This window comes from Octopus bimaculoides, chromosome 9 (assembly GCF_046866305.1).
Source record: "Octopus bimaculoides isolate indiv1 chromosome 9, ASM4686630v1, whole genome shotgun sequence".
NCBI lineage: Eukaryota > Metazoa > Mollusca > Cephalopoda > Octopoda > Octopodidae > Octopus > Octopus bimaculoides.
This window is the reverse complement of record NC_142936.1, coordinates 68,830,566-68,968,065: the sequence shown is the minus strand read 5'-3', so window position 1 is coordinate 68,968,065 and position 137,500 is coordinate 68,830,566. Positions and strand designations below refer to the sequence as shown.

The following is a 137,500-nucleotide window of genomic DNA, read 5'->3' as shown; positions in this document are numbered from 1 at the left end:
AAATCAAAGTTTACTCACATTGTCTTGACTTCAAAACATTAAATGAAAGACTGAATGATCTTAGGGGAAAAGCCTTTAATTATAGAACTGTTCAATGAGTTTAAACAACAACAACATCGGACACATTACACAAGGAGTTATACTTTTTTTCCAGCGGTGAACCACTTCATTATACTCGACGATGTTGGCGTACGCTTTGTGAAGAACATTGCATAAAATAGCAGGATATTATTGAATAGACGAGTATTAAAAACTTATTCTTCCGTGATCAACTTTGCCTTTCATCCTTCCGCGAGTGATAAAAATTAAGCACTGTAGTCGATATAACTGAGTATTCCCTCCACCCACCCAAGATATAACAATTGTGGTCTCGTGCCGTCTAAGAAGTCGTAAGTTACATTTTTAACGAGATGGATTATTAGTTTGATACTTTTTAACGCGTAGCTCTGTTGTTGGAACAGTTTCAAAAAGGTACAGTCACATATCATTCAGAATGTCACATTCGCAATCGGCAATTTTGAACGAAATTTGTGTTTTGCTATATAAACAACACTGGAAACATATGTTCATAATGATTAGTCGATAGGAACAGCAGTAAAACTTCCCACACGTTTTCTAGACGTTATGTTATGTTGTGTTGGTTGTGATTACTAGAAAACTCCAGGGATTTTACAAACTTCACGTACCTCCACAATATTTGTTGTGTACCTCGAGGATTATGCTTACTCTTGTTAGAGAATCCTTTGCTTTACACAATAATAACAAGCATTTGGAGCAAGCTTGATTGGAAAACTTTGGAAAGCCATAAAAACACTTGGAACATGACGACAGGTTCCGTTTCTAGTAAATTTTTGTGAAAGTTTTGATTCGGGAATGGTTGGATTTGGGATTTTTTTTTCTATACACTGTCTATGCAAAAGACGGACTTCATGTCATTTCTTCTGGGTTTTGTCTCGCTGTTCACTCGCAATGAATTCAGCCGATTCCACCTGAACCCGCAATATGACTATAACTTATATTCAACTGACTACTCTTAACGTCTTATTTCCTCCCTAGGGAAAAGGGATACATATGATAATATTTATGACCATACTTAGCCATGAGCTGTCAACTCACTTTTGTCCTTTATTCAAAATAGACAGTCTTCTAGTCTTAGATTTAGTAGTTGACAAAGAGATAAATGAATTTGAAATGAATTACAACCCAACAATATGACCTCACTATGTTCCATGCGATTCTTAAAAGTTGTTGTCTATTCTTAACTACAATAGCGACAACATGAATTTCTTCTATCCTGCTCTGTTAAAATATTCAAGAAAAATTATATTAATGTGTCCTGCTTGTTAAAATTCCATTTATTTATTTGTGCAGCTGAAGTTATAGTAGAAGACACTTGCTTAAGGTACCACATAGTGACATTGAATCCGGAACCATGTGGTTGGGAAGCGAGCCTCTTATTACAGCCACGCCTACGCCTATACCACACAGCAACGCTTACATTTATTGCATAAAAACAAAACTTAAAATATTGAGAGGATATTGTTTCTAATTTAAGAACAAAGCTGGCATGTCCCAGTACTTGACTTATTTTATCGCCAACTATAGGATGAAAAGCAAAGTTGCCCTCGGCAGGATTTGAACTCAAAACATAAAAAGCCAGAAGAAATAATGCAAAACATTTTCTTTTACGCTTAAACGATTGTACCAATCCACAGCTGTGATTTGAACCCATAGCGGTTTCTGATTTAGGCATATGTTCAGCAATTTTTTGATGGGAGGTGGTTAGTCAACCCCATTTCTTGATTGGTACTTTATTTTATCAATCCCCGAAGGAATGAAAGATAAGGTTGGCTGCAGCGGGATTTGAAATCAGAAAGTAGAGAAAATGCAGAAGAAATAGTGCGAGGCATTTTTCCAACGCTCTAACGATTCTGGTGACTCACTAACTTCATTGAGCTATATGATAAACACAATATACCGTATTTTAACGTGTATAAAGAACCCGTTTTTGTCAAAAATTAGGTTACAAAATATACGAGTTTCTTATAACATGGATAGTAATAATAATCCCTTACAAAACTTTTTTACCAAATTTTAATCCCCAAAAATTAGGGGGATCCTAACACGGTAGGTTAGTTTACGCTTCATTATCAATGACCCAATTAAAAGTCGAAGAAAAGCTAGGATACAGAATAGCTTAACAGTAAAAATAATTATACTTTTTATGAACATGTCCTGGCTGGTTTATAGCAGGTGTAAAACTTACTTATCATAAATAAATTAGATATGGCAAAAGATTTTATTTTCTGACGATGTAAAGCTTTCGGCAGAAGCTGTTAAATGTATTAGCAGTAAATTACAGGATACCATGCCAACTCTATGAGTTGCATTAGGAATAACACTTCTAGTGTATCTGTATCTACGGTCACGAGAGAGAGAGAGTGTGTGTGTGTGTGAGTGAGAGAGGGAGAGAGAAGCTTACTAAAACGTTGTTGTTGGCACTCCGTCGCTTACGACGTCGAGGGTTCCAGTTGATCCGATCAATGGAACAGCCTGCTCGTGAAATTAACGTGCAAGTGGCTGAGTACTCCATAGACACGTGTACTCTTAGCGTAGTTCTCGGGGAAATTCAGCGTGACACAGTGTGACAAGGCTGACCCTTTGAATTAAAGGTACAACAGAAACAGGAAGTAAGAGTGAGAGAAAGTTGTGGTGGAAGAGTACAGCGGGGTTCGCCACCACCCCCTGCCGGAGCCTCATGGAGCTTTAGGTGTTTTCGCTCAATAAACACTCACAACACACGGTCTGGGAATCGAAACCGCGATCCTATGACCGCGAGTCCGCTGCCCTAACCACTGGGCCATTGCGCCTCCATACTAAAACATAAAGATACGTTTACAGTCATATATGACATGAGACAAATGATATTCTTGAGCTATTTTGTCAACAGAAAATTATATCCATGGCATCTTTGGCAAGTGTCTTCCACTATAGCCCCAGGGTTGACCGAAGCCATGTGTGTGGATTTGATAGACGGAAACTGCAAGAAGACCGTCATGTATTTGTATACGTGTGAATGTGTGTGTGAATGCGTGTATGTGGGTGTGCGTGTGTTTGTGTGTGTGTTCGCGTGCGCGCGCGTGTATGTTTGTCCTTTACTTGTCCTCCATCGATGCTCTTGACAACAAGTGGTATCGTTTTCTTTATCTCCACGTAATCTAACGGTTCGTGTAAATGGTTCAGAATGTAAATAAATAAAATTTAAAATGTAAACAATTAGCCACACGATGAATTTTTTATTTTTCAAAATGAAACAAAACTAACAGTCAGATGGAAAATAATGTTTATTTTTCTATACTGCTACTTTTTATTTAAAAAGCTTTCTCCTTCATCTTTTTTAATTTAATTGCAAAGTCTTCGATGAAATTGTTAAAACATTAATGAAAACTGTGGTCCCCGTTTTAAAATAGATCCCAAAACGCTGTTTCTAAAAGAAATGGCATAAAGGGTCAACTATGGTAACTCACCAACGAAGCAGTTGTTTCGTCCCACCACTATAACTTTCACTAGCTCAGTTTCTTTTCTCTTACAACATCATTTTAACACCAACCCACTTTATTGCTGTTACATTGGTGACCCAGAACTACAACGTATACTATTTCCGTTACATACATGCACATATATATATATATATATATATATATATATATATATATATATATAGATAGATATATATATATATATATATATATATATATATTATTATTATTATTATTATAAAATCTGGTAATTAGTCATATATTAATTAATATCGATTAATTATCAGTAGGCCAGCACATCTAAAGAATCAAAGAGATTCAGAAATATTATCTGCAATCTCAGGGGATTAAGGTACATTTTAAAAAATAACGTCGACCACTAACGTGGACAATTAATGCGCTAGAAATAGACACAAGATGTGATCTATTTCTAGCGCATTAATTGTCCACGTTAGTGGTCGACGTTATTTTTAAAAATATATATAACAACCCTGGCCGCCCCATTGTCTCTGCTTGCAATTGCCCCACCGAACTCATTTCAAAATACCTCGACCATATCCTATCCCCGTTAGTTGCTGCCCTCCCATCCCACATACACGACACCAACCACGCCCTTCGCCTCTTCAATTCCTTTTCTTTCCCTCCCGGCCCCTCACACCTCCTCTTCACCCTGGACATCAAATCTCTATACACCGTGATTCCACACAACGATGGTCTCTCAGCCCTCCAATACTTCCTTGACCGCCGCTCTGACTCCCACACCTGAGGGGAGAAAGAGAGAGAGGGGAGAGAAAGAGAGAGAGAGAGAGAGAGAGAGAGAGAAAGAGAGAGAGAGAGAGAGAGAGAGAGAGAGAGAGAGAGAGAAAGAGAGAGAGAGAGAGAGAGAGAGAGAGAGAGAGAGAGAGAGAGAGAGAGAGAGAGAGAGAGAGAGAGAGTATGCTTACATTACTGAATGGAAGGTTGGTGGATAAAAGAAAGCCTGAAGAGTACCAGCATTGTCCTTCTATAACAAATTATCTCGCCGTCAACAAGTATTTTTATAGAAAAATCTTTTATCGTTTATCTTTTATAGTTTGAGTCATGGAAGTAGGCTATGGGGTTGCCGCCTTGACTGGCTTAATCGAATAAATCGACTTCAGTACTTCTCTATTTTTAAGTATCGTACTTATTCTCTTTTACCAGCACTGGATTAAACATCAACCAAAATAAACACGTGCTTAGGGCATCAAAGGACGAGGGCACCACAGAAATGAAAATGGTTTACGGCACGAAAAAAATCACTTTAAACTTGCTAAAATAATATTCGTAATGCCTTATCTCTAAGTATAGAAGCAGAGGTTTTACGTAAAAGGATTTATTTTAAAACGGGGGCCACAGTTTTCATTAATGTTTTACGTAGTGTTTTTGGTACCGAAAGACTTTCAAACTTCGTATACTTATCTATTTTGTGTTATAGAACAGAAAAATATTTTTGTATTCGAATTTATTTCATGTAAAAAATTGTCTTATTTCGATAATTTCAACCAATCACTGACAAGTATTCAGTTGTTTATACTTACTCCTTTGGCTGATTAAGCGGTGTAAAGCGTATTTAATCTCCATAGCTTCGTTTTATTTGCATTTTTTCATTTTAAATTTGCTTTTTTCATTTTCTTATTTTTTTCTTCGTTTTATTTGCTTTTTTCTTTTTAAATTTGCTGTTTTACCCTTACCCTAACCCTAACCCTAACCCTAGGGTTAGGGTTAGGGTTAGCCTATAATAGAAAGGTTTATTAGCTACTGCCAATATGCTTCAGCCATTTTTTGACAAGGAAATAATAATTTTATCACCGATAGAATTGTTTCAGAATTGTTTGTTTATGTAGTCGGCACTTAATGTATATCGGCTGAATGGACGTCAGTGATTGGTTGAAATTACAGAAATACGACAACTTTAACATGGAATAACTTAGAGATTTCTTTTTTTTTTTAAGAAGACTAAGAGAAAAAGATGCTTTATATGACGCATTCTACCAGTGTTCCAAGTTTCAAAGTGTTTCGTTAAGAAAATACTGTGGCCCCCGTTTTAAAATAGATCCGCGTTTTATTCAGCCGGTCAGCCAGATTCGGTTCTAACTGACTTTGGCTTCGGGAGTATTTGTTTTTTTAACTATCCAAAACCAGCCAGAAGGATAGACATATCGTTGAGAACAATAGATTTCGTTGGCGGTCTGTTATTTATATTCTAGCTTTTGGTTGCCTAGAAGAGGTTAGAAGGGTCAAGTGGCAAAGACAATTCTGCCTAGCGAAGGCATCTGGCAAACGTAACAGCTGTCACTCAGAAAAACTATTGTTTTACCGTGAGAAAAGTGTTGTTGAATTGTTAAGTGAAATTTGGCGATCGAGGATCGAATCCACACCATGCCTGCATGAAGCTACTACATATATATATGCATACATATTTATTTTCAGTCTACACTGGAAAAATATGTAATGACCATTATTTATACCTTGTCTTGTGTGTGTGTGTGTGTGTGTGTGTGTGTGTGTGTGTGTGTGTGTGTGTGCACGCGTGTGTATTTGTGATTGTACCCCACCACCGTTTGACAGCCCGTGTTGGTTCGTTTTCGTCCACGTAACCTACGGTTCGGCAAAACAGTCCCAAAGAATAAGTAGCAAACTTTATAAAAAGAAAAAAACGTGAAAAATAGATTTATTCGACTTAATCCTTCAAGGTTGTAGCCCAGTAGGGCTGCAGTCCCATAACTGAAACAAGTAAGAAACAGAGATTGAAAGATAAGGTGCACGGTGATGGAGCAGTGCCTTCAATGAGTAGAGTATTTATTTACAAGGTATTAACGTCTGCGCCAAATTAACCAGATGACCTCCCAATATCAGCAACAAAATTAATGTGAAATATTTTATCCATTGCGTAAAGCCGAATTTTTGGGGGTCAGACTGTATATATGCTTCATATTTATCTTTGTTAAAAGCATAGGTCCATTGTATGCAGTGACTATAGTCACGATTTGGTCAAGGGAGACTTATATGTTTAGCCATGATGATTTTGTCTATTCACTGATATTTGTATTTGGTTTTCAAAATAGACAATGACCTTCTTTAGAAGTTTTGGCAAAGTCTTGTCAGAATTAAATTATAAGTTGATCGCAGTTTGAGTAATCTTTCATTTCAGTTTGTTTTTAATTCTCTAGTTGTATTTAAACATACAAACCGAGCGGCGTTTGTCTTTTTCGTAAACTGTTTTGAAACGTTTCTTGACTTGTTTCTTTGTGTGTATCGTTACAACGCTGTGTTTAGACCCTCACACACACACACACACACACACACACACGTACACACACACACACACACACACGTACACACACACACACACACACACACACACACATAAAGTGTGTTTGTGAACCGACAGTGGAATGCTCGGGATTAAAATGGCATAGTTTTTTTATTGTTTTACTTGTTTCAATCATGTGGCTGCAGCCATGCTGGAGCACCGCCTTTGGTCGAACAAATCAACCACTGCATTTATTCTTTGTAAGCCTAGTACTTATTCCAGCAGTGTCTTTTGCCGAACCGCTAAGCTATGGGGACGTAAACAGCAATATCGGTGAGAGTACAAACACACACACACACACACACACACACACACACACACACACACACACAAATATACGACATTCTTCTTTCAGTTTCCGTACACGAAATCCACTCATAAGGCTTTGGTCGGCCTGAGGCTACAACATATACATATCCATATATGTATGTATATATATATATATATATATATATATATATATATATATATATATATATATATATATATATATATATATATATATATACATATATATATATTATTAAAAAATATGGCAAAAAAATCATATATTAATTAATACCGAGTTCTCATACTGGATATATGCGACGCAGTAAATATTCTCTGCAGACATATTCCTGGAATTAGCGCGCCAAAACGAAGATTTTTGAATTTTACCATTAAGCTGTAATTAGCAGAACCATATACACGCGCACATATGGCGGTGGGCAACTTTGTATGGGGTTCTGATGATTATGGTTCCATTACAAATCAGGCTGAAGAGAAATAGACAGTCGGTAAGATTGTTAAATTTTGAAACCGGTCGCTGTTTAATAATGTTTCTTTTCGGTGATTTTAAATGTCTTGCCCGCTTACGTTTTGGTATCACGCTATATTTCATGTTGAGAACAATTTAGGTCTTATTAGACACAATATGTGATCTATTTCTAGCACATTGAATGTCCACGTTAGTGGTCAACGTCATATATAAATAATATATATATATATATATATATATATATATATATATATATATATATATATATATATATATATATATATATATATATATATATATATATATACATACATATATATATATATATATATATATATATATATATATATATATATATATATATATATATATATATATATATATATAGGTTCAAAAAACACAAAAAACAATAACAAAAAAACAACAAAGTGAGGCCGTGATACGGATAGTGTTATTGGACGCTCGGGAAAGGAAGGAGAGAGAGTATGACGTTTCGGGCGCAGCCCTTCGTCGGAAAGACAGAAAGTTCGGAGAATGGAAAACCGGAGGAAGAGGAAAATGGCACCGATGCCCACGAGGTTACTTTGTGAAAGGACCGGAAGAGGAGGTGGTGGGCGAAAAGTTCTTTCTAAGACAGGAGAGTGAAAAAGGGAGGTGAATATGTGTGCGTGCGCGAGGGTCTGCAAGTGTGTGTGTAATAACAGAACGTGTGTGTGCGTATGTATGTGTGTGTGTGTGTGTGTGCTTGGTTTGGTGGTTTATCTGTTAGTGTGTATGTGTGTTTGTGTGTGTGTGTGTGTAACATAGTGGAAGGAATTAGTAGCAGGAATAGTTAATGGGTGCTTATGGACAATAGTTAGTGGAAGGTCAGCAGGCAGTTTTTGAGTATGTGTGTGTGTTTGTGTGGGGTTGTAGGTGTTGGGTGCGTGTGTGTGTGTATTTTGTACGTGCGCGTGTGTGTTTGTGTATGTTTTTGTGTGTGCGTGTGTGTTTGTGTGTATGTGTATGTTGTGTATATGTGCGTTGCTGTGTACGTGTGTGTGCGTGCGTTTGCTTCTGTAGGTGCGTGTGTTGTTTATGCCCATGTGTGTGTGATTGTATGCGTGTCTGTGTGAGTGTGTTGTGTTGGTGGTAAGTGTGTGTATGTGTATGTGGGTGTGTGCGTGTGTGTGTGTATGTGTGTGGATGTGCGTGTGTGTGTGGGATTGTGATGTGTGTGGGGTTGTGAGTGTCAGGTACGGGTGCGTGTGTGTGTATGCGCGTGTGTGTTTATGTGTGTCTGTATGTGTGTGTCCGTGTGCGCGTGTGTGTATATTTTTTGTGCGTGCGTGTCTGTATATTGTGTATGTTTTCGTGCGTGCGTGTGTGTTGTGTATGTGAGTGAGTATCGTGTATGTGAGAGGTGTGTGTGCGTGTGTGCATGTGTGTGTATGTGTATGTGTGTACGTGTATGTGTGTGTTTGTGTATGTGAGAGGTGTGTGTGCGTGTGTGTATGTGTGTGTTTATGTGTGTGTGCGTGCGTATGTGTGTGAGAGCGTAAGGATGTGTGCCAGGTATGTGTGTTATTTTGTGTGTGTCTCTACCACTGTGCGTGTGTGTGTATATATGTGCGTTCGTCTATATGTGTGTGTGAGGGCGCGCATGTATGTTTGTCATGTGTGTGGGCGGTATATATGTAAGGTGTGTGGGAGGTGTGTGAGATTTTCTTTTTCATGAATGAAAGCTTGAAGTTGTCCATGATAAGTGTTCTCAATTCTTCTATTTGCTCTGCCTAGAACGACCAGAAGATCTACTCGAAACTATATCAGTCAAAATTATAACTACTCGAAACTATATCAGTTAGCTTTGTGATAAGGTGATCACATTCTTTGTACTTAACTTGTTCTCAATCATTACAAACTGCCTTCGTATTTCTATTGTTTTTTATGTTAAGCAGTGACAACTTGTTCTCATTCCATTTGATGTATGTTGTCTGCTGTTTTATTTAATTAGCTGTGGTACATATATAAATGCAACTCTCCCAGGTGAATAAAAATGCATGAGAACTAACACCAATATTAGCATGAGGGACAGCGGCAAGCTGGCAAAACAGTTAGCACGCCAGGGAAAATGCTTAGCGGTAGTTCGCCAGTCTTCACATTCTGAGTTTAAATTTCGTCGAGGTCGAATTTGTCTTTCATCCTTTCGGGGTCTGTTAAATAAGTACCAGTTGAGCACTGGGGTCGATGTAATCGACTGACCTCCTCCCCCGGAATTGCTGGCCTTGTGCCAAAATTTGAAACCATTAGACAACGAGGTGGCAGAATCGTTAGAGCGTCGGACAAAATGGCTTATCTTAAGGCAGTGAGCTGGCAGAACTGTTTGCAAGCCGGCAATATGCTTAGCAGCATTTCGCCCGTTTTTACGTTCTGAGTTCAAATTCCGCCAAGGCCGACTTAACCTTTTATCCTTTTGGGGTAAATGAAATAAGTACCAGTTGAGCACAGGGCTCGATGTAATCGACTTACCTCCTCCCCCGAACATGCTGACCTTGTGCCAAAATTAGAAACCAATATTAGTATAAGTGCAAAATCCTAACTACTAGACCAGTGTGTTGCACTCACGATCATGAGACCGAGCTTTCGTTTATTCCATCTTGCTCTGCTATCACTTCAACAACCGATGTGTGGCACACTATGGACTTGTTCAAGCAATGCTGATTTGATGCAGGGATCGAGCTTATGTACAGCACAAACGTTTGATCACAGTAAACAAGTCATTTGTACGGGTTGTTCAGCAAAAAATCGTAGATCCGTCTTTCTCGATCGAAAGACTACCATTGATTAATTAATTAATTGATTAATTAATTAACTATGTAATACGCAACTCACCAAATGTTACTTAACAACCTTAATACCACACAAAAATAGTATTTGGAACCGGTGTTTATCCATGCAAAAGATCGCCGACTTGGTCCGATGCAAATTTGTACCAATGTCATCGCAAGCATGACTGTTAGAAGGCAAAGAGCTGGAATGAATACCGCAAGACATTTTGTCTCGCCTGCTAATAGCTCAGCCAATCCCCCACGCTAGATTAGTACAATTTTATAGACCCGGAGAAAAAAAAAAAAGTGGTGAACTTGATGTCTGTGGGAGTTAAACGCAGGGAACAGAAACTTGGAGCAAATATTACGGCTCTGCCAATTCGGTTTCTCAGAACGATGCCTTTAAAAATATCTTACTTTTATTAAACTGGCAAATTTTACCTCTACTTCTAATCCTTCCCGACTCTCCGCTTCTCCCCATGAGAAACCCTGAACAGGAACGATATAGATGATTTTGAGGTGAAGTGAACACTAAGTGGAGTAATAACTTAATGTAATGACTTGGGAAATTTTACCATGAGATCCCTGCTGTATGATAACTTATTAGTAAACTTAATAGTATTGTCAACGTAGTAAACCAAGACATTTCAATTTACTGATATTATATCGTTGCTAAGGAGAATATTTATTGGAAAATTAGCGGTGTATACACGCACACACACACACATCGGTATACAAATACGACAAATACGATATATTGGCAGATCAATAACTGAGGCACATTTATATAAATGTATATGTGTATCTATGTCTCTCTCCGTCCCTTTCTCCCTCTCTCTATGTAGATAGGTAGATAGATAGATAGGTACATACATACATACATACATACATACATACATACATACATAGACAGACAGACAAACAAGTGGGTAGGTAGGTAGGTAGGTAGGTAAGCAGACAGACAGACAGACAGACAGACAGACAGACAAACAGACAGATAGATAGATAGATAGAAAGATAGATAGATAGATAGATAGATAGATAGATAGATAGATAGATATGTTTCTTTATTGGCCACACAGGGTTGAACACAGAGGGGACAAGATACAAAGTAGAGCTTTTCTTTTTGGGAAGAAGAAAAAAAAGTGGGTCGAATTTCGGTCGAAAGAGATCGTGGAAAAAATAACGATCAATAAGGGACGTGTATCACAGAAATGTCAATGTAAAAAGGGAAAACAGATTAGGTTTATCCTTGGGAAGAAAAGCCTGCGGAAAAGACCACGGTAACTTTGGGCAAAAATGTCATGAAAAAAACACATTACAGTAAGTGACTCTCTTTTTTCCTTTCTTTTTTTCTTTTTTTTTTGGTTCATAGGATTAGAGAGAGAGATAGATAGATAGATAGATAGATAGATAGATAGATAGATAGATAGATAGATAGATAGATAGATAGATAGATAGATAGATAGGTATGTTTCTTTATTAGCCACACAGGGCTCAACATAGAAGGGACAAAATACAAATGTAGAGTTTTTCTTTTCGAGGGGGGCGAAAACAAAGCAGAAAAAAAAAAAAAAAAAAAGTGGGGAAAACGATGAAAAAAAACATCGCAAAACGTTTGGGGTATTTACAAAAAATACGAAATAATACAGAAAATTCCCAATAAATGGGGAGGTTATCCGTGGAAAGAAAAACCTACGAAAAGACCACGGTAACCTCGGTCCTTAGTGTCACAATTTGTTAAATAAAATTCCTTTTATTTATGCAAGAAACGTAAGTAAATCTCTGTTTACAAAATTTTAAAACGTTTTATAGAATCATGGTCAAGGTGGCTTCGTCATTTATACGTGCCATTCTTGCTACATGTATCCATCTTTTTTCGAAACATTTGCTAGACAACACTTGCCTCTCTACTCTCACCTTCCTTTTCAAGTGATACTTGAAAAAGTTGATGAGAGATTGACCAGAGAGGTAAGTGTTTGTCTCTAATCCTTTCAGACGCGTCCACTAGATGCATTCTTTCGCCATAGCCACAAGTACAATAAATACAGCTCTTCCTTCCCGTTTAAAGGAAGGAGGCGTGACGATATTGACGATAGACTCGGTTGATAAACCGACTCGTCCCACGTTCGACATAAGCCCACAGCTCCGAAATGGTTGGACACTGCACGAGTGCGTGCAGAACGGTTTCGTCGCTCTGACCGCATCTCGGGCAGGTCGGCCCCGCATTTCGCGAGCCGTGTCTATAGAGCTTATCCCGAACGGGTAGCGCTTCTCGGTAGCACTGCCAGGCCAGGGATCTCTGAAAGTTGTCCATAGGTCCCGGCCCGAAAGTCGTCCTGAACAGGCGGGTCAGGTATTCCTCGTCGACGCCCAGGTTCGCTCCGAGATCGTCGTCGTACCTGCCCTCCACTAATCCCCTATAGAATGAATTCGTTGTGATGCAGCCGCTCAAGGTCGACCCGGGACGGCAAAGTTGTTGCAGAGCAACGTGACACTCACGGTGCCATTCGCCATTCCTCGGCCTCTTTTTGATCCACGACTGCAGCTCGGTCATGGAGACGAGCTGCGGAAAGCGCGTCGTACAAACGGTGACCACACCTGCTCACCGTCGTCTACGTAGAGCCGGAGATGTCGCAGTCTCAGCGCATGTCTGCGCATCATCAACCACGGCATGCCCAGCCCTCCTTTCAGCGGGTGTTGGCAACAAACGGATCGCCTCACCATCGGAACGCTTCCTTTCCACAAAAAGCGGAAGAGGATGCGCTCCATTTCGGTGATGGCGCGATCGGGACAAGGCACGACGGTCAGGCGGTATTCGATGACGGACGCGATGTACGCGTTCGCCACCTCCGCCCGACCTTTTAGGGACAGCTTCCTCTCGGACCATTGCCGGCAGAGAGTGGCTACCCTACTCGTTATCTCGTCCCAGTTCTTCTCCGTTTGCAGGTCCGGACCGAACCAGACTCCGAGCAACTTGACCGGACCGTCCGTCCAGCGTCCCACTACTGAGGCGCTGCCGGACGGTTTGGGCTTGCTTCTCCAGGTGCCGAGCAGCAAACCCACCGACTTATCCGGGTTGATTTTCGCTCCCGTCACCGCTTCGTAGTCTTTCAGCGTCTCGCCGACAAGCTCGATGTGCTCGTGGCTAGACTCTATGACGGTGACGTCGTCCGCGTATGCCGACACGCTCGTCCCGCACCCCAGTTCTCGCGGGATGCCCCTCAGCGTCGCCAGCTTCTGCAGTAGTGGCTCGAGAGTCAATACGTACAGGAGCGGCGACAGGGGGCATCCCTGACGAACCGAACGTCCAATGTCGAAGGGTCCCGATAGACGTCCATTGACGCGAACAACCGAACGGATGCCTGTGTACAAGGCAGCCATCCAGCCGCGGAAAACGGGACCGAAGCCGGCCGCTTCGAGGACGGCCTCCAAATATCGATGGTCTACCCTATCGAAAGCTTTGGATTGATCCAAATTGATCAGGGCCCCACCCATGCCAGGTTCCTTAACTACCCTCTCTATGATGTAGCGCATCAGATGGAGGTTGTCATGGATGCTCCGGCCCGGCACGGCGCACGTCTGCTCCGTGCCGACCAGTTTCTCGATGACAAGCGCCAACCGCTTGGCTAACACCTTGGCCAAAATTTTCATGTCTGCATTGAGCAGAGTGATGGGCCTAAAGATAATAGAATGGCTATAAGCAAAACTATTACGAGGAAGTCTGGAAGTGGAGGAATCAACAAAAAACGTACCAAAGCTTTTATTAAAGCTCTCAAATCCCAAATCCTAAAGGATCCAACCAAATCCATGAGAAAAATGGCAATTGAACTTGAGGTAGACAACAAGACCATTAGAAATGCAGTAAAATATGATTTGAGGTTAAAATCTTACACCAGAACACCAAAACACTTTTTGACAACAACTATGAAGGAAAAGAAATCAAAATTATTACATGGTTCAAGAAAAAGCCCTCCATTGTAACGATCTTTTCAGATGAAAAGATCTTCACTGTCGATGCTGTTCTGAACCGCAGAAATAACAGATTTATCGCAAAATCGACACCTAAGGTTAAGAGGACATTCAAAACAAGACATCCTGCTCAAGTTATGGCTTTTAATGTTGTGGCTTCCGATGGAAAGAAAATGTCTATAAAATTCTACAAAGGTGATGAAAAGATCAATGTTAATACTGACTACAAGGCTCTGAGATACTAGGTATTGCTATGGCTTAAAGCAAACTACCCAGATGGTAATTATATATGGACACAGGATGGTGCTCCAGCCCACACAGCTAGAAAAATAAAAGATTTCTGCAAATCCAACTTTACCAATTTTTTGGAATCATGTTTATGGCCGCTGTTATATGGACTGTTAGACATGTAATTCGTCTGACGTTCCGTGTGTCACTGTGGTTCGTCTGAGTTCATTGTTTCATTGTTGTTGTCTTGTGTGACTGTCGTAGTAAAATGTCATTGATATATATGGCGGACATGACTTTTGTTTATTCATAACGAACATTGGGTGAGTGCGTTCTTTGTATGTAATTGAATAATAAATGTAATAATTAAATTTGTATAACTCGTTGTGTTATCTCTGCGAGTCTTCCGAGGGAAATACAACAGAGTTTATTGGCGTCGCCGATAGGACCGGTAGGATACATGCTTACTTTACCGTAAAATTATTCAACGTAATAACAATGGCTGAAAAACAGACAGTAGAACTTATTAAATTGTTTAGGGAACAAATGGACAAGCAAATGCAACAACATCAGAGAGATATGGACACTCTGTTAAAACTGTTTGGTGCTCGACAAGTTGAAGGCGATCCCAGTGGCTATTTTTCAGCTGCTTCAACAACAGTGTCGATTCCACCATCTGCTGCATTTGATTCTATGACAGAACTATGGCCTGATTACTGGTCAAGATTCCGTACGTGTGGCTGTTAATGCTGTACCTGAAAAACGCATGGCACAAGTGTTCCTGACCAATCAGACTGCTACTGTTTACAAGCAACTTGCTAATTTGGCTACCCAACAGAATCCGCCTAAAGATAACAACTTGATAATGGACGAAATCGTTGACTTCATGAAAGAACAGTTCGACCCAAAACTTTTCATTGTGAGAGAGCGTTTCAAGTTTTGGAGTGATATGCAGCGGAAGCCAGGCGAAACTCTCCAGGAGCTGGCAGCACGTATACGCCAGGATGCAGCTACCTGTGATTTTCCAGCGATCACCAACCCACAGGATGAAGTTCTGAGACAGAGATTCATATGTTCTGTTAACAATGAAGCGGTTCTGAAGGCGCTTTTTAAGATAAAAGACTCAGAACTAGATTTTGCCCGTGCTGTCCAGGTTGCCATCGAGACTGAAGACGCAGCAAAGGTTGCAAAAGAAACTGTTTACGGTTCCAAAACCAAGCAAGTCTACAGAGTCCAACAGAACAAGAATAAGAGTCCCCAAAAGAAACATCAGCAGTCTTATTCCACAAACCAGGAGAAATGCTACCGATGTGGAAAGGCCCACAAAGCGACAGATTGTCCTTTCAGAGAAACCAAATGTCATTTTGTGACAAAAAGGGACATTTGCAAGCGGTGTGTAGGAAAAAACAACATCAGCAACGCAATGGCTACTCACAAACTCTCGTGAAAAGAATCACAAAAGCTGAGCTAGTCAAGGCGATCCTAGGTGAAGTTTCCCGAGACACTCATAGTTTAATTGTGCCAGTAACAATCCAGAATAGACTGTTCACAATGGAATTGGACACTGCTACTACAGGCAATTTTGTTTCCTTGTCAGTCTGGAAACAACTTGGAAGACCAAAGCTGCAAGATGTCAAGCATCGCTATGAATCTGCCAGCAAGCACAACCTGCCTGTTCCAGGAACTTTCATGGGCCAAACCAAGGATCCAACAACTGGTAAGCAGGATCTTATACCTTACATAGTCACCAAGATCTCTGATCTTAATTTGCTGGGATGGAATGCTATCCAGACTCTGGGAATTTCCGTGGACACTGCTCTAGGTTTGAAAAGCATAGACAGCCAAGCCAAGAGGGAAGGGGCTGAAATGATGTATCCAAAGACCTCAAGTGAGCCCTATGTTTCCTTGCAGCAAGATTGTCACATGTGTGATGAATTTCCAGAGCTTTTCAAGCAAGAATTGGGATGTCTCAAGAACTTTGAACTGGAAGTGAAGTTCAAATCGGACGCAACACCAGTCTTTCACAAGGCACGTCCGGTCCCGTTTGCTCTTCGTGATAACCTAGCCAAAGGTTACGAAGAAGGCATCGCCAAGGGAATCTGGAAGCCTGTTCAGTTCAACGAATACGGAACGCCAGTGGTACCGATTCGTAAAGCACACGCTTCAAGCAACCTGAAGCCCAAACTACGGATTTGTGGTGACTACTCTATGGGAATTAATGACCAACTTGCTGATCACCGTCATCCAATGCCACTCCCTGTTGAACTGATGCAGAAACTCGGAGGTGGATTCGGATATACAAAGATAGACCTTGCTGATGCCTATAATCAGATCAAGCTGGCTCCAGAGAGTCAACGCAGACTCGCACTCAGCACTCACCGTGGAGTACTCCTGCAACAACGACTCCCTTTCGGAATCAAGTCAGCACCTGGTTACTTTCAGGAGATCATGGAAAACCTGACCCATGATCTACCTGGAGTGGCAGTCTTCCAGGATGACATGCTCGTCAGTGGGAAAGATGCAAACAGTCACCTGAACAACCTAAAGTGTCTACTCACACGTCTAAGCGACAATGGACTCAGATGTCGCTGTGAAAAGTGCCAGTTTGCACTACCCAGTGTAGAATACCTTGGACACATTTTGTCGGCTGAAGGGATCACGAAGGGATCCAAGGTCGAAGCAGTCTTAAAGATGCCGCCTCCAACGAACGAATCAAGCTTGAAATCTATCCTAGGTTCAGTTCAGTTTTATGGAAAGTTTATCCCAAACCTAGCCAGTATGGCTGAGCCACTCTATTGCCTTACGAAAAAGTCAACTATTTGGAAGTGGGGAGATGAGGAACAGTCAGTTTTTGATCACTTGAAAAATGTACTTTCATCAAGTTAAGTTCTGATACACTTCGATCCAAACAAAACTTTGGGATTGGCTTGCGACGCATCAAACGTTGGTATTGGAGCAGTCCTGTTTCACCGCTATCCTGATGGAAGCGAGCGCCCAATATCCAATATGTCCAAGACTCTCACTTCTGCACAGCGTAACTACAGTCAAATTCAAAAGGAAGCCCTAGCTATCATATTTGGCTTGCAGAAGTTTTACCAATATCTGTACGGTCGTAAATTCGTACTCGTGACTGACCACAAGCCACTGACATCACTATTCAGTCCGAGGAAAGAGACGCCACTTCTCGCTGCTAATAGACTAGCACGATGGGCCCTGTGGCTGAACCAGTTTGACTACACCATTGAATATCGAAAATCAGCAGATCATGGCAATGCTGATGCCCTCAGTCGCTTGCCATTCGGTGATGATAACGACTTTGACAGAAAGGAAAATGGTGAAGACAAAGGCAGCCATCTAAGCCTCCAGTTCACCCATGGATGTTACCAGAAAAGCCGTGGAGCCGCTTACACCTGGACCACGCAATAAATTTTATGGGTAGAGATTGGCTGGTGATCACAGATGCTTATTCCAAGTACCCATGCATTCATCCTACTTCCTCCACGTCTTCCAAAGCCACTTTAAATCTGCTTGAGGAAGACTTTGCGCACTTCGGATTTCCTCACACATTGGTCACCGATAACGCACCAACTTTTACGTCTGAGGAGTTCCAGAGCTGGTGCAAAGAACGTGGGATCACACACCTGACAGGGGCACCTTACCACCCAGCTACCAACGGAGCAGCGGAACGTTTGGTGCAGACCTTCAAACAAGCTCTGAAGAAGTCTTCTCTTCCGCCGACACGAGCACTTCAAGAATTCTTGATGCAGTACCGGAGAACACCGACATCCTGTGGATTCTCTCCAAGTGAACTTTTGAATCACCGGCAGATACGAACAAGGATTGATTCTCTGCTGCCATCGCCAGCACACATTGCTCAAGGCAAACAGTCTAAGGAAGCAGATAAGTCTCAGGTGACTCCAAGCTCGGCTGATGTCGCTAGAGTTATCAGGCAGTACAAGGCCGGAGATCCTGTGTATGCACTATACTATGGACCTCGCCGAGACAAAGATCCCCGATGGGTACCAGCAATCATTAAGAAGTCATTGGGTACTCGCTGCTTTAACGTGAAGGTCATACCTCATGGCCCGATGTGGAGACGACACTGGGAACAGCTGCGACCGCGGTACACAACTGAGGAAGACAATGAACCTGGTGATGCAGAAAACACTGTATTTCAATTTGCAACAGATCACCCGATGGAGATCTCGGAAACTGTGCCACTAACTCAACGACAAACCAGACCCAAGATCATGTTACCCGTTCCAGAGTATAGACCAGACAACCCAAGACGATCCAAGAGAACCCGTAAAACCCATGAGAGACTTTGCTGTTGATACTTCTTGTGTAGCATCAATTTCAGTGGGGAGGTGTTATATGGACTGTTAGATATGTAATTCGTCTGACGTTCCGTGTGTCACTGTGGTTCGTCTGAGTTCATTGTTTCATTGTTGTTGTCTTGTGTGACTGTCGTAGTAAAATGTCATTGATATATATGGCGGACATGGCTTTTGTTTATTCATAACGAACATTGGGTGAGTGCGTTCTTTGTATGTAATTGAATAATAAATGTAATAATTAAATTTGTATAACTCGTTGTGTTATCTCTGCGAGTCTTCCGAGGGAAATACAACAGCCGCCTTCTAGCCCAGATCTAAACCCTCTGTATTATGCTATTTGGGGCGTTTTAGAACATGCTACCAATAAAACATCACACAGCAAAGTTGACTCTCTTAAAGATACTATTAAAGAAGAATGGGAGAAGTTGTCTCCCGAATATTTGAGGAACACTTGTGAAAGTTTCAGGAAGCGTGTGAAGGCAGTTATTGAGAAAGAAGGAGGACACATAGAATAAAAACATTTTCTATTATGTAAATTTTCTTGTGGCAAATAAATTCTGATGACTTTCAATAAACTAACGTGCCATACGCTGTCTTTCAATCCTTGCCTCAATCCCTGTATGGGAAGATAGTCGCAACTCATTGAAAAGTGAAAGAAATTGGAACACGGTAATTACTTAATGCACTTTATATTTACACTATATATACTTTATGCACAATTTTATAGACTTAATACACAGCACTTATTAAATAAACGTTCACTTTTATTTTTTCATTTTTCCCATAAGCAAAAAAAATCTGTCCCGTACATATCATACAACCTTTAGTTAAATTGCATCGTCTAAAAATCTTTGCTTTCTTTCTGTTTGCATGTATATTAAACCCAAGCTGTTATATTTTATTTGTTTGTCTGCCTAACTGCCTATATATACTGCTGTTGTCGCTAATAGCTAATACATACATATCATGTAGGTTATCTTTTAATTCGTCCACGTAAGCAGGAGTAACAACATCAACTGTAATCCTGTAACGATGCAATCAATTGCGTGTCCCCGTTTATTTTAATTTCAATATACAGAAAAAACGGACAAGTTCACATAAAACTCTTGCATTCCATGTGACTGGTGGTTTTTAATTATTTAAACAAATATACAGCGTTTGTTATATATTGATGAGGAGTTCAATATACGACAAAACAAAACCAACCCGCATAAATAATGCGTGTTTTTTTTTTTCAAAATTAAGATAAACAAAGTTCTTTTTTAATCTAAAATATACTCTCCTTCATTCTCTCAAAAAATTCTGTTTCTTCCCACATACTGTGGAAAGAAATTAACTAGAGCTTGGGTCTGTGGGCTGCCACCCGGCATAGAAGCTGACTGGATAGAAGATACTATCCGACGGGGTCTGGGTGGCAGCGGAGCCAAGCTCCTAAACGTAAAAATATTACCGACAGCTGATTGGGTTGGGTCAAAAGCGGTTTTGGCCCTGTGGACCCATTCAGCCAGTGATCTGGTTCTCCTAGATTTTCTAAGGATGGACAGGCAGAGATATCCAGTTATAGTCGAGGGACATCCCCCGAAATGTCACCTGTGTCTGGAGCCTGGTCATATTAAGAAGGACTGCCCCCGGGACCAGAATAAGGTCCTGGAACACTTAATAAATGTTGTTCCCCCCGCTCTCCCAGTGGAGGGAGAGACGGAGAAAGTCGAGGAGGTTTCCACCTCCTCGAAGAAAGGGAAGAAAAGAAAGAAGGTGGGCAACAATGGTTGCTCACCGAAAGTTGCGGGGGAGGAGGAGGACATTCTGGCTAAGGTGGAAGTGCGTCCTATTCCAGTGGAACCCAAAAGAAAGAAGAAAAAGAAGAACGGGACACGGCCTGAGCCCGGTAGTGCACCGCCGGCGTGTCCCGAAGCTCCGTTGGTGGGAATTGTGCCACGAACGGAGGAAGGCCTGTCGGTGGGAATTGTGCCGCCGACAGTAGAAACTGAGGCCTCGACCTATGAGGAGGAGGAATTTGTGGTCCTCTTCCACAAGGGAGGGTCCGTTGAGAATTTTGTAAAAACGTTTGCCAGGAAGGGTCGGACGAGAGGAATCCTCACCTGTACCAAGGACCCTAGCTGGCCTCCGCAGGTGACTGCGGAGGTCGTGTGGGAGACAGACTTGTGCAGGGTGATGAATTCCTTCCCTAAAGACACTTTCCGTTTATTTTATGTGAGTGGAGTGTCGGGTTACTTGAAATCAGCTTGCCTCCAACGTCTAATATTCCGGATGTATTTGCAACAATGTATACTCGCTTAAATTCTGAACTTCACTATCGATAATTGAGTCAGGGGCATCACGAAATGGAATAGACTTTACTTTAATATTTGAAATTATTATCCTTGTATTTACCTCTGCAGCAGTTGAAGCACGATTATGAATCCCAATCTTCTTAAGCTCCTTGTAATTTTCATCTGTATGAAGTCTCGCCTTGCACACACGATTTTCGCACCTCCAGTATATCTTCAATCCATCTGCATTCTACTTATTGTTTTGTGTATATATAATTTTCTTAACGGGCCACTTTGATTTTCCCTTTCTCTGAAGTTATGATCTTGCAGGTAGTCATGTTGATGGATAAGCGTATCGAATAAATTTAATTCGATTTGCTTGAAAATCTTTGTTCGTAAACTGTTCAGCGCAGATACTTAAGAGAGAGAGGCGGGGAGCGGTGTCAAATAAAGGGGGAAAATATCTAAAACCGTCCAACGACAATTTTAATTCTAAGGTGATTGTTGTAAACTTTCCCTCGAAAATCATATCTAAGAGTATTTTGGGACGAATTGACCAGCGACGGATTGACTGGAGATGAATTGATCAACGACGAATTAACCGGGGACAAATTAACCGACGACGAAATAACCGAAGACGAATTGTCCTAGCACATATTACATTGATACAGTCGGAATATCTAATGTGAATGCTAATTATTGTATCTATATTTGGCTGAAAATTAATGAGTTTCATCCTTAAATTACCGCTCTCTCCTAGGTTCAGTTCACTATTAATTCTGCAGTACCGATAATAAAGTCACAAGGAAAAAATTCACAGCAATAAAATCACGATTTTGGCTTGGAAAAAAAGTCACAGTTAATTTATGGTGGCCAGTAACAGTGGCTACTTTAGAAAATTTTTAGTTGTTGTTTTAATATTGTGTAAAAGGAAACAAACATATAAAAAGAAAATTTATACATAAACTTGATCGATTCGCATTTTAGCCATTGCCGGGTAGTGCTTTTAATTTGTTCACTGAACACCGCCCTGAATTGACCTTTGTTTTGCAAAAATCCCCCCTAAATCACAAAATAAGGTGGGGAAATCTGCTCTAGTTTTCAAATCCTGGAAGCAACACTGTAGCTGGAAGCAACGCTGTAGCTGGAAGCAACACTGTAGCTGGAAGCAGGATAATAATCTAATTGTACACTTTATCACATACAAGAATATAAACACGTTTTTAAGCACAACATAAGTGGAGTCAAAAAGAAACACTACTTCAACCAGCACACCAGGATCGGCACTGCATGAACCATAGTGCTCTCTCTCTCTAGCGTGCAGCTTCCTATCTCGGATATGTGAGCATGCACACAACAGCCAAACACCGCGTCGCTGGAACTATGACGTATAGCTCAATAGAAGGATTTTTTAAAGTTTTTTCATAAACTAGGGGATGGCTACTGACATTAAGCTTAAGGATTATATAATGTACAAGTATAAAGAAAGAATTTAAAAGAAAAAAGGACTCATTACATTGAATGTTATCGGTAATATCGAGTGGAAATAGGGAGTGCTGCAGTTCCGCAGTGCCTATACACGAGCCGCCACTGGCCGGTAATAAAATCACAGGAAAAAAGTCACAATTAGATTATGGGATCCGGACAAAATCCGGAAAGACTTCCTCCTGTCGCCCTCCCCCACCCATTTTCTGACAAATTATTCAAAAATTTTTTTTTTTTTTTTTTTTCCCCAAAACCCACCTTTTCGAATACGGAGATTCCGGAAAATTACAAAAATCGGAATTTTGAAATTTTTTGCCTCCCCACCCCCATCTTACTGCCTCCACTTTCTTCTCTTTTCATTTTTTTCCGTAACTCTAACCCTAAAACCCTAACCCCAAGGTTGGGGTTTTAGGGTTAGGGTTCGGGTTTTAGTGTTAGGGTTAGGATTTTAGGGTTAGGGTTAGGGTTTTAGTATTAGGGTTACGGTTACGGTTACTGTTGAAGAAAAAAGTCAAAATTAAAGAATTTGGGAGGGAAAAGGGAGAGAAAATTTAACAATGCTAATTTTTGGCAATTTTCCGGAACCTCCGTATCCGAAAACGGGGGTTTTTGGCAAAAAAAAAAATTTTAAAGAAACAAATTTGGGAGAAAATGGTGGGGACGAGCGGAAGTTTTTCCGTAATTTCGTTTGATTTCTAGCTAGAAGCAAAGAGGAAATAACAATTACTGACCAAAGACAAAAAAAGAAAAATAATTAATTTTGTTAGTGTTATGGATGGGTAAAAGAAAAAACTGGTAAATGTCTATCGCCAGCAACGTAATATAATGTCTCATCCTTTTTTTTTTTTTTTTTTCTTGTAGACATTATGCTGTTGTTAAAGGAAAATTTGGCCGTTATTTCTAGGAGATCGAGAGACCGTGTAAAGGCTTCGTTTTCGTTGTGTATACTGATCTCCATGACAACATCAGCAATGGAAGTTTTCGATTGGTTAAAAATGATTCAACTTTAAACACTTGTAAACTCCTTTGTTATTCGAGAACAAAATATGCATTTTTCGTTATCAGCACGCAAAAGTACATTAGAGCTACAATAAAAAAAACATGCTGGTGAAAATTTGAAATATTTCAAGTGGTTGAAAGAGATGTAACAAGATCTACCACGACCGTCACTTTCCTCCTCCTCCTCCTCATCATCATCATCACCATCATCTTCATTACCACTATCATCATCATCATCATCATCTTCATTACCACTATCATCATCATCCTCATCACCATCATCATCATCATCATCATCACAACTGTCATCATCACCATCATTATTATCAACCACTCAACAATGAACACGACCACCACCGCCACCACCATTACTACCGTCAGCAGGAGCCCCTACCTCCTGATCCTACACCCCCATTACTCAAATATCAACGTCACCGCCATTTTCACTTCTCCACCATCGTTACCTCTACCACCACTACCACCACCACTACCACTACTCTCACCACTATCACTATCACAGGGATTATCAATAATCAAAACCTGATGCCCAACCCTACCAACACATCTGCCGTCCCTCTACTCATACACTTAAGCATCGATACCACCATCATCGTCTTCAAAACCCTCCACCACCGCTACCCTGCACCACCACCACCACCACTGTCATCGCTACCATCATCCACTACCACCTTTGCTATTGTCCCACCCTACCAATCATTCTTTTTTTCCATCACGCACTACCACCACAACCACCATCGTCATCATCACCATCACCACCATCATCAATACCATCACTAGTATTCCATCACCCATCGCCACCGCCATTGCAATTACCACAGCAACCATCACATCCATCAACACCACCACTACTACCACCACCAGCACCGTTCAACACATCCTAGCAACTTCAAGTTCACCGACGCAACCGCCATCAACAACCGTCACACATATAGACATCAAGGCCACCATCAACCAACTGTCAATCAACCACTCTCAACCAATTCAAATTAAAAAACCACCACCATCATCATCACCATTGCCGTCATCATCTTCATCATCATCATCCTCATCCTCATCATCATCATCATCATCGTCGTCGTCGTCGTCGTCGTCGTCATAGTCGTCGGCAACAGCAAACAGTAACATTACGACTTTAAAACCAAACAATCAGACGATCGGCCATTTTGATTTTGTTGCCTTTTGTCGTTCTTTTCAACTGTTACTTTTTTTTTCCTTATTCTTATTCTTTAAATTCTGATCAAACTCAGGAAACAAATGCTGAGAGCAGCAGCAACAGTAACAGCAGCAGCAGCAGTAGTAGTAGTAGTAGCGGCGGCAGCAGCAACAGCAGTCTCATATGTGCTCTTTTGTTCTTATTCATTGTCTTAACAATGCTTTTAAAACTCACTGGAAACTTTTCTTCCCTCTCTCTCTCTCCATCTATCTATCTCTCTCTTACATTTTCACACACTCCATACATATGTATGTGTGTGTGTGTGTGTGTGTGTGTGTGTGTGTGTGTGTGTGTATGTAGGTATGTATGTATGTGTGTATGCATGCATGTATATATATACATATCTATATTGAAAAAAGATTAGAGATCTATACAGATCAAATTTTTATTTATAAAAGATGGAGATAGAAACAGAACAGAAGTAAATCTAAGTCATTTTAATTTAGAAAGAAATTAATAAAATGATTCTTTAAAAATATATAGAGGATATAAAATATTACCGGTTTCGATTTCATCGTATGAAATATTAATAAAAATTTGGAATTTGGAGTAAAAATAGTTTGTGCTTATCTTCTTTTTGGTGCTCTGAACATGTCTGGAGTTTTCCGGTAAAGTTTTCTTCAAATATATTTTGTTTGTAAATAATTTGGAATAGAGCTCAAGGTGTTAGAGAGAAAGAAAAGAAGAGAAGGGGTGTAGTTGTATATTGTCTAAAAAGAATCTCTGAGTTCCTACCAAGGATGTGGCTTAAAAGCATTTATTGAATGGGTTTTATGTCCAGCTGTGTGTGTATGTGTGTGTGTGTTGTGTTGAATGTCCTTTCAATACGTTTGCAATGTGACCAGTTGTGTGTTAATGGGTGTGTATGTTGTGATTAATATCTTGTTCAGTGTTCTATTAAGGAATTAAGGTTTTCCTTCTTGTTAGTGTGTGTGTGGGTCTGAACTGCGATGCTTTCTTTTGAGTGTTTCCAGCTGTGTGTATGTGCGTGTGAGAGACATTTTATTTTAAGTGTCTCCAACTGTGTGTATGTGTGTGTGTTTTTGCGATGTCTTCTTTTTTTAAGTCATTGTCTTAGATTTACTTCTGTGCTGTTTCCCCCTCCATCTATATAGGAGTGGCTGTGTGGTAAGTAGCTTGCTTACCAACCACATGGTTCCGGGTTCAATCCCACTGCGTGGCACCTTGGGCAAGTGTCTCCTACTATAGCCTCGGGCCGACCAAAACCATGTGAGTGGATTTGGTAGATGGAAACTGAAAGAAGCCCGTCGTATATATGTATATGTATATATATATATGTGTGTGTTTGTGTGTTTGTCCCCCAACATCGCTTGACAACCGATGCTGGTGTGTTTACGTCCCCGTAACTTAGCGGTTCGGCAAAAGAGACCGATAGAATAAGTACTAGGCTTCCAAAGATTAAGTCCTGAGGTCAATTTGCTCGACTAAAGTGGTGCTCCAGCATGGCCGCAGTCAAATGACTGAAACAAGTAAAAGAGTAAAAGAGTAAAAAGAGTATATATATATATATATATATATATATATGCAAATATGGCTGTGTAGTAAGAAGCTATCCAGCTACATGGTTCCGGGTTCAGTCCCACTGAGTGGCACCTTGAGCAAGTGTCTTCTACTATAGCCTCCAGTTGACCAAGGCCTTGTGAGTGGATTTAGTAGACGGAAACTGAAAGAAACCCATCGTACACACATACACACACATACATACATATATACAGCTGTGTTTTGTGTCTGTCCCCCACCATCGCTTGACAACCGATGTTAGTGTGTTCGTCAAAACAGACCGCTAGAATAAGTCCTAGGCTTACAAAGAATAAGTCCAGGGGGTCGATGTCTTCGGCTAAAACCGTTTAAGGAGGTGCTCCAGCATGACCGCAGTCAAATGACTGAAACAAGTAAAAGAATCAATGAATAGAAGAATATATATATAACAACTGGCACTCCGTCGGTTACGACGACGCGGGTTCGTGTTGATCTGATCAACCGATTAGCTTGTTCATGAAATTAACGTGCAAGTTGCCGAGCACTCCACACTCCACAGACACACGTACCCTTAACGTAGGGAGATGTGACAAGGCTGGCCCTTTGCAATGGAGATAGTGCTCCTTTTTTGCCAGCTGTGTAGACTGGAGCAACGTGAAATAAAGTGCCTTGCTCACGAGCACAGTGTGCCGCTGGGAATAGAACTCATAATCTTACGATAGTAAGCCGAATACCCTAACCACTGAGCCAGCGCCTTCTCAAATATATATAATCTTATGATAATTCTGCTTGTCATTCCGTTACTTAGCCCGTCGGTAATGCTTTCACGTGATTAGAGACAAATAAGAAAAAAGGAAGGAGAGTGAAAAAAAGGGAGTGAGAAAAAGAGGGAGAGAGAAGCGTCCATGACGTGAGGTGGCGGGAATGTAATTGTAACGCTTACATGTGATTAGTTGAAGGGAAAGAGAGAAGAAAGAAAAAGGAGAGAGAAAAAGAGGGTAAGGCGAAGAGTGAGACAGAAAGAGGGAGAAAGAGAAAGAGGAAGAGACAAAAAGACGGAGAGAGAGAAAAAGAGGGAGAGAGAAGCGTCCATGACGTGTGGTAGGGGGAAAGTAATATTTATTACGAGGTTTAAAAAGTTAGTTGAAGGTACCGATGATATAGAGGAAGAGAGTTAAAAATATAATTTTCGCTGAGGGGTGATGTTCTGATGGTGAAGTTAAAGGCAGAGAGAGGGGAGAGAGAGACGAGGGAAAGAAAGAAGGGGAGAGAAAGATGATAATGATGGTGGGGGTGGAGAATATGGAGGTGGTGGAGGTGGAGTTGGTGGTGGTAGAGTTGGTGGTAGTAACTGGATAGTGAAAAGTGTATTTTTTTAAAAATTGAACTAAGTTTTTTTTCTATCACCGATCACTTAACGCATGCGCATAAGTGCTATTCCGTGAAATATTCATGCTTATTTACGTGGCAGATATATGCAATTTAACTAAAGGTTATATCAAATATACGGGATATTTTTTGTTTTTTTTTTGTTTTGTTTATGGGGGAAATGGAAAAATTAAAGTGAATATTCATTTTATTAGCATTATGTATTAAGTCTATAAAATTGTGCATGAAGTATATAAAGTGTATATATAAAGTGCAATAAGTAATCATTGCATTCCAATTTCTTTCACTTTTCAATGAGTAGCAGACGAGCGAATATCTTTCCATACAGACACGACACAAGCTACGTTTTCAGGTTTTGGGATAAAGTTTTCAGAAATAACCCAATAGATTTACCATTAATTCAGTAGTTTAACGGGACCGTCTGTCCAGCGTCCTAATTTGGAACAGTGAAAGTTTACGTAAATTTGGTAAATGGCCGTAATTTCTGTGTTGTTTTACAGAACCTCACGTTTTTGACACACTATACACATATAACTGCTGCCATCATTCTGTAAAAAGTTTGTTGAATTCCAACGAGTTGATTTAAAAAAAAAAATTTTATGTTACGTCGTTAATAATTTGAAATGCAGGGTGGGAAAGCTCTTAAGGAGACCAAACTCAACATTAAGATCGTTGAAAAACCAAGGAGCTCCATCAGATCTGGTTATGTGGGACGTACCCCTTCGAGAATACCACATGTACCAATGAGAACTGCATGGTATGTAAGATTAGCCCTAGCATTAACTGTAGAACTAGAAATGTGGTCTACAGCATAAAGTGCATAGAGAGTAAAAAGACATGAACATGGTATACGTTGGTGAGGCATCTAGAAGCATTGCGGGGAGATTAAATGAACATTTGAGACAATATGATGACAAAAATCAGTCTTCCATATTCTGCCAACATACCAAAGATCACCATGGAGACACACTGGATCGGCTTGACATCCGCATTATATCCAAGCAGCTGCAGGAACCATCACTCAGAAAAATACAGGAGTACGTCCTAATAAATGAAGCATTCCCCGTACTAAATAAGAGATACACGTAGAAGGTAGTGATACCCCAATACCCACAGTATATACATACACAGATAGATTTGTTAGTAGGTTGTTATGTAGGCATAACATATATATAGGTAGATAGGTAGGTAGGTAGGTAGGTAGGTTGGTAGGTAGGTAGGTAGGTAAGCAGATAGATAGGTAGATAGATACATACATACATACATACATACATACATACATACATACATATGCGTATACACATGTACACTGACGTTCACTCATGCGCACAAACAAAAAGAACGCAGCTCCGACAACGGATAGAGTCAACATCTATTAAGGAGGTTGCAGGAAGCAACGAAAATTTTAGGAAAAATATAAACAAGTAAATGTGTGGAAATCGAACCGATGAGTGTGTTCATTTGTTGTATAGTGAAACTGTACACCTTTCCCGGTAAAAGGTGGTAGTAGGCAGCCATTATAAATAGATTAGTAGCCGGTCGACAGATGAAGGTCGAGAATACGTGTCGACTATGTTGATAGTCGTGTCTGTGCTGATATAGTAATTATACTATGATACTGAGTAGACGTTATAACGATCCAACCTTTGGAGGATAATAACAGTGTATGACTGGTGGGGGGTGGGTTGTACAGTGCCAGATAGAACCATTCTGTCGACAGATATAATAATATGTCAGAGCGACAAATGTCGTCAAAAGACAGATACAACAGTGGCAAAAAACCGCTTTACAACAGTAGCAACGAGGAAAAACAAATTTACGCAGAGTGAAAACAAAATATTCACACGGAGAGTTTAAAGTAATTCACGTGGGAAATTAAATATCTCGACAAAAAAGAAACAAAAATCTTGTGCAAACTCACGAAAATCGTAAAATATGGAAGGCTTGTTAGCTGGGATAGCAGAGTTGCAAAAACAGCAACAACAACAACTCAAGAAAAGATGAGAACAACGACAAGCATTGCATCAGTGCTGCCCAGTCTGCATGGTCAATCTTTTCAATTATATTCAGACTTTCTAACCTTTCTAGTCGTGTGCATATATATGTATGTATACGTTCGTATATGTAAATATATCGTATGTTGTGTATATATATATATATATATATATATATATATATATATATATATATATATATATATATATATATATATATATATATATATATATAATTGTATTTATGTGCTTTTCAGTGTATATTCCACTGATGAGGCAAAGCATTTCTTATGCAGAGCCAGAAATCCGGGATCTGGAATTATCCAGTAATTTTTGCTAGTTTATTTTGTCTCTTCGTCTTCTCTCCCGGTGCTATATGAACATTTATTGTGGTTTTAGACTCAAGCTTTGACTGCTATTTTCAGCGTGGTGGTGTCTCTTAGATACCCTAAATTATAATTTTATATAATTATTACCTTTGATATTTTTATTCCCATGCTGGTCACTTGATAAAATTGATATCTAAATATCAATATTATCCTTATTTATATGAATTTATATATTTATTTGGTCATTATATTTACTGCGGTGATATTCTGACCATATCGCACGAGGAGTTTTTAGGCGGGCAATTTAAACTGGGCGTGTGCATACGTGCATATATATGCATGTATACGTTCGTATATGTAAATATATCGTATGTTGTATATATATATATATATATATATATATATATATATATATATATATATATATTTGTATTTATGTGCTTTTCTGAGTATATTCCACTGATGAAGCAAAGCATTTCTTATGCAGAGCCAGAAATCCGGGATCTGAAATTATCCAGTAATTTTTGCTAGTTTATTTTGTCTCTTCGTCTTCTCTCCTGGTGCTATATGAACATTTATTGTGGTTTTAGACTCAAGCTTTGACTGCTATTTTCAGCGTGGTGGTGTCTCTTAGATACCCTAAATTATAATTTTAAATAATTATTACCTTTGATGTTTTTATTCCCATGCTGGCCACTTGATAAAATCGATATTTAAATATCGATATTATCCTTATTTATATAAATTTATATACATATATATATACCGTAAATCCTCGAGTATAGTCCGCCCTTGAGTATAATACGCAGGGGATTTTTAGGGGACTGTACCTCTGGAAAACCTAAACCTTGTGTATAATACGCACCCCTTCTCTAACTTGAGTCAAGAGGTCTATATAACGTCCTTGGTTTGCAAACATATATACGGTAACGTCCTTTATTATTATTGCTTATATAACATAATGCAATCGTGTAGCTTTTTTGTGCACTTGTTTGTAGAAAATAAAGAATAACGTCAGTGAAAAATTAATATTAAGTAAATTGCCTTTCCATATTTATCACTATCAGTTACAAGCCCGACATCACAAAATGCGTATGAATAAACATTACCGGACAGCAAATAGAGACTCGGATATTGCTTAGAAAATATTTTAATTTTTTAACCTCGTATATGGTACGCACTAGGGATTTTGACCTTAAATTTTGTGGGGAAAATGCGGTTTATACTCGAAGGTTTACGGTATATATATACATATATACATATGTATGTATATATATATATATATATATATATATATATATGTATGTATATATAAATATATATATGTATATATATATATATATATATATATATATATATATATATATGTATATATATATATATATATGTATATATATATATATATATATATATATATATATATATATATATATATATATATATATATATTTTTTTTTTTTTTTTTTTTTTTTTTTTTATAGTTTCAGCTTAGAGCTGCGGCCATGCTGATGCACCGCCGTGTTGCTACACTGTTATTACAGGGAGCCTCTTACAATTTGTGGCACTTGGTGAAGAATGGTGTTTGATTTAGCAACCCTCATTTGCACCTCCTGCCGCGAGGTAGGTTCATCTGGGACTCTCGACAGGAAGAGGTCCAGCTTTGATTTAAAAACCCCTACATCTACTTTGTGCAGGTTCCTCAAGCTCTTTGGGAGAATATTAAAAAGCTGTGGGCCCCTGAAACCCAAACTGTTGCAGTAACTGGTCCTGAAGCGCGATGGCATTGCTGGGATCTTTGGCACTATGCAGCGTCGTCCCGTTCTAGCATTGGTGTAGCTTTCAATGCCAAAATTTGGTACAATTCCTTCCAGGATCTTCCAGATGTATATTACTGCATACCTCTCCCGCCTTCTCTCCAGGGAGTAGAGTCTTAGCTGTTTCAGCCTTTCCCAGTAGCTGAGCAGTTGCAAAGAGACAATCTTCTTTGTGAATCTTCTCTGGATTGCTTCAAGGTCTGCTGTTAATTTCACACTGCTGGGTGACCACAGCTGTGAGCAGTAATCCAGGCGGCTGAGGACGAATGTCCTCCAGAGGATCATCATGGTTTCCTTATCTCTGGTTCTGAATGTTCTCAGGATCCATCCAGCCAATCGTCTGCACTTTGTTGCCATCCTGGTAATGTGCACTTGTTGCCATCCTGGTAATGTGCACTCGTGTCGATACCCAGGTCTCTCACTGATTTAGGCTCTGGGATTGAAATTCCCTGCGGACCAGTGTACTCTGTAAGTTTCATATTCAGTTTTGGGCGTTGGTAGCGCAGGGCTTGGAATTTTTCAGCATTAAACTGCATATTATTATCCTCAGCCCATCTGTAAACTGAGTCCAACTCCTGCTGCAGGTGTGCAACATCACTGGAGTTCTGTATTTTCTGCAAGACTTTCGTATCGTCTGCGTAGCTTGCAAGTGTGGCTATCCGGGCACTTGAAGGCATATCTGAGAGAGCGACTATAAAAAGCAATGGTCCCAAGACAGTGCCCTGTGGAACACCGCTCATTATTTGTGTTTTCATAGAGGTGGCTCCATTAGCCACTACTGCTTGACTTCTATCTTTCAGAAAGTCATGTAACCACTCTCCAAGTTTTCCAGCTATGCCAAGATCACGCAGTTTGTGGCATATCACACCATGATCCACTTTGTCAAAAGCTTTTGCAAAATCAAGGTATATTACGTCCACATTTGAGTTGTTGAGTAACTGCCTCAACACCCAGACATAATGTTGTTAGAGCTGGGTCAGGCAGCTCCTACCTGGTCGAAAGCCATGTTGGGTATCACTCAGCAATTTATTTTCTTCAAGGAATGCAATTAGTTTTCCTCTGACTATCCTTTCCACGACTTTGCTGATGTGTGAAATCAGAGAGATAGGCCTATAGTTTTTGGCATCTACACTGCTTCCACCTTTATGGATTGGGCATATTATTCCCTCCTTCAGCTTGCTTGGCAGTCTGCCGTTTGCGAGAAAGCTCTGGAAGAGGATCTGGAGGGGTTTTGCCAGGGCATGTTTACACGATTTAAGGAGGATTGCTGGGAAACCATCAGGGCCAGCAGTTGAGTTTGTGTCCACTTCATGTATAGCTAGTAGTACATCTTCTTCGCTAATGTTGATGTATTCCATTGTAACTGCCTCACTGGTTATAGGGGAGGTAGCAAAGAAGTCCACTGGTTCGTTCACTTGTTTGTGCTCCAACGGAGTGGTGAAGACAAGATAATTACTCCGGCAGGAGCTATTCGGATAGAATGGGGCATGCCAACGCTAGGCCGAAACAGCTGTAAGTTTATGTTTATTCTCAAATTCCTTCATCATCATCATCATCATCGTTTAACGTCCATTTTCCATGCTAGCATGGGTTGAACGATTTGACTGAGGACTGGCAAGCCAGAAGGCCACACCAGGCTCCAATCTGATTTAGCAGAGTTTCTACAGCTGGATGCCCTTCCTAACGCCAACCACTCTGAGAGTGTAGTGGGTGCTTTTACGTGCCACCAGCACGATGGCCAGTCAGGCGGTACTGGCAACGGCCACGCTCAAAATGGTGTTTTTTACATGCCACTTGCACAGGAGCCTGTCCAGCGGCACTGGCAACGACCTCGCTCGAATGTTTTTTCACGTGCCACTGGCACAAGTGCCACTGGCACAAGTGCCAGTAGGGCGATGCAGGTAACGATCACGCTCAAATGGTGCTATTTACGTGCCACTGGCAAGGAAACCAGACAGCTGTTCTGGCAATGATCACGCTCAGACGGTGCTCTTAGCGCTCCACTGGCACAGGTGCCAGTCATCGAATTTGGTTCAATCGCAAATTCGATTTCAGTTGCCCCAACAGGTCAGCCGACTAAAGGTGGTGCTCCAGCATGGCCACAGTCAAATGATTGAAACAGGTAAAAGAATAGAAGAACATAAGCGAAATTTCAGCAAATTGGATAGTAGAAGACATTTGGAATATCCCTTCATCAGCTGTCTCTATTCTATCTAGACGTTTCGAAGATAAGACAGAACGTACTCTAGAATAGTCTCTTCCTGAGTAGTGGATCAACCCACTACACAGAGGATTCCAAGGTGGCAAACACAAACCAAGACAGGAAAAAATGGACAGTGAAAACAACATTCAAAAGCCGTACGGCCAAACGCAAATCTGAGGTAGAACGCTAGTAGTTCGTCTTGCCTTCACAGCGGGAGAGAGAGAGAGAAATATATGTATGTATATATATATAGACAGATATAGGTATATACATACAATACATACATGTATATATACACACACATGCACCATCATCAGCATATATCATAATCATCAGTTAACGTCCACTTTCCATGCTCGCATGGGTTGGACGGTTTGCCAGGAGCTGGTAAGCCAGAGGGCTGCACCAGGCTCCACTGTCTGCTTTGGAATGGTTTCTATGGGCAGATGCCCTTCCTAACACCATGGGACATAGATGTCAAATGATGATGACATCTATACATACATATATACATACATACACCTGAGTATGTGCATATATGTATGCACACATACTCAGTGGAAATTATATAACAAAAACAAAATAAGACATGTTAACTTCTAGCAAAGATGGGTACCCGGTTGTCAATATAACATGGTTTGTCATAAACACTTGTACTTTGTGGTTTTTTGTCACTTTAGTTACAAATTAAGTTAATTCGTTCAACGGGATACACTGTCTGCAAGTCGTTGGGTACAGCATATTATCCTCCATTTTCTAATTGCTATATATATATATTACGGAGATGCACTTGCATAGCAAGTGACCTGATCTGAGATCGTGTGCTGGAACGAAAACAATTGCAGCGTGGAAGGTGTTTATAAGCCATTTAAAATAACACACAAAATCCGTTAGATTCACTTCAACATTTAAATTTAATTTGTCAAAATATTTTCGTCGCTTTGAGACCGCGACCTGTTCACTGACAAAATTCTGTGCTGCATCTGAGAAAGTAATAGTTAGTTCATGATATATATGTACATGTGTATGTATGTATATATGTATGTATGTATGTATGTATGTGCGTGTACATGTGTGCGCGTATGCATCTGTGTACATCCGTATGCATGTGTGCATGCCTATACACATGTATGTATATATGTATATATGTATGTATGTGAGTATGCACGTATGTACTTATGGATGTACGTGAGTAATAGGGTAAGTGTGTAGACGTGTTTGTGTGTGTGTGTGTGTGTGCGTGCATATGTATGTACATATGAATGTATGTTTATGTACTGATATGTGCGTCAGTTCAAGTTGTATACATGACAGTTACTTTGTTGAAGGTTGTATATACGCACATATATACATATGGACATACACATATGTAAACACGCACACACATATATGTGTGTGTGTGCGTTTGCCCCTCTCACCATCGTCTAACGGTGAATTGATACAACGTCTTAGATACATATATGTACATATATAACCTTACTTATACATATATAAACAAGTATACACAATCATATTGACACTCACACACGCTCACAAATATACATATCTCAAAGTATACACGCATATACGCTTAACCATCACTACACCTATACATATATATGGTGGTTGTCTACTCCTTAAACAGAGTTTGACCACCTCCTGCACCTACACCTTAGCCCTTTCATGGCGTCTGATGTGGCTTTTTAAACCAGACAGTGTTTTGAAAAAACACCCACACAGATTGCACCTCTGATTTGCACTACCAATACCTGCAAGTAAGTTCTGCTCATTGTGGATCCTAACATGTCTTTTAAGACCCCCATTGGATTTGCAAACCCTCTGGCACACACCACATTCAAACGTGTGCACAGACATATAATCAGAATAGCTGGGTGAGGTTTGTTTTCCATGGGTTCGCAGGTGAGATTTGAGGCCAGCCAAGGACAGACATGGTCTGTCACAGACTGTGCACACAAAAAGGTCCTTGTCATTCACCTTCTCAGTCTTCACCTTTTTCCTTAAATGTCTCTTGAGCCCTGCTTGCATCATCCTGGCCTCTTCAAATGCTTTCACTCCACTCCACACCCTTGTTCGCCATCCAACTCGATCTGAAGCGAGGACTTCTATATCTTTTGGAGCCATTCCAATTGACTTCATAGCAGTCCTTATGCCATCCTTAAACCTTTTTTTAGGTTTATGCCGATAACGTTTCCCCTCTGCAAGCTCACCATAAAACAGCTGTTTCGGCATGCGTTCATCTGCCATTCGAACAATATGGCCACACCATCTCAATTGGTTCCTCAAAATCATGGCTTTAATTGAGGGGATGCCTGCAGATGCAAGGATATCTGTGTTTGGAGTAAAAGAATTCCATTTAATTCTTAAAATATGACGAAGGCATTTTTGGTGGAATTTTTCTAACATTTTAAAATGCCTTTCATAACAGGTCCAAGTTTCACAGGAATACAATAGGGATGTTAAGACATATATATACACACACACACACACACATACATATATACAACTATGTATGACACTAATACTAATACAAGGATAACGGTTAAAATTCAAAATGCATTTTTTTTCTCCATAAACATACCACATAGATGTATCTACACACACTCATATCTACACATACTCATACGCCCATGCATGCACACACTCATAGTCACATACACAACGCACAACACATCCACACATGTGCACACACACATACATCTACACACACGCACACACATATCAAACTATATACGCTCATACGGTTATATATAATAACATATATGTATGTATTATGCATCTCAACATGTATGTATGGAAAGGAATTCCACGTGTAAAAGAGAAAGAAGGGTGACTATAGAGGTGTACTCCCGTGTGGAATCTGGATGTTACCCCACTCGGATTTTCGGTTGAGAGAGGGTTTGTACTCCTGTATACAGACAGCTTCAGTGACCTGTCTCAGCATTGCATCAGTGGGATGTTTGGACAAGATGTTTAATTTAAGGCTCCCTAAGGAGCCCTTGTGGCAGTCTATAACATGCTGATAGAAGATGGAGTTAGGTTTCTTTTCAATGTAGTTGTCCAGGTGTTCTTTGAACCTATCATTGATACTCCTAGAAGTCTCACCAATGTATGACTCTGGGTTGGTCGCGCAAGCTCCTTCTTGGCACTTAATTTGGTATACAGTGTTCTTGGTTTTGCAGTTCACGTGTGGGTTTGTAGAACATACTGCACAATTATTTTGACAGATGATTCTATCAAACGGATATGATTTACATAACTCAGATTTGATAGTCCTACCTGTCTTTTCTACAACTTTGATCTTAAGGCCAGTTGTGTGCAGGATTTTCTTGAATGCCTTACTTAATATGCTCTTCGGTGTAGCATCAACAAACATCACACTGTGAAACTTCTTGTTATCATACCAAGTGTCGGTCTTATTTCTTTTGTTGGCGTCCCTCTCTAACCTATTCCAGAACTTGTTGCGGTATAGGGGGCATGTACCGTTTTCATCATCTCTTAGGATGCGTACGAATTTTGTTTTTGCTCCATTGTACACCCTGATTCTATCATGTTGTGTGTATCTGGAACGTTGCATTCGGAAAATATTGTGCTGGATGTGTTGTTGTCGTTCCTGTGGTTGGCATAGTGGAGATACATTCCTCATTACTCTAACTAAGTCTGTTACGAGGATGTTGATCTTGGCAGTACTTGACATAGCAGAGTCACTACGGGTTACCAGTGGATTAGCCATAGGTTTAGAGTAGTGTGAGTGGAGTAGACAGGGTTTAACATATCCATCAATCATAGTGTAGTAACGCCGTGCGCATGCGTGGAATTAAACAAGCAAGCGTTCCCGCTTTAATCTTTCTCTTTTACGGTCGGCCGACCATGAGCACGGACGTGTCAAGAGTGTCTCTAATACTCCAACCTGGAGACAGTCTCTTTACGTGTTAAGCTGTCTCTCTACATCTTTCGGACTTACACTCGACAGCTCGCTTGCAACTACATACCCCCGTCCCAACAACTATGCTCACACACAACAGAAGCTGTAACAGCAAGAACTAAAGATGTATATATTTACCACCTAAATAAAGTGTTGTTTAAGTTGATAGTCTGGAGTTCAGCGTTCCGTTATATTCTTTAATTTTATAGTAGGAAAGTCAGGTATACATCTAAAGATGTATAACCCACTTTCTACTAAAATAGTATTTTCTATCCATAGCTCAGTATCTAGGACGGGTAACCTATTACTGGGGTGTTTTGAGGGGTAGTCTACGGTAACCTTTATACTGCTATGGATAGAGTCAGCTATGTGTTGTATAGCTGTCATTACCTGTTCCTATTTTGGTGGAGTGTTCTTATCTGTATGTTTATTTGTATCATTCTTACATTTCACGACAAGGTTAATGTCGTCAACGTATCGACAGTACATAGTTAAGTGGATGTTACGGGTCGCTAAGCACTGTTTAAATTTTCTGTCCCACCATACCATGAAGAGGTTAACAACATCACCGGCGATCCCTACTCCAATAGCACCGCCTTTCTCCTGTTTATATAGTTTGCTGTTGAACTTAAAAATATGATTTTTAAGTGTGGTTCTAAGGCTTACACCAAAAGCGTGTGCTACAGAATATATATATATATATATATATATATATATATATATATATATATGGCGGGGTTAAAAAATACACACACCACCCGTTTTCAGCGTAACAAAAACCCTAACCCTAACCCTAAACACCGGGTATATGTAATCGCTACTTTCGGATACATACATACACACACACACATACGGCTTCTTGGCGGTGAGCTGGCAGAAACGTTAGCACGCCGGGCGAAATGCTTAGCGGTATTTCGTCTGCCGCTACGTTCTGAGTTCAAATTCCGCCGAGGTCGACTTTGCCTTTCATCCTTTCGGGGGTCGATTAAATAAGTACCAGTTACGCACTGGGGTCGATATAATCGACTTAATCCGTTTGTCTGTCCTTGTTTGTCCCCTCTGTGTGTAGCCCCTTGTGGGTAGTAAAGAAATAACACATACGGCTTCTTGATAGCATTGAATCGCGTCTGCGCGCATCCTGCGGTGAGAAGGCGTATCACCTGCCTCCAATCGTGTATGGTGGCTTACGAATACAAACAGAACAGCTTTCGTGGACTTTGATCCTATAGGAGCGGTTTAAACACTTTACGGTGAATGCCATTACCAGACACGAGAAGATATATATTTAAAGAAGCTCTTGGTCCGTGTGTACTTAGTAGGCTTATCTTAACAATATATATCAGTTTTGAAATAGCTGATTCGAACGTTAGGGTAGTAATTTTATCGGTTTCTTATCTATCAACTCTAGATCTCCTAACTTGTAATATACTACCGTGCGTAACTATAGTGATTGTATTTTAACCTAATTTTACCTTTGGTCTTAGCTACTGTAACAATATCTACTTGGTTACAGCGTTTGATAAAGTGTCTGTCGATATTTAGTTACAACTCTCATAACGTTCTGAGTTTGAAATATTTCTGTTTTTTTTTTCTTTTTTTTTTTGCTTCTCACCTTTTTTCAGGATCGATAAAATGAAGTACCAGTTAACAACTGAAGTCAAAGCAACTGACTAATTCCGTTCAAAATTACTCGCCTTGTACTTAATTAGAAAGCTAACTCTGGTATGATCTTTATATCTCCAGCTGTCTCCTACTTAATTAAGTTATACTATACATTTTTATATCTACTTTTATATTCTTTTTAAAGCTATTTATATTATTTTTAAAGCGATATTCTTTTTAAAGCTTTTTTTTTATTTTTACTATAACTATTTTAAGTCCTCTTGTTATCCCTTCCTGTTTTTGTTACCATTAAGAATGGTGAATTCCTTGAACTTAGATCTATCACCTTAATTGATATGAAACAATATATCTTTATTTTTATCGACTATACCAAACTAATTTCATCTAGTCACCATTGCCCATAACATAAGAGAAAATTTTGTATGTATAATTAGAGTTGAATGGTCATTAATGTTGATGAGCCAACATTTTTTATTTGTATTAATTTGTAAATATAAAACTCTTTGTATAATGCATCATAGCATGCATATTAATGCAGACATGTAAGCCTAATTTATCATGCATTGAAATTATTATTACCTGTAGAAGGCTGTGAAACATCTGTTATCGTAAAGCTGTCAAGTGGTGAAATGAATATCCTCACCTCTCATATATATATATATATATATATATATATATATATATATATATATATATATATATGTATGTATATGTGTGTATATATATATATATATATATATATATATATATATATATATATATATATATATATATATGTATATATGTATATATATATATATATATATATGTATATATGTATATATATATATATATATATATATATATATATATATATATATATATATATATATATATATATATATATATATATATATATATATATATATAAGGTTTGGAGGTGATGTACAAGAATTATATATTAGAATAAGGTACTCAGATATCTGGATGGTTGTACTTTTACAGATTTTTAATATGTCACATGTTTTTATAAATTAGTGCTTGCATCAATTCTTGTATATTATCCAGATTTAAATCTGGAGATTCTACAAGAATAGATGCAAGCGGTAATTTATAAAAGCATGTAACATATTGATAAAAATCTGTAAATGTACAACCATCCAGATATCTGAGTACCTTATTATTTTTTCTAATATCTTCTAATATATATATATATATATATATACTAGCAGTATAACCCGACCTTGTCCGGGTGTGACTTATTACGCCTTCTACGATAAGTCTTGCCAGGTGAAAATCAACTAAAACAGAAAGCCTTACAACGGAAAAACCCTTATGATGTAAATATGTTCATAATTCAAAAGACGATGAAATTAATAGGGAAAGTCTGAAGGCGTAACATTATTAAGCGTACGTAAATTTCATCCGTCTAATTGGCTGTAGAAATGCTTGTGCAAAACAACTTTTTGCGCTGCCCTGATTATATATATAGCAGGGTAATCCCTTTTAGTAGGAGGTAGGATGGCAATTTCTGATGAAGCAATTGCTGGCGATCTGTTGCTACACAGTTTTGCCAGAATTCTATCAGATTAGGCAGAAGATGTTGATGCACCATTTTGCATTATGTTCAAAGTAGCTTCTGGAATGTGGTGAATTGCTGCAGTCTGTTGCTGTCATTTTAAACTGGTTGCTTTCTTTCCCTAGCAAACTCTCTTCTTTGGAGGCATAATCTATGTATATATTAAACAGAACAACAAAAGTTATAATAGATGGCAGGGTCGGTACTTTTCACATATCTGTAATTTTTCAGATTAACACCCGCACGATTACCCAACCCTAACCCTAAAACCCTAAACCTAAACGTAACACTAACCCTAATCCTAACCCTAAACCCGAACCCTAACACCCTAGTGAAAATCGTGGCATATTTACCAAACATTGACGAATATGAGTTATATTGTAGTGAATGTTTTGTGAGAGAGAAGAGGAAGAGAGAGGGGGGAGAAAGGAATAGAGATGGTAGCAATGAAGAGAGAGAAAGAGAGAACGGAAGACAGTTATAAAATAGCAATGCGTGCACACAGAAACTAAATCTTATATCTATAATGTTGAATTGTGTATGTGTTTATGTGTATGTTGTTGTCACAGATCACGTATGTGTGGTCGTGTGTGTTTTTACGTTTCTATGTTATGAAAAATATGTTAGAGGTAGAGGAAAGGTATTATATTAGAGAGAGGAAGAAGAAGTAAGAGTGTAAAATGTAACCAAGTTAATCTATGACTTTGTATGTATCACTTTCTCTCTCTCACTCTCTCCCTCTTTTACTCTTACTCCCTATAACAACGCCGGTACAGGGAGAAGGGAAGGAATATAAATGTTGCTAGAAACGACCAAATCTCCCTTAAATCACACAAAGTAAACGGAATTTTAAAAATCTAATTACTGCACTGGAAAGTTCAGATCGAGAAAATTCCATTGATGTAAACATTTTTACGAAAAAGTGGAAAATGTGGATTTCTATAAACTTTCAAAAAGGCTTCACACAAACACAATTTCAGATTTATATATATATATATATATATATATATATATATATATATATATATATATATATATATATATATATATATATATATATATATATTCCTTCCCTTCTCCCTGTACCGGCGTTGTTATAGGGAGTAAGAGTAAAAGAGGGAGAGAGTGAGAGAGAGAAAGTGATACATACAAAGTCATAGATTAACTTGGTTCGCCAGATAGTATACGATAAAATAATATGCAATGTTGATATAAATACTTGAGTCAATATTTGAGAAACATTTGACTTATTTTTTTAAAAGATCGAGCAATATGGTGATGCTGGTTCGGCAGGAATGGTACCATGCATTACCATGACGACCGAGCCGCCATCACAGGTATGAACATAAACCAATAACGGAGCATCAGCGTTGTCGGTTGGTCTGCAAGAAATAATGGCCCAAAACTCGCTTAAATCACTCATGCATTGCTTTTAAATATATTTGAGATATGGATAATGTAGTCTTAGATGCACAGAATATAAACGAAAAAAAAAATCGAGAAGGTCATAGCTGGAGCGCTTTTGCTCATTGATCTACTTGATCATTAGTATTCGGACAACAACAACAACAACAATAATAATGATAATGATAATACTTTCTACTAAAAGCTCAAGGCCTGAAAGTTGTAGGGAGGGGACTAGTCGATTATATCGATTCCTGTGTTTCATTGGTACTTAATTTATCGACTACGACAGGATGAAAGGCAAACTCGACCTCGGCGGAATTTGAACCTTGAAAGTGAAGACAAGACGAAATGCCGCTGAACATTTTGCCCGGCGTGCTAACGATCCTGCCAGCACATTGCCTTAATAATAATAATAATAATAATAATAATAATAATAATAATAATAATAATAATAATAATGATGATGATGATGATGATGATGATGATGATGATGATGATGATGATGATGATGATGATGATGATGATGATGATGATGATGATGATGATGATGATGATGAAATCACTGCTCCGAAACTTATCCAAAAACATCGGAAATAAAGACATCGCATGGAGCCCAAATATAGCTGACAAAGGGTTGGACTATACCCGAGTAAGTAATACTCATTGAAATTTATTCCTATTTTTCCAAATATAATGATGTATTTTAACTTGATACCTCCACTACCCGCACAGCGATCGTAAACACACGTGTTACATCAAAATCAGACTATCTTCGAACCCCAAAACACCATGTACAAAAAAATTACAAACATATTAAATAACACCGGTATTATTTCACCCAAGAATAACAACCGAGAAGTACGTACTGTAAGCTTGTTAAGAAAAAAATACGAAGATATGAACGTGCAAAACAATCTGACAACAGAAATAAACGAACCGGTACCCTACGAAAACGACGACCGTCAAAATAAAGGGCCGGACGTTGTTCCTCATGTCCCGCAAACAAAACCAAAACGGCATAAATGGACACGTGAGGAACACATTTCGATCCTACACGCCTATTTCACAGCAGTACTCTACCCAAAAAACGAAAACGCAACAACACATACATATAAAACATGGAAGAAAAATAATGTAAATATAGACCTCGATAAAACAATGAACCCTAACAAACTAGCTAACATAAGAAGATATATTCTAAAAGCAAAAAAAATATCAGAAATAGAAATAGAGCAATTGAAAGAAAAAATACATCAGGAAAATCTAGATAGTAGTCACACAGCAATGCCAAATAATAATATAAACACTGAGATAGCAAAACACGAGGACAAACGTAACATGCCCGGCAAAAACGAAGTAAACAAAAAACAACAAACCCAGACCGTAGAGATGTATAATAGTGTACAAAAAGCACCAATCCAGAACACCACAGACAAACATATGAATGAAAAGGAAGGCAAAACAAATATAAAGCCTGGAAATAACGAAGGGAAACCTAATAATTACGATACTATGAAAATGAAAATAACCGAAGAACTGAAAACCACAGATCTTAGAATGGACCACAGATTATATCTCCCAAAAATCAAAATAGACAATAAAACAACATCAATAATAAATAGCATAAACCTGGCCGTCACGGAACTAACAACCACAGAAACAACAGGCAATATCACTGAGCTAAATGACATGATATATGCGGCAGCCACTGCAGCCACAAAAGAAGCAGGATACTCACTCAAACCCATCCGAACAGGAGTTCTACCACCCAAACAGACCTTGTGGATAAATAACATCCAGAACAAAATTTAAAAAAAGAGAAAAGATTTATCGATTCTCAACGAAATTAGTAAACAATCAACACTACTAAGTAACAAGAAGAAAACAAAAATACTGTACAAATACAGCATTACAGAAAAAGACTTACCTGAGGCAAAAGAAAAACTAAAGCAAGACATCCTTGCCAAAGCACAGAGGATCCGCCGGTATGAGAAACGCCAACGTTTCTTTGAACAAAACAAACAGTTCAAATCCAACCCCAAAAAACTCTACCAAGAACTGGGTAAAAATAAAATAGACATTACTTCAGCACCAACAGCAGAAGAACTAGAGAAATTCTGGAAACAAATATGGTCGGTGAAGCAACAACCCCAAAAAAGGACCATTAAAACAACGAACTTAACACCTGAGCAACTCTGGGCCCCTATAACAACTGAAGAGGTCACCCAGACACTGCAAAGACTAAGCAACTGGAAAGCACCTGGACACGACAAGATCCCCAATTTCTGGTTAAAACACCTGCCAGCAATGCATAAAAAGCTGGCAGAAAACTTTAACAACATAATAGCAGATCCAGAAACAATGCCTGAATGGCTCACAAAAGGGAAAACCATCTTAATCCCCAAATCCACGGAAACGGAGAAACCACAAAACTATAGACCTATAACCTGTCTCCCTACGATCTACAAAGCCTTTACTGCAATAATATCGCAGAGAGTGAGTAAACACCTGGAAAATAACAACCTGTTTCCAGAAGAGCAGAAGGGATGCTGCAAGGGCTCATACGGCTGTAAAGATCAATTATTGATCAATAAAGCCATAACTGAAGACAGCCGCAGAAAGAAGAAAGGCCTCAGTATGGCCTGGGTGGACTACCAAAAGGCTTTCGACAGTGTTCCCCACACGTGGATTCTGGAAACACTAGCCATAAACAAGGTGGCACCAATTATCATAAAATACATAGAGCACTCAATGAACAAATGGCAGACAGTGCTACAGCTCCAAACAAAAGAGGGACTTGTGAAAACGAAAGCCATCCCCATTAGAAGAGGAATATTCCAGGGAGACACGCTCTCTCCACTCCTGTTCTGCCTGGCACTCACACCTCTAACAGAATTGCTAAATAGAACTGGATGCGGTTACAAATGCTATGGAAAAACAGTCAGCCACCTTCTATATATGGATGACCTAAAATTATATGCAAAAAACGACAAAGAGCTAGAAACACTACTACAGACAGTACACGGCTTTACCAAGGAAATAGAAATGAAATTCGGATTAGAAAAATGTGCCAAAGCAACCCTGAAAAGAGGAAAATTAGTTAAAAGTAGCAATATAACACTAGATAAAGCCAATGAAATAAGAGAACTAGACGAAAGCCAACCATATAAGTATTTAGGAGTCAATGAACTAGATAGGATACAACATACACAAATGAAAGAAAAAATAAAGAAAGAGTACTATAGACGAGTTAGATCAATACTAAAAACAGAGCTCAATGCTAAAAACAAGATAATGGGTATCAACACTTTAGCTATCCCAGTTATAAGCTACAGCTACAACATCCTTAACTGGACACTAAACGAACTATGTAAAATAGACAGGAAAACAAGAAAAATAATGACAGGATATAGGATGCACCACCCAAAATCTGACATAGAAAGGCTATATATACAACGCACAGAAGGTGGCAGGGGTCTTATACAGCTAGAAAACTATTATAAAATAACCACCATAGGACTGCAAAAATACCTACTCCAGAAGCAAGGGAAACTAATACAAATAGCCACAAAACACGAGCAAAACAAAAAACTGTTTTCAGTATTTAAGGAAGCTGACAAATACAAACAAGAAATCAATCTACCTAACAAATACGAAGAAGAAGAAGAAACAACAAAAGCTATAAAACAAATGAAATCCAAACTAAAACTAGAACAGCAACGGACCATGATAAAACGATGGCAAGAAAAGCCCCTACATGGTAAATACTGGGCTAAACTAAATGCGAAAGAAATAGACAGAGAAAAATCCCAGCGATGGCTGAGAAGCTCAGGACTCAAAGCAGAGACTGAAGGATTTTTAATTGCTGCACAAGACCAAAGCCTCCCCACCAGAAATTACCAAAAACACATAATGAAAAGAAATATAACAAGTAACTGTAGAATATGTGGAGATCGACAAGAAACAATAAATCATATTATCTCTGGCTGCCCAGTCCTGGCTAAGAAGGAATATATTCACAGACACGACAGAGCTGGGACCTATATACACTGGAAGCTATGCCAACATTATGGAATAGCAACAGAAAAAAGATGGTATAAACACACGCCAGAAAAGGTCACAGAAAACGAGAAAGCAACCATACTCTGGGATATGCCAATACACACAGATAGAGAAATTAAGGCAAATAGACCAGATATAGTTGTCAAAGATCATGAAGGAAAAAAATGCCTTCTAATTGATGTTTCAATACCAGCAGATGACAACGTTTCTCTAAAAGAAATGGAAAAACTTTCAAAATACAAAGACCTGGAAATAGAGATAACTCGAATGTGGAATCTAAAAACAGAAACAATTCCTATCATAGTAGGTGCCTTAGGTATAATAAAAAAATATTCAGACAAATACATAACAAAAACACCAGGACTTACAAATATATATAACATACAGAAAATTGCACTACTGGGTACTGCACACATTCTACGCAAAACACTTTCAATACAGTAAACATAAGAGCACCACAGCAAACCACAGCACATACCCAAGGCGCACAGAGCTGCGCTCGGTAGTGAAGTGAAAGCACGTTATAAAAATAAAACTACTGAATAATAATAATAATAATAATAATAATAATAATAATAATAATAATAATAATAATAATAATAATGATTATGATGATGATGACGATGATTATAACGAAAACAACAACAACAACAACATACATATTACCATGATCATAGCCGTACAACTACTTACAAAACGCCAGAACTTCTACGTAGTTTCTCGGTCTGCTAGAAACAGTAACCGTACCTTCCCTCCAAATCACCTTTCCCCGTGTCTTTAATGCTTGAATGACACATAAAGGCAGATAATGGATGGCGTCCTAGATTCTCCCATAAAAAGAAGGGGAAAAAAATAGGGTAGCGAGTCATGGCTGGAATGAGTATCTCTATGTTTGTTTCGATCAGGAGCCGACCTGTGAAAAGAGAGAGAAAGAGAGAGTAGGAATTGGTTGGGTACAAAAGCAGCAACAGCAAGAACAACAACAGCTGCTTTACTGCTGCTATAACGACGCTACCTTCCATTTCTATTCCCTCTCCTCCTACCACTCCTCCTTACTCAACCAATAAACAGCGAGCAACAATAAACCTAATAATAATAATAATAATAATGATGATGATGATGATGATGATGATGATGAAAATGATAATCATGCATAAATAAATGAATGGAAATAAGCCAAATGCTATTTCCAGTTTGATAATATTGCTTCTTATAGGAAAGGCAGTGTGTTAATCATACGTAAAAAGGATTTTGGAAAAAACCAAAAAAACTAACCCATTCATGGCTGCTCTTGTGGAAACGGGCGCTGACAGCAAGCGTAAGCATTTACAATAATTATTTTAATTTTGCCTAGAATATTCAACTATTCGTTCTATCTACTAGATGGCCTGGCGGTTGTAAATTTTATAATTTATACACAAAATACATAATTTATACGCATAATACACATACACCAATATCTATGTGTGTGTATATATATATATATATATATATATATATATATATATATATATATATATGTGTGTGTATGTATTGTGTGTGTGTGTGTGTACACGCGCTTATACAAACGCATAATATACAATATACATACATCACCACTCATATATATAAATGTATATAAATGTATATATACACATACATACACACACTCACATTCACATACACACACACACACGCACGCACACATATATAAATATACGTACACACGCACAGAACCTCTTCGTGAAAAGCTTTGCTTTATCAGACGGAACTAAGCAACATTCACTCTCACAAGACGAGCAACAACATTAAAACAAAAAAAAAAACGCGAAATAGTGAGTGAAGGAGGGAGGGAGCCTGTGAGTGAGTGTGACAGATTAAATTGTGAGCGAGAGAGTTGAGTGTAAGTAATGAAGCCCAAGAGAGGAGAAGGAAACACAGATAACTCTACGACTACAAGTGGAAGGTTTTGGATATAAATACATAACATGTAACAACTGTATCTTTCTCTCTCTTGTAACAGCGGTAAATAGCAAGTAAGCGAACTCTTTTTCCATTCATTGTTCAACAATTTCATTCCATTTCTTCTTCTTCACCATGATTTTCTGTTAGTACCATTCTCTTTCCGTTTGCCTGCCTCACATTATATATATATATATATATATATATATATATATATATATATATATATATATTTAGCACAGGTAAGAAAGTGACTCAGGGTTCAAGAGTTTCGTTCGTTGCACTAGTATGGATATATATATATATATATATATATATATATATATATATATATATATATATATATATATATATATATATACACATATATATATATATATTCATATATATATGTATGTATGTATATATATATATATATTTCCCACTCACTCTCTCCCACCTCTCGCCTCTTTCTCTCTCAATCCATCTGTCGAGTGATCTTTCTATCTTATTTTCAATGCCGACGTTATTTATCTTCACCTACATTTCGTATTAAACAACAGGAGGCAGCGTAGACATAACGTCACACATATGTACGTACATACATAAACATACACATGCTTACATATATGTTTGTGTGTATACACACACACACACATGTAAATACATTTATTCGTATATAGATATCACGTAACTAACTACGTATATAAATAACATACAGATATACATTCCTTCACGGATAATTATATACATACATATTAGGAGAGGAATGTACCAAAAATCGGTAGCGAACCGATCGATATATTTTGCAGTATTTATTTACATCTCACCGGGGTCGAATTTACCGTTTAATACTTCTAGTAGCGATTAAATAATTACTACTTAATTACTGGGGTCGATATATTTCCTTTACCTTCCGCTCCCCCACCCCACCACCCTTGTATGAATGCATTAATGTTTGGTTGGTCGTGTTCCCTTAATGTTCGTTTTATTCATCTTGCATTATTATGTGTTTTCATCGGTGTCCCTTGTGGCAATAAAGCGTCTGGAACGGTGCCAGGCATTCATTGCACTCTGCTTTAAGAGAACGGTGCGGTCTGTGGAGATTCAACTGTCATAATTCTATAGAAATTTATAGGACAACGTGAGCGACGATGACCTGGGAACGATTCCGGACATGTGAGGACAGTCTGAAGTAGCTTTTTTTCTGCAAGGACGGAGATTAAAGGTTATTTCCCAAATTTCTTGACCTATCAATTGTACAAGGAGGCGTCGCAGAAGTACCAAACTCAGTCGAACATTAATTTTCAAGATGTGCGCCGACCATCGAAATCGTCCTATACACGAACTTGTTCAATGACTGACATTGCCTACTTGGTGGGCTCGTATCGAACAGCTGCTGTCACGTGTATGGTGGATCCGGCTATCAGCTGAGTCTGTTGTGAAGATTGATTCGCCGCCTTTCATTGGTTCGGAAGGGCGGACAGTTTTCCGCTGTCTGATTTTGTTTTTGTGTTTTGAGGTTTTATTTTTAAGGTATAGGAAAATAGTCGAAAGATTCGAGCACAGGCTTCCTTTCTCTCTGGCCAAGCCCTCATCAGCTTCTTCAGATATCATCTCAAGAGCAGCATGAGGATGGAGTCGGAGAGATACTGTTTTGCAATGTGTTTTACTACTTAGATTATGCAGCTCTAAACAAGAAGAACACTAATAGATAGCGTTTTCGATAAGATAAAGTACCACTCAAGTACTAGGGTGAAAGCAGTCGACTAACTCCCCTCAAAACTTGTGCCTAAATTAGGTACCATTATTGATGACACTTTTGATACTTTTGGATATGACAGAGATATCCGAGCCTTTGTGAGAGATTCCCCTCAAAATTTTCTCCTATTGGAGAATTTTTCTCGTTGAAATTTTGTTAAACTTTATTGTTAAACCTTTTGCTATACCTTTTATTTCTGTCGACTCCATTTTGCCTTCATTTATGTGTCGTCTTTCGTCCAATGCATTGGTCTTAACTTCTTGGGGACTTATAGTCATCTTCCGTCATATATTAACGCCTGGCCGTCGTCTCCTGGCCCCAGCTCACGTCTGACCAGACTGGAACGTCTACTCTTCCGCTTTTTTTGTGAAAGAGACGCGTTCCTCTGGTCAGCTGCTCCATTTGCTATCAATCACCCGCTGCGTGGACTGAGCTTGCTGTAGTTGACAGTACGCAGACATGCAAAGAGACTGCCACGTAGCTAGCAGTTCCTTGATGATAAATAAATGTGGTCAAAGTTTGTAAGGCAGGTTTCTTCACAGTTCATCTCTTTGACAGAGCTATAGTCCTGGGTCAAGACTGGGTGCTTGATATCTGGAATAACATCAAGTGCTCACAGCTCCTCTACCAGTCAGGCAGAGCAATTAGTGGAACTCTTCCCATGACCTTGTATAGAGGGTTAGTGATAAGCAAGAGCAACGACATTCTCGAAGAAATCTATGGGCTGGCATTGCCAGTTCGAAATCATCACTACAGCTGGGTCTGTTCGACATGCGTGCTGAACATGCTGTCACGTGTCGGACGGATACGGCAATCGGTTGAGTCCATTGTGAAGATCGACCCGCCGCTTTGTTTTGACTGGGAAGAATAGGCAATATATTTATATGCCTGACGGCCTTAGCAGAAGAGGTTATGCAGTGTACCAGACTGAAAAGGCTGAAGGCAGACACCGTCCTCTGGCCAAGCCCTCATTAACGTTTTCACATTTCTCTTGAAAAGAAACTGTTGTTGAAGAGGGAGGTGTTGCCTCTCGGCAAATTTGCTGAGAGGTGGATGAGGGTGGCGAAAATGGTCCGAGTGAATGGGCCTGTAGATTAAAGGAGAGAGACGACACTTGTTTTAGTGGTCAGGGTAACCATGGTTTTGTGGGATTTCCACGAGTAGCCCTACCAAGCCTCCTTCTTTTGGGGAATTATTCATTGTTGGAATCTATTGTTACTGTTAGTCTTCTGTTTATTCGCTCTTTCATATAACACCACATTGCCTCGTCCTCTACCGTTCTCGATCATTTTGTAAACCCTTAATAGTTAATAAAGAAATCATCATCATAATCGTCGTCGTCGTTATCATCATCATCATCATCATCATCATCATCCACGCCAGGCAAAATGCTTAGCGGTATTTCGCCCGTCATTACGATCCGAGTTCAAATTCCGCTGAGGTCTACTTCCCTTTCATCCTTTCGGGGTTGATGAAATAAGTACCAGTTATGCACTGAGTCGATGTAATCGACTAGCCCCTTCCCCAAAAATTTCAGGCCTTGTGCCTATAATAGAAAAGATTGTTATTATTTTTTTTTCTTCTTTCTTCAAATTTTCTTCCATTTCTCGCCGAGTGTTTTCCGTACACCTAAGGCAGAGAAACTTGTTGTATGCATTCCCAGTTTACACACGCAAATTCACAGGTAAAATATGTATTTTTTAAAAATTAATAATTAAATTAATTCATGAATGGATGTTGTTTTCGCAGCGATAATGCTCTTCTCAGTACATGAGTCGTTCCAGTTAACACGATTTTTTGCACTCCCTGTAGGGATGGTAAACCTGGTATCATTTTCAAATAGGTTTCAGTACCCTTTTTTTAAAAACTTTTATTATTATTACTTTATGTTTGATTTTTGTTTTGCATTTGTACAAGTTGGATCCAAGTCTCACCCAGAGACCTCAAGGGACAAGTTAGAAGTTCATGTAGGTGTTATGCCTAGGGTACCATATATTTGGATTTGTACATACCATATATTTGGATTTGTACATACCATATATTTGGATTTGTACATTTGAATTTGTACTAGAGAATGTTTAAGAAACCATAAGAAAATTGTGTTTGTTTTAAAATTTGAGATCACATAGACAGTATTTTACGTAGGATATGGGTAGTTCCCATGAGCACTATCTTTTGAACTTCAGCCATTTTGGGGTTTCTTGGTATCTGAGCTAGGTAGTAATCAACCCGTTTCGCTGTCATTCCCAGGGCACCTATGACAATTATTATTATTATTATTATTATTGTTATTATTATTATTAAGTACCAGTCACGTACTGGGGTCGATGTAATCCGTTTGTCTGTCCTTGTTTGTCCCCTCTATGTTTAGCCCCTTGTGGGCAATAAAGAATTATTATTATTATTATTATTATTATTATTATTATTATTATTATTATTATTGCCACCATACCGTGAAGTCACGGAAATTTGGTGCTCCGTAAGTTGAAAAAGTATTTGCAATCTTTTCGGCCTTTTCATTTCTGTTGTTACCATTACCTTTGTGATTTGACAGGCAACATTTTTTTATATAGTGTTTTGGTACCGAAACACTTTCAAACTTCGTATACTTGTATATTTTGTGGTATAGAACAGATAATAAATTTTGTATTCGAAGTTATTTCACGTTAAAAATTGTCTTATTTCGATAATTTCAACTAATCACTGACGTCTATTCAGTTGAAAACAGTAAGTGCTGTAACGGTGTATATGGTATTAATCCCCGTTAGTTCTGACATTTCCGATTAACTAGACTGTTCGTAAACAAAGGGGAAAAAACCATCAAAATACTTGAATATTGCCTGCACTTGTTATTGGAGCTACCAGAATTATTAATGCACCTCCACCAAGTGCTTCATTTCCTAGAAATAGCAGCCAAATCTTCTTCAAATCAAACTCTAGTTTAGGGTTAGGGTTAGGGTTATGAGTGAGGTTATGGGAAAAATATACACACACAGATACGCACAGCGTAATTTATTATATAAACAATATATGCGTATAAATTACGATTAAACCGGATGAAATATGTCAGGGGAATAACATTTTTCTTACCGGTCAAAAGCTACTGTTTAGAAAACAGCAGTAACTGTATTCAGCTGAATAGATGTCAGTGATTGGTTGAAATTACAGAAATACAACAAATTTAACATGAAATAACTTGCGATGTACAAAATTTTGTTAAGAAGGTTAAGAGAAGAAGTTGTTTTATATGACACATTCTACCAGTGTCCCAAGTTTGAAAGTGTTTCGTTAAGAAAACAAATGTTGCCCGTCAAATCACAAAGATCCCGGATATTGTCTAAATTGTGCAGATAGTTATTTTGCGTAGAAATACGCCAACCCCCAACTCTGTTTTGCAAGGGGTGCGCATAATTGATTTTTGAATTTTTATTGCTTTCGGCAAAAACAAATATTTCGCAATTTTCTGCAGTTTTTTGAAGATGGCTGATAAAGAAGCCATGATAATAATGTTCGATAAAGGAACGCGCTCCTTGAGAAATTTTGAGAACAAGGAAAGAAATGAGAACATCGAACGGCCTAAAGTTAATGACACCACCGTGGCGGAAAATGTTTCGTCTCTAAGCAACGTCAAAACTTTAGGTGTCAACAAAGAGAACAACAGTAGCAGCAGTGATAGAAGCAGCAGCAACCACAACAACAACAGCAACAACAATACGAAAGAAATAAAACACAAAAATGCAAATATCGCCCCTGTTTATTCTGCCTCGGCGGCGAGAAATATGGAGTGCCTCCGCATAGACGAAGAAGAATTAAAATTTGTTAGACAATTTATTAAAAGAGATAGGAGAAGGTTAGCTCTAAACCCTCTATCGGACGTAATAGAAAATATCGCAAGATGCACGGTCACATACCGTTGCATCGGAGTAAAATCTCGGCGTGTGGAAAATGTCCCTGAGAGTACAAAAATGCTTTGGGCGCGTGTGGGAACAAAAGACCCACATCACCCAAGGAACCATTTAGCTTCTTCCGTCCCAAATTGAGATATGGGACGGAAGAAGAAGCTAAATGTAATTCCTCAACCACTTTGAAGAATGACAACTTTTTCTTAATCCCCAGCTATCGCGGCTAACGTCTTGCTGAATGTGTCGCCGGAAACATCCATTACCTGGTTAGTGGCGGCCGCCTTGGCAGGTTTAGAAGAAGAGGAAGTCACAATACGGGAGGTCAAGAAACTACCTAAACAAAACTGGCTAGGTATAGGTATGGAACTGACTTTGCAATGCAAGCAGGACCATATAGACCAGCTGCCCGATCTAATCGATCTCCCGGATGGTACTCACCTGTCAGTGTTCGTGAAGGGTAGAAAACCAAGATGCCATAAATGTGGATCTGTAAAACACTTAAAGGATTCCTGCTCTGAAACAAAGAAAGATAAAGTCTCACCGCAGCCAACATTACAAGTACTACAAGTGCTAAATCATAAACAAGTGCACAAGACTCCTACACTTCCCGCTCCCACGCTCTCACCCACTCCCAAACCAAAACAAAGAAGAAGTCTACCCCTATTTGTTACGGAAGATGCATGTGCCTGATGTACCCTTATAAGACGGGTAGTCATGATGGGTATACTGGGCTTCGTATATTTTACTCCAGTGTCATTTTGATGGCATACACTGCTCTCACACTCAATAATAATAATAATAATTATTATTATTATTATTATTATAATTTTGGGGGAGAGGTAAATCGATTACATCGACCCCCCCTCCCAGTGCCCAGCTGGTATTTATTGCATCGACCCCAAGAGGATGAAAGGAAAAGTGAACCTCGGCGGAATTTGAACTCAGAACGTAAAGACGGAAAAAATGTCGTGCTTACGATTCTGTCAGTTTACCGCCTTGATGATGATAATAATAATAATAATAATAATAATAATAATAATAATAATAATTTCTTTTATTTGCCACCAGGGCGAATTATGAGGGGACAATACAAAGACAGACACAAAGTGTGGTGGGTTAATATATAATGGAATGATAAAATAAAAAGTATACACGGTATACATTAGAAGGGAAATATACATAGTATGTGACACTAGATAAAGAGGAGAAAAGGGTCGTGATGGGATCCCTCTGATTCAGGAGGACCTCTAAGGATAATCAAGGAACCCCACCATTCAAGATCACCCTGAGTACCAAGGACGAGAGTCCACTCCAACTTCTTTCTTCCGACTCACAGGTCTACACTGAAAGTGGTACCATCCACTCTTGCCATTTTTGCAACTTTCACCCACCTTTTGATAAATTCACTCGAGCACAGCACCTCCTTCTCCACCCTCACTTTCCTTTTCAAGTCAAACTTGAAAAAGTCGATGAGGGCTTTACCAAAGTCTCGGCCTATTCTTTACCCAAGACTGCAGCTCCGTCAAGGAGACGAGCTGCAGAAAGGCGTGTCTCACAAACGGAGCCCACACACGTTCACTGAGTGCGTGTCTGTGCATTAAAATCCATGGAATGCCTAAGCCGCCACGCAAAGGAAGTTGGCAGCAGACTGACCACCTGACCATTCGAACGCGTCCTTTCCACAAGAAAATAAACAGGATACGCAGACAGAGGCGATGTAGGCGTTCGCCACCTCTGCTCGACCTTTCAAGAACAACTTCCTCTCTGCCCATTACTGGGTAATAGAGGTCACCCGGTTCGTCACCTCTTCCCAATTCTTATCCAAACCAGATCCCTAGCAGTTTCACGGTCCGTCAGTCCAGCGTCCGACAGCATCGATTTGCATCTCCAGGTACCCAGTTGCAATCCTACCGACTTGTCGGCATTGATTTTAGCCTCTTCATATTCCTTTACAATGGAGCCAACCGTCTCCACTTCGGAGGCGTCCGACACCATGACAATGACGTCGTCCGCGTATGCAGATACTGCTCTCTCGAGTCCAGTTTCGAAAGGGAGGCCTCTTAATGGTTCCAACTACTACAGAAGAGGTGACAGCGATAGCCCTGACAGACCGAACGTGCGAAACTAAACGGCTCCGATAGATGGTCATTTACTTTGACCACCGAACAAGTGCCGCTGTTCATTGCAGCAATCCAGTCTCTGAAAACGGGCCCGAAACCGACCACTTTAAGGACGGCTTCCAAGTAGCGATGGTTTACCTTATTGAAAGGTTTCGACTGATATAAATTGATCAAGACCCCATCGAAGCCAGCTTTAATCCCATCCCTCTCTACGATGTATAGCATGAGGTGGAGGTTGTCGTGGATAGACCTGCTCGGGATTGCGCACGTTTGTGCCTTCTCGACCAGACTACCAACGACAAGCGCCAACCTTTTCGCTAAAACCTTGGCCAAAATCTTAAACTTTGTATTTAACAGAGTTATGGGCCGAAAATTCCCTGACATGTCCTGACTGTCGGCGTCCTTTCTCAGCAGTGTTACTACATCCCGGCTAACAGCACTAGGAATTATCCCGTTCTGCTGCCAGTTACTGTAGACATCTGCCAAGAAGCTGCCAAACAAATCTGGCATGAAAACAGAATTCGTAGGGCAGACCATCCAAACCGGACGATTTGCGACTTGTGCAATCGCTCATCGCTTCCTGTATTTCAGAGGCTGTAATCGGCTTTTCGCAGAATCTCACGTCCGTCACCGAGAGCCGTGGTAGGTCGTCTAGGTACGACATAAAGTTCGCTACCGTTGTCGACCCATCACCCTTCACAAACCGCCGCGCAAAGTACTGTTGGAAAGCCGCACACATCTGCTCAGAACCGAGTAGTACGCGTCCGTACTGATCTGTCAAAGACTTGATCGTGGTTTTGTTTCCACGTCGCGTCTCTACCGTTCGGGCCCATCGGACGACTTTAGTTCCTTTATGTTTTAGCGCACGAGCCTTAGCTCTGACAACGCACCTTTCTAATCGCTCTCTTCAGAGCGATCTACCACCGATTGTTGCCGATTGCCGGGTCCCTGTCTACGGATCCTATCTAAATCAATCGAGCATATCACAAATTTGTGATCTGTGTAGCCGACCAATTTAAATTGTGGACAACCTATGCTATCCCTATCCTCTGATCTACCAAATACTTTATCTAAATACGATTTGGACGACCCGCTGTGGTTACTTCATGTCCACACTGGCACATCAGGGAAATCCATTTGGTACCTGTCAGAAAGCTGGAAAGTCCTGAGCAGGTTTTCGAGGCTTTCACATCCCCTTCTACTATGTACTAAACCCACACAGCCCTTCCGTGCATCCAAAATACTATTCCAGTCCCCAGTAGTACTAAAGTGCGAGACGTTCCCAAGAATGCTTCTAGACACCTGAAGAAATCTGGCCTTCCAGCCACTGTTGGGGCATAAACCGCCACCTTCACTGCCGTTCACGTCCAGGACCACCAACCTACCATCCGGATCCAGGAAGATAGCTCGTACTTGGAAACATAAGGATTTCCGGAGTGGCACTGCTACACCGCCACCCTCTCCCGATAGACAACAAGATGAAAATACCTCGTAGTCTTCGAAAATGGATGCTAGAGCGTGTTTTCCAAAGATCCTTATTTCACTAATGGCAGCCACGTCCAAATCAAGTGACCTGAGATCATTGATCAAGTGACCTGAGATCATTGATCAAATGACCTTGCTTTCAGGCTGATCCCAGGCCAAGCACATTCACACACCCTATTCTCAGCACAGCCATACTAGTCGGAGAAAGAAAAATGAGGAGGTTACTCACCTTGGTTCTCTACTGGCGAAAATGTTTTAAAAGGCCCTTCCAACAGCCTTTTATCAATAGAATTTTTTTTAATCCCCACACTTCCTGGGAATTTTTCTCTTATAGGTTTATAAACATGTGACGACGTTTTAATTAAGAGTCTGTCTTTGGGGGTTTTGAGGATGAAATCCTCAAATTCCTTTTCCTCTGTCTCTATACTGTTTTTATATTGATTTACAAAATCCATCACTTCACCGTTTCACAACAGTGAAATTGATGGATACAGTTCGCCTTACAGTCTGATGAATATTCTGTAATCGGCTGTTTCTCTATTTCTTTAATTTCATGCTGTTGTTGATGATGTTGCTGTTTTTGAAGTTGTTGTTTTTGTTCTTGCAGTTTTTGTTGGCGTGGTTGTGGATTGTGTTGCAATTGTGGTTTCAGAAAAAAGTCTTCGTTGATTTCTTGGAGTGGGGCTCTGTACTCCCCTCCTCTTTCGCCTACCTCCTTTTGTCACTGGGATCCATCGATCGCTCAGCTCTTCCTTCTCCATGTCATTGGAGCTATAGTCAAAGGGGAGACGCCTTTGAGATAAAAATATGCAAATACTACCCCCAACAGCAGCCACACCAATACCGTCAACAACATCATCCCTATCACTACCGTTGCCACTATCACAGACACCACCATTACAAGCACAACCCAATTCACATACACAAAACTTAAACCCCACATCCCTACACCAGCAAAATTTAAACATCATTAACTTCACAGCAATAAGCATGAACAATACAGAACTGATAGAACACATGTAACCATATAGACAACGCACACACCAGACTCTCCGAACGACGAGCGTTCATGCCCACTTTCGGTGGATACGAGATCTAATTATCTCCATGCCAGCCGGGAATGGTGGAGGACTGCGGTGTTGTTAAGATAAGAACTATCTTCCTGGATCCAGAAGATAAGTTAGTGGTCCTGGATGTGAACAGTTGTGACGGGAGTGCCTTCAGATTAGTGGATGTTTATGCTCCAATAGGAGCAGGACAACTAGATCTCTTCAAGCGCCTGAAGGTTTTCCTAGGAACGTCTCGACTTTTAGTGGGCGATTGGGACGCCGTATTAGAGCCACGTTTGGACTGTGTTGGGCTAGCGGATAGAAGAGTTGGGGTTAAAGTCTCGCAGACTTGTTCAGACATTTCCGACTGTCTGACAGATACCAGCTGGATTTCCCGGATGTGCCAATGTGGATGTGGATGAATCGCATCGGGTCATCCAGGTCATATCTAGAGAGGATTTCTGTAGGCTAGTAAATAAGAATAGTATAAGTTGTCCACTTTACAAAATCATCGGCATCACTGACCACAAATTTGTGATCTGTACGGTCGACCTAGATAGAAGGTAGGGTCCTGGTTACTGGAAACTAAATGCGTCACTCCCGGCGGGCCAAGCTTACAGAGACCGTATTAGAGAATTTGTTAAGCAGGCGTTGACGGGGCCAATCGTACACAAGAAATTGTGTTTTACCTTTAAAAAGGCAGTTTTATATACCTGACTTGTTTGGTGGCCTCTTAGCAGATATTTACCTCAACTGGCAGCAGAACGAGAGAATTCCAAGTTCTATGAATCGAAGAGCGATAGCACTGCTGAGAAAGGACCCAAACAAGAGGGATCAAATAGAAACTTTTAGGCCCACGACGCTGCTGACGTAGACCTCAAAATTTTGGCCAAGGTGTTAGCAAAAAGGTTGGCGCTTGTCGTCGAAGAACTGACTGAGGATGCGCAATTCCAAGCAGATTCATCCACAACCTTCATATCATGTGATAAGTCATAGACAAAATGGGTAAAGAAGCTGGCATGGGTAGGGCCCTGATCAATTTGAATCAATTTAAACCCTTCGATGGGATTGACCACCAATACTTTGGCGGCTGATTTCGGTCCTGTTTTCCGTGGCTGGATCGCTGCATTGTACAGTGACATCTCCTTGGCAGTTCGGGTGAATGTTTACCTATCAGAGCCTTTAGCATCATGCGCTCGGTCCGGCAAGGGTATCTGCTCTTTTCTCTTCTGTATGCACTGGCTCTAGAGACACTACTGCGGAAATTAGGCGTTGGGAGGCGTACCGTACGAATTAAGACGCGGGAGAACCGTGTCGGCATACGCAGGTGACGTCACCGTGATAGTGTCGAACACCAGGCACATAGAACTTGTCTGGACTGCTCTAAAAGGATACGACGCGATGACAAGGGCTAAAATTAACCAAGAAAAGTCAGTGGACCTGCAGCTCGGCACCTGGGGAGCTAGGTCCATGCAGTCCAATAATGTCGTGGCATGCTGGATGGAGGGTCCGATTAAATTGCTTGGTGTCTGGTTTTGTCCAGATCTCCAGGTGGAAAAGAACTGGGATGAGGTGACGAGGGTATCCAATTTCACCCAAAAATGAGCCGAGAGAAAGCTATCCCTGAAAGGTTGGACAGAGGTAGCGAATGCTTACATCACCTCCGCCATATATTACCAGCTGACTGTCGTACCTTGTCCCAGTTTACGTCTTACCAAACTGGAGCGCATATTCTTTGGCTATCTATGGAAGGGACGCGTTCCAATGGTCAAGTGCTCCATTTTCTGTTAACACCCACTATGACGGGTTGGGCATTCCGTAGCTGCTGATGCGCAGATATGTGCTGAGAGTGCGACATCTCCAGCGCTTCCTTGAGGGTGAGCAGGTGTGTTCACTGTTTATCTGACAGTATTTTCCACAGCTCATCTCTTTGAATGAACTGCAATCCTGGTTCAAGCGTAGACCGCTGCAAGACGCCTGGCACCTAAAGTGTTGTAAGGCGCTCGCAGTCCTCTGTCAGTCGGGCAATGAAGTCGGTGGAAGTTCCACTCAGGCGTTCTATAGAGGGTTAGTGGCAGACAAGCGTGACGACGTTCTCGGGGAGATTCTGGGCGTCGATGAGAATCAGTTGGCTGGTCTGTTCCGGAGGACTTTCGGGCGAGGGCCTATGGATAATTTTCAGAAATCCTTGGCTTTGCAGTGTTACCGGTGGGTATTACCTGTTCATGATAAAATACAGGCACGGAAGTGCTGTCAGCCGTCCTTGCGCAGATTCGTGCAGAGCGACGAAGCTGTTCTGCACGCTCCCGTCCAGTCCACGAGCATTGCTGACTTGTGGGTTTATGTCGAGCACTTGCTGTCACGTGTAGGACGGATTTGGCTATCGGCTGAGTCCACTGTGAAGATCGTCCCACCGCCTTCCTTTAGCCGGGAAGGGCAGGCTGTGTTTCTTTGTCTGGTGGCCTTAGCGAAAGTGGCTGTGTAATAGACATGATTTAAAGGGCTTCCTCTTTGGAAAGGAAAGTGAAGGTAGAGAGGGAAGTGTTAAAAGGTGAGTAAATGTTGTAAGAATGGTCTAAGCCTGCACCAGTAGGTTGAAGGAGAACGGTATAGAGATCGCACTTATTCTAGTAGGCAAAACGACTGTGGTTTTGTGGAGACTCCTCAAGCAACCCTCGGAAGTTTCCGTTTTGGGCAATTATTCATTATTACAATTTTATGTTATTACTGTTTTTTACCACTCCTTTTATGTAACCCCACATTGTATTCTCTTGTACCGTCCCCAAAGTATTTTGTAAACCATTAGTTGTTTATAAAGAAAACATTATTATTATTATCATTATTATTATTATTTCAATACAGTAAACATAAGAGCACCACAGCAATCCACAGCACATACCCAAGGCACACAGAGCTGCGCTCGGTAGTGAAATGAAAGCACATTATAAAAATAAAACTACTGAACCATAATAATAATAATAATAATAATAATAATAATAATAATAATAATAATAATAATAATAATCCTTTCAATTAAAGACACAAGGCCTGAAATTTGTGGGGAGGGGACAAGTCAATTACATCGACTCCAGTACTTGACTGGTACTTATTCCATTGACCCTGAAAGTATGAAAGGTAAAGCCAACCTCGACGGAATTTGAACTCAGAGACAAAGGCGAAGAATAGCCAGTGCCACTCAGGAAGAACTGGATGCAAAAAGATTAAACAATACATTAAGGTTATTAAATCAATCACAAGAGGTGAGACAAGAGAGATGAGTGCAAGAAGACAGGCTTGAAGACGGCAAAATGAAAAGGATCACCTAATTGCACAAAGGAGAGATATCCAAAGAGAGGAGAGCAGCACAAAAGTGCCGAGATGAAACAGAAGAGCAAGCAGCAGTGAAGAGAGAATGTCTACAAAAAAGAAAAAAAATATGAAGATAATAAAATAAAAACGGATCTTTTAAAATTCTTTCGAACAAGCAGAATTTTCTAAAAATAACCACCAGAATGTTTTTAAATTTTCTATACTCATGTAGTTTTGCATACTAACGAAAAAAAAAAAAAGAAGAAAACACATCAATTTTTTTTTATTATATAGAAATGAATAATAATAAAAAAAAAATTACAAGTCTCTAAAATGATGTTATTTTACCAATCAGATGCGTCCATTGCCAACATACTGAAAGTTGTAACAGTTTGATTTTATGGGAAAAGAGAAGAGTGTAAGAGAGACAGTTTGTGTGTGTACAACTGTATATGTGTCTGTGTGATCTTGTACAGGTAGTGTTAGTCTGTATGAGGTAGTCTGTATGAGTGATTTTCTTCATCAGCAAGCAAAGCGACGTCAGTCATACAAGTTCAACACAAAAACCAATAATAGATCAGCGCCCAACAAGCACATCAGTCATCCCACCTGTGCCCCTGTCTTACCATGTAGTTACCGAATCCTCGTTATATAGGTAGTACGGACGGATGAAAAGCAAAACAGGCAAGCACATATACACGCGCGTGCACACAAATACGCACAACGCACGCACAAACTAAAAACATGGACGGAAACGTATACATACAAATCCACACTCACAGACATACACATAAACTCACACACACACACACACACATTCCATCACAATGTTAAGGCTGTATCCATAGTAACAAGCAATTGCAACATGTCGACAAAGGATGCTTCCGATTGACTAGAATTACGTAATTGTAACTTTTATATATATATATATATATATATATATAAAACTTTTATTTAATTTGCTTTAACGGGAAGAGCTATTCTAACAATGCGTCCTGCCCTAACTCTTCGAAACCCTTAGTTTAGAATAGGGGCAGCTGATGAAGGAAATGTTCTCTATGTGGCCTGTCTGTTTTCCTTTGTGTTCCTACCGTTGTCCGAAAAAGTTTGTTTTCCGTGCTTTGTTTATGTTCTGTTTTTCATTTTGTCCACTTTTTTTGTGACGTCCTGTACCCAGATATGCATCTATATATACATGTAGATGTAGGTATGTACTTGTATGTACGTATATATGCATATACTCACATATTATTTGTATATATATATATATATATATATATATATATATATATATATATATATATCGATTGAATAAAGTTAAAACATGATCTGGCTTTCACATTTTTTATTATTGTATTTTAAAAACTATTTTACAATGTTGAAGCGTGTTAAACATTAAAAAATATCGTGTAATGTTCATAAAGTTCAATTAGCGCTTCATATGTTCGTAATAATCCTCAGATTTCAAAATGTATTTAACTGGCAGTTGAGTTCTTGACAACTGGAGAAAAATGACTGACTTTTCCCTTTTTATACCCCTTAGAAGGCTCCATCAAGCTGAATTTTTCGAATATGGATTTGACCAATCTGCATGCAGTTTAAACATCACGGTTTGTCGGGCGCACCGGTATTACACCGGTTTTAGAATTGAAAGGATCTCTGTTCAAGCAAAAATACCCTCTCTTACTTATAGAAAATAGCATACAAGGAACAAAAAAGACACATATAGAACAACTTAGGGCAACACAAGAAGGACGAACCTATCAACGGAGCACAATATCATTTCTAGTAACACACAATCTGTATCACCAAAACATTTTTAACATCATCAAAATAAATTTGCCAATCATGAAACAAAGTGAAAAATAAAAATAAAACGTAATAACTAATCAAACATTTATCTTAAGTAAAAGGCTACCACATAACATAACCTAAAGAAACTATTAACAATGGCAAGATTCAGTATGAACAAGCAGGATAAAACATTCACAGTATCCAAGTGTAATGATAACAGATGTGGAACGTGTTAATACATGCATACGGATAGATCCATTAGAACAAAAAATGGACAGATTTTCGCAAATGCAGATATGAACTGCTAAAGCGAAGAACTATATATTAGCGAAACAGGGAATGCATTATCGGAATGCTCACGAGTCCACAGACAACAAATCCGGAACATTAATGTTCGCCAAATTCCATTGAACGAACATATAGAAACATGTGGTCAGAAAATATTTCTAATTTTTCCTTTCCACAAACTACATGACACGAGTGAGGCTGGAAGAAAGATAATAGAAAAACGTTTTATTAAAATGTTCTGAACGGAAATAACAACAATAATATAACGACCAGTTAATGATGTGGATTAAAAAATATCTTTAACATATGAATATAAACAAATTACAGAAGTCTCCCACCAACTGAAATAAAAACAATCGAAACCAACTAAGTTTCCTCTCTCATAAAACCATTACATGTAAACTGCAAGCTGGGTGGTTAAAATAAAGGCGGGATCTATGCGAGTAATATCGGTGCGCCCAACAAACCGTGACGTTTAAGCTGCATGCGGATTGATTAAAACCGTTATTGAAAAATTCAGCTTGTTGGAGCCTTCTAAGAGGTATAAAAAGGAAGAAGTCAGTAATTTTACTACAGTTGTCAAAAACTCCACTGTCAGTTAAATACATTTTGAAATCTGACGATTACTACGAACGTATGAAAGCGCTAATTGAACTTTATGAACATTCCAAGATATTTTTTTTTAGCGTTTAACACATTTCAACATTCCAAAAATTACAAAAAACAATATAATAATAAAAAACGTGAAAACCAGATTATGTTTTAACTTTATTGTATACACATTTATACAAATTCGGAATATATATATATATATATAGGGAGAATTCACAAAAAAAAAAAAAACAACAGACGAAGACAGGTGGTGTAGAAAACAAACATGTATTAGTATAACGCTCGGGAATTGAAAAAGTCTTTAACGTTTCGAGCCTACGCTATTCCACAGAAAGGAACACAGAAAGAAACAAGGAGAGAAAAAAAATGCGTGTAGTGGTTAGCGATATATATATATATATATATATATATATATATATATATAGTTATCGCCAAGCCAACATGGCAGTCCCAAAATTAGGACGAAAGCTGCCGTGAATTAGCTCCAAGAAGCCATCGCCTCTAGCTAGCTATGTGACACACGAAACCTGTGTCCTTTATAACCTTCGAACAGGGGAGGTCAGCAGTGTCCCCCTGCTGGTTTGGCATCTGCAGACTAGTTTCAGGGTGTTGCCCCTTGTCAATGCAGAGCAGCCAAGCCTTAGCCAGGCGGCGCTGCTGACTATCTGCTCGAAGGTTATTTATCTAATTTCAGTGGAATCTATCCACTGGTTTTCAGAAATAGAGTTATTAATATTTCTAAGTCTCTCTAAAGGAGACTACGGCAGCGGTACTGGAAATTAATAGCTAGCTAGAGGCGATGGCTTCTTGGAGCTAATTCACGGCAGCTTTCGTCCTAATTTTGGGACTGCCATGTTGGCTTGGCGATAACTATTAATTTCCAGTACCGCTGCCGTAGTCTCCTTTAGAGAGACTTAGAAATATTAATAACTCTATTTCTGAAAACCAGTGGATAGATTCCACTGAAATTAGATAAATAACCTTCGAGCAGATAGTCAGCAGCGCCGCCTGGCTAAGGCTTGGCTGCTCTGCATTGACAAGGGGCAACACCCTGAAACTAGTCTGCAGATGCCAAACCAGCAGGGGGACACTGCTGACCTCCCCTGTTCGAAGGTTATAAAGGACACAGGTTTCGTGTGTCACATAGCTAGCTAGAGGCGATGGCTTCTTGGAGCTAATTCACGGCAGCTTTCGTCCTAATTTTGGGACTGCCATGTTGGCTTGGCGATAACTATTAATTTCCAGTACCGCTGCCGTAGTCTCCTTTAGAGAGACTTAGAAATATTAATAACTCTATTTCTGAAAACCAGTGGATAGATTCCACTGAAATTAGATAAATAACCTTCGAGCAGATAGTCAGCAGCGCCGCCTGGCTAAGGCTTGGCTGCTCTGCATTGACAAGGGGCAACACCCTGAAACTAGTCTGCAGATGCCAAACCAGCAGGGGGACACTGCTGACCTCCCCTGTTCGAAGGTTATAAAGGACACAGGTTTCGTGTGTCACATAGCTAGCTAGAGGCGATGGCTTCTTGGAGCTAATTCACGGCAGCTTTCGTCCTAATTTTGGGACTGCCATGTTGGCTTGGCGATAACTATTAATTTCCAGTACCGCTGCCGTAGTCTCCTTTAGAGAGACTTAGAAATATTAATAACTCTATATATATATATATATATATATAATGAAGATGATTTTCGTCATCGGCATTCAAAACAACATCAGTGTGAAAAATATGAAAAAAAAAAATCTGTTGTTGGAAAGAATTTAAAAAGATTCATAAAGCATTATACTTACATTTTAATCCTTTCTACTAAAAGGACAAAGCCTGAAATTTGGGGGAAGGGACTAGTCGATTACGTCGACAGTGAAAAGCAAAGTCGACCTCGGCGGAATTTGAACTAAGAACGTAAAGCAATTTGCCTGGCGTGCTAACGATTTTGCCAGCAACGCTGCCTTAAATACATTTTAATAAATTGCAATAAATGTCTATTTCTTCTACATTTGTAAGAGCGTCTAAATCAGTCTTCTCAGGGTAGCAACGCTAGACCCAAGCATGAACCTAAGTATACTCCAAGTTGAGGGTAGTATTATTTATACTCACGAAAAGAGATAAGTATATACTTGAAGTAATGCAGTATATTATATTGTCATCACAGATGTGACTGGAATTGTTGTGGATGAGAATACGACTCCATCTCCACAGGCAAGAGATTTGAGTTGATAATGTAAAGGATGGTGGTGGTGGTGGTGGTGGGGACGTGATAAACGTGACTACTATCTCCCGGAGTGTATTATTTGTTTTATTTTTTTCCGTTACTCTCATCTAATCTGTCATCGACTACTGCCCTTACAGCAATTATCAACTCAAATATGTAATGTAATCAACAGAAAAAACTTCGAGTGCGATTACTATCTAAACAACTGCATGACACAAACACTTACGCAATCTGTTTAAAAATCTCAGAATAAATAAATAAATAAATAAATGAATAAACAAGGGATGTAACTCCAATTATGAAGATTTTTCTTCTCTAACAAATTTTGAAAATTCAGTTAGTCTGATGTTTAAGTAGATTCGTGAAAGCAACGGTCGAATATGTTGCTTGTTGTTTTATATGTTCAGCATACCTGGAGGGAGCTTTTATTTATTGCTTTCATAGATAATTCCCGATAATAGAAGTTTGTTTCTTTTTCTGCTCAGTAGTACATATATGATATATGACATTGCCGTATGAGTACTTAGCATTCGGAGATTCTCAGTTTCTTTCGCACTATCAGAATTTTAAAAAATCCACTACAATGATGTAGTTTTGCATGTTGATAATGAAAACCACATTCATTCCTTGTCGAAATTAATGACAATAAATTTACAAACTTTTGTAAGTTTGTAATATTAGCCAGTTCTAAGCCTCCACTATCGTCATACCGGAAATCGCACTTGTCTGGCAATAAAATTATCATGTTTTCATAACAGCAATAATAACTGCTTATCATCTATTTCAATCGGGTCTCTGAAGCAGTCCAGCGAAGTGAATTTTGTTGGCGTTATTTCGTTTTGACTCGAATTTTGTCAACAAATTTCTCGGTAATTTCCGTGAACACGTGTTATCTTGTCAACTGTCAGTTAACGTATCGAAGCGAAAAGTGGAAGCTAATGGGTTGTACGTGCATGCGCGCTTGTTCCGCTGTCTGTGTGTACGCTTGTTCTTGTTTGTGTGTGTGTGTGTGTGTGTGTGCGTGTGCATACTTGCCCCTCTGTGTGTGTGTATGCCTGTTCTGTTTTTAGAGGAACAAGCACACACACATACGCGTGCGCGCACACACACACACAGAAGAAGCACGTACACACAGACAGAGGAGCAAGCACAAACACACAAAAAAAACAAGCACGTACACACAGACAGAGGAACAAGTACGCACGCACGTACAACCCATTAGCTTCTTCTTTCCACTTCGATACGTTAACTGACAGTTGACAAGATAACACGTGTTCACGGAAATTACCGAGTAATTTGTTGTCAAAATTCGAGTCAAAACGAAATTACGCCATTTTGTTTTTATTACCTTTCTTTTTTTTAACGCAATTGCTTTATATTTATTTTACAAAATAATATTATTTTTAAAGACAAAGGGGTTAAACTGAAGATGTGTCGAAGTGAACAAGCCATCTTTCATGTTAAAGTGTTAACGTTAAATTCCTGTTGTGTAAAAAAAAAAAAATTGTCACTGTGTGGAAAGGGGATGGTAAAAGAGTGTGGGGGAGAGGAACCATCGTGTGACGAACGATGAAGGTAAAGCGAATAGAGAAAAAAATAGAATTGTTAATCAAGAAAGAAGGTAAAAATGAACAATGGTGATAGGTAAGAATATTTTGCACAAACCAGAATGAGAAAACAGACTAGAAGAAAAAGCGTGACCAAAGAGAATAGACAAGATTTCCTAGAAATTAATCAAAGTATTATAAAGGAGATGACAGGATTTTATCACCGAGTGGCGTAGAATTTTCCTGAGTAGTAGCAGCGATATATATATATATATATATATATATATATAGCAATAAGAAAATGGAGGAGAATATGCGATTATCCATCGACTTGCAGACAGTGTATTCGATTGAATTAATTTGTTTATTTTGTAACTAAAATGACAAAAACCACAATATACAGATGCTTATGATATACCATGCCATATTAACAATTAGGGTTACAAATATAAAGTACATTTAGCAATTGGAGAATATACTGAAACTTACAGCTGTTTCTCGGCCTAGCGTTGGTATGCCGCATTCTATCCCTATAGCTCTTGTGTGCCGGAGTAATTAGCAGATGAAAATGATGTAATGGGGGTACATACATGATTGGATAGATACTATCCCTTAGTGGGTTGAATCCTCAACCCCTAACTCTCTTGCATTATATATATATATATATGTGTACGAACAGCCATGCTTCATGGCAGTGAAACATGGGCCGTAACTGCTGAGGACATGCGTAGGCTCGCAAGGAATGAAGCCAGTATGCTCCGATGGATGTGTAATGTCAGTGTGCATACTAGACAGAGCGTCAGTACCTTGAGAGAAAAGTTGAACTTACGAAGCATCAGTTGTAGTGTGCAAGAGAGACGACTGCGCTGGTATGGTCATGTAGCGAGAATGGATGAGGATAGCTGTGTGAAAAAGTGCCACACCTTAACAGTTGAGGGAACCTGTGGAAGAGGTAGACCCAGGAAGACCTAGGATGAGGTGGTAAGGCACGACCTTCAAACACCCGGCAAGCCAAGTGAGACCTAAATCTAAGGCCCAGCCAGTCCACTTATGCGTACCTTCCTTCCTTCATTGGACACTAAATTTCACTTGTGAAGACCTGTTGAGGCAAGTGAAATAGAAATAGATTGTTGCCGTGCCCCTGAACTGGCTTTGTGCGGGGCCGTCATGGGATTTTCGAGCGAGATCGTTGCCAGTGCTCCTGGACTGGCTCATGTGCGGGCGACACATGAAATCTTTCGAGCGGGATCGATGCCAGTGCCCCTGGACTGGCTCGTACGGGCGACACATGAAATCTTTCGAGCGAAATCGTTGCCGGTGCCCCTGGGCCGGCTCTTGTGCGGGTGACACATGAGGTTTTTCGAGCGAGATCGTTGCCTGTGCCCCCGGACTGGCTCATGTGCGGGCGACACATGAAATCTTTCGAGCGGGATCGCTGCCAGTGCCCCTGGACTGGCTCTTGTGCGGGTGACACATGATATCTTTCGAGCGAGATCGTTGCCAGTGCCCCTGGACTGACTCTTGTGCGGGTGACACATGAGGTTTTTTCGAGCGAGATCGTTGCCGGTGCCCCTGGACTGGCTCATGTGCGGGCGACACATGATAACTTTCGAGCGAGATCGTTGCCAGTGCCCCTGGACTGGCTCTTGTGCGGGTGACACGTGAAATGTTTCGAGCGGGATCGTTGCCAGTGCCCCTGGATTGGCTCATGTGCGGGCGACACATGATATCTTTCAAGCGGGATGGTTGCCAGTGCCCCTGGACTGGCTCATGTGCGGGCGACACGTGAAATCTTTCGAGCGGGATCGATGCCAGTGCCCCTGGACTGGCTCATGTGCGGGCGACACGTGAAATCTTTCGAGCGAGATCGTTGCCGGTGCCCCTGGGCCGGCTCTTGTGCGGGTGACACATGATATCTTTCGAGCGAGATCGTTGCCGGTGCCCCTGGGCCGGCTCCTGTGCGGGCGACACATGAAATGTTTCGAGCGGGATCGTTGCCAGTGCCCCTGGACTGGCTCATGTGCGGGAGACACATGAAATCTTTCGAGCGGGATCGATGCCAGTGCCTCTGGACTGGCTCATGTGCGGGCGACACATGAAATCTTTCGAGCGAGATCGTTGCCGGTGCCCCTGGGCCGGCTCCTGTGCGGGTGACACATGAGGTTTTTCGAGCGAGATCGTTGCCGGTGCCCCTGGACTGGCTCATGTGCGGGTGACACATGATATCTTTCGAGCGAGATCGTTGCCAGTGCCCCCAGACTGGCTCTTGTGCGGGTGACACATGAAATGTTTCGAGCAGGATCGTTGCCAGTGCCCCTGGACTGGCTCATGTGCGGGAGACACATGAAATGTTTCGAGCAGGATCGTTGCCAGTGCCCCTGGACTGGCTCATGTGCGGGAGACACATGAAATCTTTCGAGCGGGATCGATGCCAGTGCCTCTAGACTGGCTCATGTGCGGGCGACACATGAAATCTTTCGAGCGAGATCGTTGCCAGTGCCCCTGGACTAGCTCTTGTGCGGGTGACACATGAAATGTTTTGAGCGGGATCGTTGCCAGTGCCCCTGGACTGGCTCATGTGCGGGCGACACATGAAATCTTTCGAGCGAGATCGTTGCCGGTGCCCCTGGGCCGGCTCCTGTGCGGGCGACACATGAGGTTTTTCGAGCGAGATCGTTGCCGGTGCCCCTGGACTGGCTCATGTGCGGGCGACACATGAAATCTTTCGAGCGAGATTGTTGCCAGTGCCCCTGGACTGGCTCTTGTGCGGGTGACACATGAAATGTTTTGAGCGGGACGGGATCGTTGCTAGTGCCCCTGGACTGGCTCATGTGCGGGCGACACATGAAATCTTTCGAGCGGGATCGTTGCCAGTGCCCCTGGATTGGCTCATGTGAGGGCGACACATGAAATTTTTCCGAGCGGGATCGTTGCCGGTGCCCCTGGGCTGGCTCTTGTGTGGGGTTGTTGTAGGATTTTCGAGCGAGATCGTTGCTGGTGCCCCTGGACTGGCTCTTGTGCGGGTGACACATGAGGTTTCTCGAGCGAGATGAGCGTGGCCGTTGCCAGTACCGCCTGACTGGCCTTCGTGTGGGTGACACGTAAAAGCACCCACTACACTCTCTGAGTGGTTGGCGTTAGGAAGGGCATCCAGCTGTAGAAACTCTGCCAAATTAGATTGGAGTCTTATGTTGCCAACCGGTTTCACCAGTCCTCAGTCAAATCGTCCAAACCATGCTAGCATGGAAAGCGGACGTTAAATGATGATGATGACATATATATATACAGTAGTGCCTCGATATACAAGTTAATTTGTTTCCGGAAATCGCTCGTAAAGCGAAAACTCGTAAAGCAGAGCAATACTTTCCCATAGTAGCAATGTTATAAATTGTAATTCGTTCCCAGAAAAATATTTTGCCTATAAAATTTATAATACTCATAAATAAATGGTAATAAAACAACAGCAGGATGTAAAGAATATTTTATGTAAAGTAAAAAGAATGTCAAGATCATTTCTGATAAAAAATATTATTATAATCGTTTTCTGAATCATTTTTACTCGCACTAGGTTCACGTACACCATCACTTGTAGACACGATCACTGATTCACAAGCACTCGTAGACGGACTTGTAGATTTCTTAAAAAAAAAAAAGAAACAAGTCTAGAGCTGTTTGCTTAGAAGAAGCTATTTTTCGCTCTCTAAATTTCTTGGTAACACGCAGAAACATTTGATATGGTAGTAGAAATTTTTACAAGTCACCACCATTCAAAAGTGAGCTGAAACCCGGGGTCTCGTAACGCGGATCCTCGTAAAATGAGTTATTACTGTGTGTGTATATATATATATATATATATATATATATATATATAGTGATTGGACAAAGTAATGGAAACACCAATTTTTCTATATTTAGCTACTTACTACACTGGCAATATAACAAATTGAAAACTATTCAAATTGGTACATATGATTTCATATGCATCATGTATACCTTATACTTCATAATATAACCCCCTGGTTTTCATTTTTAGGGGATATTTATGTTCAAATAAGTTAAAATGTGCGACCGATCTGATTTAATAACAAGAACAAATTATTGGAGCGTGGATGGCCGGAGCTTCAGTCACTAAACTACTGAACTGTTTAACATTTTGAGAGATACACTCTCTAAAATTATGTTTGCATTTCAAAAACCAAATTAAAATCACCTCTGGCAAGTTTAATTCTGGACAGAAAGCAAAGCTCACAGAGAGGGACCATAAAAAAGTGAAACATATCGTGTCTAAAAACCATCGAAATACAGCAGCAAAAGTGACAGCAGAGCTAAACCACCATCTTACCAATCCTGTTCCAAACAAAGCCATTCCTCATAAGCTTCATAAATCTGGATACCCCGAGGAGGCTGCCGTTGCTAAACTTTTAATGTACCACATCAACATTGATGAGAAAATGTCTATACTGTCAGAAGTGGTTAAATGCTCAATGGAACAATATCACCTCAGATGAATCACCACTCACCCTCAAAGTGAGAATATGTCTGGACACAGCCCAAAGAAGCCTTCAACCCTAACTACTTGGTCCCAACTGTGAAGCATGAGAGTAGTTCTGTGATGAATTTGGGCAGCCATAACACGGAATTTTCTTGGCGCTTTATATGTTCCACATGGCTGAAATAATGCCAAGGATTATCCGAGTATAGGATTTTGGCCGATCATGTCCATCTTATGGACAAACATTGTTCGCCGATGGTAGCACAACTCCCTATTAAATAATAAACTAATGTAGCGACGGATGAATAATAATAATAATAATAATAATAATAATAATAATGATAATAACAAAAAACTGTTTTCAGTATTTAAGGAAGCTGACAAATACAAACAAGAAATCAATCTACCTAACAAATACGAAGAAGAAGAAGAAACAACAAAAGCTATAAAACAAATGAAATCCAAACTAAAACTAGAACAGCAATGGACCATGATAAAACGATAGCAAGAAAAGCCCCTACATGGTAAATACTGGGCTAAACTAAATGCAAAAGAAATAGACAGAGAAAAATCCCAGCAATGGCTGAGAAGCTCAGGACTCAAAGCAGAGACTGAAGGATTTTTAATTGCTGCACAAGACCAAAGCCTCCCCACCAGAAATTACCAAAAACATATAATGAAAAGAAACATAACAAGTAACTGTAGAATATGTGGAGATGGACAAGAAACAATAAATCATATTATCTCTGGCTGCCCAGTCCTGGCTAAGAAGGAATATATTCACAGACACGACAGAGCTGGGACCTATATACACTGGAAGCTATGCCAACACTATGGAATAACAACAGAAAAAAAGATGGTATAAACACATGCCAGAAAAGGTCACAGAAAACGAGAAAGCAACCATACTCTGGGATATGCCAACACACACAGATAGAGAAATCAAGGCAAATAGACCAGATATAGTTGTCAAAGATCATGAAGAAAAAAAATGCTTTCTGATTGATGTATCAATACCAGCAGATGACAACGTTTCTCTAAAAGAAATGGAAAAACTTTCAAAATACAAAGACCTGGAAATAGAGGTAACTCGAATGTGGAATCTAAAAACAGAAACAATTCCTATCATAGTAGGTGCCTTAGGTATAATAAAAAAATATTCAGACAAATACATAACAAAAATAATAATTAGCCAGGACTGGGCAGCCAGAGATAATATGATTTATTGTTTCTTGTCCATCTCCACATATTCTACAGTTACTTGTTATGTTTCTTTTCATTATATGTTTTTGGTAATTTCTGGTGGGGAGGCTTTGGTCTTGTGCAGCAATTAAAAATCCTTCAGTCTCTGCTTTGAGTCCTGAGCTTCTCAACCATTGCTGGGGGTTTTCTCTGTCTATTCCTTTTGCATTTAATTTAGCCCAGTATTTACCATGTAGGGGCTTTTCTTGCCATCGTTTTATCATGGTCCATTGCTGTTCTAGTTTTAGTTTGGATTTCATTTGTTTTATAGCTTTTGTTGTTTCTTCTTCTTCTTCTTCGTATTTGTTAGGTAGATTGATTTCTTGTTTGTTATTGTCGTCGTCGTCATCATCATCATCATCATCATCATCATCATCATCATCATCATCATCATCACCATCATCACCATCATCACCACCATCATCACCATCATCACCATCATCATCATCATCATCATCATCATCATCATCATCACCATCATCACCATCATCACCATCATCATCATCATCATCATCATCATCATCATCATCATCATCATCATCATCATCATCATCATCATCATCATCATCATCATCATCATTATTTGAGGTTTCTCTACCTTGATGCTGCAGTTGTCATTGCCTAACCTCAAGTTGATTCCTACCCGGGCAGGTTGATAACTGTTCATTGACAGGAGCAGCTGGTCAAAACTAGCTATCCAGCTTCTGTTTACATTTGTGATGATTGCGTTTGCGACACCATTGTCAAGTTTTGTCATTTGCTTATTTCATAGGCACAGGTATAGGAACAAGGATCAAATAGCTGTAAACTGTGAATTTCTATCTTGCCATAGCAGAAACACAGCCAACAACAGAATGTATGAGAAGGGTTAACAGCATCAACCATAATCTTGTAGTGATGGAATCAATTGTAGGTCCCAGTTTATTTTAATTGCACTATATAGAAAAAATGGACAGTATTTGTAACATATTGATTAGAAGTTCAATACACAACAGTTTCTAAGTTTAATGACATCTATACAATAGGAATGCCTTTTAACAATTCCCCAGTGTACAGCCTCATTCTGCTAGCCACAGTTGTATTTGACAGACTGTAGTAGTCCCACCTACTTTACATTTCTTAAATGTTGGCAATTCTAATTTGAAATTTCACTTGTTAATGGTCTATTAATTAATCAATGTGGACTGCTTGCTTATTTTAGTTGGTAAGCACAATGGGTTGAGAGTTGCAAATTGTATCACATAATTGTATTGATGTTGTGCATACTGCTTGCCTGACTGTATCAAGTTTATATCACAATGAAGATTCTTATCAAACAATTGTAGTAGTACCAGCTAACCCAGTTTTTTTATTATGATTATATATATATATATATATATATATATATATATATATATATATGTGTGTGTGTGTGTGTGTGTGTGTGTATATGCATATGCATGTATAATATATGTGTATATGTATATATATACATATATATATATATATATATATATATATATATATATATATATATATATATATATATATATATATATATTGGAATTATTCTAACAATTTAAAATGCCTTTCATAACAAATCCATGTTTCACAAGAATACAACAGGGATGGTAAGACAAATGATTTGTAAAGAGCCAGCTTTGTATTCTTATTTATATGTCGCTGGCACCAAATGCGTGACTCCAAACCACTAATTGCGTTTGCTGCCCTTTGAATTCGCAGATGTATTTCTGCATCAAGATTTCCATCATTTTGTACAGAGCTTCCAAGGTAGATGAACAAATTAACACCCTCAAGTAACTTACCCTTAACAAAAATCTTAGTGGTGTTACAAACAGCACCACACGCAGGTTGTTGCATTACAACTGCTTTTTTTTTTCAAGTTGATGGTCAAGCCAAAATCATCACAAGCTGAGTCAAATGCAGATACAAGAGATTGCAGACCTATTTCAGAATGACTGACAAGATCACAATCATCAGCATATAAAAGTTCCTTAATCAGTGAAGTAAAAACCTTCGTTTTGAATTTCAGTCTGGTCAGATTAAAAACATTCCCTGTTGTTTGATATTTTATGTAAATACCCTCCTCAGAGCTTTGAAAAGCATGTAAAAACACAACAGCAAAGTATATTGCAAAGAAGGTGGGTGCATCAAGGCCTCCTTGCTTTACTCCATTTTTCATGGCAAAAAATTCAGAGCCTACCACCAAAGTTAACTCTAGCTTTCATATCTTGACGCAAAGCCCTGATTATGTTTACAAATTTTTCTGGGCAACCTATTTTCCTTAGAATTAGCCACAGAGCATTTCGATTAACAGTATCGACTGCTTTGCTCAAATCAACAAAGAAATGATATAGAACAAGATTCTGTTTAATGCACTTTTCTTGTAATTGTCTGATGGTAAAGATACAATCAGCTGTGCCTCTGGAGGAAAGAAAACCACACTGAGACTCAGACACTATATTTGTAACTATAAAGGTATTTAAACGTTCTAACAAAATGTGGGCAAGTATCTTTCCAACCACAGACAAAAGTGAAACCCCACGAAAATTACTACACAGATCCTTTGGCCCCGATTTATACAAGAAAACTAAAATGGCCTCAATCCAGTCTTGTGGCACTCTCTCAGTTCTCCAATAGTGACAAACTAATATATTTAAGAGTTCAAAATATCTATAAGTATATACATATTTATAGATATTTTATTGGATGGCCGTTGCCAGTTTAGTTCCTGACAACCCAACCATGCAACAGGTTGTACTGGATTACATAAGAGCAACCTGACATAATATATATACATACATACATATATAATTTTGAAGCTTGTTGACATGGCGAAGTCAAATCTGTGCGTACGCGCGTGAAGGAGAGAGAGAGAAAGAAAGAAAGAGAGGGAGAAAGAAAGAAAGAGAGAGAAAGAAAGAAAGAGAGAGAGAGAGAAAAAAGAGAGAAAGAAAGAAATAGTGTGTTTGTGACAAGGGGAGAAACAGAGTGTTTGCCAAGCGTCTAAAAAAAAAAAATGAAAAAGTGGAAGAGGGAGACAAAGCGGCTAAGGAAAAAAATATTTCTCTCACCAAGACAGCGTCTACCAAAAAAAAAAAAAAGGAACGAACAAGTGGAAGAGGGAGACAAAGCGTATTACGAAAGAAAATGTAGCTGAGGAAGACAGAGTAAAATGCATTTTTTTTCTTAAACATGAGATATAGTTTCAAATATAAGATGTTTTTGAAAGACACTATATTCTATAATAAGATTATATATACTTTCTCAAACAACAATTCAAATATATTTATTTTAAATCATTTATTTATTTTAAATCGTTCATCTTTCTCCCCCCCTCTCACTCTCACACATACGCACATATACTACTTTGGGAACAAAAACGTATGTAACAATTTGTCAGTCCCCCACCCAACTCGCTTTTCGGACCACAAAAACGGTTTGGTAATTTTTCAGATTAACACCCGCACGATTTCCACTAGGGTGTTACGGTTAGGATTAGGGTTAGGGTTACGGTTTTAGGGTCAGAGTTAGGGTTAGGGTTTAGGGTTAGGGTTAGAGTTAACATAGAAGGGACAGGCTCCTTATTTTTTGGTTAAGGTTGTTGGTAAGCTTTCCTAAGTTACTCCAATCCAGATCCCCAATGCAAACCTTCAGATCAACCTTCTCCTATGCAGATCTCTAATGCAACATTTAAAAAAAGAGTCAATAAGTGAAAATAACCAATAAACTGATTCCTTATGGGATTTCCCAATCAAATTGGGTGGTGGTGGTGGTGAAGTATAGATTCACTGGCAGAATCAAAGGAAGGTGGAAGGAGTAACAAATGGGAGGAAACATGTTAGTAGGGTAATAAATAATTACACACTGAGAAAAATAGTGTAAAACCCCCAGTAGACCTGAAAGGCACACAGGAGATGAAGTACTAGCAGCTTGTAGATAAAATTAGTGCTTCAGAAAATACTATCATCATCATCATCATCATCATCATCATCGTTTAACGTCCGCTTTCCATGCTAGCATGGGTTGGACGATTTGACTGAGGACTGGTGAAACCGGATGGCAACACCAGGCTCCAGTCTAATTTGGCAGAGTTTCTACAGCTGGATGCCCTTCCTAACACCAACCACTCAGAGAGTGTAGTGGGTGCTTTTACGTGTCACCCGCACGAAAACGGCCACGCTCGAAATGGTGTCTTTTATGTGCCACCCGCACAGGCCAGTCCAGGGGCACTGGCAACGATCTCGCTCGAAAATCCTACGGGACCCAGTCAGGCAGTACTGGCAACGGCCACGCTCAAAATGGTGCATCTCATGTGCCACCCGCACAAGAACCAGTCCAGGGGCACTGGCAACGATCTTACTTGGCTTGCCGGGTCTTCTCACGCACAGCACATTTCCAAAGGTCTCGGTCAGTAGTCATCGCCTCGATGAGGCCCAATGTACGAAGGTCTTGCCTCACCACCTCAGCCCAGGTCTTCCTGGGCCTACCTCTTCCACGGGTTCCCTCAACTGTTTGGGTGTGGCACTTTTTCACGCAGCTATCCTCATCCATTCTCACCACATGTCCATACCAGCGCTATCGTCTCTCTTGCACACCACAACTGATGCTTCTAATGTTCAGCTTTTCTCTCAAGATACTTACACTCTGACGGGTATTCACATTGACATTACACATCCAACGGAGCATACTGGCTTCATTCCTTGCGAGCTTACGTATGTCCTCAGCAGTTACAGCCCATGTTTCACTGCCATGTAGCATGGCTGTTCGTACGCATGCGTCATACAGTCTGCCTTTTACTCTGAGTGAGAGTCCCTTTGTCGCCAGCAGGGGTAAGAGCTCTCTAAACTTTGCCCAGGCTATTCTTATTCTATAAAGATTAATAATTAATCAAATATTATTAATCAAAGATAATCGAAAATATATCAACACTATTCAAATCGAAGTCCTAATATTATGTTGAAATGAAACTATAACTTCTAAATAATTCTAAATAATTATAGTTTCATTTCAACATAATATTAGAACTTCGATTTGAATAGTGTTGATATATTTTCGATTATTTTTGATTAATAATATTTGATTAATTATTAATCTTTATAGTTTATAATATCGTTAAAGTTTTTTTAAATCAAAACTTTGTATATATATATAAAGTTTAATCTTTTATACTTAATAATTTTTTCTTTCCTAATTTTTTCATTCATAATTTTTCCATTCATAATTTTTTCATTCATATTTTTTATTATTACGTTTGTAGAAATAAATAATCTTGTATTTTTCTATTATTCAATTGATCTTTAATTATAATTAAATAAACGTCTTTAGCTTTAAATAGTATAGCTTTAACTATTACACCGGTTAAATATGTACTAATTTTATCTTCATTATTATTTTAAACTTAAACTTCGTTCAACTTGTATTTAAAACAATGATAATTTATGTAAGATGTTTTTTGTATATAATATACATGTTATTATAATGGATGAAGGGATGATTATTGAATGGTTATTATTTTGATATTATGATATTTTTAAAATAATTTTTCTATCTTTATATAATAAGTATTTCATATTAATTCATTTGGTACTTATTGTTGGTTGAGATATATATCTAATTATTGTTCTACTTACGATCTGACGAGTAGCTATATTTTTGAATAGAATTTATTTTCGATAATTTCAATTGATTTTAATCGATTTAAATTTCTTTTCTATTTGAAAATTGGTTATGAAACACGTGTAATCTTTTTATTATATTTATCTTATGATATTTACTTTACTTTATATTATACTCATTTATTGTGCTTTTAATTATTAATTTTTCTATATGTGATAGTGGATTTTCAGCCGTTGGTTTTTAAATAATCTTTTCTTTTACTATATGCTGACTCACATCGAAAATATCGTCAGAATATCTCTGTTTAAATTGTTCGGCACTTATCCTCGCCAACCGTATGTGCGGCGGTTTACCTTCAATCGGTCCCATTACCGTATAGTTTTTTTTATGTTATTAATCCATGTAACACTTCATTTTTGATGGTGTACGAAACAATTCTTTCTTGCGGGGGTTAGGAGCGGGTTTCAGTTTGGGAGTGGACGAGGGTTTTATTTTTTGTGTGTTTTCCATTTTTTCTTTTTTTTCTTGTAGGGGGAGGGGAGTCTGGGCCAATAGGTTTTTTCCTTTTGTTTTTGGCAACTTCAAACTCCGCTTCTTCCTCACTTTTTCCTTTTTCTATTATGACTTCCGGCATTTTCGATTTACCTTGTTTGACATCTTTTTTAAGTTCTGTTTTCTCCGGTATTTCTTTCTCCCTTTGGGGAGGGACTTCTTCTTTTTTTTGGTTAGGTTTTTTTATTTTCACACATTCGGAACACACGTGGCCCTTTTCACCACATTTAAAACATTTGGGTCTCCGTCCCTCCACCGACACTCTTGCACTGAGACCTTCCCCTATAAAAATCCTGTCTGGTCTGGTCTCGAGGGTATCGTTTGACGCTAGAACTATAAGCTCAAGCGCCTGCCCCTTCCAATTGAGTGCGTTCCTTCTTCTCATTGTAAGTACTTCCGCCTGATCCTCCACGTCGTAAATTAACGCTTCTACCAACCAGTTTACGTCATACCCGGATAGAATATCTTCTATTGTGATTTTCGCAGTTCTCCGGCCAAGGTATGTAGGTAAGAGCATTACCTCTTCAGTTTTCAGCTTTTGTGTTGATACTTCTTTCGCTATTTCTGCGGATTTGAATTGGGCCTCTACTGTAGCATTTCGAGGCCCTCTACCAACATATTTTATTTTTTCCCACACAGGGGCAAGACACTTTTCTATTGCATCCTTTTTCATCATCATGATGCGTCTTTCCTTGCAGTTGTATACTTTGTAAATAACGGTTCTTACCGCCAACTCTTGGATAGTTTCCTTTGGCGGTATTAACCTTGTTACGTCGTCAGTTTTCCTTATCAGGTTTCTATATTTGTACCACTGTTCGGGTATCACCTCCATTGCTTCAAATTGTCCGCCTACGGCGGAAGAAAAGCTACTGACCTTTTTCTCTTCCTTGGTTACTTCTGGGTTTACTTGAAATACATGCGTATTATCAAAAATAATTTCTTCTTGTAAAAGAGGGAAGTCCTCGTCACACAGTAGAAATGCCATTTCGTTATCCATATTGAAATAAAATTTTTCTTTCACACAATAGTAGTTTGCTATCTCTCTAAAAGAGAGCAGCAAGAAAGAAAATTTTTGCCCCGCAGGGCGCAATTCGACTAGTACAACAGTTAAAATTCGACAAAAATCACACTAAACAGCAACAAAAAGGACAGAAACAACTCACTAAATTAGGTAGAAGCAATTCGAAGTAGCACGACGAGACTGAAGTAGCTTGCCAGCTGGATAGAGAGGCCTGTTTCTCCTTCACAAACTTATGTAAATCATAGTGAAGTTCATTCACTGATCCGCAAAATTAGAAATATAATATTTCTAAATCTCTCAGAGAGATTTAAGCAGTAGTGGAGCGACAAAGTTATAGTGTATTCCCTTATTGGGATTGTCACATTAAGTTGACAATATACTACAACTTTGTCGCTCCACTACTGCTTAAATTTCTCTGAGAGATTTAGAAATATTATATTTCTAATATATATATATATATATATATATATATATATATATATATATATATATATATATATATATATATATATATATATATATATATATATATATATATATATATATACATATATATATATATATACATATATATATATATATACATATATATATATATATACATATATATATATACATATATATATATATATACATATATATATATATATACATATATATATATATATACATATATATATATATATACATATATATATATATATACATATATATATATATATACATATATATATATATATACATATATATATATATACATATACATATATATATACATATACATATATATATACATATACATATATATATACATATACATATATATATATATATATATATATATATATATATATATATATATATATATATATATATATATATATATATATATATATATATATATATATATATATATATATATATATACATATATATATATATATACATATATATATATATATACATATATATATATATATACATATATATATATATATACATATATATATATATATACATATATATATATATATACATATATATATATATATACATATATATATATATATACATATATATATACATATACATATATATATACATATACATATATATATACATATACATATATATATACATATATATATACATATATATATATATATATATATATATATATATATATATATATATATATATATATATATATATATATATATATACATATATACATACATACATACATACATACATACATACATACATACATACATACATACATACATACATATATATATATATATATATATATATACATATATATATATATACACATACATCATCATCCTCATTTAACGTCCGCTTTCCATGCTAGCATGGGTTGGACGATTTGACTGAGGACTGGTGAAACCGGATGGCTACACCAAGCTCCAATCTGATTTGGCAGAGTTTCTACAGCTGGATGCTCTTCCTAACACCAACCACTCTGAGAGTGTAGTGGGTGCTTTTACGTGCCACCCGCACAAGACACATCTGGTTGGCGTTAGGGAGGGCATCCAGCTGTAGAAACTCTGCCAAGTCAGACTGGAGCCTGGTGTTGCCATCCGGTTTCACCAGTCCTCAGTCAAATCGTCCAACCCATGCTAGCATGGAAAGTGGACGTTAAACGATGATGTATGTATGTATGTATACACACACATATATATATAAATATAGATATACACACACATCAGAAACACGTTTAAAATAATGGTCGTTACATATAATTCTTTACCTGAACAAATTTAGTTTACAGCTATTTCTAGTAGTCGTTATTGGTACATTACTGATAGGTTTACTCAATTCGTCTATTGATCAATTGGGGCAGATGGGACAACCTAAGAAAATCAATCTCTCACTATTTGTTCTATATATATATCATAAAACTCTGCTGTCAAAGACCTGTTGGAGCAAGTGAAATCGAAATCGTAATTGAACCATATTCGATGACTAGCACCTGTGCCAGTGGAGCACAAACAGCACTGTCCGAGTGTGATCATTGCTAGAGCAGCTGTCTGACTTCCGTGTCAATGGCATGTAAATAGCGCCATTTGAGCATGATCGTTACCAGCATTGCCTTACTGGCACTTGTGCCGGTGGCACATTAGAAAATATTCGAGCGAGGTTATTGCCAGTGCCGCTAGACTGGCTCCTGTGCAGGTGGCATATAAAAAACACCATTTTGAGCATGGCCGTTGCCAGCACCGTCTGACTGGCCCTCATGCCGGTGGCACGTAAAAGCACCCACTACACTCGCGGAGTGATTGGTGTTAGGAAGGGCATCCAGCTGTAGAAATTCTACTAGATCAGATTGTGTGAATCTGAAAGATCTTAGAGGGGAATATGTTGAATATGATCCTAATTAACTGATCTTCTTGTATTTTCTTTTACCCGAAGCCAGGAACTTTTCAGCACCTGCTCATAATATATAAGGTGTGCCAATGAATAGAATCATTTCTGGGGTTGATGCTACTTCATCCAGATATTCCAGATATATTGTAATACGGTTCACACTTGTGAGTGTAGTAAATAATTCATGTTATTAAAGTTTGCAGTACATCTACTGACTGAAACATAGATCACAAATCAGTAGTTTGCTTTTGTCCTCAGCCTCAACTAATGAGACAAGCTGACATCAACAGGTGTACTTACAGCAACATTATTCCGACCAATCAGTGACTTAGAGAGATGCTGTAACCACAGGAGCTGCTTGCCAGTTCTGATCAAACTGTCCAACCCATGCCAGATTTTTATGTTACTGGAATAAATAAACTTGTAATTCATTGGCAAAAATGTGTTGTTTGTAATGGTACTTACTTTGATGAATAAAATTTCTGCATTGTTGAAATATAATGTGATGAATTTCATGTTTCAAAACACGTTGCTTACTTTTGACTCAGCCTGATATTCAATCTTTTCTTCCTATTAGTTACAATACTTGCTAAATATCTTTCTGAATTTTGAGGCTTGATGCTTATGGTTTTACTTATTTATTTTTATTTATTTTATTTTTTTTTGTGTATCCCTACCAGGTGTCAACTGATTAAAGTTTCAAGCAGAATACTAACATCAAATTTAGAAAGGCCTGAATAGATCATAGGTAATGCTAACCACAACACTTCCCTGATAAAATTTAAGACAAAGGTGCATCATTGAGACTTTCGAAAGGTAAGTAACATAGGTGAGAAGAAAAAAAAAGAAAAGGTTTTAAGCATAACCAAATAATCCTTAAGATGTGGAAATGACTCTGAATTTCCACCAAATAATTGTTCTTTGTACACATTCTGTTGTTGTTATTTCTATTCATTCCTATCATTGTTCAGTTCCAAGTATGCTCTAATACAACAGATCGTGTGTTTTTAGGGTTCTCTGTGAAAATATTATCCAATGTAACATTCCCATTTTTTTTTAAGAAGAGACAGTGAGAGAGGTAGAGGTCAAGAAAGGGAGAGGCAGAAAGAGAGAGAGGGGGATGTATTGTGTGGCATACCAATATTTTAAGGAGTATTTTGGTTGCTCTTTATAGCTGGGCAAGGTAGTGACAAAGTTTCTCCAGACAGTCCCATCCACTCTATTTTTGTACTCAAGAAATAACAGATATATATGTATGTACATATGGGGGTCTTAAAAGACATGTTAGGATCCACAATGAGCAGAACTTACTTGCAGGTATTGGTAGTGCAAATCAGAGGTGCAATCTGTGTGGGTGTTTTTTCAAAACACTGTCTGGTTTAAAAAGCCACATCAGACGCCATGAAAGGGCTAAGGTGTAGGTGCAGGAGGTGGTCAAACTCTGTTTAAGGAGTAGACAACCACCACCATGTATGAATGTATCTGTATGAATGTATGTATGAGTGTATCTATATATATATATATATCATCATCATCATTGTCGTTTAACATCCGCTTTCCATGCTAGCATGGGTTTGACGATTTGACTGAGGACTGGTGAAACCAAATGGCTACACCAGGCTCCAATCTGATTTGGCAGAGTTTCTACAGTTGGATGCCCTTCCTAATGCCAACCACTCCGAGAGTGTAGTGGGTGCTTTTACGTGCCACCGGTACGAAGGCCAGTCAGGCGGGTACTGGCAACGGCCACGCTCAAAATGGTGTATTTTACATATATATATCCGATGTCCACAGACACTACGGACTGTACTGTAATCATCCCAGGTATACAGACTATGATCTTAAGAAACATGTGATTTGTGGAAACGTGCATAGTGATGTATTAAAATATTTGTAAATTCCATCTAAGGATTATTTAAGGTATTGCACTCACAATTGTGAGATTGTGGTTTTGATTCCCAGATCGCACATGGCGTTGTGTTCTTGAATAAAATACTTCATTTCACATTGCTCTGCATTAATTTTGTCATCTGACATGAAGCATGTTATGCACCTGTGCAGGTAATGTCAATTTGATAGCTTTAAACAAACCATCTGTGCAGTTGTTCAGCAAGAAATTGCAGAACTCTTATGTGTTGACTAATGACTGGGGGGGTCTGTAATATATAAATTATTTGTTCACTTGTGCAAATACAAACGCAAGTTATTTTCATTGAAAGATAACTAAAAGGAGATATAGGCGAGGCTTGAACCTGCTTCTCTGAGTATACTCCTGTGACTGAGCAACCACAATATATCAATTGATTTCACATAGCACAAGCACATTTACTGGAAGTATTGTGCATGTGTTTTTATGATTGCATTGTGCATGCTTTGTATCATATTGCACGCGTGTTAACTCATGTTACATATGCATTATCCCCATTTTTTAAAAAAATGTGTTTCTGCCAGATGTCTCTATGTGTGTTTGTATATATGTATATAGTAGTAGGCATGCGTTGGTCTCGAGAGACCATTGATCTGCACCCAAAGGAATTGTGTCTGCTGCTGATGGTGGTGCAGCATCTGCTGCGGCTGTACAGGCCCACATGGGAGGTGGAAGTCATGCATGTAGCGACTGCATTTGAAGGAGCTCTCTGCTAGTGCTGCTGATTTTTCCTTCCATCAAGTGCACTTTTCTTTGATTGCAAATACCTGTTTTTCTTCCTCCCTCTTAATTTCCTATTGCAGTATTTGCCTCCAGTGTGGGTGATCATTTGCAAACTCCTCCCATCTCAGGACGTCCAGATCAAGCGACTTCATTTCTCTCTTACAGACATCTTTGAAACAAAGTAGCTGTCTAAATCAACCTCAATATTTCTCTTCTACATATTTTGTTGATCTCCACAGGATTTGAACTCAGAATGTGAAGAGGGATAACTCTGTGTTCTAATACCTCGAAATAACTACTGGACTGCATCAGCCATCCCCTTCTCATTGATATTTTAATATTGGTTTCAAATAATACAGTGACCTAGCAGAAATGTTAGCACACTGGGCAAAATGCTTAGCGGTATTTCATCTTTCTTTACATTCTGAGTTCAAATTCTGCCGAGGTCGACTTTACTTTTCATCCTTTCAAGGTCAGTAAATTAAGTACCAGTTGTGTACTGAGATTGATCTAATCAACTGGCCGCCTCCCCAAAAATTCCGGGCCTTGTGCCTTGAGTAGAAAAGAATATTGGTTTCAAATAAGGCAGGGAGCTAGCAGAAATGGTAGCATGCCAGGCGAAATGTTTAGCGGTATTTCGTCTGCCGTTACGTTCTGAGTTCAAATTCTAATGATTCTACCAACTTGCTAATGGTTCTGCCACCTTGCTGCCTTCATCAAATATCTTAATATTAATGGAGTTTGTAAGGTGGCAAGCTGGTAGAATTGTTGTGAAGCCGGGCAAAATACTAAGCAGCATTTCATCCATCTTTACATACTTAGTTCAAATTCTGCCGAGGTCACCTATGTCTTTCATCCTTTCAGGGTCAATAAAATAAGTACCAGTAAAACACTGGGGTCAATGTAATCAACTTGCCCCGTCCCTCAAAATTACTGGCCTTATGCTAGAATTTGAAATCAGTAATAATGGAGTTTGTAAGATGATGAGCAGGCAGAATTGTTACTGCACCAGAAAAAATGCTAAGTAGTATTTCTTCTGATTTTATGTTCTGAGTTAAAATTCTACCAAAATCAACTTTGCCTTTCATCTTTTTGGGATTGATAACATAAGTACCAGTTGAATACTGGAGTTGATATAATTGACTTAAACCCCTCCACTGAAATTTCTGGCCTTGTGCCAAAATTTGAAACTAATACTAATGGTGTTTGTTCTGTTTTTTATTCTTTGCATCTGTAATTTATCCCATAAATTATTGCTTAGATGAAACCCACCTTTTCAAGTACTGTGTATGACTCTCCCTAATATTGAACAAACCCTTAACCCTTTAGTATTCAGAAGTATTGCTTATTTATTCTTATTGTTTTGTATCAATTATGTTGTAGCTTTGAGATTTTGAAGAGGTAACTGTTAATTTTTAGAATGATATTGTAGGGTTGGTGTGAGAGGCCAGACGAGATCAGTTTGATGATAAAACAAGTAGAATATTTTGGCTGGATATGACTGATTTAAATGCTAAAGGGTTAAGGCAGTGAACTGATGGAATTGTTAGCATGCCAGGCAAAATGCTTAGCAGCATTTCTTCCATCTTTACGTTCTGAGTTCAAATTCCACCAAGGTCAACTTTGCCTTTCACACTTCTGTGTGTCTTGCCATATTACTCATTACTGTTATCAGAGAAAAATGTAGAACAATTATATTATAATTGATATGATAAGATGATAAGATTATGTTTCAGATGAAACGAAACAACAAAAAGAATAACTGGAATGCTTTTATGTATGTAATATGATTCAGTAAACTATACAAAAGCACAGAATACACCAATTAAAAGTTTGTTGGTAAAACATGTATTGAAAGCTCACAAATGAAAATATACAGCTGAAACGAGAACTAATTCTATGTATAATATCCATGTACTGTCATAAAAAGAATTCGAGAAGGCAAAGAAGATTTACAACTACAAGTATGCTCCGTTGGATGTGTAATGTCAATGTGAATACCCATCAGAGTGTAAGTATCTTGAGAGAAAAGCTGAACATTAGAAGCATCAGTTGTGGCGTGCAAGAGAGACGATTGCGCTGGTATGGACATGTGGTGAGAATGGAGGAGGATAGCTGCGTGAAAAAGTGCCACACCCTAACAGTTGAGGGAACCCGTGGAAGAGGTAGGCCCAGGAAGACCTGGGCTGAGGTGGTGAGGCAAGACCTTCGTACATTGGGCCTCATCGAGGCGATGACTACTGACCGAGACCTTTGGAAATGGGCTGTGCGTGAGAAGACCCGGCAAGCCAAGTAAGATCGTTGCCAGTGCCCCTGGACTGGTTCTTGTGCGGGTGGCACATGAGATGCACCATTTTGAGCGTGGCCGTTGCCAGTACCGCCTGACTGGCTCCTGTAGGATTTTCGAGCGAGATCGTTGCCAGTGCCCCTGGACTGGCTTGTGCGGGTGGCACATAAAAGACACCATTTCGAGCGTGGCCGTTTTCGTGCGGGTGACACGTAAAAGCACCCACTACACTCTCTGAGTGGTTGGCGTTAGGAAGGGCATCCAGCTGTAGAAACTCTGCCAAATCAGACTGGAGCCTGGTGTTGCCATCCGGTTTCACCAGTCCTCAGTCAAATCGTCCAACCCATGCTAGCATGGAAAGCGGACGTTAAACGATGATGATGATGATGATGAAGTATGAAAACAAGATGTTTGTTTAGGCTGGCTGGCTGATATTTTTTCCAATTATCCATACAATATATATATGATTTCAGCTAAGTATCTAAAACAGGTTTTTGCCTATTCATAACATGTTTACATAAAGACAAGTAACTTAACAGAAACATATAGTGCCAGCTGAAAATTAAAAAGAGGAAAAGAAAGAAGTTAAAAGGTATAGCTACACACTTTCAACAGTACAATGAATTGCCTGAGGTTATTGTAAAGAGGAAATGTTGCTGTGTACCATAAAAATCCATGTATATATCACATGCTACCCAGTTTCCATCTATCATATCCACTCACTGGCTGGTTTGTAACTATACAGAAGACACTTACCCTAGGTTCCACACAGTAGAACTGAGCCCAAAACCATGTTTGCAAAGTGAAACTCCTTTACCCAACAGCCATGCCTGCATCTATATTTTGTAAAAAAATATACAAGAGGGTACCTAAAAGAAACTGGAATTTTGCAATATTATTTTATTCACTTAGTTTTACTTGTTCACACTTTTTATCACCATTTGATGCAATGCATCAGTCCAAATGCATTTTCCACTATTTGAAGTAGTCCTGGAATTCTTGCAAAGTGATGCTTTTAACACCTCTATCGTTTTTTGTTTTTTTCTTCACCTCTTCCACATCTGCAAAATGTTTTCCTTTAAGGACTTTTTTCATTTGGAGGAACAGAAAAAAGTTAAAGGGAGCAAGATCAGATGAATAGGGAGGGTGTGTAAGTGAAGTCATGCCATTTCTGGCAAAAACTGCCTCACACTCAAGGCAGTGTGCACAGGTGCATTGTTGTGATGAAAACACCACTCTTCACTTTGCCACAGCTTGGAGTGACTTTGTCTCACCACGTCTTGCAAACACTTCAGAACTGCCAAGTAAAATGATTGGTTAGCAGTTTGACCAGGAGGAACAAATTCTGTGCGAACAATTCCTTTTACATCAATGAAACAAATCAGCATCATCTTGACATTGGATTTCACTTGACATGCTTTTCTGGGGTGTGGTGACGTTGAATTCTTCCATCGACTTGATTGCTGCTTCATTTCCAGGTCATAGCCATAGCACCAGCTTTTGTTACCAGTGATGACCTTCAGAAAAAGGTTCAGATCAACTTCTAACAGTTCTTTCAGTTCATGACATGCATTCAGTCATGACTGCTTTTGATCTTCCATGAACAAGCAAGGCACAAATTTCACTACAACTCTTTTCATTTGCAATTCCTCACTCAGAATTCATTGGCAGGAGCTCCAGGACACAGCAATCATATCAACAAATTCATCAATTGTTCGGCAATGGTCCTCCAAGATCAGTTCATGAATTTTTGTGATGTTTTCATGCATTCGGGAGGTGGACGGTTTCCCTGAACAATGTTCGTCTTCAAGTGACAAGTAACCATCTCTAAAGTGTAAAAACCACTCATAAACTTGTGTTTTGCTCATGGCAGCATCCTTGTAAACTGTTTGAAGCATTACAGCTGTTTCAGCCACCGTTTTCCTCAGCAGTAAACAGAATTTCACAGAAGCATGATGTTCCTTCGTTTCAGCCATTGCAGAAATCGACAGGAAAGAAGCACTGCAAAACAGAGACACACCATGTGACAGTATGACTTCACTTGATGATGCCGGTTGGCAGACTGTTACCTGAGGATTGCACTATATGGCTTCTAATGGTAGAAACCTAAGTAACAATGGGCTTGTCCCACAGAGAACGTTTCCAGTTACTTTTGGGTATCCCCTTGTATATAATAAAGATTGTCTAAAATACTAATAATAATTTATTAGGTTTTTTTTTTAAATAAAAGTTGGAGAAAAACTTTGCAGCTTAATATCTTATGTTAAACATATCCATAATATTAATCTTAATTTTGATGAAAAAACCATACTTAGAGAGTTTATTATTATTGTGATGATGATGATGATTATGGACATCATCATCATCATCATCTTCATCATCAGTTTTTTACATTTGCTTTTAGTTTTAGCATGATTAGAATGGCTTGACAGGATTTAATGGATCAGAGGACCATGTCTTCCTCCAGTGTTTCATTTTGGGAATGGCTTCTACAAATGGATGTTCTTCTGAAGCTGTGATGAGAGTAAATCCAAATAAGTTCTGTGCAGTTAAGTGTAGGCGAAAAAAGCTGATGTTTCAGACTAGTGTCTTTCATCAGAGTGTTGTGTTTGGTACTTGGTTCCAGGAGATCTACATCCAGATATCCAAGACACTGAAGTTTTGCTTTTCCAAGCCTTTACGCCACAAACAGGTACCATATGAGCTGTTAAATCTGTCTACTGCTTTAAAAGAATGGAAGCACTATAGAATTAATTCATTGATAATTTTATAAACTTGCCAGACTGAATTTTGTGCACCCACTTTTTTTCACCCATTTTTTATTTTAGCACCTACTACACTCTCTGAGTGGTTGGCGTTAGGAAGGGCATCCAGCTGTAGAAATTCTGCCAAATTTAGATTGGAGCCTGGTGTTGCCATCCAGTTTCACCAGTCCTCAGTCAAGTCGTCCAACCCATGCTAGCATGGAAAGCGGACGTTAAACGATGATGATGATGATGATGATCTGTATCTACTTTTACTGCAGAAACTTTTAATCCATAAAAGCAAAAGTATTTACAGTTGGATATTTGGCATTTTCTTCAAATGTGACTGACTAAAGTAGAAAATTCCTTGAAATGGTATTCTGCCGGAAAAAAAATGAGAGTAAAATGGGTGCTCCTATTCTTTAACCCTATAGTTTTTAACCTGGCCATATCCAGCCCAAATATTCTGTTTTATGTTCTAACCAGTCAGATCTGGCCTCTCACACCTACCCTACAATGCCATTCTAAAAATAAACAATCACATTGTAGAGCACTACCTGCAAAATTGTAAAGGACAACTGTGATTGCATATTCACTGAACGGTATCTATTCACTGCAAACTTGATATTTAACTGTGCAGCAAAAAAATTCCCATGATGCTTTGAGGTTCAATCTTCATTCTGGGATAGTCCTTTCTCTCACTGCTAGCAATGTTTATGCTTCAATAAATTACAACCTAACTAAAGGCAACAAGCTGGCAGAATCATTAGCATGCCAGCCAAAATGCTGGGCTGCATTTCTTCTGTCTTTACTGTTTAAGTTTAGATTCCACCAAGGTCAACTTTTTCTTTAAGGCAATGAGTTGGCAGAATTGTTACCATACTGGAGCAAAATGCTGAGCAGCATTTTGTTCATCTTCACATTCTGAGTCCAAATTCCACTGACATCAACTTTACTTTTACCTTTCATCCTTTCAGAGTTGATAAAAATAAGTACCAGTTGAGTACTGGAGTTGAAATAATAAACTTACCCACTAACCGGATGCATAATAGGCATAGGAGTGGCTGTGTGGTAAGTAGCTTGCTTACCAACCACATGGTTCTGGGTTCAGTCCCACTGCGTGGCACCTTGGGCAAGTGTCTTCTACTAGAGCTTCGGGCCGACCAAAGCCTTGTGAGTGGATTTGGTAGACAGAAACTGAAAGAAGCCCGTCGTATATATGTATATATGTGTGTTTGTGTGTCTGTGTTTGTCTCCCCAACATCGCTTGACAACCGATGCTGGTGTGTTTTCGTCCCCGTAACTTAGCGGTTCGGCAAAAGAGACCGATAGAATAAGTACTAGGCTTACAAAGAATAAATCCTGGGGTCGATTTGCTCGACTAAAGGCGGTGCTCCAGCATGGCTGCAGTCAAATGACTGAAACAAGTAAAAGAGTAAAAGAGTAACCAAAAATAGCTGGCCTTGTGCCAAAATTTTAAATCAATAAATTATAATCTAACTAATTATGGCTTATTGTCAACCTAATTATTTATGTAGCTTATTAAAAAGCTATATTTGGTACCCCAGTTTGATTATGACAAGTGGAAACACTGTTGTATTGAAGTTGCCCCAGTTCTAGGCAAAAAGAGCCAAAGTACGGTTCACACATACCAAGGACCAGTTTATGATAAAAACCATTACTACAGATCTAACCAAGTGCTCATATGTGACAGCAGTGCTAGTTGAAGAAACTACAAGAGTACTAGGTATGTTGTGGTTTGGATATTGAGATGTGTTGTGTCGTTTTTGAGTTCATGTTGTTGCTGTATTAATGACAGTGTGAGATAAAACTGGATGCATATATTACAACAAAAGCAAACCTGTTAACATTTAGCAACAGATATTCTTAAGAGAAGGTTAAGCATATGTACATATATAAATGATCAAATTCTCACTGGTAACATGACTAGGATTTAGGGATTGACTTAACTGTATTTGCTCAGCCATTTGTTATCCGGAAAGTGGTGACATAAAGATTCGAGTCTGCTAAACTTTGTTAAAGTTCTTTTCTTTGTTTGGTGAGGGCTAAGATCTGTCTCTCTTGAAAAACACTGCTCAGCTGTGATTTAGGACTCAAACTGCTTAACTAGTGAAAAGGGGCACAAGTCTCAAGAACATTCAAGATGTTCATGATGTAGCTTCAAGCTGATTCGTTGATTTTAGGTTGTCCACATGAAAATGAGATGATTCATTCATGACTGTAAACTCATAATTTCATGTTTGCAGTTTATGTCTATACATACATACACACACACGCGCGCATATATATACATAAATACAGAAATAAATAGACACCCTTATAATCATTAAAATCTGAATCTGAAATTATATATTCAAATTATTTATTAATTATTATAATGTGAATATTTAATATTTAGTAGACATACCCTTTTCATTTTTCAAGGCAAGGACCCTATTAGGCATGTTACTGATCAGATGACAAATATTCTTTTGCGGAATTTCTTGCCAAGTTTCATGCAGTAATCTCAAAAAGAAGGGGCCTGTCAAAGGGCCCTGGTTGATCTTTTATTTAACATGTGTGTGTGTGTGTGTGTGTGTGTGTCTATGTGTGTATAAAGTATCAAACTAATTTATTATTCATATATATATTATTTTCACATTTGGTTTGCACAATTATTGGTGTGAACTCAGTTGTTGAAATAGATTTTATTGTGCCTTGAATAACAACAAAAGAACTTTGACAAACCTAGCTGGTTGAGTGATCAAACAATTTATTGAACAATCAAACAATTTATTGAACAATCAAACAGTTAATTGAATATTAAATGAACTGACTAATAATAATAAAAGAATTGTTACAGAACCAGTCTATTGTTTATTATTAGCATAATGCCCACCACCACCACAATTATATATAGCTTATGATAGACACAAGTTTACATTGTTTGTTCCCTACATATGTTTCATCATTGTGGTTGGTTTGTAACAGCCAATATCGTTCCAAACAACTACAATAGTGAAACGTACAAAGAGAACAAATGATATAAATTTGTGTTTATCATAATTTCTCTTACATTTGCTTTGAATACCATTGTCTGTAACACTACTAATTATAGCCATAACTTAAACACTATACTGAAAGCAGACTGAATGATGACAATCTATGTGGAGCTCTAAACTCAACAGTAGCAGTCATACATCTAACTGAACACACAAGATATACTAGATAGATAGATATACTTGATAGATAGATAGATAGATAGATTGATAGATAGATAGATAGACAGACAGACAGATAGACAGACAGATATAGATATACATGTATGTATGCAGGAATATGAGTGTATATATGCTTATATGTGTATATGCATGCATATATGTATGTACATATCTATGTATTTATTGATGTATGTATGCATATGTGTGTGTGTGTGTGTGTGTGAGTATGTGTGTGGATGTGTGTATGTATGTGTAAGTATGTATGTGAGTGCATATATATCTATACATATATATATATATATATATATATATATATATATGTATATATGTATGTGTGTGTGTGTGTGTGTGTATACACACACAGGGTGATTGAAAAGTAAGTAGGCATTAAAAATTGGTAATAAAATCCATATTCCTTTTACAAATTTATTGAAATAACTGATACATGTTCTTCATTACCTGGGAAAATGAAAGTAAATCTTCATATTTCAACATAAACACCAGCGGCATCAACTGGTTTCCTCAAATGGCCAGGGATGGAATGAACAACCTCATGAAGGACGTCGTCTGGGATATTACTGAGAACCTCCTGAATCCATGTCTCCAAGTCCTGCAGTGTGCGAGGTTTTGTCTTGTATACCCCTTTTGTATAACCCCACTGGTTAAAATCACATAGAGCGAGATATAGACTTCTTGGAGTTCTGGACTTCTGCGGTCACAATCTTCAGATTTTAGCTCCTGCACATAATGGGGTTTCCACGGACATAAATTCAATTCTTTATGCAACACCATACGTATTGTGTGTCTTGTTAGTCCACTTTTATGAGCTGTTTGCCGTATTGATTTTTGTGGGCTGCAATTAAACATTTCCTGCACTGCTGTCACGTTCTCCACTGATCGGGATGTGGTTGGACGACCACTTCTTCTTGAATCGTTCACAGAGCCCATGGTCATCAGCTTTGCGTGACAACCTTTTTTTTTTTTCCCTGGACATAGTGTTGCATGCTTACCTTTCCATGCATCTCTAAAACAAAACAATGGAATTCCACACTTCATAGTGTGCTGCTATCTTAGCTTGCTCTAAAACAGTCAAGCAATTAGCCATCTGGAAAATAAGAAATAAGACAATAAGAAATCCCCATTAGTGTTGTCTGTTTAAAACATGTTTTCATCATGACTTCAGATACTAAAAATTCTATAAGCAATTTCTAATGTCTAGTTACTTTCCATCCACCCTGTGTATATATATATATATACATACACACACATGTACACACACACTCATATATAGCTTTTTTCTTCCCAGAATAACTAATCTCACAGGTCAAAGGGACCCCCTTCTGGCCCTTGGTTTTCTCTTGGATATTTCATTGATCTTGCTGCCAATTCAGTCCAGCCTCCACTGATCTACAGTTCCTAGACCCCTCCTCTATCGTGTTCATGTTGGACTCTGCCAGGTCAACAGTTTCTCTTACCCCCCCCCCCCCCATTTCCTTCCTGCCAGCACTTTTGGCTGGGTCTCCTGAATATTTATGTAAAATAAATATTTTATATACATGGTGTGTACATACATACATATATATGTATATATATATATATATATATATATATATATATATATATATATATATATATATATATATATATATATATATATATATACATACATGTGTGAGTATGTGTATGTATATAGATCTGTGTCTTTGATGTGATGTGTACATGTGTGTGTGCCTGTGTCTGTGTTTATGTGGATGTGTTTATGTATGTATATCTGTATGTGTGTGTGTGTATGTGCATATGTATGTATATACGTGTATATGTATATGTGTGTGTGCGTGTGCAGTTGTGCATTATATAATAGATATTCACGTGTATGAATGCATGCATACATATATTTGTGTATGTATATATAATGCACACACACACACATATATATATACACATCCATATACATACATATGTCAGTGTTTAAGCATGTATGGACATATGGTGTTTTTGCATACGTATATTTGCATGCATGTACATGCATGTATATGTCCGTGTGCACATTTCTCTGTGTGTGTGTGTGTGTGCATACTTCTGTGTGTGTGTGTGTGGGCATACTTCTGTGTGTGTGTGTGTGGGCATACTTCTGTGTGTGTGGGCATACTTCTGTGTGTGTGTGTGGGGGGGGCATACTTCTGTGTGCGTGTGTGTGTGTGTGTCAGGTGTAAGACAATGAAGTAGTCATAGTTTCTGCCTCACTGAAATAACTTTATCTATTTTTGTTCCTTATGCACCAACCTAAGATATATACACACAAAAAGTAAGTAAATAATAGTGTTGATGTAAAATAAATAAAATAAAGTAACAATTGGGTACATACCTAGATTTATTTTATCAATAATAAGAGCATAGAGGAATATGTTATGGACATACTGAATAATATGAATAGTAGGGGCAGGCTTGTAGGTCTAAATGGTTAATAAATTTGGCCAAAAGGGTGGATTAAGGATGTAGAGCAATGTGTTATGGACATACTGAATAGGTTGAAGGGTAGTGTTTAACTTGTAAACCGTCCAACCCATGCCAGCATGGAAAACAGACGTTGAACAGTGATGATGATGATAATGATGTATGTATGGATGTATGTATGTATGTGTGTGTATGTATGCATGTGTGTATATGTGTGTGTATGCATGTATGTATGTGTGTGTGTATGCATGTATGTATGTATGTGTGTGTATGGGAATGAACCTGGAACCATGTGGTTGGTAAGCAAACTACTTACCACACAGCCACTCCTGCATTGTACTTACATACATACATAGGGAAAGCAGATAAGAGCAAAACATGGAGAGAGAGAGAGAGAGAGAAAGAAAGAACAGGAGAAGGGGGAGAGAGAGACAGAAAGAGAGGGAGAGAGAGACAGAAAGAGAGGGAGAGAGAGACAGAAAGAGAGGGAGAGAGAGAGGATTATGTATTTAGGATGAACTGAAAGCTGATGATGATGATGATGATGATGATGATGATGATACAGATATATACATATATATACATACACACATGCATACATACATACATATATATATATATATATATATACATACATATATATATATGTATATATATATACATATATATATATATATATATATATATATATATATATATATATATGTGTGTGTGTGTGTATGTATATATATATGTATGTATGTATGTATGCATGTGTGTATGTATATATATATATACACATATACAAGCATATATGGGTACAAGACATCACCAACGGTGCAAATAACATACACATGAGAGATAGATACAAGATGAGGACAGTAATTACAGGATAAAAATAAGTAAATACATAACCAAACAAGGGAAAAATGAGTGTAATACTTAAATAACAAGAAAACAATGGAAAACAGGACAAATTAACACAGAAAAAGGATCCTTCATCAGTTGTCAGCTGTCTATCTACTCCTCATTTCAAGCATTCAAGTGACAATATGAGTCTTCAAAGACAGTAGCTCCCATAAATTCTAAAATAAAATTTTGGGTTTATAGAGGGTCAAAGTTGGGAACAAAAAAATAACAGAGGAGACATAATACAAGGAAACCGAATGAAAACAGACATGGAGGGTCATTAGACCGGAATGAAAGAAGAATAGTAAATGCTGAGAGAGATTTTTTTTTGAATAGAGAAAAGATAGAAGAGAGAGAGAAAAAAAACGTCCAGTCATTTAGACGTCCAACCAGGAAAAGAAAGATGATCACGTGAGAAAAAGAAGGATGGACGATGGTCACATGTGAGCAACGAGAGAGAGAGAAAGGGAAAGAGGAGAGAGAGAGAGAGACAGACAGATAGAAAATAGTGAAGGAGGGGGAGAAAAGAAATTAGAGAAGCAGAGAGGAAGAAGGAAGCAAAGACGAGAGGAAGAAAGCAGTACATGGTAGAGAGTCGCACAAAAAATGCGTGAAGATAAACTTACTTGGGAATAGCTGCGTCATGTTCAATTAAATAAATAAATAATAATTATATATATATACATATATACATGCATAAATGGGTACAGGACGTCACCAACAGTGCAAATAACATATGCATGGGAGATAGATAGAAGATGTGGACTATAGATAGAAGACAGTAACAGGGTAGGTGGAAAGTAACAGGACAAAAACGAGTGAAATACTTAGACAAACAAAGAAAAATGAGTGAAATATGTAAACAACGAGAAAAAAATGGAAAACAGTACAAGTTTTTGTGTTAACTTGTCCTGTTTTCCATTTTTTCATGTTGTTTACGTATTTCACTCATTTTGCCCTCGTTTGTTTACATATATGTTGTTTACATATATATATATATATATATATATATATATATATATATAACAGGGTGAAAGAGGTATTTGAAGATTTGAGGTTATATGTGGTAATCTAATAAACAAACTCTAATTTAACAAGAACCAAATGTATTTTAATAAAAAATTTATGCATATCCTAAAGGCGGTGCTCTAGCATGGCCGCAGTCAAATGACTGAAACAAGTAAAAGAGTAAAAGTGTAATATGTTCTCAGTAAGCTTTCTAAGATTATTGTCTGAAATTACCTCCAGCTTTGAAGACTGCTTCAACGGAAGACCAGATTTATTGACATGTCTGCACTAAATGGCTCTTATTAATTTTGAACATGACATGAACAATGGCAGCCTTCAGTGAAGGTATAGTATTATGAGAGTTTTAATTAGTCGCCCTTTCAACAATGCTCCAGACTTAGCAGTCCATGAGATTTAAATCTGATGAGTTTAGTGTTACATGAATGCAAAGAGTTCCTGATAGCCATTCTTAGGCTACATAGACTGGTTTGGCTATCTCTCTTGTTGATTTTGATGTACCAGGGCCGGGGAGCTTAGTATAATTGTTATTACTTGTGTTTGTGTCTCTGAGGTAACTTTAATCCAGCTAAAGATTTGCAAGATTGTCCACATTGAGGACAGGACACAGAACCATTACAATGATCTGCCGGAATTGCATTTCTTTTACTTTTACCTTACTTCTCTTTTCTTCAAGATTAATCAATTGTTGACTTTCGAAGTTTTCAATTGCTTCAAAAGGGGTTGATCCCATTTGCATAGCTCTTAGCCAAGCTCTTCAAAGGAAGCAAAAGAAACATCTGCAAATTTGAGGTTTTCCTTTAGTTTGTCTTTAAAGTGGAGCCAGGGCCTTCCAACATTTCTTTTATCCTCATCAAGCCAGCCGTACAAGAGTCAATTGGGATCCTATCTATGCACTTGCTTACAACATGTCTCTCCCAAGGCAGCTTCGTGCCAGTTGAGAGGTGTTAAACAAATTAAAGGTTTTTGTTTCTTTTATTGATGTATATGTTTTTTTTTTTAATTATAAGTCTTTGAGTGAGCTTGTATATCTGAATGTGTCTGTTGAGGTTAGGGATTTTTTTTTTTTAACTTTATGTATTGAAAATTTGGTTTCCTATGCTTGTTTATGCATGTGTATGTGGTTGAATGGTTTGGGCTAATGTATTTGTAATTTTATTTTAGTCTTTTTGAAGAGTTCTTTATAGAATAATGGAGTTTGGCATTCTTTTATTCTTTCACTTGTTTCAGTCATTTGACTGCGTCCATGCTGGAGCACTGCCTGAAAGGGTTTTTTAGTCAAAGAAATCGACCACAGGACTTATTCTTTGTAAGCATAGTCCTTATTTTATCAATCTCTTTTGCTGAAATTCTAAGTTACAGGGACATAAACACACCAACATTAGTTGTCAAGCGATGGTGGTGGGGACAAACATAGACACAAAGACACACACACACATAAATATATAGATATATAAATTCAGTTGAATTAGGTACTTAAACTGAAGCACCAAGTCAGTCCAGTATTATCCGCACAGCTTGAAGTAAGGTGAATAAAATCAAAATAAGCAACAGGATATCAAGAAGTGATGCAATACGACTGTTTCAAGTGGCTCCATTCAATTGAACAATGCAATCATTACATCAATTTAAATGCAGTGCCATCTTCAGCTGCACAAATAAATAACTAAATGGAATTTTAACAAGTAGGACACATTATGGAATGGCACAGCATAGTGATTTTTTTTTTCAAAGTTGTTGATATTCTCCAGCTTATGTTGCTGACTAGATTTCTGATTATCAATGGGAGTTTGAGTTTATTTTTATATTTAAAAGCGCCTGGTTTGGCTATCTGTAAAGGTATTATTTCCCCTGTGTTCAAATTGAATGTTACATAAAAGTAGTTTACTGCAGATTGGTTGGTTTGTATGGTTATTCTAGGTTGAAATCTGTGTGTATGCATAGGGGTGTGTGTGTGTGTTACATAATATGGATTAATTATATTAGTGTGGGATCAGACAGGATGCAGACACAAATATACAACGCCTTGGTGAGTAGGTCACTCTCTATTTACTCTGCTTAGATGTGTATCTACATATTTGATAGGCAACAATTGTTAGAAATTGATGGCTCTCATGTTGACCAGTATTTCTTTTAAATTTAGCATTTTAAATAGATAATTATTTCATGTCTGTTCAATTCTGTTTTTAATATTTTGGCTTTTTTTTGCCCCTTTTTTTTGTGTATATTTTCAGTATCCAACATATGATCAAATCAAGTTATCTAAATGAAGTCAAGAATTGGATAGGTGGACCAGTTACCAATATTTCACCCTTCTGATGTTTGCTGGGATAAAAGAGAATTTTGCCATGTATTGAAATCATCATGTTTTCTGGCAAATATTTTTGTTTTATTTTTCGCCAAAGGCGAAAACATGACAAGATCTTATTTGTGTGCCTTTTTATCACCATTATCCTATTGGTTTCAAAACTAATCACCCAGGAAATCTTTAGCATCAACAAAAGACAGATTTCAACTGAGAATCAGAGCTGTATTCATCCCCAGCTTGATCCAAATAATCCTCAAATTACAAAGTTTTTTAAGAAACTTCCTGAAATAAAATGCAATGAAGATGAAAACTGGATATTTGTTAAAAAAGGTGTCTTACTAAAGTCACCAAAAATGAATTTGAAATATGGTAACTTTGTGTGTGATTATATTCCAATAATACGTGGTGCTGATGATTTTGCAATTAGTGATGGACCTGTAATTAAAAATATACAGAATGGCACTTTAATATCTTCAGATTTCTTTCGCATATCATGTAAAAGTCAAAATGGTCATTATTATGACAATGTTCACTGCGCAATAGCTAAACATGAACAGAACTTGAAGAGATCAGAAAAAACTCAAGCTCCCAGAAATATGCTTAAATTAAACGTTATAATGTTTGGAATTGATTCTGTCTCTCACATGACCTGGTTACGCATGTTACCAAAGTCACATAAGTATTTTACTGAACTTGGTGGACTGGTTCTGAATGGATATAACATTGTTGGTGATGGCACCCCTCAAGCACTTCTTCCTATTTTGACGGGGAAAACTGAATGGGAGTTACCTGAAGCTCGTAGGAATCATAAAAATGCTAGTGTTGTTGATGGCCACCCATGGATTTGGAAAAATTTCAGAGATGCTGGTTATGTCACACAGTATGGAGAAGACAGCCCCAGCATAGGAACTTTTACATACCGTATGTTGGGATTTAAAAATCAGCCTGTTGATCATTATATGCGAACATTTCAAATGGAGGCTGAAAGACACTATTCCAAACACAAAGCTTACTGTTTAGGTTCTGAAAGGCGTTTTAGTATTTTTTTTAACTGGATCAAACATTTAGTTGAGATGTATAACACCAAACCAATATTTTCCTTTTTGTTTTACTCAGAGTGTAGCCATGGAGATAACAATCTGATTCAACACATTGACAATGATTTATTTTCTTTCTTGACTTTCATGAAAACATCAGGTCATCTAGATAATACTATTTTAATCCTGATGGCTGATCATGGAGCTAGATTTCAGAATGTTAGGGAAACAGTTCAGGGAAAACTTGAAGAACGCATGCCCTATTTTAGTTTTCTTTTTCCACAATGGTTTCCAACCAAATATCCTGAGGCCTACAAAAATTTTAAAACAAACACACATCGACTTACTACACCATTTGATATTCATGAAACATTGATGCATCTCTTTGACTTCACTGATTTTAAAATTGGTTCTACAGCATCTCGAGGAATAAGTCTTTTTAAAGAAGTTCCAAAGAAACGCTCTTGTCTGGATGCTGACATTGAACCACATTGGTGTGCCTGTCTTCACTGGAAACCTGTTTCCTTTGATGATGAGAGAATTAAAAAATCTGCAATGGAAGCTGTACGGTTTATAAATTCATTAACAAGTAATTTTCGCTCAGAATGCAGAGAATTAAAACTTTTTGACATTAAGCAGGCTTTCAGATTTCATGCCACTGAACAATTGCTCAAATTCAAAGGAAGTAGTGATCATGATGGACGATTTGCTGACCTTTCTGACAAAATGATTGAAAAGGAATACCTTATACAAGTAACATTTCATGTAACACCTGGTAATGGCTTGTTTGAAGTCACCTTAAAACATAATGTAGCCTTGGATACATATATAGTGAAGACGGGTGAAATAAGTCGAATAAATAAATACGGCTCTGCACCCAACTGTATCGCCAGCCGTTATCCAAATCTTCGTCAATATTGCTACTGTGTTAAACAAACTAAATAACATTTGGTGATTAACACTATGTATTACCAATTCCATGTTATGTTGATGATTATAATGGTAGCTATTATATTTTTTCTTGTATTTGTTGTTGTTTAAATTACAAATTATATTTGATTTCATTTTTGTTTAAGAAACCTTCAAAACTTGATTTATCATATACAAAAATGGCGCTAGCATGCTTTCATTGTTCACCTAACAGTTTCAACTGTTCACCTAATCAATTCTGCTTGAGCTTTATGTTCACCTACATGTAGAAGAAGATAAATTTCTAAAATAATTTTAAGGTAACAAGTGTTAAAGATCAAGGTATTTATCTAACAAGTCCCTCCTACCTCCACTAGAAAAAAACTGTTTTTCATCATGTGAAATCATACATTGGCAACTTAGTCCCAAACATTAAAAAAAAAAAATGGGATTCTTCATCAAATTTCTGAATCCTCAACACTTGGCATGACAGTCCACTATAAAATCATATCTTGATCCATTCATAGACCCAAAAATATCATTTAAAATACTTAAATTATTTACTAACTTTGATCTCAATTTATAAATGTTTAAAAGTTATATCATTAACGTGTTTATTTTGAGCTTTCTTATAAATATTTTTTAAGAGCAAGTCAGTACATTGATCTTTTCAACATTTGTTAACCTTTGTTTTTTTTGTTTTTTTTAAAGTGTGAATTTTCTCAACATGAAATTTTTATTTTTAGAATTTCTTTTTCTAAAGCAACAGAAGGTTATAAAAAGGAAACTTTTTAGGTGGAAAGCAATGTTGTTCAATGAGGTGAAAAACTGCATGAGCATCCAGAGATGTGTGCACAGGTATAACTACATGTATTTATGTACTCATGTGCACATGAATAAACCCTAGTGTATTTTCTGTATTTAACATACATATCTCCTGTAATTGTATATATAACTTGCATACATATATATAGTGTGTGAGTGTATGTGTATATATATATATATATATATATATATATATATATATATATATATATGTATGCATGTATGTATACATATACATATGTGTACACACATATGTACATATATATGCATATATATATACACACATACATATACATAAATGTATGTATATGTATGTATGTATATGTATGTATATATATGTATGTACATATGTATGTATGTATGTATGTATGTATATATATATATATATATATATATATATATATATATATATATATTGCATACACATGTATAGGTATAAAGTATGCCAAGCTTGTGTTTGTTTGCATACACTAATTTCCAGTGACAAGTTTCATGTCTTACATGATGTGTGCGGGTGGGTGGGTGGGTGGCTGCATGCACACGCACAAAGGACAAGTTAATGGATATGTTGTCTTTAACAAATAAAACACTTTGATAAATCATATAAACTTTCTGGGAACCAGATCTTCAAATGACATTCCACTCCATATTGTATGGATGGCTATTTTTACACAACACCAGCATTTGTGATATAAAAAGCAGGTAAAGAGTCAGTGTGAAACGGAACTGACGTATGCCAATCCTTAATTTTTTAGCTACAAAAGCTAAAATTCAAATATTTTTGTTTTATTATTTGGGGGGAAATTTTTGATTTGGGGTATATGTATATATATATATATATCTGTGAAACTGATAATGAAGTCAAAACAGTCTGGAAAAATACAAAAATGGACTTCGATATCATGTAAATGAAATGAATTTGCAAATGATTAAAAGTCAATTATTAAATCTCATTGAATGGTTACTTAGCAATTAGGTTATGAACATAAGTGTTTGCTTCAAAAATGAAAACTATTTTGTTAATCATTGGAGTTTTAGTGAAACAAAAACAATCTAGAAAAATGCAAAAATAGGCCTGGATATCCAGAGTAAACAAAAGAAATGGGTAAACGTTTGAGAGCCACTTATCAAATGCGTTTAATACAGATTTCTCCTCAGGGAGTGAGCTAGCAACATTGTTAGCACACCTGGACAAATGCCTTGTGGTATTTCGTCTGCCTTTAGATTCTGAGTTCAAATTCTGCCAAGGTTAGCTTTGCTTTTGATCCTGTTGAGGTTAAAGAAATAGGTGAGAGCTGAGCACTGGGGTCAATGTAATTGACTAACCACCTCCCTAAGAATCTGAAGCCTTGTGCCTATAGTAGAAAGGATTATTACAGACTTTTCTTTTTAATTGCTTCACAATCATGTAGTCTTGGTTCAGTCCCACTGAACAGTACCATGGGCTAGTCTCTTCTATAGCCCTGGCCAACCAAGCTCTTGTGAGTAGATTTGTTTGATGGAAACTGAAAGAAGCTTGTTGTGTTTGTATGTGTGTAACTTTGTCTTGACATTGTATGAATTTTGTGATAAACAAGCATCATTGTCTCGCAATGTTGTTATTGTCCATGAAAAACTCAGGATACTCAAGTCCATTTTGGGGAACCAGGTGAGGATTGACAACAGAAAGAGTATTGTGCCATAGAAATTCTGCCTCAACAAATTGCAAGCTGCCCAACATGTCCATTAAAGTTGCTGGTTACAATAATGAAGTCTCTGTCATTTGTCAATGAAGTAGTCTGCAAAAGGACCTCATAGAATTGATCTTTCTAATCATCAGCCTGTGGAGCATTGGCAGAAATAAATGTAATTGTTAATCTATCTATGATAAGTCTCAGTTTGATAACCCTATTGCATACTCTGACTACCTCAATTACTTTATCTGCCCACTTCTCTGCTTAGAGTATGCCCACACCACCCATTCCATGACTCCTGCCTATCCAGAAACACTTGAACCTCTGTTTCTTACCTGTGCAGAATCTAGCAGAGGTTCTTTTCCATCTGTCTTCTTGCACACCACACACATCGATATGGGGACACTCCATAATTTTGATAATCTCACCAGATATCCCCTTCATTGTGCCAACATTGATGTTTGCAGCCCTAAAATTGTGTACTTGGGAGGGACAATGGGAAAGTAGTTGTTATAAGGCTTTTATCCATGTTTGAAAAAAAGATCTGTGCAAACGTTTACTCGGTCGTGTAGTGTACATTGTGTATTTGATCCAATGAAATATAATTTCCACTTTCCCATACAGTAGCCAGATTAAGGGCCAGAAAGAGTGGGGTAAGAAGGGCATGAAGTTGTCCTATATGTCTCTCTCTATATATATATATATATACCTAGGTATATCCTGTATTAAATTCAATGAAGTACAATTCCTCACTCTCATACACCATCCAGATTAATAACCAGTAAAGAGAGAGTTAAGAAGGGCATGAAAGTAGTCAAATATGCCCATACATATACACAGTATTAACGTTTAATGCTTATATATACTACATTGTCCATGTCTACTTATACAAACACTACACCGCATGGTATGAATCTTACATACTCATACATAAAGACACACACCCCATAAATCCACGCATACTTACATACACATATATGAACATGTAGTCCACATAAATGTACATGTAGATGTAAATATATGCATATATACTCATAAGCATATACATTTATATACTCATAAACACATACATCCACACTGACATATATATATATATATATATATATATATATATATATATATATATATATATATATATATACAATGAGGTTCACATAAGTACACACATACATTTATATTATGGTACTCTGATAGGCACATGTACACAAGTATATGAGTACAGGGAGGGGAAACCTCTACTCACAGAACAGGAGTACAGTTAGCTAGGGAAGTCATGTATATTTAGAATGAAGCAGTGGGGGTGGGCAGGTGAGCATAATATGTTAGCAAGATGGATGCAGTTAGTAACACATGTTAATATCAAAACTTTTATTATTATTATTATTATTATTAATATTAATACATGCTAGGCCACATAATATCAAATAAACATATAAGAAATCAGCCGGGCAAGGATGTTGAATGGGAGAGAAAAAGATTAAACAGCATTATTGCTTGACACCTTGGGCAAGTATCTTCTACAATAGCCTCAGGCCAACCAAAGACTTGTGAGTGGATTTGATAGACAGAAACTAATAGCAGCCCGTCATGTGTATGTGTGTGTGTGTGTGTCTTTGTGTCAGTGTTTGTACCCCCATCATTGCTTGACAATCCATGTTGATGTGTTAATGTCCTCATAACTAAGCAGTTTTGCAAAAGAAGCCAATAGTATAAGTACTATGATTATAAAGAATAAGTCTGGGGTTCAATTTCTTTGACTAAAAACCTTTAAAAGGTGGTGCTCCAGCATGCCACAGTCAAATGACTGAAACAAGTAAAAGAATAAAAGAATATATATATATATATATATATATATATATATATATATATATATATATATATATATATATATATATATATGTGTGTGTGTGTGTTTGCATGTTGCATGTATATATATATATATATATATGTCAGTGTGCATGCTCAACAGAGTGTAAGTACCTTGAGAGAAAAGTTGGACCCTAAGAAGCATCAGTTGTGGTGTGCAAGAGAGACCATTGCACTGGTATGGTCATGTTGTGAGAATGGATGAGGATAGCTGTGTGAAAAATTGCCACACCCTAGCAGTTGAGGGAACCTGTGGAAGAGGTAGACCTGGGATGAGGTGATGAAGCATGACCTTCAAACATTAGGCTTCACTGAGGCAATGGCTAGTGACCGAGACCTTTGGAAATATGCTGTGCGTGAGAAAACCAGGCAAGACAAGTGAGACCATCACCCGTGGCCTTTACCAGGGGTGTAGCCAGCTCACTTTTGCATACCTTTCCTTCTTTGGACACAAAACTCTGCTTGCAAAAACCTGTTGAGACAAGTGAAATCGAAATCGAACCAAATTCGACGACTGGCACCCATGCCAACCTTCCTTCATTGGACACTAAACTCTGCTTGCAAAGACCTGTTGAGGCAGGTGAAATCGAAATTGAACCAAATTCAATGACTGGCACCCATACCACTGGAGTGCTAACAGCTCCATCCGAGCGGGATCACTGCCAGAGCAGCTGTCTGGCTTCTGTATCGGTGGCACGTAAAAAGCACCATTTGAGCGTGATCGTTACCAGCATCACCTTCCTGGCACTTGTGCCGGTGACACGAGAACAAAACTTTCAAGCAAGGTCATTGCCAGTGCCGCTGGACTGACTCCTGTGCAGGTGGCATGTAAAAAACACCATTTGAGCATGGCCGTTGCCAGTACCGCCAGACTGGCCCTTGTGCCAGTAAAAGCACCCACTACACTCTCGGAGTGGTTGTCATTAGGAAGGGCATCCAGCTGTAGAAACTCTGCCAGATCAGATTGGAGCCTGGTGCAGCCATCTGTTTCGCCAGTCTTCAGTCAAATCATCCAACCCATGCTAGCATGGAAAGCAGACGTTAAACGATGATGATATATATATATATATATATATATATATATATATTTAAGCAAAGTAACTAGTTAAAAAAATCTCAATAAGAGATGAAAGTAGTAACCATACTAAGAAGTAATATTTATCACCACTTCAATATGGCTGTTCAACATTTTTATCGTTTTAACTCCCGGCAGATTTTCCACCAGCTGGTTATAGGTGTCACCTGCACCCTGTACATATTGTAAGCAGGGGAGTGAACTCCTACCATCCTCTAGCAGACAACGGAATCACAAGACCAAACAATTTTGTGCTAGTTTTGTCCATCTTCAGTCATGAATACCCAACTGCTAACAATAGCGGAGAGTTGATCCAGCTCGCAATATATAGAAAAAGAAGTAACCATCCGTCACTGATTTTGCAACAAACAAAGTAGCTAGTTAGAAAAATTTCAGTAAGAGATGAAAATAGTAACCGGTGCCCCAGCATGGCCACAGCTCATGAGCTGAAACTAGATAAAAAAAATACTAAGAAATAATGTTTATCGTCACATCAAGATGGCTGTTCAACATTTCTACCATTTTAACCTCAGGCAGATCCTCCAGTAGTAAGAATCTGCTAGAGGATGGTAGGGGTTTTCACCCTTGCTTGCAATATATACAGGGTGCAGGTTGCACTGGTAACCAGCTGGCTGAGGATCTGCCTGGGGTTGAAACAGTAGTACTGTCAAACAGAGTAGTACTGTCAAACAGCCATATTGATGTGATGATAAATATTACTTATATATATATATGTGAAAAAATAAGTAGAGATGGCTTTTGGGAGGATAATATCTATTATAATGATAATGTTTCCAGTTACTCAAATGAGTTTTTGAGCTTTTCGATAGCCATTTTCAAACTGATATTCTGTGGTTTAGAAGGTTGTTTACATAGCAGGTGTGGCTGTGTGGTAAGTAGCTTGCTTATCAACCACATGTTTCTGGGTTCAGTCTCACTGCGTGGCACCTTGGGCAAGTGTCTTCTGCTATAGCCTCAGGCTGACCAAAGCCTTGTGAGTGGATTTAGTAGACGGAAACTGAAAGAAGCTTGTCGTATATATATATGTGTGTGTGTGTGTGTGTAAGCTTGTGTGTCTGTCTCCACCACCATCGCTTGACAACCAATGCTGGTGTGTTTACGACCCTGTAACTTAGCGGTTCAGTAAAGAGACCGATAGAATAAGTACTTGGCTTACAAAGAATAAGTTCTGGGGTCGACTTGTTCGACTAAAGGCGGTGCTCCAACATGGCCACAGTCAAATGACTGAAACAAATAAAAGAATAAAAGAATAGCAACAAATTTTTTCTTAGAAGTATACAAATAAAAAATGAAAATAAGATTAAAAAATTAAGAATATAAAAACTAATATAAAATAAAAAGATAAAAGATATTAAAAATTTTTTTAAATAATAAAAGGATGCAAAAAATAAATACAACAGCATGTATGAAAAAAGAAGAAGAAAAGAAGAAGAAAGGAAAAAAGATGGACGGTAAGAAGACAAAAAGTAGTTGAAAATGGTAAAAATGAATAAAATGACCTCAAATCAATAGATTCACAAAGGTTATCTTTTGGCAAGAACTCATCAACTTTCTTTGACCACTCCTAAAAATATTCTATTTCTTTATTCCTGATAGTTTAATCTCTTCTCACTACCATTTTCAACTACCTTTTGTTTTCTTACCTTCAACTTTTTTCCTTCCATTTTTTTCCCCTTTTTTTCTTCTTTTCTTCTCCTTTCTTCTTTTTTTCACACAAGCTGCCACACATTTACTTTTTGTATCCTTTTATTATTTTTTGATATTTATATCTTTTTATTTTATTTTTATATTAGTTTTTATATTTATTTTTTATTTTTATTTTTATCTTTTATTTCTTATTTTTATTTTTTACTAGCAGTATAACCCGACCTTGTCCAGGTGTGACTTATTACACCATCTACAATAAGTCTTGCTAGGTGAAAATCAACTAAAAAAGAAAGCCTTACAATGAAAAAACCCTTATGATGTAAATATGTTCTTAATTCAAAAGACGATGAAATTAATAGGGAAAGTCTGAAGGCTGTTTTGTGTAACATTATTAAGCGTACGTAAATTTCATCCGTCTAATTGGCTATACAAATGCTTGTGCAAAACAACTTTTTGCGCTACCCTGATTATACATAGCAGGGTAATCCCTTTTCGCAGGAGCTAGGACGGCAATTTGTGATGAAGCAATTGCTGGCGATCTGTTGGTACACAGTTTTGCCAGAATTCTATCAGATTGGGCAGAAGATGTTGATGCACCATTTTGCATTATGTTCAAAGTAGCTTCTGGAATGTGGTGAATTGCTGCAGTCTGTTGCTGTCATTTTAAACTGGTTGCTTTCTTTCCCCAGCAAACTCTCTTCTTTGGAGGCATAATCTATGTATATATTAAACAGAACAACAAAAGTTATGATAGATGGCAGGGTCGGTACTTTTCACATATCTGTAATGTTTCAGATTAACCCTAAACCCTAACCCTAACCCTAAAACTGTAACCGTAACACTAATCCTAACCCTAACCATAACCGTAACCCTAAACCCTAACCCTGACCCTGACTCTGACCCTAAAACCCTAACCCTAACACCCTAGTGGAAATCGTGGTATATTTACAAAGCATTGACGAACATGAGTTATATTTTACTGAATGATTGTGTACTTGCACGTGTATGCGTTTGAGAGAGCAAGAGAGGAAGAGGTAGAGAGAGGGAGAGAAAGGAATAGAGGTAGTTAAAAGTTTTCTTATGGCGGCTTCTCTTCACTGCCTATTACTTCATTAGAAATCTATGGATGCACTTAAGCACATAATAGAGAAAAATGAAACAAATATGGACAACTTGCTCCGAAACACCACCGAGTGGGGAACACTTCTCAAAAATAACTTGCAGTTGTTTCCTTCAAAATTTCTACGTGCACAAAATGTACATACATCAAGGTATATTTGTAGAAAATTTCACGAAAAAATATTCATTTTCCTGGAAGTTAAGAGGAATTTAAGTGGAATTTCCGAAAATTGTCCCCCACCCCACTCTCAAAACACTTTCATCGAAAATTTGTGTATATTCGGAATTTACATAATAAATAATATATGCATAGAAAATTTCATTAAAAAATATTCATTTTTCTGAAAGTTATGACCTTCCAAAGTCGGTGGGTACAACTCTGTAGTTATGCCACATTGACGAACGTGAATGATTGTGTTTTCTTGCACGTGTATGCGTTTGAGAGAGCGAGAGAGGAAGAGGGGGAGATAGAGAACGGGAGCAATGTGTATGTTGTTGTCACAGATTACGTATGTGTGGTTGTGTGTGTTTTTACGTATCAATGTTATGAAAAATAGGTAAAGAATACTGAGAAGAAAGTTTAATCTATGACGTTGTATGTATCACTTTCTCTGTCTATTGAGCGCATGTGTAAGAACGCTGTTCCAGGTAGAAGGGAAGAAATATAAAAGTTGCTAGAAACAACAGCCAAATTTCCCTTAAATCACACAAAATAAAAGGAATTTTAAAAATCTAATTACTGCACTGGAAAGTTCACATCGAGAAAATTCCAAAATGCTCGAAACTCAGAGTAACTGGAAACATTATCATTAAAATGAAAATTATCCTCCCAAAAGCCATCTCTGCTCATTTTTTCAAATATAATATACTGTACCAAGAACTGCTTTTTATTATCTTACTATATATATATATATATATATATATATATATATATATATATATATATATATATATATATATATATATTAATAATGGGCATTACTACAGAAAAAATAATAATGCCCCCTTTTGAATTTATATATATATATATGCCTATATGAGTTAGAGATTAAACAACCATCTAAGGGATAATAGATATCCTCTATACTACTGGATGTATACCTATGTATTTATATCCAGATGCTTACTGTGTTGTAAGGCAATAGCACAATTGAATAATAGGTATGAGTGGAGGCAAACAAAAGTTTACCCAGAATTTATAAGGCATAGAAGAAAATGGAGAAGATAATTAGTTGACAAACATCAGCTTACAAACTTGTAAGCTGATGTTTGTCAACTAATTATCTTCTCCATTTACTTCTTTGCCTTATATGTATATATATATATTGAAATGAGTTTTCAAATTGCAATTACCTTCAAATGTATATTTTTAAAAGAAATATTTTCTTTTTTACAATGCTAATGTAATCATTTCAAAAAAATCAGATTTCTCTGCAATTAAAAAGAAAAATCTATAATAATTATATTTAATAAGTGACTTCTAAATCATTTAACATATTCATTCTGCTAACTCAGGATATCCAAATCTATTTTTGTATTTTCCATGGATTGTTTTTGGTTTTATTAGTCCTGCAGAGATATATATATATATATACCTAATAAGCCATCTCATTGTGGATTAATTGTTTTTATTACTAGAAATTAATGACTGAGGGAGGTTTTAAAGGGTACATTTGAGAAAAAATAAACAAGTGTGACACTATATGGATGAATGTAACAAAGCTTGTTTAAAGAGAAAGGGTACATCTAAGAGATAAAATGGTGTTCTATACATCTTCTATCTTGATTGTAAAAACAAAAAAAAACATTCCATTTTATGTTAAAATGCAACACTTGTATAAGAACTGATACAAAAGAATATAAATATGTTGCTACATTTTGTATATCAGGGTTTTTTTAGCCACTTGTTACATATTTTCTAATTAAATACTTTTTGTCAAAATCTGAAATTAGTTATTTTATTATATGTTTGGTTGTTTGTTTATATCCAATAATGTATGACCATTAATTTCAGGATACGACCTGTAATATCACACTTTCGGAAACTCAGATTTTGAAGTTTTAAATTATAAACAATTTCAAACTACACTTTCTTCTTAGCACATTGGCCACTTGCATTTTAGTCAAGATCAAAGCATGTAATCACTGATTTGAAAAACATACATCATATACACGCATCATTTTCTTCATCATTTTTTAACGTCCATTGTCCATGCTGGCATGGGTTGGATGGTTTGACCAGGGCTGGCAAGCAGGAGAGCTGCACCAGGTTCCAGTCTGATTTGGCATCTTCCTAACACCAACCATTTTACAAAATTTTTTGAGTACTTTTAACGTGGCAGCACACAAGCACTCTTACATGGCACCAGCATACATGTATGTATAAAGTATATATAATGTAAGTATATGTATATATGATGGGGTACTCAAAAGTTTTTTTATAGGGCTTTGAAACACTGAAGGACTGCTGCAGTAAGTGTGTGAATGTGAGAGGAGAATATGTTGAATAAAATCATAATTAACTGATCCTCCTATATTTTTTTTTACTCAAAGCCAAGAACTTTTCAGCAATGCCTCCCGTGCAGGTGACACATAAAAAACACCCTTTTGAGCGTGGCCGTTGTCAGTACCATGTGACTGGCCCTCGTGCCACCAGCACGTAAAAGCACCCACTACACTCTTGGAGTGGCTGGCGTTAGGAAGGGCATCCAGCTGTAGAAACTCTGCCAGATCAGATTGGAGCCTGGTGCAGCCTTCTGGCTTGCCAGTCCTCAGTCAAATCGTCCAACCCATGCTAGCATGGAAAACGGACGTTAAACGATGATGATGATGATGATATATATATATATATATATATATATATATATATATATAGTCACAATGGGGATATTCAGACCTACTATAAGGATATTTATCCATGATACATAAGTTTAATATATTAAATTTTGAAGAGATAATTCTTCAATGAATATATTATAGAGAATATCATAAGATATCAAACATTTTTATTGGGTTAGAAAACAAGGATCTAATGGATACAAATTAATTTATTAATTAATCAACATATTCACCAACAATTGTTTTAATTCTCAAATAAGATTAAAATTACAAAACATATATAAAAATATAATTTTGCATTTTAAATACCTTATAAGGAAAATCATCAGGATTTTCAGAGGACAATAAGGATTTTATTAGGATACTTTCGGAATATACAGAATATATAAACATGTTTACTATGCATGTATGTATATGTGCGAGTGTGTATGTATGCATTAAAATTATTCCTGTTATTTCAATTCAATAATAGTAATAGTAATAATGATGAATAATGGGTTATATTATATATGAGTAAATTAATATAATGAATAAAAGAAAGGAAAATTAAATTTCTGTTCATGGAATAAAATAAAGTAAAAGTGAAACCAAATTTATACCTATGTTTGTGCATGTATGCATGTATATGTGCCTACGTACATGCATACAAGTATATATATGTATGTATACACACATATATACATACACACACAAGCACACGCAACAAGTATGTACATCAATATATACTTGTGCTGGTATATAATCTAGAATCTTAAATTAATTAAACAGGTAACAAATTAAACCTAACATTAAAAACACTGAAATAGAATACTAACTATGGCTTAATTTAAAAATCAAACAAATTAAAATAACTGGAAATAACAAATATAAATAGCATATACTATACTATATTATAATATAATGATTGAATTTCATTCCAATAATAATAGAGAATGTGTGTGTGTGTGTATGAGCATGTGTGTATCAAGGGGTGTGTATGAATATTTGTGTAGTGTGTGAGTGCGTGTTTAAGTCAGAAGTATAAGGGGCAAATTGCCAATAAAATCTGGTGGCCTTTCAGCTAACTGTTGCTGTTGGCACTCCGTCGCTTATGACGTCAAGGGTTCCAGTTGATCCGATCAACGGAACAGCCTGCTCGTGAAATTAACATGCAAGTGACTGAGCACTCCACAAACACGTGTACCCTTAATGTAGTTCTCGGGGAGATTCAGCGTGACACAGTATGACAAAGCTGACCCTTTGAATTACAGGCACAACAGAAACAGGAAGTAAGAGTGAGAGAAAGTTGTGGTGAAAGAGTACAGCAGAGTTCGTCACCATCCCCTGCCGGAGCCTCGTGGAGCTTTAGGTGTTTTCGCTCAATAAACACTCACAACGCTTGGTCTGGGAATCGAAACCGCGAGTCCGCTGCCCTAACCACTGGGCCATTGCGCCTCCACTCAGCTAACTGTAATCATATCGTATTTCTCTTCCTCAGTCCTTCACCTTTTCATCTCATTTTCATTATTGCATCCATAGGAGTAAGAATTTTCCACTCTCTCAAAACAGATCTTTCCTCAGCTAATTTTTTTTTTTTTACTACATATTTATTGTGGAAAATTAATTACTGGCACTTTTGGATTTCTCTTCAGTTTAAGATGTCTGGAAAGAAGATATTAAGTAGAACTGAAGGCAACTGTGTGGAAAGAAACCATAAAAAGATTACACTGAATATCAAACTTGGCGTTTTAAAATGACTTGATGTGGAAGAAAACCTGAGTTATATTACTGAAACATTAAATGTTGCAACTTGTACTGTGGTAACAAGATGTGACAGAGTACAGAGAGAAAATTATGTCAAGTGCTCCAGAAGCTACTCCGTTAACTGCCTCCACCATATTTCCCCATAAATCTAATATAATGCTTAAAATGGAACGATTCATGAGTACATGGATCAAGGATGAGAATTTGTGTAGTGTGCTGATAAACATGGTAGTTTGGAAAAAAAAAACACTCTATGGCAAAAGATTCCTGTACTTTACACATTCCATGGCACAAAGGATTCCTGTATTTTTTTCTCTCAGCACTACAGTGTAATTATAATTGATATAGTAAACCAAACCATTTATATTAATTATACTGGTACTCACTTCATTATATATACGAAGTGAGTAGGTCTCAGATGGTGAGTATGTTAAAATGTTATCTTGTATCACAAAGTGAGTCCAGATGCACCACAAAATTAGAAAATATTCAAATGGATTTCTAAAACATTTAAGGATTAAAAATAATAAATATCAATTTTCTAAAGTTTTAAAGTTTCTAAAAAATAATCCACAATAATGTCTAAATGTTTTCTCATGTACCAGCATCCTGGTTTTCAAATAGGACTGACCATGTGTACTGAGTCTGAAAGAGTGCTTAGAGACACAAGGTACTTTATATAAATCTGCCAAATTACCATGTCTCCATAGCATGAAACTCAGTACTATTAGTAGCACTTATGTTAATGCTGTAAACATTAATACACACACACACACACACACATGAATATAGATATGTGTGTGTTTATGTGTGTGTGTATATATACTTATATATATCTACAGGGTGCAGTGAATAAACTGTTGTCTAAATTACGCAAAAATGAAAATAACATTAACATCTCTACATAAAAATATCTTGAAATACTAAAGAGTAAAATTATTCAATAAAATCGCCATTGACTTCAACCATGGCCTCCAGGCGACATCGGAATCTCCTGCAACTCTTCTGGATGGTCTCCTTGTTTAAGTTGGTGAATGCTGCCGTAATCCTTGCCTTCAATTCATCTTTGTTGGTACAAGGAATTTTGTTGGTCCCTCGCTCAACTGCACCCCACACATAATAATCAAGGGGGTTGTATTTTGGGGAGTTAGGTGGCCAGATGTTAGGGGTAATGTGATCACACATATTGTCTGACAGCCATGACTGGGTTCTTGAACATTTGAAATTATCACAAGCACTAATTTAACAGAAACTGTGACAAGAGTGACCATACTGTTAGAGCATTGGATGAGACACCTTGCAATACTTCATCCAGTAGCACTAAATGAAAAAACACCGCTTTGCAAAATTCTATCTCAATAATCCTGAATCCACATGCAAGATGGAACAAATTTCTGCTATACAAGTGTGTGTTTGCTCTGGTATACACCAGAGCAAAAACACACTTGTACAGCAGAAATTCTTCCCAATGCAAAAATAGTTGAATGTTCAAGAAATCAATGAGATCCAACTTCCTAATGACAGAATTATCATGAAAATAAAACACTTATAATTCCATCAGATAGAGTCTACATGGTTTCATTATGCCAGTGGAATCATTCTGTCTTCTCTAACATAACATTTTACTGAACATTTCAATGATCTCCTTGAACCAGCCATCATTAACAAAGTTAGGTATGAGTCCAAAGAAACTAGATGATATCAGAGCTGTTTATAGTTGCAACTGATGTCAATAAAGGTTGTGGCTTAGCATCAACAGTGCTCATGTTGTTATTGTTCAAATCAGGAAGTCGAATAATGATCAAAAGTGTTTTAAGCATAATCATCTCGCTTACATATATATATGTATATTAAAAGGCAGACTGTATGACGCATGCGTACGAACAGCCATGCTACATGGCAGTGAAACATGGGCTGTAACTGCTGAGGACATACGTAAGCTCGCAAGGAATGAAGCCAGTATGCTCCGTTGGATGTGTAATGTCAATGTGAATACCCGTCAGAGTGTAAGTATCTTGAGAGAAAAGCTGAACATTAGAAGCATCAGTTGTGGTGTGCAAGAGAGACGATTGCGCTGGTATGGACATGTGGTGAGGATAGCTGCGTGAAAAAGTGCCACACCCTAACAGTTGAGGGAACCCGTGGAAGAGGTAGGCCCAGGAAGACCTGGGCTGAGGTGGTGAGGCAAGACCTTCGTACATTGGGCCTCACCGAGGCGATGACTACTGACCGAGACCTTTGGAAATGTGCTGTGCGTGAGAAGACCGGGCAAGCCAAGTAAGATCGTTGCCAGTGCCCCTGGACTGGCTCTTGTGCGGGTGGCACATGAGATGCACCATTTTGAGCGTGGCCGTTGCCAGTACCGCCTGACTGGCTCCCGTAGGATTTTCGAGTGAGATCGTTGCCAGTGCCCCTGGACTGGCCTGTGCGGGTGGCACATAAAAGACACCATTTCGAGCGTGGCCGTTTTCGTGCGGGTGACACGTAAAAGCACCCACTACACTCTCTGAGTGGTTGGCGTTAGGAAGGGCATCCAGCTGTAGAAACTCTGCCAAATTAGATTGGAGCCTGGTGTTGCCATCCGGTTTCACCAGTCCTCAGTCAAATCGTCCAACCCATGCTAGCATGGAAAGCGGACGTTAAACGATGATGATGATAGGTGATGAAGGTCATGGAGAGGGTCACAGCCCAACTAATTAGGGAGAGAGTCTGCTTAGATGAGATGCAGTTCGGTTTAGTCTCACGTAGAAGCACCACTGATGCTATATTCCTGGTACGGCAACTGCAGGAGAAATACCTAGCCAAAGATAAACTCCTATATTTGGCTTTTGTGGACTTGGAGAAAGCCTTTGACAGTGTCCCTCGTTCCCTTATCTGGGGGGCGATGTGGAAACTAAGGATTGATTAATGGTTAATAAGGGCTGTACAGGCCCAATACAGAAATGCTGTTAGTAAGGTCAGGGTTGGCAATGAGTATAGTGAAGAATTCTGGGTAGAAGTAGGGGTCCACCAAGGATCAGCCCTCAGCCCCACTTTTATTCATCATAGTCCTCCAGGAGGTGATAACAGAGGAATTCAAGAAAGGTTGCCCCTGGGAGCTCCTCTATGCTGATGACCTGGCCCGCATAGCAGAATCACTACCAGAACTAAAGAAGAAATTTCAGGTGTGGAAGCAAGGTTTACAATCGAAGGGCCTTAGAGTCAATGTTGCAAAAACCAAAGTCCTAGTAAGTAGGAAGGCGAACACATCACACACTCCTTCAGGTAGATGGCCCTGCTCGATCTGTAGAAAAGGTGTATGTAGAAACTCCATAAGATGTACCCAGTGTAAGCTATGGACACATAAGAGGTGCAGAGTACTTTCTCGAAAACCTCTCTCGCCAACCTCCAGAAATCTCTCCCTCCTCCAGCTGACAGTTTTTTGTACTTTTTCACGACGGAAAATACACCTTTTGTGGCAGTTATAACGAAATCGCTTTCTTATATCAGAGTAATAAGGGGTTTCAATAGAACATCTTTATCCCCCGGAATTACTGGGTACACCAGCTGCTAGTATATATATATATATTCCACCTCATGGAAGGAACAACATACAGATTCCAGTCGGGACACACTTTTGTCATAAAAAATAACTTCACCTGCGCATCAAAAAATTTACTTTATGCCATAAGGTGTGGAGGGTGCCACAAAGAATACACAGGACAAACGAGCCTAACTCTCAGAGAAAGGATGACAGTCCACCGCCAACAATTGAGGGATCCCACCACAAGACAGATACCACTCAGTGGGCACTTAGATCTCTGTGCACAAAGCAAGTCCCCCAAATTCCTAGTTTTCCCATTATACCAATGCTCAGACAACACCACTGACCAAACACTAATAAATAGGGAAAATAATCTTATTCAAAAATACAGACCACAGCTCAACATACTCTAACATAAGCCCCCTCCCCAGGTGCACACCCAAAACAAAGACACACAGATACGCAAAATCACACACACACCAATACAATGCAAACCTCCGATACGAACACACTTACACATATATACACACACACACAATCACAATATCTCCACACTAGAGCACAAACCCACATACATTTCAAGAAAAAACACATGCATATATACACTTACAATACAATTGTAGCAACCACAACCAACACCCATACACACATAAGTAAACAGGTACATGCACACACCTACACACCACTCCGGCAACCACAAATCATATTCACACACACATATTTGCATACATATGTACACACACATACAAACACCATACGCCCCTTCCCCAGTAAAAATGTCACACACACACACTCAAAATAAAAACACACACAATATAATCCCAACAATCACAACAAACACTCACAAGCACACATGCACAGAAGCATGCACACACAATGACACACCTCCCCGACAAATACAAGCCACATAGACGCACTCACACAAACACACCCACACGTATACACACACATACTGCACTAACAATACAAACAAAACTAATCACTCACAATTACAGCGCACACACACATGTACACATATACACCAGGAAACTACATAAACCATACCCACATACAAACACATACAAACGCATACCCAGTACCAACATACACGGAACACACATGCACACACATACACATCACCTGGATAAACTCAATGTACAAGGACACCTAATAAATACAACACACACATACATGCTCACACACACATGCACCCTCATGCACACACATACAGTTGCTCCCTCACACACACACGCACCACAATGACAATTCAAACACAAACATACTTAGAGACACACACAAACTCACGTACACACACATAACACCCCCACCAACACACAACACAAATAGACATACGCACACATACACATACATATGAACCATCACACACACATACGGTTGCTTACACACACACACACCACAAGGGTATTTAAAACAACACACTCACTCAGACAGAGACACACACACACTCACGTACATACACACTCACACAAAACACTCCCACGCACACACACAGATGCACACATAAATTACACACACAGACGCACACATATGTATACACCCTCACACATACATACGGTTGCTCTCTCTCACACACACCACAAGGACGATTAAAACAACACATACATACTCAGGAAAATAGATATACGCACACTCTCACGTACACACACCTAACATCCCCACCGACACAAAAAACACACAAACACACATACACAAGCACTCACAAACGCACTCACGCACACACACGAACAAACACATATACACATACACACACATGCGCACACACAACACCCTAACAAATATTAATCACACACATACACACTCACACAAACGTGCACACACATACACACACCATCCTACCATAGATAAAACACACACATACTCATATACACATGCCACACACGCACATATACAGACATACACATACATATGAACCATCACACACATACGGTTGCTTACACACACACACCACAAGGATATTTAAAACAACACACCCACTCAGACAGAGAGACACACACACACTCCCACACTCACACAAAACACTCCCACGCACACACACAGATGCACACATACGCACACATACGTACACACCCTCACACATACATACGGTTGCTCTCTCACACACACACACACTACAAGGACGATTAAAACAACACACATACTCAGACAAAGAGATATACGCACACTCTCACGTACACACACCTAACATCCCCACCGACACAAAAAACACAAACACACTCATATACACATTCCACAATAAACTCTGGGACCAATAAAAACGGCACACACACACACACACACACACACACACGGACACAAACACACATATATACACACACACATAGAGATGTGCACAAAACCAGTCCCAAAAACCAGTGAACCATGACAGACTAGCTCACAGACCAACCAAAAATAAAAATAAAAATAAAATAAAATAATCCCTTTTAACTCTTCCTTCCTCCCACCCCAGCTAACCAGTCATACTGTCTCTTAAGACAGCAACACATTCCCTCAATACACACAAGAGAGAAAAAAGCCAGGTCAGTTCCTCCTCAACTTTTCGCAATTATCAAAGAATATGTATATGTATTTTTCCATATATGTATTTTCATACTTACACTGTTTTAAACATTTTCATCTTATTATCAGAGAATGTCTGATAATCAGTATGTAACACTACAAAGTTCATACAAAGCTTTATACTTTAAATATATTTTATCATCAAAGAATGTACATATGCATTTTAATACTCAAACTGTTTTTTAACATTTTTTTATTATTCTCAAAGACTTTTGATAATCTTTTTCTAAAAAAGTGAAACCGGTTAAGTAAATAAATATCTTTAAAATAAGTGCATTTTCAAACCTTCTTTCATATATATATATACATATATATACACACTATCAGAGACACCCGGCGTTGCTCGAGATTAAAAGGGCATAGTCTGTTTATAATAAGTGGAGGCGCAATGGCCCAGTGGTTACGGCAGTCGGAGGATCGCTGTTTTGATTCCCAGATCGGGCATTGTGTGTATTTATTGAGCAAAAACACCTAAAGCTCCATGAGGCTCCGGCACTGGGTGGTGACGACCCCTGTTGTACTCTTTCACCCCAACTTTCTCTCACTCTTTCTTCCTGTTTCTTGAGTAACGCTGCGATGGACTGGCGTTCATCGTGCGTGTGTGCTTGCTCGTGTGTATGTGAGAGAGAAAGAGAGATAGAGTGAGTGAGTGAAGGTGTGTGTCGTTATGATTGACGTCTTTTAAATTACACACACATATCGAAAATGTGACGTAATAGTATAAAATTTTTACGATAGTTGATTTATGGAAAAGATTATGTTAAACTTTTGAAATGCAAATATGTGAATGTTTAATTTGTAGCCAAAATAGTACTAAATCTTTTGATACCCCATACGTCAAAATCTGTAACTCGGTTTTGGAAAGCACAAGGAATATATAATATCAAAGATGAGGCAGACCTGTACATGGCAGCTAGACTTGGTAGAAATAGCAGCCAAATCTCCCTCAAAACACCCTTCTGTCTTAATCCGACAATTCTGCCTATTATGTAGTTTGAATGAGAAATTGTAACTAAAGATTAATATTATTAACCCCACAGAGAGAGGAAAGAAAGAGAGACAGCATGGAAACGGTTTGGGCTGACTGTCATCCTGTACTCCCCTTGTTGCTAGCGAAATGGCATGAGCCGGCTGTCTGAGCAACTGGTTGTTTTGATTGCGGAACAAACAGGACATAAAGATTATAAAAATAGCGATTCTCACTTTGAAACTAATGATTTTGAAAATCGTTTTAGATTGCGGAACACCCAGCTCTCTCATGTATCCATGTTTAAAATTTCAGCGCGATCGGATAAACAATCCTCGAGTTATAAGCGCACAAACAGACGGACGGAACGGATTTTATATATTAAGGTATATATATATATGCATATGTATGTTGGTAAATAAATATGAATGTAAACAGACAGACATAGAGATAGATAGGCACATAGGTAATATGGACAGGCAAACGCACATACACACGCAAATGAAGACTGAAACACATGACCGTATACACACACGCACACTTCACACAAGGACACATATGGAGACACATCCATAAATAACAGATGCACGTACAGTCACACAAAAAAACATACACAAACACATTCAGACATGCACGCACAAGGAGACAGAGGTACACACATAAATACACATGCAAACACACACACACACACACACACACACACACGAACACAAAAGCACATGAATATGCAGAATACATGCATGCAAACGTACACACAGGCATATATATATATATAAGGATTTACTTTTCGAAATGAGATAAAAGACCAAGGCTGTGATATTTTAGAGCATTTATAAATAGAAGTCTTACAGCTGTTTCCAGGATATTTATTATATCCCTTCATCGGAGACGATGCATACATACATACATACATGTTTGTATGCGCACACACACTGATCCACACACATGCGCAGAAACAAAGAGAACGCAGTTCGGATAACAGACAGTCAACAACTATTGAAAAGATAGCAAGACGCAACGAAAAGTTTAGAAAAAAATAAATAAATCAGTGGAAATTGAATAGGTGAGTGTGTTAAATAGTAAGGCACTAAAATAGAAGGACTCTCTCCAGGCACAATAGTATATACGTCTGTGTGTTTGTGTGCATTGTGGCTTTGTGCCTGTGCCTGTCCTCCACCACTGCTTGACAGCTGGTGTTGGTGTGTTTATATTCACGTAACTTAGTGGTTCGGTATATAAGGCCAATAAGAAAAGTACCAGACATCAAAAATAAAGGACTGGTGTCGATTTGTTCGATTAAAATTCTTCATGGTCGTGCTCCAGCGTTGTCGCAGCGTGCCCCAGCGCAGTCACAGATTGAGAAAGTTAAAAGAACCACTAAATTCCTTAGTAAAACTTTAAGCTAAGGGAGGTAACTTTTGTAAACCGTTCGCCTATCTCAGTAATACAATGACATCGAAACCTATCACAGTCACTTTATCTGCTAGCAATAGCAATCCAAATGCTTTTAAACCAGATCCCAATGCTGGATGTTCAAGAACCAAATGAAGGGAAGATATTTAATCCCTGGATCATCCTGATTCAAAAAAGGTATAATAAGGAATAATGTGGAAAGCAAGTGTAGACTGAGAAACAGGAGTCCCAGAAAGACAGACAGAATTTTGCGGTTATTAATATACAATCCTAAAAGCCGCACTCTGTGTGGACTTTTAAGCTAGCTCTTGCGGAAGGTTAACTGGGCCAGCGGCCCAAAACTAAAGAAAGCTAAATAGTATAACTATGTGGAGGCACAATGGCCCAGTGGTTAAGGCAGCGGACTCGCGGTCGGAGGATTGCGGTTTCGATTCCCAGACCGGGCGTTGTGAGTGTTTATTGAGCGAAAACACCTAAGCTCCACGAGGCTCCAGCAAGGGGTGGTGGGGACCCCTGTTGTACTCTTTCTCCCAAACTTTCTCTCACTCTTTCTTCTTGTTTCTTGAGTAACGCTGCGATGGACTGGCGTCCCGTCCAGCTGGGGGGAACACATACCCATAGAAACCGGGAAACCGGGCCCATGAGCCTGGCTAGGCTTTGAAAGGGCGATGTTTATCGTTTATAATATATCTATAATGACTATATGCCCTGGTGGTGTTTAATCAGAAGTTAAGGACAGTTGAGAATTAATTCTGTAATGCAATCATCCTATTGCTTCAGTCCCAAGTTGAATTTTAATTGTTGGCCAATTTGTCCCAAAGTTCTTATCTCGACGTAAAATTAACGAAGCGAATGTCTCCCACTTGATCTCTGATGTTATCTGATAAACGCCAACTAAGATGGTGGGAATCAGCCAAGCTTTATCTGCTAGAAATAGCAACCCAGATGCTTTTAAATCAGAACCCAATGCTGGACGTTCAAGAACCAAATGAACGGCAGATTTTCAATCCCAGGATCATCCTGATTCCATAAAGATACAATATGTCTATGTAGAGCGAATTTAGACTGAGATACAGGGGACCCAGACAGAATTTCATTTTTATTAGTATATCATCATCATCGTTTAACATCCGCCTTCCATGTTAGCATAGACCGTACCATAAACCGTCTACTAATTTGAAATATATAAGTAGATGGAGTAACCACCCTAGAAGTATTATTGATAATTTAGTTAGAAATATTTCGATTAGGCTTTCTAAGTTATCTGCTAATCGTGTTGTTTTCGATAATGAAGCTCCTTTTTATAATGAAGCCCTAAATAGGGCTGGTTTTAAAGATAAGGTTTATTATGTTGAACCTGAATCTGGTGAGGTTAGAGTAGATAGGGATGTTAGGAATAATAAGGTTAGGTTGGTTAGGAGTAATAATAAAAAAATTTATGATCATAGATATAATCGTAATAATGTCATGCGTAGTTCTAAATGTTTTAGGTATTTTGCAAAAGGCTTTAATAATATTAATGATGGTTATCTTTGGTTTATTTTACCATTTGGTAAAAATGTAAAGTCGAATTTGGTAGCTCAGTTTAGGGAGGTAATTAGTAAGCATTTCCCTACAAATTCGCGTTACGGTAAAATTATTAATACGCATAGTGTTAGGTTTGGTTTTTCCAATACTAAGAACCTAGAGCAGATTATTGCAGCACATAATTCTAAAGTTCTTAAGACAGGCATGAATGGAATGAATAGGGATGAGGACCCTCACTTAGGTAATAATATTATAGGTTCTAAAATTGAGGTAACTGAGATTAATCTCAGGAGGTTAAAGTTTGAGGGTCCGAACGTGAGATTAAGGAATATAGTGTATCAGTGTAAGGTTAAGAGTGATACAGATGTTAGTGTTTATGTGGGTTGTTCTTCGGATAAGATTTGTAGGAGAATTTCTTGTCACTTTAATACGTTTAGAGATAGGAGTAAAATAGCTAGTACTAGTCTTAGTAAGTTTATTTGGGGGTTAAAAGAACAAAATAAGAACTTTTCGTTAGAATGGTCTGTTATAGGGAGAGATTTCCCATACGATAAGGGTAGGAGGTATTGCAACTTGTGCAATCTTGAGTTGTTTTTTATTCTATTTTCTAAGCATAAACTAATTAATAAACTAACATATAATGGGTTCAGATGTGTTCACGTTCGCAAACATACTTATTTTTGGTTTAGATAATTTCATTGTTTATTTCTCCTATAGCAGAACTTTGTTATGATCGGGTATTAAGGTTTGGGTTTTAGTATTTTTAGTTCTGCTATTGCTCTATTTACTTATTCGTACATCTGTTCATATACATGTGCAAGTGTATATACATGTGCATAGGTATACGTGGAAAAATGTGTGTATTTATGTGTATGTATGTATGTATATGTGTGTGTATATATGTATATGGGTATGTGTATGTATATGTATGTGTGTATGTATGTATATGTGTGTATGTACTTATATGTAGATATGTATATATATATATATATGTGTGTGTGTGTGTGTGTATGTATATATGTGTGTGGGTAATGTTTTGTATGTGTGTATATATATGTATGTATGTGTATGTATATACATGTGTATGTATATGTATGTGTGTGTGTATATATATATATATATATATATATATATATATATATATATATATATATATATATATATATATATATATATATATATATATATATATGTATATGTGTGTATGTGTACATGTATGTATGTTTATGTATGTATATGTGTATATATGTATATATGTGTGTATGTGTGTATATGTGTGTGTGTGATGTTTTGTATGTGTGTGTATATATGTATATATATGTATATATGTATATATATGTATATATGCATATATGTGTGTATGTATGTATATATGTATGTATGCATATATGTGTGTGTATGGTGGTTTGTATGTGTATAGATTTTTTTATGTATATATAATTTTATAATATATTTTAATATGAGGTTTTTTAAACATATTTTTATATTTATATATATATGTGTGTGTGTGTGTGTGTGTGGATGTATGTGTGTGTGTGTGTATGTATGTGTGTGTGTGTGTGTGTGTGTATGTGTTTATGACTTGTGATCTTTGTTTCCTTGTGTATCCATATATACACATGTGAGAGTGCACGTGTGTGCGTGCATGAGCGTGTGTGCGCGTATGAACGTGTGTGCGCGTGTGTGTACGGGCGCACACGCGGATGCCTGTATGTAGGTAATAGCGTTCTTTTTGCTAAAACTTTAAAAATTTTGTTCGTTTTTTGTAATTGTGAAATTTTTTCGCCATGAACGGTTTGTGTTTTTAAACGGAGTGTATTTTTTCTGATGTTATATCTGTTCCTGAATGATGTGTAAAGAAATTTTGATTTAAGCATCTTAATGAATTCTTTATACTGAAATATATATTGAAGAAGATAAATATGTTCTTTTGAATTTATACGTTTTTGCGTCGTAACTCCTTTATTATTATTAATTTAACCAAAAGGATCGATTCTTGAAGAGTCTGCATATCTTCACTGTCGTTTTTTTCTGCTATTTAGGTGATGATTTTTTAAGTTAGCTTACCAATTATTTTTGTTGGTAGTTAATTTATAATATATTATATATATATATATATATATATATATATATATATATATATATATATATATATACATCCGCGCGCGCGCACACTCATACACACACAACACTACACACACACATATCAGTTGAATAAAGTTAAAACGTGGTCTAGTTTTCACGTTTTTTATTATGGTATTTTAACATTAAAAAGAAATATTTTGTAATGCTCATAAAGTTAAATTACCACTTTCATACATAGTGTAAGCATCAGATTTCAAATGTGTTTAACTGACAGTTGAGTTTTTAGGAAAGTGGGTTATACATCATTAGATGTACACCTAACTTTCCTATATTAAATTAGAAGTGAACTGAACGCAGAAACTCCAATCTGATCAACAACAACAAGTATTTATTTATGGAGGTAAATAGGCACGGTTGCTGAGACGGCGGAATGTTGGAATGAGCTGTCCCCAGAAGTTGGAATGCTGGAGAGACAATTTGGTACAACCACACTCAATGAGAGCTTGTTCAGACGTCTTGCTTGGTCGCTGTCTGGCGTGGTAAAGAGACAGAATAGAAGCGGGAACGCTTGGATGTTGAAATCCACGCATGCGTGGATAAGGATGCAGCAATGGCGACTATGCCTTTTTGGCGCCAATATGACGTCACTACGATGGCTCCCCCTTGAGTGTGGAACACGAAATTAAAAAATTTTGGAGGGACGTCTGAGGCGAGATGGCCACCGAAACCACGCAGAAAATGCGGCACAAATACTCGGTTTTATCTTCACTGTATGAGTGGGACATCCCCTCACGGAAAATAGCAAGAGCCAACCGACTAAGATACCTAGTACCAGGCAACAGGTCGAAACTGGCATCGATGCCCAACCACAGCTTTGCAACTGACCACAACCTCCTGCGTATGGACATACTATAATCTTGTGTAACTCTTTTACGAACTGGATACATAGTTTTTTTTTGGAATGGAAGAAAAATGTTCAATAAAAAAAAAACTGAAATTGTCCAGTAAAAACACAATAAATTAAACGTAAATAGTTTTTTCCAATTTCTTGGGCCAATGCACCGTCCTGCCAAACCTAGTGACATAAGGTTCGCTAGGGTTCCTTTGCAACGACGAAGGTGGTGTAATTGTTAGTGTGTGTGATTTTGATGGTGCTGATGTTGGTGTATGCATTGGTAAAGGCGTTGACAATGTGTGTGGTGATAGTGTTGTGTGCGGCATTTGAAACACTGGCACGTCGTCCACGGGAGTTGAAGGTTTGTCAAGGTACGCCTATTTCAGACGGTCGACAGACACAATTTCTGTACGACCATTAGCGTCGACCTTGAAAAACTTTGGAGTGCGAGAAAGCACACGATAGGGTCCTTTGTAGGGAGAAACAAGGGGTCCTTTGACAGAATCATCCCTAATAAACACATGAGACCAAGACTCAATGTCTGCTGGCACTCTAAACGGAGGTGACTGTTGTCTGGGGCCCATAGATGGAAGATTGGAGAAATACTCTCGCAACCGAGTAACATAGGACTCTGGGTGTGGTGGTTGTGATGAGTCTGGTACCACCATCGCACCAGGCAACGTCAACGTGGTGCCGTAAAGAAGTTCCGCCGAAGAGTAACCCAGGTCAGCTTTTACCGCAGTCAGGCATCCAAGGAGGACAACCGGAAGAATTTCAACCCAAAACTGCGGGTTGGGCGAGGCGCGCAAAACGGCCTTAAGTTGTCTATGAAACCGCTCAACCATCCCATTAGAAGCGGGATGGTAGCTGGTGGTGCGTATACGATGCACCCCCAGGATTCGTGATAGGTCACGAAAAAGCGCGGCCTCAAATTGCCGGCCACGATCTGTGGTCAAACTGACCGGTACTCCGAACCTAGAAACCCACCCAGAAACGAAAGCCTGGGCAACAGTCTCAGAAGTAATATCTGCTATAGGAATGGCTTCTGGCCAACGTGAGAAACGGTCAACACAAGTTAACAGGTATGAGAACCCACGACACACTGGTAACGGTCCAACCAAATCAAGATGGACGTGACGGAAACGGGCTTCAGGAAAAGGAAATTGTCCAAGAGGGGCACGAACGTGCCTATGGACCTTCGCACTCTGGCACTTCATGCAAGAGCGTGCCTAAGTGGCAATTGATCGCCGCATATTGGGCCAGAAAAACCGAGCAGTGATAAGCTTTACTGTTGCTGAGATGCCCGGATGTGACAAAGAATGAAGGGCATCAAACACAGAACGTTGATGGTTCGTAGGTACTAAAGGCCTAGGAGAACCTGTGGATGTGTCACATAATATAGAGCCCTCGGATGAAGGGAGCGGAAGATAGGCAAATTTACAATTGCTGAATTTTGACGAAGTCAAATCTAAACTTGACAAAGAAGGTTGCTCCTGCGAAATTGCCAGCAAATCAATTTCCGCTGGAGTGGAAATAGAATGCACAGAGAGTTGCGAAAGAGCATCAGCTGGGATGTTCTCTTTCCCTGGCACATGACGAATGTCACCTGTAAATTGTGAGATAAAATCCAGGTGACGAAAAGCACGAGGAGAGAGCTTGTCCGTTTTAGAGGACAGAGCAAAAGTGAGGGGCTTGTGATCAGTATAAATCACAAACTCTCGTCCCTCGAGCTGGTGTTGAAAATGCCGAATCGACAGATAGATCGCCAATAGCTCACGATCAAAAGTACTATACCTGCGTTCGGCAGGCTGCAATTTACAAGAAAAGAAAGCCAAAGGTTTTGTTTGATTGTCTACAGTGTGCTGCAAAACAGCACCGACCGCAGAATCGGAAGCATCCACAGATAAAGAAAGCTGAGCATCAGGAGCGGGATGTGCAAGAACAGGAACGGAGGATAACTCCTGTTTCACAGACTCAAAAGCAGATAACGCCTCATCAGTAAGAGTGAGTCCAGCATCCTTCTTAGAATGGTCTTGCAGTAGCCTCGTTAAAGGAAGTAGTTTGTATGCACACCGGTCAATGAATCTCCTGTAAAAATTGACCATGCCTAAAAAATGGCGCAACTGTCGCAGAGAGGTTGGAGGTGCGATGCGTTGAATTGCATCGACTTTAGCAGGAAGAGGTTTGATCCCATTAGAATCAACCAAATGCCCCAGAAAATTCAGGGATGACTGCCCGAAAAGACACTTGTCGGGATTAATCTTCACATTATAAGCGCGAAGACGCTGAAAAAGTTGTGACAAATGGTGGAGATGATTCTCTTCCGTATCACTAGCGATGAGTATATCATCGACATAAGCGAATACAAAATCAAGTCCACGAACGACCTCATCCATAAACCTCTGAAAAGTGCTAGTAGCATTACGCAAACCAAAACTCATAAATAGAAATTCAAAACAACCGAAAGGTGTAGTGATGGCTGTTTTAGGGATATCCTTTGGATTTACTGGTATCTTAGAGAAAATGGTGCATCCATGCAGGTTCGCCGAGAAATCCTGCAAATTCCTGATGGGATAGCGATCAGCTATCGTCACAGTATTTAGTCTCCGATAGTCCCCCACCGGGCGAAAATCCGAATCTCCTTTACGGTCCAAATGTAGAGGAGATGCCCATGGGCTGGTGGAGGGGAGAATGAGGCCGAGTTGAAGCATGTGCTCAAACTCGGCCTTGGCCGTCTTAAGACGATCAGGCGCTAGGCGACGTGGTCGAGAAAAAACCGGAGGACCAGTCGTCGTGATATAATGGAGGGTGGAATGTGCAGGTTTAACCGGCTTGAAAGTAATATCCACCAACTCCGGAAAAGACGCTAAAAGAGAATGAAAAGCGTCCCCAGCAGTGGCAATAAAAAATGCTGGGCTAAGAGGAGAATTGGTAGAGCTCTTTGCCGGCGTGGAAAGGGATGTCGAGTCATCGACAAGCCTTCGACGTCGGACATCTACCAATAATTGAAAATGATTTTAAAAATCCGCACCCAAAATGGGATGTGGAATGTCAGCTATGACAAAAACCCATTGAAAGTCTCTGCGAAGACCAATGTCTAAACGTAGAGAAAGCTGACCAAAAGTAGGAATCGGAGATGAATCAACTGCGTGCAAAACAATTTCAGAACGGCGAGGTTTGTCGACTGTTAGACGAAGCGGCCAAATACTACAACAGGAACCAGTGTCAACCATGAAGAATTTCCTCGACACTTGGTCCTGGACGAATATTGCACGATTAAAAACAGGTTGGGTGGAGGAAAGGGACGTGCGCACTTTCTCCTCTACTCGTTTCCCGACGCCTTGAACGAACAAAAGTGGATTATACATCATTAGATGTACACCTAACTTTCCTATATTAAATTAGAAGTGAACTGAACGCAGAAACTCCAATCTGATCAACAACAACAAGTATTTATTTATGGAGACGGCGGAATGTTGGAATGAGCTGTCCCCAGAAGTTGGAATGCTGGAGAGACAATTTGGTACAACCACACTCAATGAGAGCTTGTTCAGACGTCTTGCTTGGTCGCTGTCTGGCGTGGTAAAGAGACAAAATAGAAGCCGTAACGCTTGGATGTTGAAATCCACGCATGCGTGGATAAGGATGCAGCAATGGCGACTATGCCTTTTGGGCGCCAATATGACGTCACTACAAGTTCTTGACAACTTTAGTATCCCTTAGAAGGTTCCAACAAGCTGAATTTTTAGAATACCTTTTTGACCAATCCGCATGCAACTAACATCACGGTCGAGAAACATAGAGAAGCGATCCCCAGTAGATTTACTGTAACCTTCATACTAGACGCGGTCAGCCTTATCCTCGAAAACAATGCATTCCTTTTCAACGGAGAAAAACTACCTCCAAATTCGAGGCACAGCTATTGGGACACGTTTTGCTCCAGTTTTCACGAACTAAGTATTGGAATACTTGGAACAAAACCTATATAAAAAATTTGAAGGGAACTACGGCATGACCTTTAAAAGACATATAGAGGACACATGGAAAAGATACATCGATGGTTGTTTCCTAATTTGGACCAAATCCCTAGAAAATCTGAAAGAACTCAGCACCCTCCTCAATAATCTACACCCTAGTCTCAAATTCACAAGAGAAATGAGCAACATACAATTACCATTTCTTGACACAATGGAAATTAAAAACAAAACCACAATCAGAACTGATATTTATTACAAAAGCAGATACGCACCAGTACCTAAATGTCAAATCATGCCATACAACACACACAAAACGCAACATCTTGTACTGTCTAACCAGGAAAATTTGTACTATAGTCAATGATCCAAATACCAGAAACACAAGCAAAATAACCCTCTTCTACTTATAGAAAATAGCATACAATGAGCAAAATAGATACCTATAGAGCAACACGAAAAAGGCGAACCCATGAAAGGAACGCAATACTATTTGTAGTATCACACAATCCGCATCACCAAAACAAATTTGCCAATCATAAAACCAAGTGAAAAATTACAAAAGACAGAATGACTAATCAAACACTTATCTTAAGTAAAAGGCTACCACATAACATAACTTAAAGAAACTATTAACAATGGCAAGATTCAGTATGAACAAGCAGGATAAAACATTCACAGTATCCAAGTGTAATGATAACAGATGTGGAACGTGTCAACACATGCATACGGATAGATCCATTAGAACAAAAAATGGACAGATTTTCGCAAATGCAGATATGAACTGCGAAAGCAGAAATTTTGTAGTGAGGTAGGCATTACGACCCTCTGTGCATACATAAGCACATTATCACATATCGAATACAAATTCGAAACTGGGTTACGTCCAGCCACACGTATTTTTTTTATTTGTTTCTTCTGATCTCACTATTTGTTTTTTTGTTTTTTTTTTCATTTTTATGATAAAGTCGTCCGTCTCTGCCTTAATTTTTATTTCCTCCAATGTCACAGGCAATTCACGCACAACATTGCACAATATATTTTTTATTTCATTTTCAGCTTTTAATGCCGCTATCACTGTGTCTTCTAGTGGTTCGCTGTATTTTGGTATTAATCTTGACAAACCATCTGCATGTCCCAATTTTTTCGATAGCAAATATTCCATCTTGAAGTCGTAATTCAGCAGGATTGTTCCCCAGCGCTGCAATCTGTTGGCTGTATGAGTATGAATACCCTTTATGAATACCCTTTTTTTTTTATCTATAGATCAACAACAATGAGCGGTGGTCTGTATGTAGACGGAACCTTCTTCCATGTGCTGTATAAATTCATGGAATTTTTTTTTTACCGCATATATGATGGCTATTACTTCTTTTTCTATTTGACTGTAGCTTTTCTCAGCCGGCAATAATGAATGCGAAGCATGAGCTCTGCTTTCAGGCTACCATCTTCATACTTATGTAAAATCACAGCTCCAATACCACTTTCACTAGCATCAGCTGCCACTACTATTTCCAAATTCTGGTCAAAATGCGATGACGACAATTCCGACGTTGAGAAGTTTTGAATTTCTTCAAAAGCTTTTTAGCATTTGCCCGACCAGTTCCACTTAACGTCTTTTTTTAACAAGTTATTCAGGGATACTCTTAAATCATGCATATTCCGTATGTCTACCTGGTAGTAATTTGCAAGCCCCAGAAATGCTTGTAACGTTGTAATATTCGTCGAGGGAAGCAAATTTTTTATTATTGTACTCGCCCTAGACGGGTCTGCTTTGCGTCCATTTTCATCAATAATCTGTCCTTGATATTTTATTCTTGTCATAAAAAAGTCACACTTTTCTTCGCTGAGCTTAAACATTTTACTCAATCTTACCTTAGGGTGTAACGAGTTCAGGTTGACGTCTCTTCCCGTGTAGTAGACATCTCTCCTGTACTTGTCTTAATTTGTGATAATTCTCTTTCAATACAAGGGAACATCTTACACTCGGGTGTAATCTCTCACAATCTTTCGTGTCCACCTCTATATCAGAGTTCACCATCTCAGCTTTTCTATTCTCACTGAAGCCTTTGCACTGTTGTATAAAACGATAAGGTACCCCTGGGTGGGGTACTGAGAATTTGTGGCTCTTGTGTGTTTGCATTATTTGTGTTCGTGTCTGGTGGGGTAAGGAGAGGGTTGGTGTCCACAGTTGTAGCACCTTAGTTTCCTGCCTTCCACAACAACCCTAAGCCTCACCTCGACTACTACCGACTTCTACTCATTATAAGAGTTCAGCTAGTCCATTCTCCAATCCACCAGGGGTGTCAATGACTCTCGCTACAACAAACATCCTGCCAGGCAACCTTAGAGATCTACATAGTGTTGATGTGGAAGTTTGCAAGGAACGTCTGGACAGGTTTTTATCTGAGATACTAAATGAACCCACATCGCAACAGGAGACACAGAGCAAAGCAGCTCCGTCCAAATCGCCACTTCACCAAAAACAATACCAGAAACAACACCGAGTAACTACAAGTGGTACACCAGCATGACTTCAGCCCTGGGCTGAAACCAGTAAAATATAAAAGATACATACATACATACACACTCACGCACATATGTATATATAAAGAGCTGTTATTCTGTATATAGACACTCAGAACGTTCTCTCTTTTCTCTCAATTCCTAAACTACTAATCTTCCAAGATGAAAAGAATAAAAAGAAACATTCTGCAAATTTCATCCAGATTGTAATTATTTTATCTTCAATGAAATTTCTCTTTTTGTAAAATACTGTTTAATTAATAAGTTACAGGCTATATTATGCTGACAATTTCTAAAAAGAATGAAACAGTGCTATACAAGATTATCACCCACTAGAAATTATAAGAACTTTGTAATAAGTAAACAGAAAAACTGAAATTCCATGCATTTTCCAGTTGATTCCTCAATTTCAAATCTTAATGTCTAATCCTGTTTCATACTGGATTATGAAGAACCATTATTTTGTTGCAGTAGCTGGTCTCTCAAACGTGTTAATCACTTTTTCTTCATACAGTGTGTGTGTGTGTGCATGTGTGTGTGTGTGTGTGTGTGCGTGTTACCAAAATTAATTTTTCACAGAAGAGAGGAGTGGTTTCTAAGTGCAGTAAGGAAGGGCAAGCTGAGAGAAGCATAAACTAGATAAAAGAGAACATATTGTTCTTTGCAAATTTACATACGTACGTAGGTGTGTGTGTGTGTGTGTGTGTGTGTGTGTGTGTGTAATAAAAGTAATGGACAAAGAAAAAGATTATTAGAAAAAAGACTGAAGGCAACAGAGAAGAGACACGGTTAAACACAATATTAGATTAACGCTTTAGTAAGAGAAAGAATTTTAACGTTTTGAACATATAAAATTGTGCTTCTAAAACAGCGTTCTCTGTGTGTATTCATAGAATTTACAGCTACTAAATCACTTACAAGGTGACATTAAAAAAATTATTTGTTCCTAGCACAGGATATTTGACACATTTAAAGTAAGTCTTTTGCTTCACTCTTTCTTTTTCTTTTCTCTTCTCAATATTTTCTTAACAAAGATATCAGCTTGTATTGTTTGTGACACAGAATTTCATAACAGGAAATAATGTGACGCTTATTTTTCAATTAATCCATTTATAAACTGAATTGCATTCTAACAGAATCTTTTATACATACTAAATGAATGAATAAATAAATAGTACAACCACTTTTATGATTGAAAATGTAAGGGACGACCGTGCGAACTCATAAAAGGAGAAATGGTGACGAATGGAAAAACAGGACTCCTTTTATTTAAACGCGTCACACGGTCGAACACAAAATATATATATCAATAATGATATATATGATATGTTATACGACGATAACATAGATGACCAGCAATGAAAGACCACAACCGTATTAGATGAATAACAGAGATATTTATTGTAGCGTTAAAGATGTATGTCTGTGTGAGAGTGTGAATGCGACATATAATAACATAATCAAAGACAGGCCGTCATACAAAGAAAAGTGTGTATGTGAGTGAGACATGTGGGTATGAGAAATATTACAGCAGAGAAAAAGAGAGTCAATAACACGTGAACAATTACACCAGTTCTTGGGTACACAATAATATGAATCTGTATGTGAAGTGAGTTGG

At 38.3% G+C, this 137,500-nt stretch overlaps 2 protein-coding genes across 9 annotated transcripts in view; both read left to right on the top strand.

Moving 5' to 3' along the window:
• The first annotated feature begins 39,598 nt into the window (after positions 1-39,598).
• On the top strand, positions 39,599-116,953 carry LOC106871747 (uncharacterized). Of its 8 annotated transcripts, none has more exons than XM_089357672.1 (4): positions 39,599-39,838; positions 84,766-84,901; positions 100,586-100,664; positions 101,590-104,538. In XM_089357672.1, the coding sequence occupies exon 4, from the start codon at positions 101,720-101,722 to the stop codon at positions 103,643-103,645; it is 1,926 nt and encodes a 641-aa protein (XP_089213798.1). In that variant the 5' UTR covers positions 39,599-39,838; positions 84,766-84,901; positions 100,586-100,664; positions 101,590-101,719; the 3' UTR covers positions 103,646-104,538. The 8 variants fall into 8 exon arrangements, 6 of the variants coding, with proteins under 6 accessions (XP_089213798.1, XP_089213795.1, XP_089213794.1 ...); XM_089357671.1 differs by lacking the exon at positions 39,599-39,838 and adding an exon at positions 47,855-48,084; XR_016243172.1 differs by lacking the exons at positions 39,599-39,838; positions 100,586-100,664 and adding exons at positions 47,909-48,084; positions 116,305-116,953 and having other exon boundaries at positions 101,590-103,702.
• A 19,768-nt stretch (positions 116,954-136,721) lies between these two features.
• The window catches only part of LOC106881168 (uncharacterized), a 31,729-nt gene continuing 30,950 nt past the window's right edge, over positions 136,722-137,500 (top strand). The window contains exon 1 of the mRNA XM_089357666.1: positions 136,722-136,856. The gene's annotated coding sequence lies outside the window, so the exon portion shown is untranslated. The remainder of the gene's footprint in view (positions 136,857-137,500) is intronic.

Bases quoted from the DNA above. Each gene is read 5' to 3' on its own strand.
- LOC106871747 (XM_089357672.1), top strand. From the start codon at position 101,720: ATGTTTTCTGGCAAATATTTTTGTTTTATTTTTCGCCAAAGGCGAAAA.